Here is a 144,179-nt window from a genome sequence, read left to right as displayed (position 1 = left end):
GGGGAAAATACAAATTCTGAGATTACATTATTAACTTTGAGACTACATTATTTCCAACATGGGAGCGATAACTTCATATCAGATAGTATAATATGAAATTTAAAATGAGGCAGGTTGTTGCAGACCAGGAGATCCAGTGCCTGTTCCCATGTTCCCAGCTGGTTCATACTCACCATGTGATACATAATGCCATTACTACAGTCTCATATTAATGTACAGACTCCAGTTAGCCTTCATATATGTATTGAGATTCTTTCTTGTCACTAGTTGTGATGATAATCCTTTCTTGTCCACTCTGGTTCATTCAGAGTAAAGAGAGAGAGAGAGAGAGAGAGAGAGAGAGAGAGAGAGAGAGAGAGAGAGAGAGAGAGAGAGAGGGGGGGGGGGTATTGATAGGACAGGGAGAGCAAATATTGATGGTTAAGCCCTAGTAATGATATCACAAGTCCCATTCTAATGTTAATTTAAGATATTCCTCTAATATAGGTGATAATAATAACAGATTAAAAATAAACATGAACCATAAAGAAAAGCCAACATTTTAAATTAAAAAAAACATTGAGACTAATAAAGTAGTGCCCCGGTATGTGTGTGTGTGTGTGTATGGGGTGGTGGGGTGGTGGTGGTGGTGTTAATTAATAAAACAAATAAATACATGGATAGCAGAGACGATTCTAGTATCACACAGCTAATGACACTTCCCAGTGCCTGCCAACGGAAGTCTATGATGTACCATGACAACCTGTGTGCCAACAGGTCCATCTATGTCCCAGTGTCATTCCTGGTGGCATGCTGGCACTACCACACCAGGGATGTTTAACCTCAGTTTAAGTGAACATGGAAGGCATCTATGAGTGGATAAAGCAAGCCAAGCCATGCATCTGGTGGAAAGCCTTCAGCTACCACTATGTGCAGTGGACAAGTGACATGCTAGGGTTGGGGTTGGAGAACTCCCACCCAACTCAGCATGCCTGTGGGTGTTGATGGCTATATGGAATTCCAGAAAGGGATGCACCTAAAAAATTTAGACTTCGAAGAGTACACAATTGCTTGCGTGGTGTCTTTTAAAGAAAAATCAAATTCGCAACAGTCAACAAGTCCTGTCAGTCAGTAATTGTGTGTTCTTGGCCCAACTCCTGCAGACCAAACCTTGCTATTGGAAAGGTGCTTCATTATAAAGCACACAGGCTTATACTGAACTGAGAATCCCCTCTGCCCTGTATGTATTAAAACAATCCGTTTTTCCTCATTGATATTGACATCCCATTCTTTTACATCCCATTCACTTTGTGTTCACAAAGAAGTGATAATTTTTCAAATTACAGCTGTAATCTTGCCACATCAGTACCCCATACCCAGAAGCTGTGATTAAAAAGTATTAACCAAAAGCAATGCTTGATTTTATACAACGCTTCTTCAAGATACGCAAGTGGATGATAGGGCGTGCTGCATTGCGAACATAAACTGTATATACTGTATAGTCTATGGTTACAAATGTGCTACAACCATGTGGTGTTTCTTTAATAATAGTAATAAAACATCCTAATAATGATCCATGATTCATGGGGCACATTTTGTGTAAGAAAACATATATGAACAAAAAACACCAAGCATATTTTTAAATGTGAAATTTTAAGGGTCCTCTATATTTTAGTCAGGCACCAAAAGTAAGAATGCCTAACGAAGGACCCAAATCACAGAAAACTTTTATCGTTATACTTTATAACTTTATAACCCTTAATAATAATAATAATAATAATAATAATTTCATCTCATGAGTTAGTGAATTCTGTTATATGTGTATATATTTGTTATTATTAATTATACTGATGTACAACTGTAGCAATCATTGGCACTTTCTGGTCACTGTCAAACTGCATATCATTGCCTTGTACTAGTACTGTATGCTATTACAATAAAGTGCCAGCATAATACCACAATACAGATCAAGGTTTTGTTGCTGCTTTCACCCACTCTATTTACTCAAGGGAACATGGCACCTAATCTCTTACCCATAAAACCCAGAGTGCACAAAAGTGGATAGGCTATTGTACTGGTGAGAAAATGACTAATTTTTTCTTTTTAATTTATGTATTATTTATTGCTGAGCACTTTTCCAATATGTTCTCTCCTCATAATTTAGATAGGGAAGGTAGAGCAGAAGATAAATTATTCTTTAACTAAAGACATGGTTTTTGGAGTGTATTCCTTGCTTTGCTTGTTTCACTGCTGCATTCCAAGATGTATTCATTCCTGAGGGGCCGGATGTGCTTGGCTATTCTTTATATGAAATGTGCAAGGTATCAAACCTTTCAATTCAAACCATAATGTTAATAAAAAGGTAAGTTTACCCAAAATCTCATCTGATATGTTTGGTAAACTAAATTATATTCTGCTGAATCTATACACTATTTTCTCGAAACATATATTTGAAGAAAATAAGACTAAAATCAAAAAGATATGTATTTGGAAAAACTGGATACTCAATAAAAGATTTTCTCAAAATGCTCGTAGACAAATAAGATTATACTTTACAAATGACTTTAATTCTAAGCACTTTACCCAAAACTAATATTGTCCTATATCCTTTTTTTCTACACTACATGTTGTTATTTATTTATTCATTTTCTTTTTGAGTAGGATACGTATGTATGTGCATCCTATACGCATGTGTAGCCTATATATAAACATATACATCTGAAGATTCCAGTACATAACTGCAGAAGCACTTTTACAATCATTGACTGCAACCAAAAAAAACATAAAACTAGCATTTTTAGATTTTTTGTGAAAGAAAAAGTCTGTAGAAAATAATTTAAGTCCCTGTCAGTCAAGCTGTGCGTATACAGTTTGTGTAATGTTTTGCCATTGACTCAATGGAAATGGGAGTTTTATTTTAATTAGCTTCAAGAAATTATGGAAATAATTATTGTAAAAACTGTTCAATATGCATAGATCTCAAATGTGAAATAAGTTAAATTCTCCTTTCAAAGAGAAACTCAGGAACACAGATCAGTGTTAGAAGCTGAGTTAACTTACAAGTGCAATAACAGGATTCATCCACTACAGGTCAGATCCCAGTCTCCCCTTAATCATCAAAAATGACTAAAGGATAATCAATAATCCAGAATGCTTAAATCACAAATTACTGTGAAATATTAGTTCACCCTAGAATTTTTATATAAAAATCCCCACTAAGAACAGATATTCCTGTACAATTTAATTGTTGGTGAAAAATAATCATAAACATAGACATCACTAACAGTTAAGCTGACCCCTTCAACAGATAAAACATCCCAAATGGAGCTGAACACGTGGTGACACAGGAAAAGCCTCAGCTACTATGAACCAGTGTGATGAAGAGGAAGAGAGAACAAAGGGAGATGGCACCAGTGAGTACAGCCTTCAACAACAGAGCCATCCAGCTCCCCAGGAGAAAAACATGAACAAACAGCCTAGAGGGAGAGGAAATATATGTAGGTTTATAGTGGGTTGAATTATGTTTATGAAATACTACATAAATCATTGACCTAAAAACACAAATTGGAAATTATTCAAACATTGAAAATGCTAAAGTCCCCCCCAGAACAAGTGCAGACTAATAAAACAATTTGCAATTCATGCAAAGCGGAATCATATTTTTAAAGCACTACATTTTAAGAAATGTTAGATTTTTTTCTTATAACAAGATGAACCAAAGTGTCCAATGCACCCAACAAGGGGGAGAAAAAAAAACAACAAAAAAAAACTTGCTACAACAGGAGAAAGTCTGAATCAGATTGTGGGCCCTGAGGTGAAGATATGAGCTGAGATACTTACTCCATTAAAAATGCCTTGTATACACAGAGCCCCAGCAGCACAGTTACAGGCAGACGGAAGCTTTTTGGAAGGTCATATCTTGTAAACATCCATACCACTGCAGCCATGGAAATGTAGTGAATCTGCACCAGCAAATATGCATCAAAAATTATGATTAAGGTATCACGGCTGGCTGTTACTGTCTGTTGTTCAGCAAGCTCTGCTAGCTTAGGTAATGGTCAGCATATCTTGCCCTGGTATGATTATATTCCAACATTAACAGTTATACTCACAAGGCACCCAAAGTAAAATAATAAGCAAGCAACAAATGGCCACCCTACATGTAAAGTTAAATTTCAACAGCCAAGAATATACCAACTCATATTACTTATACTATAAAGAGTAAAGAGGAACTAGTAACAAACAGAATATGAACTAAAAACAAACAAACAAACAGAAAAACCCACACAACATGCTATTAAACTGGTTGGCTGATTATTCAATCCAATTCAAACCCAACCCACTAACTGCTTACTAAAAACAGACAATGATATAGAGCATTTTCATGCATTCTTACCAAACTGATGTTGGAATCAAAGCTCATTTGAATGTATTTCCAATCAAATTCAATCCCTCGAGCCCCCACCCATAGGGGAATGCATCTGTTAAACATTATTAATGATAACACTAACATTAATGTTAACACTAATATTATTAGTGTTTTACTACAAAGGAACATTTGTTTAACATATCAATCAGTTTGGATTATGATCATTTGCTTAATGTTTCTCCATAATTAGAAACTGAGAAATGTCTATGATTAAACTCTATACACACACACACACACACACACACACACACACACACACACACATTATAAACACAATATGTTTAAATTTAACCTTTGACCATTTAGTAATTTTAGAGAAACATCCAGTACACAAATAAGTGAAAGGATCAGCAGTAACAGAAATATTCATCAGTCCTATTTGAGTGGAAATGGATTACTCGCTATGAAAAATGTTGAGAGAAAAATAATATGGATAAAACCCCCCAGTACTGCTGTGGTTGCTGAGGTGTGAGTAGTACCTTGACATAACCAGTTCCGCTGTGGCCCAGCCCATGGCTGCTACCATTATTTTGTATTCTCCCTTTCCAGCATTTCTGGACATGACGAGGTGAAGGCCCAGCAGATCCGCCATATCTACTGTGGCCTTCATGAATTCCTGGATTCCAGTGCACAACATATTATGACGAGAAATACCATAAGACCTCATTAATACTGGTACATCAAATTAAATGTTAAATAGTATGATTTTTTAAAAGTAAACAACAAATTTACTTAGATTTAATTAATAAAAAATGCCCAAAAGGAACAGACAGCAGCAAAATGGCTTGCTTGAATTGAGGTCGAGCTCTTGCCACCCATTTGTATTAGGGTGGCAAACAATCAGATCAACTTAATGCCTGAAGAGTTCCTAAGTCAAAACGCATGGAAATATATTTCTTCAGTCTATTTACCCCAACAAAGTCATATACACCTGCGCCTCCTTCCCATGTAGGGAAAAATGTGGCAAGGAACAGCATCTGGAAGTGACAAAACAATAATGTTGATCACACAGGCATGGGTCTTAAGACTGTCATGCAATTTCCTACTATAGAAATGATAACATTGATAGTATCTAAAAATCACTACTCACTTTACAGAGCTGTACAAAGAGGTAGGTGGCTCCTGCTTGAACACATCTCCAGAATGCACTGTATTCAGATCTGAAACAGTGACAAGGAACACTATACATCAAACATTATGTACACAACCCATTCTCCAGAACACTCTCAACAGGCAAATATGGACGACGTGCCATTTGTGAAATCAGTTAAATTATTTCAAGGATGTTTGAGACATGTTAAAAATTAGACGTCTTTTTACAACTGTAGTCCATTAACTTCCAGGAATAAATTGGGCACCTGAAACTATGACATGCAGGTAAGCATTTTGGAGCTTTTTTAAATGTAACTTTAACAATGAAAAGTGACCAAAACTGATATCTGGAATGATGCTGGAGTGAAATCACCAATGCATCACGTTGCAAAGGCCACTTTGGCATAAGGAAATAGCATAAGAGGATTACATTCAAGATCCTCTGCAATACAGCAGTTGACAACAGTCCCAACCTAATAGCACAGCTTTATGTATAACTGATGGGCTTGCTATTTTACGCAAAACACAAACAAAACAAACAATTTTTCATTCTATCAGATTCATAATTATGCCAGTAGCAAGTTTCCATAGAGGTAAAGTCATATGAAACACTTACAGTCCACTGCATTTGTATGTGATGAAGTATGGGAAATATGCCAAAGCAAAACAATTCCCAAAATGAAAAAGCGTCATGTCTTAAAACGATCGGAAAACGAGGAAACACACTCTTGTGCCTGTCAGCAGAAAGAGAAAGCACAGTAAGACGAAATACTTTCGTACTTGTCAACAGACAGCAAAAACCAAAAACCTATAGTACTTAATTATTTACCGAAAATTCTTCCTACTACGTCAACAATTCTATATTAAGATACACTGCAAATTAAGAATCAAGTGAAAGACGCAACGACGCCTAGGCTGGTCAAAACCATGCATACAAGCGTAAGAGGCTAGCTAGCTAGTTAAATAGCTACAAGTTAGCTAACACTACATGTGTAACAGCTATCTGCTTGCCCAAAATGTAGCTGACGGTGACGTTATATTTCACGGGATAATTCAACAACTATTTAACACATGTATTTTCCACTTGCTGATCAATGCTTGACCTAATAATTTGGCTACTTTACCTATCAAGATTGGGGTTGCTAAATGGGAAGGTTTTTTTCAGTATACGAGAGCCGTGTTCCACATTGAAAAGGTTCCGATCTTCTCCAACACATCACAAAATCGCGTTCCGGTGTTTTAGGAGAGAAAGTTCGAAGCATATGACCTGAACGTGTCATTCATAAAATGCTAGGTAAGACTAAAAAGAGCAACCTTTCTCCTTTCCAGAGATCAGTAAACGAAACATATTACAACGTTAGTACTGAAATTAAGAACTGCTAAAGATAAAAACGGGAAACAAAAGTTGTTCCTGTTGTTTGCGTTTTTGATATAAGGTCTGTGCCACAATAAGATATGAAATTAGATTTTTAAAAACGAGAAAATGTATAACCAAAGCAAGGCTATAGATGAATAAAACCGGAGGGGCTTAAGAGGAAAGCTGATGATATATTAGGTGTAATGTTGCACTGTCTGGTGTAACAATGGAGGATGTTAGAATGATTCTGACAGAAGTGTTGAATGGCGTAAATACATTTTAATTGAAGGCTGTATATAAAGTCATTGGTCAGTGTGGCCATGTTAAACCCGTACTAGAGGCTCTCTGTATACATACATATCGCCTTCTGTAAGGACTAAGTTCGGTTTTTGAACTGATCGATGAAGTATAAGAAATATATTTCTGTTCTCTCTACTACAACCCATGACAGGAAACCATAAGATCTTTTTTTAAGTCCTAACCATGTCGCAGCAATAATAACTGCACTGGATATGAATCATGATTCACAATATAGTTCTTCCATTCCATTATGTCCTTTTCTTTTTCTTCTTCTGCATCAGACATAATTTTTAAGCCATATTGGTGGTTTTGCTTTCCACCCAGGAAAGGCCTTGCTTGTGAAGTGCCCCAGCTTTGGCCCCACTTCTCTAGAAGTGTTTGTAGTATCTGTTAACACTACCTCCTCAGTCTCCTTTTTAGAAACCTGGTGCCTCTTGCACTGCCACACAGGTGGCTCAGGCTCATGGAGAGATCCTGTTTTATCCACAATTCTTCCACTTGTTACAACCTAATCTATGCTCAGGGCAAATGGTTGATCAAAGAAATAACAGATTATACATAGATAAAAGGGATGTAATAGGATGTATGAAAATGGAACCCAGGGAATGGAACCCAGGGATAAAATTAACTGCAAATATTGTGAACAAAAATGTGGTGCTTGATATATTTACAAGTAGGTTTCAACTTCAGATGCAACAAAGGCCATCTTGATAAATATGTAAGATCCTCTAGATAAGAGTGTCTGCTGAATGCTCTGTACATGTCATTCTTAAGGGTCATCTATGCTTACCCATTGCTTCTGCTAAAGGCCACATTTGATCAAAGTCAAATGCTCTCTCTGTCATCAAAGTCAAATACTCTGACAATAAAAACGGTGGCCCATTAAAATGCTTATTTAGAAGTTCTGGCACACAATTTCTATAAAATATCTTTAAACACCATGATTACTCTTTTGGTTATGGTGAAAGGGAGTGTCTCAATTTCAGTCCACCTATAATGCTAAAAGGTACTTTGTACATTTTACGAAAAACAGATGTACCTCAGCTTGTTTGCCAGGGCCACTTCGGCAATACTGATAGTATCACATGTTCAAACATATCTCACAGCTTTGACTGCTCAAGCCCAACCACCATATTTACCGTCATTCTCTATTATGTCTGCCTTTGGATACACCCATGTGTCCCTCATTCAAATGATCTAGCATGCTGGCTTGTAAGCTTTCTGGGCCAACCATCCTCAGCCCTGTGATTAAGAGCCATTTTAAAAGTCTAGTTAATCTTGGTACATCCAATAGGGCTTTATGTTTTTAGACAGTTCCTCTTGTCTTGGCCATCCCTTCATTCTCTGTTAGCTGATTGCATTCAGGATCTTCAGCCTCAAGCTCTGATTGTTCATTGGAGAAGCTCTGCATAACTGGAAGATAATACGTTATTGTAAAGTACAGGCCAATTAGTTATGAGCCGAGTCTTTCACAAGCCCATGTTACTGCTAAAAACCTCCTTTTTTCATCTGTGCATATCAATGTTCTATTTGAGACAAAAAGTATGAAATGAAAGTCACAGGACGCCACTTGTTGTAGCAAAGATGGACTACTAATTATTCCTCTGATGGAACTTTGATCGGGTCAAAGTGGGCTTTTTCTCACCCCAGGCTGTGACCATAAATTCCATCAGACTCAAAACTTACCAGAACAATGAATGTTTCTTATTCCAGAGACATATTTTTAATAGGTATATGTTTGTTTTCCATAGCTCCACAACTTGCCGCTTAACCTACTATAATGTCCAATGGTAATCAACCAGTAATGTATGGTTATTTTAAAATAATCTGTAAATTATGACATTTGTTCCTGTTATTTGATAAATCTCTGTTGTTTCGTTATTTTGTTCAATACTTGTTCATTAATATTCCAGTAATGTATGGCTATCTTAATAAAATTTCAAGTTGTGATGTTTGCTTCTATTATATGATGATTGTCCATTGGTTCATTATTCTCTTCAATACTTGTTCCTTATTAATTTGCACTGTTCATTCGAATCAATTCACTTATATGTTACATATGTTTATTGTAAAGAAATTACCACTCCTAATTGTGCTTACTAGAAATCATATATGAAATAATTAGACAAACGATATTAAAATCAGTAGTTTGTAACTTCAAGAAAGTAGGAAAGGAATTAAATTGACTGTCCAATTGCTTCATCCATCCTAGGGTTTGATACTTTAATTTATAAACTTCATTCTAAGACCATGAGGTATGAAATTGCCTAAGAAATGTAAGAAATTTTGTTTATTTGATTTGTGGTGAACATTACTAGAATGTCTTACAGAAATGTCTTCTTTCTCCCTGTTGTGAAAACAAAGGCTATTCATTATGCATGAATCAAGGCATGCCCATCATAGAGTGGAAAGGAGAGGATATGCAGACTCAGATCTCACGTTGACTTATTTTTTGTTGGTTCTGTTTAATTTCCTATTTTTAGTTCATGTTCATCTGAATTCACTCATCACAGCTTATATCAAGCAAACTTGGCTTCTGTGTTGATTGAGACTGAAGTTTCATTGTGTGGCCGGTGATGAATCATTCCAGAATCATCACCAAAAGCAAGGATACCTAGGCACTGATACCCCAAAACTCCTGCTTCTGAAAGGCCTACCTGAAGAGGCCTAGGACTTTCTAACCAAGCCAGCTCCAAAAATCCAGTCTCGTGGATCAAGAAGCCTGGTCATTCGTTGTTACTGGCCTACATCGCTCATGCAGGGTCGAGCCAGCAATGCGACGGAAAACGAACTCTCTTTCAGTGCCATCCAGATTGATAGATGGAAATGGACACTTTCTCTCAGTCAAAGATCAAAAGTCAAATTTATTTATATACTGCTTTTTACAAAGAAGTTTTAGATATGTCCAAGTCCAGGCCCCCAGCAAGGGTGACAGTGACCAGTGAAAACTCCCTAAGGCATGAGGAAGAAACCTTGAGAGGAACAAAGACTCAAAGGGGGGCTGGGGGGCTGTTCTTCTCTGGCCAACGAGGGACACTATAATAGCAACAATATAAACAATAAAGAGCAAAAATAAGTAGTGAGAGAAAAAATAAAAATAAAAATAAAGAAATAAGGAATGAATTTAAATTCAATTACTGCATTTTCCTTGCTAGACACCATGATCAGATGTGTTATTTCAAGAAAATATTTCAATCACACAAGCACTCTTTTTATGGACAAAATGTCCAATCTATATGGGTCAGTTGATACTCTACTGGATAGCAAACTCAGAAATGATAAATGTCTTGGACGTGACTGCACCAGTTAAAGTTAAACCAGTCAAACCATTTCATGTAAACAAAAAGGGTAATACTTTATTCTGAGTGTTTGTAACAGGATAGCGGGGGAAGATCAAACAGGGCGATTCCGGTAGTAATTATGCCAATAAGGGAGATTTATTTTTCTCAAAAGTCCAGTGACAGGATCATGATCCATAAGCCAACAAAAAAATTAATTCCAAAAAAACAAAGAAAAAAAAATCCAGTCATCTGCGACAAAAAAATTAACCCAAAATAAGGCAATTTAACGTGCTCCCAATTATGGTATTCAATCAGTGCATCTCTCCACTTGCATTCCAACGCCACTCCTTAAATTTAATCTTTGCCCCTTAGACCAAACCATTCTAAATACCTAATTTATTAATTTATTAAACTCATAATATCTCTCCCCTATAATTCCAAACAAAGGCTATCATTTAAAACATTTTCCCATTATCTCAATATCCTTATTAAAATAACTATACTCACATTCAAACACAAAGCCATTAATCACAATTTTATCCTCCCTCCTTCTATTTGGAAAATGACCTGCTCCAATAACATGAACCAAAACTACAACTCCCCCTCCATTCTGGGCACGACTCTCAACTCGTCCCCTTACAACCGCTGAACAAAACAAATAGGTACATGCTTTGATCCCAAACTCCCATTACCTTATTGTAATACATTTTACAATAACTTTTGACAATTACAATAACTTTACAAAACTCCAGCAAATGGCAGGTTTGTTCCCTCTAATAGCAGTGTAATTAAAATAGCAGTGTAATTAAAAAGTCTTTCAGCCCCATGTATTGTCCCTGTTATCCCTCTAATATTTGACTCTGCTCTTTGTCCACATGGAATGGGCCGGAGTCCCGTTACAGTGTTCCTTTGTAGATGATAAATAAACTCTCAACAGACCTTCAGTAGCATACCAACAACATATGAATGAAGTGGCAGTATAAAGTGGCAGTATAAAGTGCAGTATAAATGTTAATTTCTTTATAGTGTGTAGATAGACAAAAGTTATTTATGATTAACATATACTTATATTTAGATATATTACTTTAAGTATAAATATTGTTAATACATTACTTATATTAAACAGATATTTTGCTGATACATTATTTACATTAAGTACGTACATTGTTAATATGTTACATGTCAGTGGTCAAAGCCCAATCTGTATCTCGAGTACTTCCAACCTGAGGTATGGCTCAGCTTGAAATACCATGTCCAACAAGACATGGAAGACAAGCATCAAGACTGTCCTGGCTAATAGATGATGGAATGAAGTTCCACTTGCAGTCTTCAAACACAGACTGAAAACCCACCTATTTGTGGAATAAATGACCACTGACCCTACTCATATGTTGACTAACTGAAACTCTAGTACTTATTGTAGGGTATTGTTTATTGCACTGATGTTGACTGCTCCTATGTTAAGTAACTCTAGTACTTATTGTTTATTGCACTGATTGTTGTCTGAGATAGAGCTTTTGTATTTTGCACTTCTAGGCACCAGCATTTTCCCTGTATTTCAACAGTATACTAGTTCATTGGTATCTTGGAGTCTAACCTACTGTACTAGCTAGGATATATTCTATGAGTATATGACTAAGCACTTTATTAATTCACTCTGGATAAGAGTGTGTGCTAAATGCCATAAATGTAAATGAAAATAACGTTATGCTTCCCTACAAAATGTGCTTCAAAACATGCTGTACACTGTAGCTTTTCCACCTCACTCAACCAAGAAGTGCTTAATAAAATCCTCCACTTCATCACTCACAAAACATTTGAGTATTCATTTAAAATTTCTCATGTCTTTTGTTTAGTCTGCAAGCCACATGATACCTCTTGAAACATCTGAACAATCGTTTACTGTCTGCACAATCTTACTTCTCGGAAGCGCTGACATGAAAACTTCATTGTACAAGTGATGATGTTAATTTAGTGTGTAATTGACATGATGCTAATTTGACTACATTAAAATAATAGGTAGCCAGTTCACTAACAAGCAACAGTTGCCGCTTGAGAATTCATGGGCTCTGGTAATGCTGTAGGATATAAAGACGTGGTCAGCCATTCTGACACCATGTAGTAATATGGCTTTATAAAACAGACACAAACTCAGGTATTTGTCTAGTAAATAAATACATTATTTCTACCTAAAATGTGGTTAAAAAGGATATATATATATATATATATATATATATATATATATATATATATATATATATATATATATATATATATATATAACATTTCATACATACTTTTGAAAATGAACTAATTTTACATTTAAAAAAGAAGTCCAAATTGTGAAGACCAGTGTTTATCCAAACATGGAAACCACATTAAAAACCACATTATTCAAAGACTAGGACATGAAAAGAATATCGTCAAAATCAAGAAAGAATAAAGGTTAATACAACTCCATTCTCTGGGGTTTAAAGTTAAAGCTGAAGTAGTCCTAAACTAACAACCAGATTGTATGCAATACATCATAACAAATAGTTATATGAAAAATACATACACAGAAATTAATAATACAGTTCATACCTAAAGAGTCAAAATATGTAATGACAGAATACTGTAAGCAGGGAAAAGTAACACTAGTGTATAAAAGTATAGGACTGCTAGTTTAAGAGTGTGAATTTATTTAAATTCTATTTATTTAAATATAATTTAGAAAATTGCTTACAGAGTGAATATTTCTCACTAAACTGAAAAGAATTAACACTTAGGAAAAAGCTTTTCAGATTTTGAGTTCAAAATTAATTGCTATCAAAATGACAAATTATTCCAGATGAGATTAAACAACTTGACAAACCAATGCAATGCTTAAAGCTTGTTCTGTGAACATCAGATTGATCATAATAAGTCCTCTGGGCTCCTCAACCAGTCCCCCTTCTTCTTGATATTCACCCTACTAGATATAGCTTACATGTTATAGGACCTACTGAACAGATCTTCAGGGCTGGCTGAGATCCATTGCTCCGCTATTCCCAACACATGTCTACACAAACAAAAGCTAAGAATTCCCTGACCTTAAAGGCTGCATTACTCCTGGATTAATACCTCACAGCCTATTAGTCTGAGAACTAATTTTCCCTTCTATAAAGTGGTGCTCATATTTTATTCCAGCTCACACAAAGTGACAGTATCATCATAGTTATAAACCCTGATGCCTGGATACAGAGGTTCTGTAAATGTTGTGTGAAAGGTGTAAATGTGGTACACCCTCTCAGGAGAAATAATAAAATATGAAAGCCTGCCAGCCTGCCAGTCCAGATAGATCCCCATTCTTTTGGAGGGATTAGGTGGGGTTGGGACCACAGTTTCTTTGTTATTGTAACTGACATAATACCCATAATCATTAGAACAGAACAGAATCCAAGACTTGTTATTCATCCCCAGTTTGCAATCTCTTCCACGTCCTTTCCTGTTGATCCCTTTGTAAGTCACCCCTATGTAAACAACATTCCCAGTCCACTCAACCTCCCAGTAGAAGCGAGCCCCATGTAGGATTTCTCTGCACAAAGCCTCAGCATAGTACTCAAACCGATCTGGATGGTCCGGGTATGGCTGCTCCCCTTTCGTCATTGTCACCTTTTTGCTCCCAGTCAGGGACAGGGTTCTGTGTGCTGTGTTTGGGTCCAGTGTGATCTCACAAGCATCTGAAAAAAAAATAGTGGTCCAATACTATGGTGTGATTTTATTGTCAAAAGGTTCCATTTATGAGTTTTATAAAACATTATTCCTGTTTCTCTTGCTGCAGTTTTCATTTACAGACCCTACTCTCAAAGAGGTGTCATCATTTAATCAATTTTGCTATCTTACCTGATGAAATGCTAAATAACAACAAAAAAGCAGAACCTAATAGTAAACCAATTTGGTATTTTAGCCAACTACCTGTCTTGAAAGATGACATGAAAAAGGGTGGCGTGAATGGAGGGATTTATTTAATTATTTTTTTAATATTTAAGGATGAGAACCTGTAAAGTCTGTACAGTCAGGCATTTTATTAACCACTTCCCCTCTTAGGTAAAGGTGTAGATCTGGTGGTCCAATGGGCATTGAGAGTTCTGGTAAACTGGGGTGTTATGATACTGTCACCTCACCTCTCTTTTGTCCCTCAAGTTTGTTGACTGAGAGGGGCAGTGTGCTAATGTTCCAAGGTACCCTCATGCCTGTGATCCCTTTTGGCTCTATCCTTTTATCTATGCTTCCATAGCTAGATCTGCTAGGGTCCCTTGGCTTTCTCACTGGAGGCTTGGACTCAGACATTTGCAGCATAAAGCATTATATTGTAACGCATGGTGGCCCGAGTGTTGCAGGGCGAGGACAGCACAGACTCCAGCGACTGGGATGTACATTTATTGACATATAAACATAAAACGATAACGGCACTAACAAGAATTACACATGATAAACACGAACAATGAACAGTTAACAAGAACCATGCACAATAAACATGCATATGTTTAACAATGACGAAAGGAACATTACAGCAAGACGTTAAGACGTTACATACACAATGACCAACAATCCTGCACACTACAATGAGGGTTTAAATACATAAACAAAACAAGGTGCAGGTGTGTGCAGGTGTGGTCACAAACAACGACCCTCCCATCGCACGTGGTTGGCCAACCCACGTGACTCGCGGGAGGCGAGCGTTCCTTGACATATATAAATAAATCTGACTTTGACTAAATGTCAAGTTTTTTTTAACCTGTTGCTAAAAGACCCCCTGATGTGCAGGCCCTCTGCACTCATGAGTCCCTACAGTCTATGCAACCTTTATGTGGCAGTGCATAGCCTACTTGTATTTTTAACATATATTCAGATTTAATCCAATTCAAACATTTTAAAATGATTAAAAACAAAGAAAAAAAAATTGGTAATGGCAATTGACCAATTTTTTCCTTGACTTAAATGTACGTTTTCATGCACCAGTCGGCCCAATCACACCACCCAATCATTTTCTCACTCTCAGTCACCCACTTATTAAATCATCGTCCACACCTATGCCCCACTGCATCCTTCCCCAGTGCTTTGCATTAGTTTTGCCAAAACTAACGCTTGGCTCTTTTGTCCTCATGAAATGACTTATTTGCTTTATTTTGTTATGTGTTTGTCTAATTCTAATAAACCTGTTGACTCCTATGCTCTCGCCTCTTTTCTGTGTAGTCAAGATGTCACACACAAGGATGTTGCTGCCCTGATCCTTCACTAGATGCATTTGTAATGGCACACAAACCACTTCAAGCCATGGAGTTTAACAACAACCAAATAGGGTAAGGGGCTTGATCCAAAATACTTTCGGTATAGACTATTATTGCAATGAACAATAACGAATGTTTATATATATATATATATATATATATAAAACGAATGTTATATATATTTAAGAATTTCATCCAAGCAACACTATTATTTAATGACTTCTGTTTTCGGTGAGGGTGTGTTCTACTCAGACAAGTGACACACTTACATTTCTTCAGGCCTGGCTTGTTCCTGCAGTCACCATCATGTTCCACACTGATGGAAGAAAACCAAACCATTAGAGCTGTGATACATTTTTTTAACTGAGCCCTTTTTCTAGATAGTTTGGAACAAATGAGCACATGGAAATTAAGTATATATACAGTTCCTCCTGGTTCCAAAGACTAAGCAAAAAGTCTGCCCACTTCTCAATGAATAAAACGGGTAAAATGTTGATCCAAATTCATCCCTGGAACAGAAAACGACTTTCCAAAACTGATGCAACATAGGTGGAAGCATATGATTGTCTAAAATATCTTTGTATTCTGTATTACTAACTTTAATCGTCACTGGAACCAAATGGTCTAGCTCAAACTCTGTAAAACCATCCATAGACCATCATTGCTTGGTATTATGAATAGTGATTTTAGGCTTGTGTGTTCAGCCGAGGAAACCCATTTCATGAAGATTCTGACATACAGTTCTTGTGCTGATGTTACTCTCAGAGGCAGTTTGAAATGCTGTAATGAGTGATTCAATAGATTTTTTTTACACAACAGAAATGCTTCACACTTCAGGCACTCGACAACTCTGCTCTGCAAACTGATGTAGTCTACAGCTTTGCAGCTGAGCTGCTACAGCTCCTAGATGCTTGTAGTTCATGGTAATAGTTCCAATTAAATACTTAATAAAACACAGTTGACCAGGTGGTGGTATCTTATGGTAATTCCACATTTAAATTTACTGGGATCTTCAATATCACCCATTCACCTACAAATGCTTGTCTACGGATATTGCATGGATATGTGCTTGATATTATTTACGTGTTATCAAAGGTGTGACTGAGAATTAAGAGACAGTTTTATAAATAACCTTTAAAAGCCACCGATTCCCTCCTTCTGCCTTAGGAGAAACCATTCACTACAGCCCATTTTATAGACTATAAGTTGATTTTTATCAAGGAGAGAAAAACCTTATTAAAACCTTTTTAATAATGACCCTTTAACCTTTGTTCTGCTCACCTCAGTTTTTCCAGTTTACAGCGTGGATCTTCTAGTATTGCATATAGCTGTCTCACCCCAGACTTTCCTGGGTGATTATAGCTGAGATCAAGCTCTCTTAGCTGTGAGTGATTTGAGCTCAGAGCAAAATGCAGAGCAATACAGCCTTCTTCTGTAACACAACAGCCTGAAAGTCTGCAGATAAAAACATTAGAATTCCTTTACAATGATTACATATAATTGGGATCCTTGATGTAGTATTAATAAACAGTACAAGATATTGTATGATGCATTTTACACACATCTTGCAAAGATGTATGAACATTGTTTCTAATGCTTCATTCCCCCCCCCCCACCCCCGTAACTCATTCTATTATTGCTCTACACAGTATGTTATAAGCAATCCATGGCAGAACCCATAGCAAGTTGTGTATCAAAGTAAACATTTCTTTATCCACAAAATGACATCAGACAGCATTACCTATGTTGAGAAAGTGACTGGTAATGTATATAAGAAACAGCGTTGACAATATAAGTTAGGTAACTAACAGTTCCTGTGAATATTATCCTTTTTTTGAGTGTGAGAGTGATATTCAAGTTTGCTGTGCCTTGTCAAACATTGTATAAAAGAAAAATCTATTGCTTGCTAGCCAGTATAATCAATCTACATAGTCAATGCACAAGCTATGTAGTTAAATTAGTTATACCTGAATGTCAATTTTGCTTATGTGTTGCTTATGCAAAATATCAGTCCCTACTAAATAACAAAGTGTGTTAGATTTGGGATTGGAAATAAAACCTCAAGGATAAAGATCCTGTTTTACATACTTTGATAGAAAATGGAAAAGATATTCATGGAACCATGTAAAATATTCATACAACCATGTAACCTGAAAGATCTTTGCACCTGTAGTATATACTGTAACTGAAACCCAATACATTTCATAATGTATACATCTGGAATGCAATTTGGGATATTGATCATGCATTAAACTTTATAAGAACACTTACTATATTTTACTATCAGGCATTTGTACCCCATTCCCTATGCCAAGTATAAAGTTCCCTTTGTTGTTTCAATAGTTCTCAGTTAACTAGCAGCAATGGTAAAGAGTAAAGAAAGAGGATTCATTATTTAGCTACAAATAAACCCATTATTATGTCAGTGTCATATTTTAATGTGTGTTGTTGCTATACCAAGTTATTAGTGTAGCAAGGTAATTTTCATTAAGCATTGTTACTTATAGTAACTAAAAATAATGTTATTAAAAGTTAATAAAGCCTTCTTGCTAAAGCTGGCTTTATTCTGTTCAATTCCAGTGGTCTTATACATTTGTTGCATGTTTACCCTATTACTTCTATACCAGGCTGTGAAATCTCATTCTAACAATGGTAGAAAAAAAAGCATTCTCTCTGCTGCCACAATTCCATAAAACTTTATTCTCGAGTCCCACATACTTCAGTTTCATTTCACTATACTGCTGTTTTTGTACTTGACCACAGATTTAAATTTATGAACAAATAATTATTTCACAATTTGTAACTGTTGTCTGTGATAGGATAATTGAAATGATAATTATGCAGTGTAAAGCTGGCTTATTAAATTAAGATTCATTTCTTTTTGTTTGGCACCACATACACATCTCAGATCTATGCGTCACCTCTCCTCTGAGAAAAATATTTTTAAAAAAATTCAGATTCATGGTCTTGAATTGAACTTGAATGGGCTTGGTCTATACATCTGGACTTGTCCATGCTGAGCGTAGTCTTAGATTTTATTGGTCAAGGTCTTGGTCTGTACAGCTGTCACATAACGATGTCTTGAACATTATATAAAAAAAATGGACTACTTGAGTCTTCTTTTAATTTTTCACCACAAATGAATTCAACAAAATCATGGATTACAGAGAACTGCTTCACTTCTAAATCATGTCACTGCTCATGTCTCCTTACCCCAGTCTCTGCAGTGTGCACTTTGAATCCTGAAGACCAACACAAAGCTTCTTCACGCCTAAATCCTGCAGATCATTGTCTCTCAACTCCAGTTCTTTCAAGCCAGTGTGGGAACTCAGAACTGTGGCTAGGTTTGAACAGCTCCTCTCTGTGAGATTACACCAGCACAGACTACAAGAGAGAAACATTATAACATATATAGATTACATCTTATACAAAACAAACATACTTACATTCATATATCTTGGGAATAAACAGATGTATCTAAAAATATTATTTTTGTTATCTTAATAAACTCAATCTATGTCTATTAGTATAATAAATTATAGAATCAACGTGCAAATTCAAATGACTTCCAGTATAGAAAGGCTCTGTTAGTACAGTATTGACCTCAGTTTCTCTAATGTACAGTTTGGACTGTTCAGTCCAGCACAGAGCAGTGACAGTCCTGAATCTCCTATGTAATTTTTACTTAGATCCAGTTCCCTCAGGTGTGGATTTGCTGACTGTAGAACTGAGGCCAGATTTTCACATGTTTCATTGGGAATACTGACATCAGCAAGTCTGGAGTTGCAGAAAAAAAAAATCACATTACAATTCATGTTGGCCTTGAACTGAAATATATAGTATATACATAATAATATCATGAATAGAGCAACAATTTTTGTTTTTCTGTTTAGACACAAAAGTAATATTCTATTATAGACAAAAGTCTATAGTAAACAACCTTTCACCCAAATGTTTAAGCAACTGTACAAACACAAACCTTATGCTCTTCAGTTTACAGTCCGGATTTTTCAGTCCAGCAGAGAGAAGTTTTACTCCAGAATCACCAAGATTGTTGTAACTAAGATCAAGTTTTTCTAGTTTGCTGTTTGGATGTGTTAGCCCATCACAGAGTTGTTTTACCCCTGAGTCTCCCAGATTATTGTAACTGAGATCTAACTCCCTCAAATATGAGCTAGTTGACTGCAGAGCAGTTTTAATGGCTTCACAAGATTCATGTGTGAGATCACATCTGTCCAACCTATAGAGTAACACAGTTTTAGTTCATTCATTCATGTTCATTCATTGACATTTTATAAAACACCAAAAAAAAAACCTTTGCAAAGGAGTGCAATTATATGCCATTATATAATTTGAACTGCATTCACTAATGGTAACAATAGAAAAAAAAAACCATATAATTTTAAAAAGTTCTAAACTCTAAATAATGTTATCCCTTTGGGGGAACCCATTTTACATGGGATAATACAGGTCCAATTTTAGGGTTTGGCATTCTTGCCTAGATGTATATTATTTGTATATGTTCTACTATCTGACAATGATCAAAATTTGCATTGTACATGGAATACTTAAGATTTACCCAAGTTTCTCTAGTTTACACTGTGAACTGATCAGTCCAGTAGAGAGAAGTTTCACTCCAGAGTCTCTTATGTTGTTACAGCCAAGGTCCAGTTCTTTCAGGTGTGAGTTAGCAGACTGGAAAACTGAGGCTATCAATTCACAAGATCGTTCTGAAAAACTGGTGCCTGCCAGCCTGCACAAAGAAAAAATGGAAAAGCTGAAATCAAGTCTTTTGCATTTGTTATTACTGCCCTCAATAAATACATATTAAAATTAATTACCATTTTTAATCTAAGATGCCCTCGAAAAAAGATTGGTTATAGATCCTTCATGGAATTTTTATCTAAAAAAAGAATGTAATTAAATATTTTAGGACATCTACACTAGTGCAATCAATTTTGGAAACATGTGGTCTAATTTGTGACATTTAAATACAAACCCAAGTATCTTTAGTCTACAATGCAGACCCATCAGGCAATCACAAAGCAGCTTCACTCCTATATGTTCCAACTCATTATGGCTGAGATTCAGTTCCTCTAGTTTACAGTGTGGACTTGAGAGCCCAGCACATAGAAGCTTGACTCCTAAATCTCCCAAACTGTTGAAGCTTAAGTCCAGTTCTGTCAGGTGTGAGTTCACTGACTGCAGAACTAAAGCCAGAGTTTCACAAGATTCATCTGTGAGGTTGACACCAGCAAGGCTGTGGGAGGACAAAATTCTTTATTTAACAAGATGGCACATTTCAGATGTCTACTGAATAATTCATAACCTTACTTTAGTATACATACTATATTACTGAACTGATGTTACATTTTATTGTGTTTGTGAGAGACACCACCATTTCATTTGATAATATGGAGCTGTAGACTTACATGGCCCTCCTTGAGGTCCTGACAACTGGCAACAACCTTCGATATCCCTCCAAAGATGTGTTGCACATCTTCATGTCAAATTCATTCATCACATCATCTGATGTTAGCAGCACATACGCCAGAGCTGAACATTGGTCAGGTTTAAGCTCCGTTTCACAATGCCTGCCTGATTTCAGGAAACTATGTATTTCATCCAGTATAGCGTTGTAATTAATTTCATTCAGACAGTGAAACAGGTTGATGGTTCGTTCTGCGGAGAACTCCTTTCTGATCTTCTCTTTAATGTAATCCACTGTTTCGTCAAGGCTTTCCACACTGTATTTTGACAGCAGTCCCCTCAACAGAACCAGATTACACTCAAGTGACAGTCCAAGCAGAAAGCGAAGGAAAAGGTCGAAGTGTCCATTTTCACTCTGCAATGCTCTGTCCACAGCACTCTTGTGCAGATGTGACATCTTTACAATTTCACGCTGATTTTCTGTGTTCTTTCTGAGTATGTTCATGTTACTGTTTACAAACTGAAGTTGCGTATACACTGCAGCAAGATGCTCCTGAATACTCAGATGCACAAAGCAGAAGACCTTTTCCTGGTACAAACCAAACTCCTCTCTGAATATTTCAGTGCAAATTGCAGAGTACTCACAAGCTTTGCTGACATCAATACCACATTCTGTCAGATCTTTTTCATAGAAAATCATATTTCCCTTCTCTAACTGCAGAAATGCTAGTTTCCCCAGTTTGATGATCATCTCTTTATCAGATTGTGTCAGGTCTATTTCATCCTGAATCATTCCATGGTACTTCTTATTCTTCAGGTGTGTTTGAATGAGGAGGAAGTGGGTATACATCTGAGTCAGAGTTTTGGGCACTTCTATGCAGCCTGATCTTCCTAGCATCTTCTCTAGAACTGTGGCTGATATCCAACAGAAAACCGGTATGTGGCACATAATGTGGAGGCTCCTTGAAGACTTTATGTGTGCAACAATTTTGTCAGCAAGGCCTGGTACACTGAACCTCTTCCTAAAGTACTGTTCCTTCTCTGAGTCGTTGAATCCTCGTATCTCTGTCACCTGGTCAACACACTCAGAAGGGATCTGACTGGCTGCTGCTGGCCGAGAGGTTATCCAAAGGAAAGCAGAAGGAAGTATGTTTCCCACAATGAGGTTTGTTAACAGCACATCCACAGATATTTTCTTTGCCAAGTCACAACACATTTCATTGTTCTTGAAATCAAGAGGAAGTCGGCATTCATCCAGACCATCAAAGATAAACACTATTTTTACTTTTTCACTCCTGATAGATTTAAGATCTTTAAGTTCTGGAAAGTACTGATGAACAAGTTGCATTACACTATATTTGCCATTTCCCTTCAGATTCAGATCTCGGAAAGGAAGTGGGAATACAAAATGAATATTCTGATTTGCTTTTCCTTCTGCCCAGCCTAAAATGAATTTATGTACAGAGACTGTTTTTCCAATCCCAGCTATGCCCTTTGTTAGCACAGTTCTGATCCGTTTTCTCTGTCCTGGTAAAGGCTGAAAGATATCATTGTATTGTATAGTCTTTTCTTGCATGCCCTTGTTCTTTGACGCTTCCTCAATCAGTCTGACCTCATGTTCATTATTGACACCTCCACTTCCTCCTTCTGTGATGATAAGCTCAGTGAAGATGTCATTTAAAATAATCGGATTCCCTTGCTGAGCATTTCCTTCATGTATACACTCAAATTTTGATTTAAGATGACACTGTAATTTAGATTTAATGTAATCCTCCATGGTCTGAACATGCTTTCCTATAAAAAAAAATCAGCAATTAAAGCTCTAGAAATAAAAGCCTTGAACACACATTTGCACACATACACACACACCAACACACATGCATGAAACACCATATTATTTTGTAGACATCACAGAGATTACTACTTAATATATAAAATACAGGTAATAGCCTTGAATAGGTACTGAGTGATCAGTAACATTAAGTAGATTTTAATTAATAAATCCAGTTGATTAAGACTGATGTTTCAAAGACACCAGCACAATTATAAAGCCAAAAAACATATTATCCTACCTTTCTCAAGCATGAATTTTAGTGTTATTTTCAGGGCACCCTCTGAATGAAATCTCTCTAGAATGAGTTTAGATACTTTGTGGACTTCAAGAATCTCCACAGGAGTGTCAAAGCATTCTGGGTAATTCTGACATAAATAACTCATAAATTTGTCCATGTCTACATTGTCTAGTGTTTGCTCAATTAGGGACAATGTTTCCAACTCATGGAGGATCTGTAACCAAGAAAGAGAAATTTCATGTGAAATTTAATGTGACAAGGTCAAGACAGGATGCAAGTTCCAGTCGATGCCGTGTTAGACAAAAAGGCGTTTACTGAAAACAACAGATTCACTGTTAGCATTCCGGAAATGTCATAGGCTTAATTCAACGAAACACCAAATAAGGAGGGTGCCTACATGACAACCTAAAATAAGAATCCTGCAATGTGGTGGTCTCCATTCTTTTGACAAGTACAGTTAATGGGAGGGGGAAGGTTAGCTAGGTCTTTATGCAATCTCTAATGACCTGGCACATGCATAGAACATCTTAACAGGTTAAGGGGTATTTGAGGTATTTTAATTAAACAGAAAGAACAATGAGTAGTCCACATAGGAAACATCTAAACACAGATTATCAGGAGAGCTTTGGGAGGTGGTTATGGAAGATTCACTAAAATCTCCATTCCAGCCCCAGTTTATAAACTCATTAGGAGGGTAAGTGGCACATGCAGAGGACCCAGTTATGGACAGCTGGATGATCAGTTGGTCAGGGTCATCTGAAAGGTTCGTAATTGGTGGCTGGTGGTCTTAAATGATCAAGGTTCAAAGTACAAGTTCAAAGTTTTATTTGTCACGTACATAGTCATACATGGTATAACTCGCAGTGAAATGCTTTTGTAACTGCTCTGTCCAGGCTGAGGAGAGATACACAATGTACACAATGTACAATTTCCTTTTTTTTTTTTTGACAATTTACAATTTACAGTTGTTACAGTCTTTTTATGATGACATTGTTGACATCATACACAGTACACAAAGTGGTCCCCACAGTTCATCAGTTGCCCTGATTCAGGGCCCAAATGGCCTGTGGGAAGAAGCTCCTCTTCAGTCTCTTTGTGTTGGTCTTCAGGGAGCGAAAGCAGTTCCCTGACCTCAACAGAGAGAAGAGCCTATTGTTGGGATAGGTGGGGTCCTTCACAATCCTCCTGGCCTTGGTCTGGCACCGCTTGTAATATATGGTCTGCAGGTCAGGAAGTTCCGTATGAGTGATGCGCTCTGCTGAATGCACAACCCTCTGGAGTGCTTGTCTGTCCTGCTTGGTGCTGTTCCCAAACCAGGCTGTGATGTTCCCCGTGAGGATGCTCTCAATATTGCAGGTGTAGAAGTTCTGAAGCATCTAGGAGGGCAGTCTCTGAAGTCGCTTAGGCATCTGAGGTGGTAAAGACACTGACTGACGAGCTTTGTTTGCCAGGGAGTTGGTGTGGTGGGACCAGGACAGGCGGGATGTGAGCTCCAAGATACTTGAAACTGTCTACTCTCCCCACTGTGGTTCTGTTGATTCTCACAGGTTGGTAGTGCCGCTCCTGCCTCTTGCTGCAGTTCAAAATCAGCTCCTTTGTCTTGCTGATGTTTAAGAGGAGATGATTTTCTGGCAGTTCTCCAGGAATTTAATCTCCTGCAGGTAGGCCCTCTCATCGTTGTCCGAGAAGAGTGTATTTCCCAAAGGTTTTGTAATGCTAATACCTTCATTACCTTCATCTTAAGAATGTTTGTTAATTAGTGTGTTAGTGAGGCCAATGTAAATAAAAACAATGAGCTAGTATTATGCATGAACACTGAATAATACTAATACTAATAATAATAATAAATAAATAAATTCCAGCTGTTTACAAATATTGTCCCATTTTTAAATTTTCTGTCTATATTAAAATGTGAAAGGTGAGGAAAATTAGTGCATTTCCATCCTATAACGGAGCAGACACAGGGAGACCATCTATACAGAATTGTAGTACAGTGGTAGTTTTGTGGACAGTTTTTGTTGACGGTAGTAGTTTTTGTTGAAGGTAGTATTGCGTGCTGTGTTTGTAACCTGCTGTCCATGTTCCCCTACCTGGTTTTCTGTGAGTGCCAATATGTTCGTCCTTCGTGTATGTAGTATAAAATTTCATGTGTGTATAATAAATCTCTGTCTACCTCAAGAGAGCCAGTGTGTCCTGCTCCTCGCCCTGCGGCACTCGGGCCGTTACACCACTGATGTGCTTGGTAAAACTAAGTTTTAGAAACCAGTATTTGTTTTTTTCAGCAACTTTTCAAAAATCTCTTTTTTTGAAAAGTTTTTTCTTTTTTGTTTTATTTTTCTTTTCTGTCCCATGTTGGCCTGAGATGGATCTATAGAAAAATCACAGAAGGTGCACTGGAAATAAATGGGGGTGACATGTGAAATGTGTTTAAGTACTCATTAAGAAAAATGGCATAACATGCTTACACACATTATTTTGCACTTAGATATTTTCAATGCGAGCCAAAGATATGATGTGTCTAGATAGTCCCCACTCTATCTATCTTTGCATAGTTAGATTACTACCATTAAGATCAATGTTTGTCCCAAATTGAATTTTCTGTTCTCCATGTTGCCTACATTGCATCATAATGGCTATTTTAAAGAACTTAACTCAGATTTATATGGGACAAGACTCAGAATTCGGCTCAAAAACATGCAGCAGTCATGGTGGGTTATTGCTTCCTGAATTCAAACTATACTATCTGTATAGTTTCAAGTCAGAACTTTGAAAGTTTAAATTAATGTAGATTCCACTGTATCTTGGCACAGCCTATAAGCTAACATTGTCCACCTCAGGTCTTGTTCTTTGCAGGTATTCCCAAGAAAGCCTTTTGGCACCATCATAGCTTAATCATTCTGACCTTGGAGGGAGGTGGAAACAATTATGGGAGGCCCTTTCCCCTCTACTGGAAGAACACCTCTAAGGTGTCAGAGCAATCTCAATGCAGGCAGTAAGCTGTTTGTATGTAATGTTAAGTCTGATCAAAACATACATACATTAAACAATATCTTTAATGAAAAGGGTCTCAAGTCATGTAATTCTCTTAAAGAGGAGTTCATGTTGCCTGGTTTTTCCTTATTTTTGTATTTAACACAGAGATTGGCACTTAAAGCCTATAGGGCATCCCTGGTCTAATCAAATGGTTTTACACCCATTAGAAAAATGTATACACAGTTCCTCATTGTGTATGGTGTATACATCACTTCTTAAAGGAACATCCTACTATCCCTTAGTCTTTTTGTTTTGCTAAATTGAACAACACTAAACCCGACCGGACTATGGTGTGGAAGAACATTTTTATTACTTCCAAGAACCCTGAACATCAAGTAAATCATTTTATGTTTTTGCACAAGGCATATGCTACTTCTACATTACTTCATAAATATTAAAGTTACACTAGATCCTTAATGTCATCTATACAACTAATGTCATCTATACACATGTTCTGGACTTGTCCTGTTCTGTTTGCACTGTGGTCATATGTTTCTCATCTCCTTGTATTTTGGGAAAGTCCTTGCAAAAGAATCTGTGGATCTTCCTGTTGCTTGATTTGGCAGAGCCACTGACTGTCCATCATAAAAGTATTCTCTGGACTGGCCTTATAGCTGTCAAAAAGACTAGCCAGAAGTTGTGGTTTGACCCTCTACTCCTGCTTGTCTTTTCTGACTTACTTTCGAGATATGGTGTAACGCGGGATGCCGAGAGAGAGAGAATGCATTTGCGGAAGCTGGATGGCTTCTAACTAGGGAATACAGAGTATTCAGAGTTCAGGATGTATGGAGAGGAAAACCTAACGATTGAGAGAGAACTCAAAGGTGAAGTGAAATAAATTATATTTTTAATATACAGTCAGAAAAACGTAACTATCACCAAGAAGGGAAAAGTAACTAAGACGGCTAAACACACAGTAAAACGAGATATAACCAGACAGGCTAACAATATCAGAAGACATAAACCAAAACAAGAACTGAAGGTAACCAAACTAAAGACAGACATACAGACCACAAGATAAACCAAAACCAGGAAACAGACAAAACACAAACCAACACTAACAGAACAAATAGGTGGAATAATAAATGACCAAGAAACAAGATGAACTGTGAAAAGCAGGCAGAAATCAGAACAAACCAGGAAAATAAGATTGGAAGAACCAGACTGAAAAGGCATAGCAGATACGCGTCTCTAACAAGACCATAACTAGGAACCGGTAAAAACAACAAGAGACCAGGAACTAAACGAGGAAGCGGCACAAACAGGAACACAAGAGACAAATGAAAAACCAAAACAGAAAACATGTGGAAAAACAATGCCATGGGAACCGTAATGTCCCGGAGGAGGAATTCATGATGGTAATGTAATAGGGCTAGCATAAACATGGTCCAAACATGGCCATTTGCATCTTGATCAACGATGAGGGAAGTACTATTAGAAAAACTGAGAGCTTAATGGACTCATTTAGCTGGACCATTTATGCAAGACAAATGCAAGTCAATCTACGTATAGCTTCAGCATTTCTCTTATTACCTCTCACATGTTGATATTTCTAATACAAGATTTACAAATGTATTCTCCTTCTGCACTACATAACACCAGAACACCTACTCATACACACATAAACAGTACAACTGTGGCCAAAAGTTTTGAGACTGCCACAAATTTTGGTTTTCACAAAGTTTACTGCCTCTGATTCTTTCATCAGATGTTTATATGGTATAAACAAGTACAATTATAAAATTTTAATGTTTTGTTCACTGAGCCACAAGGTTATCACTTTTGCCTTGCGACATGGTGCTCTGTAATGCAAGAAAAACATTGTTCATCACCAAATTACTCCTGGATCATTGGAAGAAGTTGCTCTTGGAGGATGTTTTGATACAGTTCTTAGGCAAAACTTTGAGCAAAGCCAATCCCTTGGATAACAATCAACCCCACACATGAATGGTCTCAGGATGCCTCACCGTTGGCATGGCACAGGACTCATGGTAGTGCTCACCTTTTCTTCTCCAGACAATCATTTGTCGAGATGTCCTAAACAGTCTGAAGGGGGCTTCATCAGAGAAAATAACTTTTCCCCAGTCCTCTGCAGTCCAATCCTTACACTTCCTGAAGAATGTCTTCTTTGCTGCCATTCTTGACACCAAAAGTGTTGACACCATCTTCCAAAAGCCTTCGCCTCACTGTGCATTCAGATGCACTCACACCTGCCTTCTGCCATTCCTGAACAAGCTCTCCACTGGTGGTGACCCGATCCCATAGCTCCATCCTCTTTAGGAGACAGTTCTGGCACTTGCTTGACTTTCTTGGGCGCCCTGAAGCCTTCTTCACTGCAACTGTACCTCTCTCCTCAAAGTTCTTGATGATTCGATAAATGGATGTTTTAGGTGCTATCTTAGAAGTAGCGATGTCCTTGCCTGTGAAGCCCTTTTGATGCAATGCAATGATGACTGGCACATGTTTTCTTGGAGGTAAGCATGGTTAACAGAAGAACGCTTCAAGCACCACCACCCTTTTAAAGGAACCGGTCTGCTCTTCTAATCAGCATGACAGAGTGATATCAGCTGCCTTGTTCTCATTAACACTTTCTCTGGGCTAATGAGAAGATCACTGCAATGATGTTAGCAGGCCATTTTGTGGCAGGGCTGAAATGCAGTGGCTGGATTGCAGTAACTTCTGTGATTAAATTTATTTTCATGATAAGCAATGACTTTGCAATTCATCTGATTACTCTTCACAATCACAATCAAGTTAATGCGCATTACCACCAAAAGAATGACGCCGCAAACTTTGTGAAAACCAAAATTTGTGCTAGTCTCAAAGGTTTTGGCCACAACTGTACATATGTCTTCCTAGAACATCACAATTTATAGAGCTGTTTCCTATGCGACCTACCTCAGTAGTGTACCCAGCTCAACTAATACCTGGAAGCTCGATGTGAAATAGCAGGGAATTGTGGTTCTCGATCCACTGAACTTATACTTTGCTCTAATGCAACTTTTACCTCTGTATATATATTCTTAAAATAATTAAACCTAAAAATTATTTTGGATGAATTCACAAAGGTAGATATATTATTCTTTTCTTTTTCTGTTATAACTGTATTACACCTCCAACCTCCATCTCCACAGAGGATACTGCTCCTTCGTGTTTGTCTTGCAGCTAAGCATCTCAAGTATCACTGTTGCTGAGGCATAAATCAGCTGATTGGTGTCAATGATGGTCACAGTAGTGATCATCCACAGTGCTGCATCTTCCAGCAGCCTTTCAGGTACTTCACATGGTCTTGGTAGTCTGCTATCACTGGTGTCCAGCTTAGCTGTGATCTTCAAACTCAGGCCAGCAGCTCTGGTGTTAAGATTTGTGCATGAGTTCATTGAGTCTTGGTTTACAATTTTGGGTTGTGGGGATAATGTCTCTCCTCTGACCTGTTGTCCTTGCTGTAACATTCTTGTTGTACCTTGTTAATCTCTAGTTGTGACAGCAGTTGCTGCTTGTAGATGTTGTAGAGTTTTGAAGCATCCATAGTTCCCAAATTGTCTGCATATGCCCTCTCACAATGGGGTTGCTTATGTAGCATTCCAACAGTCCACTATTATCCACTCCTGTTCATGAGTGTCTCGTACTTGTTCTAGTAGCTCACTTTTCATCAGATTGCCCTGGTCCCCCAGCATCTGTTGTGGACCTTGTTGACCCAGGTGAGGTGCGAGACAGTGTGACTTTTTTGTTTCTAACTCTCACTGTTAGTGAGGTAGGTGAGTAGCCTAAAGGATCTTATCTAAGGGACCACGCTGGACATGCCCTAGTTGAGCTCGACTTTGTCTGTGATGGACATTCCATGTGGCTTTGTGTTTGCTTTCCATTCTTAATTTTTAATTTTTTTATTTCCCAAAACAGACTGCATAGATCGGGTTAGAGGGTTAAAGCAAGGATAACAGGAAAATATATTTTTGTGCCATTTACTTTTTTAAACAAGTTAAAGTATATAGAATCAAAGCACTGAAATTACCTAGTGCTTCCATAGTCAAATTGATGCCAGAGCAGAAGGCTAAATGATAATGCTCTTAACTCTGTCCCTTAGAGTGGCTTATTGACCTAACAGTGCCTCATTCTATAAGCAAGTGGTGTCTTACTCTAGGTCTTACCATGTAGTTTTTGTTGTGACCTCTGTGTTCCACAGTTGCACAAAGTTTACAGATCGATTGTTGGTCTGTCTTGCAAAACACTTCAAGAGGTATGTGGTGCTGTAGGCAGAGTCTCTCCTCCTGAGGTTCATTCGGCTCAGTCAGTGCATGCACCTGTGATGCTGTTGCTGAAGGATGCCAACTTGCAAAATTGTCCCCTGTTTTATCCATTGAGTTGTCACTAGCCATCGAGACAAAGCTTGATGATGGTGAGTCTGGCATCTCTACTTCAGCACTAGACCAGAACACACAAAGTCTTCATTAACGATCAGGTTTTTACTTTGGCAACCATAATCTAAGGATAGTTGTTTTCATTATTTCAACAACATTTTATTTCACAAAAGCATTTAACTACATGTTCAGCTTCCAGGTTAACAGTTCCTTCTCTTCAGTTAAGCTTTCACCCAATCTCCTTATTATGCAGACTGTTAGGGCTGGCCTAAACAATTCTAATGTTTGGGTTATTAGTTCTTACATTTGTATTTGAATCTTGAATTGGTGTATTGGTGTATTGGTGCTATATCTTAATTATCTTATTCTTATTAGCAATTTTGATTGCTTACTGGATATGGTCTTTTAAAAAGTCCTAGGAAACTTGGTGTTTGTCTTTTTTCCACTTTTTTCAGCTTTTCTATATCCTAGCCTGAGAATTTGATCTTATTTTATCTTATTTCATCCAGTTTTAAAGCAAGCAACAGAATCAAGCATAGTGGATTAAATAAAGGATTAAAAAGAATTTGGCACTTAGCTGATAGGATGAGACCACAATAGCATTTGTTAAAGGGAACTCAGAATAAGCGTCTAAGAAATGGTTAGCATTTAGGAAATTAATAGGCTGATAACAGAAGGTGCGAATTTTATCAATTGAGTTTTGACAAGATAGTTAATTTATTTTATTTTTTTAAGAACTGGACTATAACCTAAGAATGGTGAAAAATATTCACTATTTTATGCACCAGTTTATTAGATATTAAGCATATTAAAATTTGAGTAATATGCTAAATTCTACAGTTCCTTCTGTAATATTATATTAATTTTAGATATACATATTGCACACCTTTTTACACTGCTTTTTTCTCCATGGTCAAAGTTGATGTTGGGTTGCATTGATTGATGACTCTTCAGGGACACACAGGTGGGAGCAGGAGAATCTGGTCTTTGTGCCTATATTAACATAAAAACACTTCATAAAAAAATAAGATTTCCTTGACGCTATATATATATATATATATATATATATATATGGTGTCAAGGAAATCTTTGCAGTTCACAAGGCAGTGTAAACACATCTCTGAATATAATGTTGACGTTTATGAAGCAAAAACAATCCATTATGATATTGCTAATACTAAGTTATAAAGAATTTGCACTCTGGCTAACAGGACATGAAAGTAAAGTCAAAAGTTAAATTTGTGCTGCAGATCAGATTATCCGACTCACACATTAAAAATAAAAAATTCTAAACTGCAGAAATTTCTTGGGCATGGTAAGGGGACGCTATGACTATCCTAGGGGCAGCTATAACACCCTCAATCCCCTCCCTGGCCCCGCCGATGTCTTGTCTATCAAAAAGTAAAATTTTAATGGAAAAAAAAATTCAATCTATTACTGAGAACTTCTAGGGGTGCCAATAATTACGACAATATGTGGTTTTGTTAAAAAATAATTCTTTCTTGGGTAATTTTTTTGTTTCTCAGATTCAAATTGTATTTTTCTCATGCCTATGTAAGATTAAGATAATTCACCAAAAGGTGAATTTCTTATCACCCCTTTTACCCATATTTACCAGAGGTTGCAATGACTGTGGAAGGGACTGTATATACATTTACATTTACAGCATTTAGCAGACGCTCTTATCCAGACTGACTTCCAAAAGTTCTTTGTCATTTACTCAGAGTACATCCTAGCGAATACACTAAATTAGAGTCCAATAAACCAGTGAACTAGAATACTGTTGAAATACAGGAATCAATGCTGATGCCTAGAAGTGCAAAATACATAAGCTCTATCTTAGACAATAATATGTGCAATAAACAAGTACTAGAGTTTGTTGGTCAACAGAGGAGCAGTCAACATCAGTGTCATAAACAATACCCTACAATAAGTACTAGTTTCAGTTAGTCAACATAGGGTCAGTGGTCATTTAAATATTCTACATATAGATTAGTCTTCAGTCTATGTTTGAAGACTGCAAAGGACTCTGCTGTCCAGACAGCAAGCGGACGTTTGTGAAAGATGTGAAGGATGAACTGAATAAAAGAAGCCTGCAGCTTCTTTCACCAGACCAATGAAACTGGGAAAAGACAGAAGTGAGGGAGCCAATGGTTGGATTAATGGTGGCATGTCTAGTGACCCTAGCACTACTAGTTCCACAACAGGATGTAGCCATCCTATGGACAAATCAGACAGTGGACATAGGTGAGATAAAATGGTGTGATAGAACTAGGGCAACGTGAAGATCACCATCCCAGACAACATGAGTAGGATTCCTGCAATATCAAACTAACACTACCTGGCCAAGATTGAGCTCTTTTAACTTGTATGTGGCCACCTGAAAATACCTGTACTATTATAGCTGAGAAACCTTTATTTTACATTTTAAAAATAATAACAAGAGACATTGTGCAATTCAATTTTTTCGTTATTGGATGTTAAATAATCAGATATGGATGGAGATAAGTTTCACAATGATCTTTCTGTTTACATATAATTGTGCATTGTAATTGTCACACCCTGGCCACTACCCTTCTAGGGACTCACACGAACAAATGTACCCACTATCCCCGATCAATTGTCGTCTTCAGCCAATCTCCCTCATTCAGACAGTATTAGGAAACAAAATGTCATATCTCTTGTTCATTGAAAATATATGCGATAGCCCCAGAATTGCAGCATTTTGCAGAGTCTGTGCTTCAGGTACTGACTACACGAAGGACATCATCCAAAACATGAACAACATATATTGAACTTAGGTGACATTCTCTTGCACAGCCAGCGTGTGCAAGAACGAATCACTAAATGCTGAAATTACCTAGTACATCCATAGTCAAACTGCTGACAGAGCAGTACAAGAAAATGGTCTTGTCTTAACTCTGAAAGCTTGTCTCTGGTCTTGTCCCTGAGAACAGGTTGTACTTCCTGCAATTCATTCTATAAGCAGATGTCCTACCCTATGTCTTACCATGTAGTTTTTGTTGTGACCTCTGTGTTCCTCAGTTTCACAGAGTTTACAGATCAATCGCTGGTCTGTCTTGCAAAACACTTCAAGAGGTTTGCAGTGCTGTATGCAGAGTCTCTCCTCCTGAGGTTCATTTGGCTCACTCAATGCATGCACCTGTGATGCTGTTGCTGATGGATGCCAACTTGCGAAATTGCCCCCTGTTTTTTCCATTGACTTGTCACTCGCCATCGAGACAAAGCTTGATGATGGCGAGTCTGGCGTCTCCATTTCAGCACTAGAACAGAGCACACAAAGTCCTCATTAACGATCAGGTTTTTATTTTGATAGCCACACTTGTTTTCATTATTTCATGTTTTCACTTGTTGTCTGTTTTAATACATTAATCAAACAGTAGCATCAGAGAGGGTAAAGCATATCCAGCTATTCCCAGACATGAGACAACTGTTGTAACGGTGAGCTGTAAGTAGGCGGACGCATGTGCGGGAGAAGAGCGAGATTTATTAGGGGCAAAGCCAGAGTCGTAGTCACTGGAATAGTCCAGGGTCATATTACCAACACGGAGAGTACAGGGATACGCGATAAAACATGAAGGCAAACAAGGGAAGCAGGCTATAACAGAGGCTAGGAAACACGAAGGCTAGGATAAACACAATGGCATGGAGTACAAACTTACAGATTTGGGCTTTCAAATATATAAATACATCCAAACATACAAACAAACATTCATCCAAATGGCCACCAGACTGGGTTTAAACACATGAACTTAACAAGACTAGAAACAAGGAACAGGTGAAAGTAATGACGGGTGTGGAAAACTAAACGAGGGATGGAGAAAACGAAAGTAAGGAATGGAACCAAAATAATACATACGACAGGGAAACCATGGAACATGGAAGCTGGGAGGGACTAACCGTGACAACTGTTCAGATATTCAGAATGTAAAACATAAAAGGAGACTATTTGAGTGAAGGTATGGGTAGCATACTCCATCAGAATTTTATATAATATTTAAAAATAAAATTTAGGCTTTAAAAGTAAAAAAGGCAAACATTTTATTATATTCAAATGTATGCATCTGTGATGCTGTTGCTAATGGATGCCAACTAGCAAACGTCGTATGACGAACAGTTGCTAGGCTTAGTGCTCTGCACAACTTGGCAGTTTACTTTTTCTTTCATATGAATTTGGCTGGGTTTTTTAATAATAAAATAAATTACAATGAATGTGAACTGATTGGCAAGAGAGAAAGAGAAACATTTCACAGGCTTTCAAAATTATAGCTAATAGGATTCCTGCTAAACCTGTATAGGCATCGGTTAAGTACTTGGATATCTTACCCGTCTTTAAATAATTTGGCTACCTGAGAACTTGAACCTTTTGTGATATAGAACACAGAAGCATGGAGTTTGTGTGTCTTTTCATTAAGCATCTGGATTACCATGTAGCAAGAAACCTTCCAAGCCTGACATCAAAAAAATTTAAATAAAACTGAGTCCAAAAACACTGATTTTGTTGTGATTTTAGAAGGCTTTCTAAAACCATCTTGATTTTCTCCATGCTGTTCTGAATATTGCCTTTTCATAATTCACTTAGATTAATAAATTACTGAGCACACTCAAACATCTTAAATTGACCAACACACCAGATAAAGGTTTAAATGAGAGGAGGCAGGCATCTACTGTTCAATGTGACTGTTCAATGTGACTTCAAACAGGAATTTCCAGTGATGAAGACAATGGATGTGAATGTTTTGGACATGTAAAGCCCATTCTGTATCGTTTCTGGTGTAGCATAAAGGGTTTGTACTTGAATGACCAGGATCTGCGTAGCTCTTTAATTAAGATTTTATGTTGGCCTGTTACTTTCATTTTCATGTTAACATCATGTTAATTAATAAATAAAGCCACAGATATACAATGTACAATAGCTTAATTAGGCAACAAACAGTGAATACAGTAATACTCTATACCTTAATAATAATAATAATAATAATAATAATAATAATAATAATAATAATAATAATAATAATAATAATAATAATAAACTATTTATAAGCACCTGTCAGGATACTCAAGGACACTTCACAATAACAAATGAATACATGAAAAGAATGATAGGAATAACAGGGTAAAACACAAGAATAACAAAACAACCACACGGTAGATAAATGAAAATAAAATTAGAGATTAAGACATGGTAAAAGTTACAGTAATGAGTGACAGGACAAAAACACAACTATGACAAAAATAAAGTAGTATGATTTTATACTGCATTCTACAATGGACTGGGAAGCCAGTGTAGGTAACTTGGGGGTTATGTGTTCCCAAGATCTGGTGTGTGTGAGAACTCTTGCTACTGAATTCTACACGTATTGGAGCTTCTTGAGAAGACTAGCAGGGAGCCCAACCAGAACTGAATTGTAGTAATCCAGTATGTAAAACTGGATGTAATAAAAGCATGAATTATGATTTCAGCTACAGAATCAGGGAGTGTGGGACGCAGCCTGGCGATATTTTTAAGAGGAAAGTAGGCAATTTTGGTGATGCTATTAATGTGGGCATCAAGAGACCGTGTAGAGTCCACGATAACACCAAGGTTACGGATCTGAGTCACAGAGCAGGTGATAAAACCCAGAAAAGATAGAGTGGGTTGACCAGTTTTCTTGAGAGTGGAAGGAGATGCTATGAGAATGACTTCAGATTTACTACTATTATGTTTGAGGAAGTTCAAAGTCAAACAGTTTTTATTGTCAGTCAGGCAGCTGCTCAGTGAGTCAGGGGGGAGTGTATCAGAGGGCTTGGTGCAGATGTTAAACTTGAGCATCATCTGCATAACAATGAAACTGAAGACTCTGCTGTCGGAAAATATCTCCAAGTGGAAGCAGGTAGATTATGAAAAGAAGGGGGCCATGACGAGCGCAGTTAAAAGCTGACTAATGAAGCACAGCCACAGCCAAGTTAGTTAAACCAGGTTAGCCTACAGATCACAGCCACCGACACCCGCCGAGGCAAGTAGTTCTGTCTACACGTCAGGACAAAAATAATCACACACAACATGCGAAAGAGTGTAGTAGGTTAACGTCAATCGGGAATGTGAAAAGGGAAAACTCGTGTTAGCCAAAAAGAACCAGCAATACAGTCGTATAAAGTTGAGTTATTGAAGTTCAACCAGTATGCCGCAACAAAAAGTGAGGTCTGAATCAGCATGGACAAAATCGAGAATTAGACCCCACAAAAGGGGAAGACACGATGAGAGAAAAGTAGAGCCAGAGCAAAGCAGCAGCCAAACGCGCACAGCGTACTTGCGACCCGGAAGTAAGGGCTCATTAAATCGATTTTGAGCTGCTTGGACTATAAACCGTGGTTTTGCCTATTTAGTTTTCGCCTACATTAACACCCATTTATGAATACATCTTGTTAGTCTAATTTTACGTCTAATTTCACTAGATCGTATCAAAATATTTACAGTGAATTACTGTCATTCGTTACTGTTACTGTTTACTCGTATCTTAAACCCTTGAAAGCCCTGAAGCCTTCAGTCACGAATGCGAAAAATTAAATAATCCACATGTGCTTTTGTATGTAAGGAGGCGGGGGTGTTCACAAAATATGTAGCTACTAGCTCTAATTTATATTGCCATTTATAGCTGGTATACTTTCAATGAGCCTAATACATAATCTACACGACAGTTGAATTGAAAAATACTCAAATATCTATGACACTTGCAACCCTGTATTCCTGACAGGCTAAACGGCTAAAACTCGTTTACGAATAATCTCCGAATAAACTTACGTAAAATTGTTGTCCAATTGTCCGATAACTTCACATTTGTAGTCAAATTGTCCGATAACATGTATCTCCTAACAACTTGAGACAATTTCGTTTACGAAGGAGAGAAGGAATGAGGAAGCACGAGGGTGAGATTACCATATTTGAGTTTTCCGGTTGTTTCGCCTGTAGTAGGTACTGTTTAATTACTTCCAAATTAATAATCGGTACAGGTTTACGCAAAACAAGATTTTAACAAAGTGATGGGCACAGTTATTGCTGAAATTGATTTTTAAAAAATAATGTAGAGGTAGTATAGTAATTAAAAAATAATAGTTTTCTTCCTATCATGAATATAACATGTGATTAAAAGCAAATCTGTTTCTAACAATCTTGATATATTAACTACATATTAGAATTTTATTTTAATGTGCAAATAGTTAAACTGTAACACTATATATAGCATTGGCATATTTTCAGTAGTTGTATACTGATTTATAGTGAACACAGATAAATAAATGAGAAGCAGGAACTCCAAAGAGGTATTGAGGGCTTTATTCATATGAGGACATTTTAAACAATTCTAAGAGAAAAACAAGTATCAAGCACAAGTATGGTGATTTAATCCATCATAACTACTTGTCAACATGACACATAGAGCAATCATGCACACAGGTAAACGTATAAGAATCTGCAATTACAGATAGATTTTAGAAGATCATTTAATTTAATCAGGATCAGATTTTTATTGAGGTTCATGTTGTAGATCTGCAACCTAAGTTGCACCTTAGTAAGCAATACACCACACTGCCAAATGTGTTTAGACTATTTAAACCATTTTTTAATAACCTTTATATATAAAATATTCTTCCTCCTTGTTTTTAGCATAGTATCCACTATGTTTATTCAATTAATGAAAACCTTCTTAATTCTTCAATGTTTAAATATGAAACTCAAAATTCTCTATGGCTATTCGTTTATTTGTTTGTTTGTTTGTTTGTTAACACTATCAATTTACTCTCACATTTGTTGTCTGTTCAGTTTGAAATTCTGAACAACATAACTGTTGCTTGTCGTTCTCATTGCTGAAAGTGATTTGCTTTCAATGCCACTATTCTGCCTTGCATTTTGTTGCCATCACCACCTCTGCATTATGGTGCTATGGTGCTCTTGGTCCTACAGTACCATGATTTCCTGTTGACAACTCCTGTGTAAATTGTTTGACCTACCAATTCATAATACCTGTGAAGACTTCAAGAGCAACATGGACGCTGCATTTGCAAATGCCCATGGATTTGGCATGCAGTAGTATGGCAATGCCTTGTTTCAGAATATGCCAATGTTGACTGAAGTTCTTCATGTGAAAAGATAGAATATTGACAAATGTTACGTTTGAACATGTTACTTTTAAAGGGATGCGTAGAAAATGTAAATGAGGGTGGATGAGCTGTAATGCTTAGTGCAAATATTTTTGCAAGTAGTGTCTTTGCACAAATGCGTGGTTGAGATGGTTAAAACTAGTTTCAAATTGTCTGATGGTTTAGAACTAGCATATGATATAGATGAGATATGTTGAATACATTTTACACGTTTCATTGCTTGTAGTAAAAATTTGTATCTTAAATATGTTGAAAAACTGGTTTTCAATTGGTATTCAAAAAAGTATTGAAATTCAATGTGACAGTGAGTGATAAGGAAGCGGACGCATGTGCGGAGAAAAGGGAGATTTATTAGGGACAAATCCAGAGTCTTAGTCGTTGAAGTAGTCCAGTGTCATAGAGCCAACATGAAGAGTACAAGGATACATGATTAAACAAACATAAACCCGAAGGAAAACACGGGAAGTAGGCTAGAACAAAGGCTAGGAAACACAAAGACTAGGATAAGCACAAAGGGAGGGACTAACTGTGACATTCAATGTCTTGAAGTCATTTAATCATTTTGTTTTTGTAAAACCTCCCACATTCATTATTTTATTTGATAATGGAATATATATTACGTTTAATGTAAGATAAGAAATCTATGTTACCAGAATGTTATCAACTGAGAAACAGTTCATGCTTTAGACCACAAAGTTTGTCCTTTAACATTTGAAAAGGGATTGTTTAGTCTAGGTACATTTATAATCTCCATCACCTACAAAAAGGGATTATCATCTAAATGTGCTATATGTAAAATTAAAACCCAGTTTGATCCTAAAATGTGCCAGTACAAGCAGTATTGCACATCGTAATATGATTGAAACTGAAAAGGCTTCAAAATGACAATATGTGTTATATCTTATATGTCTTTAACCAGTAACCACTGACTTTCAATGAAATTAGCAGGGCTCCAAATAAATCAGTGGTTTCCATTATCTTCATAAGGGTCAAATAAATGCTAAATGACATTCATATTTGTCTGTTTAATAAAAATGGTATCTTCAGTTAATTTCTTCATTGTTTTGTGTCTCAAGTGCAGTGGGCCATCTGTTTCTTTTCTAAAATTCTCATCCATGTCAAAACTTATGTCTATTGCTGTGTTCTCGAATCCTGCATGGTGGAGAACACTATGAACACATTTGCTACATTTGTACCCTGACATTTTCCATCGCATAATCACAATTTATTCTGCATGGTAAACCAAAGTCTTGTATTCCTTCTTGAAAAAAGAGACAGCAAACTTTCAGCTCTGTTGTTATCTAGACACCAGGGATAAATTATGGTTCTGCTGTATTCATCCACACAGCCATGAGACACCATTCTCCATCTGACTAATTTATAACTTCTCTCCAGATACCTGCAAATTAGAAAACAATTTATATGAGCACATACATCTAGTGTGATATTTGAGTATATTGAGGTAATGAAAAGTGTTTACAGGCAAAAGATGTTTAACATTGAATTAGACATATGAGTAATAAAACATAAGGGAGCATAGAGAATGAATCCTTTCAGAATGATTTGTGTATAGGTCAGAGGCCTCTGCAGGCTTCTGCAAAGGATCCTGGGTAGGCTTCAGCAGTCCTCAGAGTAAGATATATTATCTCTCCACCAGGCTCAGGACCATATAGAAAAACAATCTTCTTTAGGATAAGGTCAAGAGAAGTGTTCTCTTGGAATGTAGTGGTAACGGGTTCCAACTGGTGTGGGTGTTGAATATCAGTTTGCATATATGGACTAATGTATGGTTTGGATGCAATGGAGGTGAATGCAAACACTAAGATGTAAAAGAAGGTGAATACACAATCACTTCTGAAAAATGTATAAAATCATGGATTCTTTGTGTGATTGTTAGACATTCTCTGGAGGGTGCCTCAAAAATGCTTGTTAACGTTGACCAGCTATTCTCTTTAACTAATTCTGAAGTCTGCATCTTTATTTTACCATAGTTTGTTAGGAGTCTGGACACTTGTAGGCTCTTGGTCTGATTGCAAAGCATTGTGTAAAGGATTGTCTAACAGGGTCCACTGCCTCAATGTCATGGTAGGCCGGTCCCCTCCTGGGAGGGACGCACCCACTCCAGATAGGGACGGTACCACTTACCTGCCCTGCTCTCTGTGGGACACCTGCTCCTCATTCTTTGTCTCCCTATATATACTCCTACAGGTTCTGAGGGAAAATGCAGCGCATTAGGGGACAAGACCACGAGTGCTCGTCGGTGCAATGCGGCTCAGATTCAGGAGATTGCTCGTGACTTCTATTAGTGTGTGTTTGATTGTCATGGAGAATAAAATGCATATCAGCTCAACATCACCGCTCACTTCCTCTGTGCTGCCTTCGTCACACTCAAAGCACATTCGCACCTGCCAGCGCTGGATAATTCCAAGACTTCCAATAATTTAACCCCTGCATTTGGGGTGTTCTGTAAAATTTCCCTAACAACTCTGTGAACGTCTGCATCTGGCAGCATTAGCCCAGAGGCTGGTTAAAAAGAAACTTACTGTCATCTAAATGTGCTATATGTAACATGCCTAACGTGCTTCATTTGTAATTAAACATGTTACCCAAAGCAGTAACAACTTAACAAAACAATTTTAACCCAAACAAGAGTCATAGAGAACAGAACATGGCTAAAACAAATAAAGAGAAAAATAAAATGGAAATATTAATTAAATTAAAAAATTATTATTAAAGTAAGCTGTGAGGAGAACTAACTACTGAACTAAATAGATGGCAGATGGGTGAGACACCTAATCCAGTTTTAATGAATACACATTACAGTATCTCTGCTGATGCCAACTGATAAACTATGAGATGCAGGCCTTACGCTTGGGATCAACTGTGTCGAACCATCTGGTGGAATTCAGAGTCCCCTTTCTGTTGCATTGCTGGTTCACAAGCCAGCATGCGTGATGTAGGGCCAATGGACAATAAACAGACCCAGTTTCCTTGAACTACTGGTCTTCACTGATAAAACTTGTTCACTCAGAGACTTAGCTGCCTGTGTGTCTAGGCCTTCCTAAGAGATAACATCGCAGGAGCACAAACAAACATGACAAATTAAACAAGAACTTAAAGTGAGACTTGAGTTTAATTTTCTTATGATAGGCTATTGGTTTGGTTTCATGAAAAATATTAAACTTCATCATTCTTCTCATATAAGCTTTCCAACACTTTCCAAATGCCATCCACCCACACTTTTAGCCTCTGCCATCTTTAAACCGCTCAATTTGTTGCACTTAAATGCATGCACTTATAACGAACGGGGTTCTGTGCATGCGCCTTTCACTTCACCCTATTCTGTTTTCACTATATCACGCAAGGAATAGAACAAGGAAGTAAAGGAAAACAGAGACACGACCGGGAAAGCATGGAAACAGGGATGCCAGGAGGGTGGCCATTTGTGACAGGTGTAGATCTGGGGGTCTATGGGCATTGAGAGTTATGGTAAACTGGGATGTTATGATGCTGTCACTTTCACTTAATTTTCTTGACTGAGAGGGGCGGAGGGGTAAAGGCTGAACGATATCATTGTATTGTATAGTGTTTTCTTGCATGCCCTTGTTCTTTGACGCTTCCTCAGTCAGTCAGACCTCATGTTCATTATTGACACCTCCGCTTCCTCCTTCTGTGATGATAAGCTCAGTGAAGATGTCATTTAAGAGAATCGGATTCCCTTGCTGAGCATTTCCCTCATGTATACACTCAAATTTAGATTTAAGATGACACTGTAATTTAGATTTAATGTAATCCTCCATGGTCCGAACATGCTTTCCTATAATAAAAAAAAAAACTTTAAAAAAATACATTTTAATTAATAAATCCAGTTGATTAAGACTAATGTTTCAAAGACACCAGCACAATCATAAAGTAAAAAAATATATATGTATAAGTCAAAAAGAAATCTCTCCAGAATGAGTTTAGATATTTTGTGCACTTCAAGAATCTCCACAGGAGTGTCAAAGCATTCTGCATAATTCTGATATAAATAACTCATAAATTTGTCCATGTCTACATTTTCCAGTGTTTGCTCAATTAGGGACAATGTTTTCAACTCATGGTGGACCTGCAACCAAGAAAGAGACATTTCATGAAAAGGGCATAAAAAAGGATGTTTGAAACACTGGATAATTCTGCTAATTATGCAGACATGACACAGAACTTGGTGTTCTCTGGCATGTACCTGGGTAATGTTAGTGGTAATAAGAGCCTCTAAGAGGATTGCTTTTGTAGAGGTTGTAGGATGGTACCTGAATCCCTTGTTGAACTGAACTAGTGGCACTGAGAATGCAATGTTGCCAGGGATAGCTTGATACAGCCTTATTCACTAGGTAGGCCAAAATGATGTGGTTGCTTGACTATGTGAAAATGGTGACACTGAGAATGCATTAATAGCATCAGTGAGGCTTGATACAGCCTTAGTCACCAGGGAGGCCACTATTGCATCAGTTGTGGAATAAGCTTATTAATGTCATGGTTAGCCAGTCTTCCAGCAGGAGGGACACACCCACTCCTGCTTAGGATCACAGCAAACACTTGCTCCACTCCCAATAACCTACCTACTAACCCTGCTCACCTGTTTCTTGTTTCTTTCCCACACTATTTAAACCCACAGGTCCCCGAGGATAGTGCTGCACGTTAGTGCACTATGTCTTGAAGTATCAAGACTGAGTACTACGCCACATCGTGTTTTCCTTTTGTTTTCCTTCAGTCTATACTTATCTGTATTTTGGTTATGGATAATAAAGAGCACCTTCTCTCAGCCCACCTCTTGCTCCCTCTGTGCCACCACCGTCACAATTACAAAATGGGCTGGAGGAAGGGTGGGGCTCTGGGACACCAGATTCACTGTTGAGCATTATGGAAATTTCTGGCTTAATTCAATGAAACACCAAAGAATGAGGGTGCCTACTTGAAAACCTCAAAGAAAAGCCTGCAATGTGTTGGTCTCCAATGTGATTTATCTATTGTTTTGGCAAGTACAGATAATGAGAGGGGGAAGGTTAGCTAGGTCTTTATGTAATCCCTAATGACCTGGCACATGAAAAGGATATCTTAACATGTTTCTAATTGTATTCACAAAGGTATTTGAATTAAACAACAAGAACAAATGAATAGTCCACATTACCAGGAGATTAGCAGGAGACCTTTGGGAGGTAGTTATGGGCAACTCACTAAAGTTTTCATTCCAGCCACAGTTGACAAACTCATTAGGATGGTAAATGGCACATGCAGAGGACCCAGTTATGGACAGCTAGAGGGTTTCTTGGTCAGAGTCATCTGGAGGCTCAGTAATTGGTCGCTGGTGGGTCATAAATGATCAAGGGTGCATTTGCCAAAGTTTTGTAATGCTAAGAACTTTGTTACTTTGATCTAAAGAAAGTTTGTTAATTAGTAAGTGTTTGTGTGGCCACTAAAAAGAACAACGTGTAATTGTTATACATGAAAACTCATAAATAATAATAATAATAATAATAATAATAATAATAATAACAATAACACTGCAGCCTGTTTATGTTGTCCCTTTTCTTATTTTCTCTGCATTTTAAAATGTGAATTCTGAGAAAAATGCATGCATTTCCATCCTCATTATGGTAGCAGACACAGGGAGACCATCTATATAGAGTAATAGTTCAGTGGTAGTTTTGTTGACAGGCTGACTTTCACATTACTATCTGAATAGCTTAAACAGAAGCTATTAACATAGCTACAAACCATGGGTGAGAAGCTAGTTCCACCTAAAACTAATAGTATGCTTATGCACATTCACACATTTCAAACCACTGATGCAGTTGGTAAAACTAAGGTTTAGAAAATGTCATTTTTTTTCAGTGACTTTTCACAAAAGTTTTTTCTTATTTGTTTTCTTTTTCTTTTCGGTCCCATATTGGCCTGATATGGAGCTATAGAAAAAATTACAGAATGTGCACTGGAAATAAATGGGCATGTTCTATTTGAAATGTGTTTGTAAGTACCGATTAAGAAAACCCATGCACACATTATTCTGCACTTGGGTATTTTCAGTGAGAGCCAAAGATATGATGCGTCTTTTTTGTCTTCATCCCATCAAGGTGACTGGCCTATTCATTATCATATAAATGGTGGCAAAATGGGAAACCCATAAATGATTCAATATAGAAGTGTGTTTTACTCCATATCACCCATTATATGAAAACCTCACACAAAATCTCACTTTACATTTATGACATTTTGATTTTAGTTTTCAGGCATCTCTGTTTGTTAGATTTGACATTTCCATGGTTATATTCACATATAAGCAGGTTGTCTTCCTATTGTAACTCCTAACATTTGGCAGGAAGAGACACTTCTTTATTTCTAAAGAATCAACATCAACTCCCTGGACTACTTGGGGCCTCATTTCTCAACTATGTAAAACAATCCCACCTATAATTGTATAAAGAGTAAGCCTTGTTTACACATCATCAGAGAGTGTGTCCTCAAATGCTGCGAATGTTCTCTCCATTGGCCAATAGTATCTGCAATTAAACTAGTTTTCTTCATAAATCTACATGTTGTTGTTGCTTACTGTGATGTTCCCAAGGTAAGCAGCAGAGTTAGAATCTACAATCTAATGGTCAGTAAGTGTCTAAAACTTGACAAAACCTCTAAGACTATAACACCGATTGAATAAACAATTGTTACTATCCCTAAATGAAAGCATAAAATCAGTTATCACTCTCCCTTCCTCAACTCCAGTTACTAAATACTGAATACTCCATTTACTGACCTACTTGGTAGGTCCCACAATTTTTTTTACAGTATTATCTTCTACATCTAGACAGAACTATCTTAACTGCTTGGATAAGATCAAGGCTGATCTCAACAGATAGTCCCACTCTTTTCATTTTTGCATAGTCACATTACTACCAATAAGATGAAGGTTTGGCCCAGATTGAATTTTCTGTTCTCCATGTTGCGTACATTGCATCATAATGGCTATTTAAAAAAAATTTACTCTGCCACAAACAGATTTTTATGGAACAAGACTCAGAATTCAACTCAAAACCATGCACTTTAAAAGTCATGGCAGGTTAGCAGTTTACTGAATTCAGGAATTCAAACTATACTATCTGTATTTTCAAGTCAGATCTTTGAAAGATTAATGTAGATTCCACTGTATCTTGGCACAGTTTATAAGATAACATTGTCCACCTCAGGACTTGTTCTTTGCAGGTATTCCCACCATCATGACTCAATCATTCTGATCTTGGAAGGAGGTGGAAACAATTAAGGGAGGCCTGTTCCCCCATACTGCCAGAACACCTCTGAGGTGTAACAGCAAAAACAACAATGCGGCAATAATATGTTTGTATATAATCTTAGGTCTGATCAGAACATACATACATTAAACAATATCTTTAATGAGGAGGGTCTCAAATCATTTAATTCTCTTAAAGAGGAGTTGACTTTGCCTGGTTTTTCCTTATTCTTGTATTTAACAGATCAGCACTTAAAGCCTATGGGGCTTCCCTGGTCTAATCAAATAGTTTTACACCCATTTAAAAAATGGATACATAGTTCCTCTGCTTCTAAAGGCACACTGTGTATGGCTTCTTTTTCTCTTCTCCTAAGTTTCAGTAATTCAACTACATGTCCACTGGATCCCATTCCTTCCCTTCTGTTCTAGACAATCTCAAGAGATCTGCTTCCTTTCATCTCTGTCATCAACAACTCCTTATCCCCTGAACATGTGCCAACTGCATTCAAAACTGCCAGGGTGGTACCAATCCTCAAGAAGGCCACACTTGGTGGCTCCAACATTGCCAATTACTGACCAGTATCACTGGGCACCCAGTCAGAGGGACATAACCACTGACACACACACATACCTCATTCACAATCCTCCGATTATTGATTACCATTACCTGTTTGTGTTTCCCTATTTAAGCCAGCAGGTGAATGCCTCCAGTGCTGTGCATTGCTCACCACTACAGCATATATGGATGTTGTTCGATCCTTCACTACCGGGTCCATGCTTCGAGTGTTTACTGCCAGTCTGTTTGCTTTTTTTTTTTTTTTTTTTTTTTTTTGCCAGCTCAACATTGTGCATTACTTTCTGTTGAAAGGGAATAAAGACACTCCTTCAATGCACTTGCATCTCACTCTCTCACTCAGAGAATCCAATCCAACAAGATGCATAATCCGTTAAGTCTGATGGAAACTGTTGTTACAAACTGCTTCATGTACACTTTTCATTTACTTTTAAATGTCTTGTTTTTTAATTATATTACCTCTGAAAAAACAACTTGTCGTAAAATCAAACAGCATTTTAAAGTGATTTTATGCTCAAAAAAAATAAAGATGCCAATATTCATAAGCTTTCTAATCTTTTTTTTTTCTGATGTAATACATCTCTTTACTGTTGGTTTTACAAAGATGCCTTCACATACCAGCCTCCTTAGGGGGCTGCCCATGCTCCAGTGTATGAGGATGCCATCATATCTCACCTTTGCCTATACTCTGTGCAACTGATCACTTACCATAAAGACTCTGTGTAATGTGAGAAAACTGACAGAGCCCAGAGGGAGCAGTGATACACGAAGTACATATCAGTCACAAACTGACTAGGAGAAGAATATTTCCCCTTACATAGAATGTTTAATTCCCTCCAACACCTGCAAGAACACAAACAATACTCTTTTGAATTCAGGTAAGATAATATAGTTTATAGCCAATCAGGTGTAATGTTATGAGAAAGGAGGGAAATGTTAAGGGAAAGGAGTCTGATCATGAGGACCTCTCCAACAAGATGTTGTTTAGATAACAACTAGCCAATAAGCACATGTTTTTGTGTAACCTCACATATTGTGTGCTTGTGTATTTTTTTTTTTTTAACTGGTTACATCCTCTGCTATATAAGGCAGGCTCTGGGTTTTTAGTATACTACTTGCTTGGCAGGTGTGAGTTTCAGTCTTATCTAGGTGTGATAAATAATAATTGTTTGGTCCAGGTGCAATTTCAGGTCAGCCTTAGATGTGAATTAAAAATCCCTACATTTATCTCCATGGAAGCCACTTAAGTGCATGTTTGATCCCCTCTCATCTCTAGATTGGACTATGGAAAATCACTCTTAGCAGGCCTTCCCCTCTGTGTCTTAAGACCCCTATAACTCATTCAAATCAAATTTATTTATATAGCGTTTTTTGCAACAATGTTGTCACAAATCAGCGTTCAGAATGAAGCTGCATGGCTTGTTTTCAACCTTTCAAAGCTCTCATGTCACCCCCTGCTGTATTCCCTCCACTGGCTCATGTAGCCATTTGCATCAGATTACAACGCTTGCCTGCAAATACCTAACTGTACCAGCTCCCACATACCTAAACGCTCTAATCAAAACATTGCCACAATTGAGCCTCTAGTACTGCTTGACTTAAACCACCATCTGTTAAGACACAAAGATGACATGCTTCAAGACTCTTTTCTGTCCTGGCAGCCAGGTGGTAGAACAAACTTCCAAAGACTGAAAGACTCACCTGTTCAGAGTCACTAAGCACATTAAAAAATCTTTTACTCTCTTCTTTTCCACTGTCACCAAGGCTTTAGCCTGATAGTATTCTTAACAGTGACCCTACCTATTGTCACATAACTATATGCATTGATAGAGAATACAAAGCTTCTTTAAGTCATTCTGGACTTGCAATTGCAAATATTATCTAAACCCATGTTAGACCACAAGATACATGTTTGGGAAGGGGAGTCCCTAAAAACTATAAAATTAAGCATTTTCCACTGAAGATTCACAGTACATTTGTCCAACACGTGAAGAGTCTTCTCTTTCTTCACATGGTCCACAGCCTCATGTTCAACACCGTGAAGCTAACAGGCAGATGGAGAGACTGAACCAAGAACTTGGCTGTCACATGCACTGCTTCTTTAGCAACTGGCCAGACTACTGGTCTTTTTCTCCTTGAGCTGCATATGCTCAGAACTTACCATTCCACTCTGTCAACACAGGAGCAGTACCTGGAAGGTGGGTTGTCATGGGTTCCACATTTGTACTTGAATATGACACCTGATGCTTGTTCCAGTCTCATCACGATGCATTTTAACAACGTTCCACTTCAACATTGCTTAAATACTGCTCCTTTGTGTTTACTGTGCTCATTTGTCATATATGTAGCAAACAATAGTTATTGGGACAAGATTATATGTAAACTGTCAGGAGTCACATATAGGTTTGATCCCACAGAAAGTTTTACAGTGCAACTACTACTTAGATGAGATGACATGAGATTACATGAGATTACTGAGTCACTATGTTTAAGGAAATTATGTGTTAACCAATTAACACAAACTAGATGTTTTGCTATTAATTTTAACTTGTTAGCATTTGGAGTAAATAAAACTATTTTTGTCAACTGAATTTTAGTTACCCTCTCTAAACCGTATTTTCTACATGGAGTAAAGCAAGAAAAAGACAGACTCCAAGATATTTTTCAAACTCTATTTTATATTTATTTATGTCCTCTTTAACAGTGTTACAGTATTCTCACATAATATTTAACCATCAATTCATAACTCCAATATAACATCCAATATGGTAACATCTACAGCAATGCTTGTGGGGTGACAGACACAAATACTCAAAACTGTCTCCAAGGGGGACTTTCTCATAAAGGAAAAACGAAACACTCGCACACAGACTTACTACGGAGACTAACGCGTCTCGTAGACGAGGGGGAGGAGTGCTAGGCTGTGTCACTATGGCTATGACATTAAGTGCGTGTAAAATAAGGAATGGTAATCCCATCTGGGTGTCTAAGTGTATCATGAAACACACATCTTTACTCCTTGGAGTGCATGTGCATTAAGAGGTCAGTAACACGGTGGCTATAGCCAAACTCGTTGTCATACCTGTAAAAGAAAAGGGGCAAAAAGATTTTTTTTAAATCCTCTTTGCATTCAAGACATAAATCATACATGCAGCTTTGAGAATAAGAAAAATGACTGGAAAGAGCATAACCTAGGAAGGGTAATGCAGTGTTCAATAGCTTACCAAGAGATGAGTTTGACAAAGTTGTCGTTGAGGGAAATGCCGGCACCAGCATCAAAGACAGAGGAGTGGGTGTCACCAATGAAGTCAGAGGACACAACCTAAACAAACATTTTTTTATTCATGTTATGGTGTAGTTTCAGAATATATAGCTGTAATGCACTGATATGGTATCTCATGCCATGGTATACGCCATCTAGTGGTGTGTGGAGGAAACTCAGAAATTTTGTTTTAAAAATAAAATAATGTTGTTCATAATGGTGGTTCTGAGGTGGTATGCGGTGTAAAACTTTTGAGATCCAATGCTGTAATAGATTTCATTACATGCTATGCATATATAATTTATTATTCTTCACATACCATGTCCTCTGTATATCCCAGAATTCCCTTCATGGGTCCCTGTGAAGCCTTCTTGACGGCGTCCTTGATGGCAGCGTAGCTGGCGGGTGATGACAGGCGGCAGGTCAGATCCACCACAGACACGTCAGCCACGGGGACACGGAACGCCATGCCTGTCAGCTTCCTGTTTACGTCACAGGAACAAGAAAGCTCCAGCTCGTTTTTGTTCATCTCAGGCAATGACAGCAACTAAGTGCTGGGTTTTATGTTTTTGCATCTCGGGGACTGACCCGTTGAGCTCGGGGATGACTTTGCCCACAGCCTTGGCAGCACCAGTGGAAGCGGGAATGATGTTTTGGTGAGCGCCACGACCATCACGCCAGGCCTTGGCTGATGGGCCATCCACGGTCTTCTGGGTGGCAGTGTAGGCATGGACTGTGGTCTGTGACAAAGATAAGAAAAGAAGGATAAAATGTAAAAATTTAAAAGAAAAATACCTAAAAATCCTTTATAACACCTGAAGCAAATTAGAGTGAAAAGGGTTTCTTGCAAATAGTCAGTCACACAACCCTCCACTTACCATGAGTGCCTCCTCAATGCCAAAGTTATCATGGATGACCTTGGCCAAAGGAGCTAAGCAATTAGTTGTGCAGGATGCATTGCTGTGAGGTAAATGACAAAATATCTATGTTATAGCTGTTAATTGATTATAAATAAAAATAATTAAATTAAAATTAAAAAACATGCAAACACTGAGTATTTCTGTCAGTATTTATAAAACATGCAATGCAACCACACTTTTGTTGAAAGACACTAAGCTCACCTGACAATGTTCATGCTGGAGGGGTCATACTTGTCCTCATTGACACCCATCACAAACATAGGGGCATCGGGGGAGGGGGCAGAAACAACCACGCGCTTGGCGCCACCCTGCAGGTGAGCCTTTAGAGATCAAACAAAGATGGTAACTTTGGGGGGGAGGGGGGATCCACTCAGTTAGATGCAGGAACTCTGATGTCTCTGTGTAGTAGGTAATAGGGGATGAGGGAACTTACAGAGGCCTTCTCAATGCTTAGGAAGACTCCAGTGGACTCAACAACATAGAGAGCGCCAGCGTCACCCCATGGGATCTCAGCAGGCTTCATACTAAGAGAAGCAGGAAACAAGAAGAACACCGCTGAGCACTGGCTGCCTTTAAAAGGATGGTGATAGCTGGTGGTGGCTTCATGCTAGCTGATGACCGCTACCAGTATACCCTTGAACAAGTCACTGCTATCCATTGATGCTATGGGCGAGCACTAAACACCCAGATGTAAAAACATTCTCCAAAATCCCAATAATGCATTCATGCCAATGAGGATTAGTTCACATTATACAATTTGTGTTATGCACACTGACTCCTGTCCAAGTTTTCATACAATATTAGCATTGTTGGAGAAGAACCTTTTGAATGTAACGAAGCCAACCAAGTGGGCCTCTCTTTCACTCTGTATAACATAGTCTTTTGTTATTGCTATGTGACTTTACTCACTGATGGCGGGCCTCAAAGGCCAATGATACCAGATGGGAATTAGCACCTCTGATCCAGAGCTTTGTGCAGGGAGCTGATGCCACAGAGCAAAGCTACTATATTGTGTAGATGCCATGAGCCATATCACTGCAACACACTGGAATCAGTATCTAGGCTAATTACCTAATTAATTGCTGACAGTGCAAGTGCTGAAGCGTTCATGGACGTGAAGAACACTGACCTGCTATGGACTCCAATGTGCGGAATTCACTAACTGGTTTGAGAACAACTTGGGATGGGCCAGACAAACACAATAGCTAGTTGACAGGCCTGTAAAACTCACCACTGGAAAACTGAGATAGTTTGGCCGTCAACAATCAGCTTGCCATCCTCCTGTCGCACGTCTCCAGCAAAACAGCCATGGGTGGAGTCAAATTTGAACATGTAGACCTATGGGATGAAAGAACATATTTGTAAATGTCTTCTTTCAAAGCTCAGCATCAGACTAAACGCAGACCAACAAACTGCAGTTACCCTGGGTTTTGTTAATCCACAACACTTTCTTCCCAGCACTACAAATATCCAACTAATTAAGTCCACACAAGATAGACCAAGTGCTTTAAAGCAAGGAAAATCTGAAACTGCTCGGTAGATGGGATCATTAGAACTGGATGTGAGGATCACCGGGAACTGGGTCTCTCTTTAGGGGCACACAGTGCTGGCAATGGGAGTAGGGATCAACCAGCCTGGACTCACCATGTACTTCAGATCAATGAAGGGGTCGTTGATGGCCGTGACTTTGATTCCCTTCTGCAGGCAGGCCCTTAGGACCAGGCGGCCAATGCGGCCAAAACTGAAAGGAGAGAGATATGTTTATGATGTGTGACAATCTTCCTTGGGTAAAACATCTTGCTGAATATTTTAAGTTATTTTACATAGAACATGCTGTTACTCTTTAATTTATATTGCTCAGAACTATGTGCATTAAGTTCTAGATGGGGAGAAAGTGAATTGCTCACCCGTTGATTCCAACACAAAGGTCTGACATTTTTACAGTAAAGTGGATTGTGGTTTAGAACCTAACAAAAAAGAAAAAGTAGTACATTAGTTCAATGGGTACAATCAAGCCACAACCTGATGTATTAGACCTAAAATACTGGGTGCAAACAATGCTAAAAACACATAAAATGTAACGGATAGCAGAATCATATTAAACACAAGGAAAAAAAAGTACTGTTTGCAGAGTAATTGAGTATTTTAGTTCTAAACAAATGGATACTAAAGTTATTGATCCATTACAGTTCCAGAAGCAGAGACAGCTAAGCTGATAAACCACACATCCTCTTCAAATCATACTTCATTTTTTTACTTAAAAAGTTAATCACTACTAGGTAACATCTAAAACGTTATGTACATAAATTTACAATGGAGCTACTCCTACAAACTAATCTTCTTAAACAAATGCAGGCTGGTGTATACAGACACTCTTGGTTCTGTAAAACTAGCACTCTGCACTCTAGCTCTTTGTAAAGTGGGGTTGTTTTTTTTGGGATCATGTTGCTACTGGAGATCATATTGTTCTTGCCCCCATTAGCATGTGTGCAGGGAGCTCCAAACTCTGGCACACAACACCCACATACTTTTACTAGCTTGGCTCAGAGTCACATCCATTGTCTTTGGATCAGGAAAAGGTCAACTAGTAACAAAACGTTATCAAGGTGTGTAGGGCCAGGCTGGACAATCCTTTCATTGTTATTGCTTGTATCAGTAAATAACCTCTGGCATGTGCTGACTCCTTCACAGGCTCGTTAAATTTAATTTGTAAGAAACTTAATGGATTTTCCTCCAAGTGCTGCAGAATGTAGGAGAAACATAAAGAAATCTTACAGCATGGTCAATGTGAAGAAAGGGGTGTATGCACACATAGTCAGGTACAGTTCAGTGAGCAATGAGGGTAAATGTCTGCTGGAGCAAGTAGCTGCATGTACAATCTATTTGCAATAAAACCTCTATAATATGTAGACAATGTACCCCTCCTCCCACCAAGATGCAAGAACATGCCTAGAACAAACACCCGGTTGGTTATGCAACCTAAATCTGCTGAATACAAAATGTGTAGTGTGGACAGTCAAGCCAGCCTGTCTTTCCATATATAGTTAGTTCAAGTTGGGGAAAGTGGCAGGACAGTTGAGCTTGTGGAGACAGCAGAGTAGAAGTAGAAGTAGAAGGTCATGGGAAGTATAGATCACACTCTGGTGTCTTTGAATTACAGAGTAATAAATGGTACAAAATGTTTTGTGAATATGAAAAATGTAGCAGTTTTGACTCATTTTTTATTTAGAGTAGTTTAAAGGAAGTGTATTACATTATGAAATTAAATTGTGCAAGTTAGGCCTAACACTGAATGATGCAATCTCCCAGTTACTCAGTATCCTGCAGCACTGCAGCCATTGCACAAGGTAGGTCATAATTCAGGATGGGTTTTACGTTATTACAACTGACTAGAAATGTACAAAACGTGGGCTACTGCAGTATTCTGATAACGGGGTAGTAACATACAAGTTTTGCTGTGAGGACAATCTGTCAAATATCTTTCCTCATACGTTTTGTTTTTTTTTTTTTCAAAAAAGCAACACATCATGCTATACAAGTCCAGAACTGACAAAGAATTTTCTCTTTGCAGGGATAATGGTATATCCTTTGCAGCAGGAAGTAAAACAGTTAACAGCTAGAGACATGGGGTAATGCAAAAACCTTGAAAATTTCAACAATAACTCAATAAAAATAAAAAGTTAATTACCAGAATTATTTCACAGACCTTAAAAAATTGATTTATAGCCTAAATGCATTGCAGGTTATAGTTTAATGAAGGGAATGCATATTTTGCAGAGAGAAACTGTGCTGCGGTCAATACACAAATGCATGCCTAAATGCTTAAAAATGCACAGGCCTTTGGTTCACTCCAACAAAATGTGAAAGCACATATGCATTACAGACTAGTGGTTGAACAATAAATCGGTCAATGAATTAAATGCCATTTTGTTTGTTTGTTTTTTACAAAGTTTTTTTTTTTTTTTATTACCTGTGGACATTTTGTTTAGTTAATACTTTTTTACAATTAGCTGTCATGGTGTGCCAGGCACCCCGCCCAAGGGACACACCCACTGTCTCTCACACACACACACACACACGCATACACCTGCCCTGCTGCCAATCACCCGATTACTGTCTGCTTGCTCCTGTGCATTGTTATGACCCCTTTGTTTCTCCCTCTATTGAAATCCAGCGCTACGCATTGTTCCTTGCTACTGCCTTCGAGACAACGCCCTGCATTTATTGCAAGCTATACATTAGGCTTCCTTCTCTGCTGTGTTGAAACTGTCACAGCAGCTGTGTCAACTGTCAGCACTGCTTTTATTTCTGTTCATTTTTGTTTGTTCTTATTATGGAGAATGAAGAAGCTCCATTCCCACACTCGTGTCTTGCTCGCTCCCGACTGACATCACAACTGCAAACAGAATGCAGATCTACTAAAGCAAACACAGACAATACAAACGATAGTAGTGTTAAATACATGTTCATTTAGGTTCAGTAATTTCATGTCTCACTTGTTCTGATTGTTATTATTAAATTGTTGTACTTTATAAGCTGCAAAAAACCCAACAACAGCATATTGGCACAGAATGGTAGTCTATAGGAGATACCTGTCCATTACCTCTTACAGTTTTTCCATTGGGAAAGTGATAAAAATGATTCCCACCATACCACAGCTATATAAGCTTCTGTCTGTCAATGTGCTGACAAAAAAAAAAACCAAGCAAACAAATGTAGAAATAACAGGATCAGGTCTGCCTCTCAGTCTAATTCAACTGTGCCCTTGCATCTCATTTCACTAATCTCCTAATCTATACCTGTGTGTGTGCATACATACAAGCAAATAGTCTGCTGCACCATTCCGGATAATCCTAATCTCTCCAGTCCCCTGGCCTATGCTGCTTCTACATGGCCCCAGAATACACCGCGTATGGAAGGAATCAACAGGCCTAGAAGAACCCAGTCAGAAGATTCTGTCTTACTAAGGGTTGTAAGATGTCTGCTGGACTGTATCTGTCAGTATTTTAATTCTCCAGCACTGATGGACTTATCAGAATACAACACTACAACATCTATATAAACCATTGTGAAAAACGTTGCATTGAAACATGCGCCGCTGCATGTCTGGGCCCTGCAGTGGTGAGGGCGGGGTAATGCAGTGGTGGATCATGTGACACTAGCCAAGGTCACCAAGAGAGGCAGGGTGAGAATAATTTCTATTGCTACATCTCCAGTTTCCCCTTCCTTTAACTTCTTTTGTTTTATTCATGTTGCCTACTCTTTCTCCTTTAAATCTCCTGCATATTATTCATTTTTAACCGGGAGTACACAGTCTAAATCTACATGCCCAATAAACCGCATGCTATTGGACTCTATGGGCACATACTGGGGGGGGGGGGGGGGGGGGGGTCATTTAAAAAGAGTAGTATGTAGGTGCATGACATGCAGGTGCCAGTCAGAAAGGTCTTGTGGCTCTGAGACAGAACCTCAAGAGTTGGGGGAGTGGCTCAGCCTGCTGGCCCCAGGACGGTGATTCCAAAGGAGGACTAACAAATGACCATTGAGGTCCAGCTCTGCCTTGGCACAGATTCAATTGCTGCATAGTTCTGCATTACCACCACTCCAAGTGAGCAACAATTCCATGATGCAACACAATAATAACCGTTACTTGGATAAAACCAAAATAATATATATTTATATTATTTATGTAAGAATTAATGAAATTATAATAATAAGTATAACCATCTAGTAATATAAATTAACATTACATGCCAGGGTGAACAAATTGCACACAGCTAGCGAGAGAAGCCCTTGGTCGAGGTGATGGTGTTACGCTATTCTTTCCAAGACGGAGGGACAGACAGGGCTGCAACTGCATCAACCCTCTTAGAAGCCGTTTCTCCTTCCAAAAACACCCATCCACACCAGAGCATAGCACAAACTAAGTGGGCCAGCATCTCCCAGGGACAATCACACCTACATATAAGCAAATAAGGTCCTATAAAGTATTTTATTATGGCACAATTCTAGAAATGGGAGCAAAGAAAATAAAATTCTATTTAACATACATTTAAACATTTATCTTAGCTTTTGGCTTGGTAAAAATAGAGTGATAGATGAATATACTAGGCTTTTCAGTTGAAAGCATGACACGTCATACTTCATTAGTTTGTAATTTTGTGACTAATATATAGAAACAGTTTACAGTTTATCTCGGAGGGTCCATTCATGCTTGGGGAGAATGAACAGAAGCCATTTTAAGGAAATGCTGCGTCATACCGTGGCCACACTAGTGAAATAGCCACACAAAGGCGGAAACTACACATTCCTTCACCAGTGTACAACTCATATATGGCTGCAGGCTAACAGTGACTCATTTCTGGAGACAGAATTGAGTTTTATTGTGCAGTACAACCCTTGCATGTAAGTAGCACTGAATTACACGTGTAACAAAGAAGAAAAAAATGTCATTTTACACCCACACCCGTACTACCTTTTCCACTCTCTAAACTTCCCTTTCTCTTAACCCTCCAGCCTCTACCTCTCACTCTTTCCACCAGCCTGGTCAGAACATGAGGTGATGAACAGAGAGCAAGCTGTACAACAGACTTCTCTAACGGCAGAGCAAAAGCCCCATACACCTTAGGAAATTATATACTTTCTTCTGTGACTAAAAAAACAAAACAAAACAAAGCAAAAAAACTTGCTATACAGAGTTAACGATAATAGACAACACTTGGCCCATTTCAAAAATTATATTTAATTGGTTAATTTGTGTAGTTGTAACAGCTCTCAGGTTTCATTTTTCTCTTACACTCTTATAGGCAACTGGACAGTATAATGATTTGAAGGTTTACAAGTCTAAAGCTTAGGAATGGAAAAATATGTACATTAGAACACAAGAGCATTCTGCGGACTTGGTCTGCAGTTAGGTCAGTGTGGGGGTGGGGATGAGGAAGCCTGGTGTGATCTGCCTGCAGAGGACGCATGTGCTGTGTCATCATGCAGAGAACATCAACATTCTTATGCAAAAAACAGGCCGTGCCGTGCCTTCTAAAATGACTGCTGATTAGACATTTACATCATATTACACAACAAAATCTGCTGATCAGATTGTTATATCGCATCACATCTCTTAATCTCTATAATACTTATGTGTAATCAACAGAGTACAGGAGAAAGTATGGTCAGAAACCATTTTCAGAGGCAATCGAAAATAACCTCTTATACAGCATCCAGCTCTCAGTAGCAACGAACAAATTTGAACCGATGGTCTAGAAACCAAAAAAAGAACTAAAAGTTACAAATAGTAGATGGAATAACTCCGCCCCGAAGAACAGTTCAAATCCCCCTTTAGGCGGATCTGACTCAAACTGGTTCTCGTTGCAACCGCAGCACCATACTTGCCGTTAAGCACGTAGACGTAGAAAGCTACATAGGGACAACCGAGCCTTGCAGGGCTATTACAAAGATGGCTAAATAACCCTACTTCAACGTAAGATTAAGTTGGTTACTCATAATGCATACATACACCGTCGTTCATGTATAATACTGGCTCTAACGCTGACGTATTGCAAACGGAAAAGGATAAAATATGCTTCGTCTGACCTTGAACGCGACGACCTTCAATGAGGGATGCTAGCGGCCTGCTGAACACAGCTCGTAGTGTTCAGCCGGGAGAAGATGTACAATTACTTGTTGCTTTCTTGTTTAAGAGGAAGGAAACCGTTAACTGCGTTTATCTCACTAGCCCAAAAATATCATATGTCGCGGCTCTTCAATTTCCCCGATTGTACAGCAACCCTGAAACATTTATGAAAATTGTATAACTGTATATAGCAAATATGTGCTAGTGTGCCTTATTGGCTACTTCAATGTTTGCAACATTTTAATAAAAGAAACATCTGTAGGTCGATGAGATCTGGAAAAAAAACATGACGCATGAGTGTTCATCACGAGAAGCTTCTGATGCACGTAGCTAGCTGGCACGCACGCGTAACACCGATTCATAAAATTTCTATAGTTTAATTTTTCAGATGTCGAATACAAAAACCACGACGGTTCCCGTTGATACTATACACCGGGGGATTAACTTCATGCGAGATGTAGCTAACAAATGTTTCGAAATTCGTGCATTCTTTCGCAAACTTTAGTTGCACCAAAGCCGGCCTGCCAACGTTAGCTAAAGAACCTCTTATTAATATTTGTTAATTTATTACTACAGTTAAACATTCTCCGAGATCGTAAGCCATTGTTACCAACAGTATTACAGTTCAGTGAATCAATATTTGGTTTACAACCTAGTGAATGATTAAAGTTAAATAACTAGTTGGCCAGCCAGTTAGCTAAACTGCGTCCTTGCCACGATACTTAATGCGGAAGGACACATCCCTAATCCATCCCTTGATGTAGATACATTTTCTTCCAAACTTCAAGGTGTGTTAGTCGCACATTACGTAGAAATAGAGTGAAAAGTCAGAATTTCGGAAATAAATCAACCGAGTGTAAAACTGACCTGTGACAAGAAGAGAGCTTGATCTTACCCCGTCAAATGATGCTGCACCCTCTGCAGTTTCAGCCTAGTGCGTCCTATTATATACTGTGCACGTGCACGGATCTAGTCTCCCTGGTAACGTGACGTCCCCTGCTGGGAGATGGATTTAAACTTAGGTGGAACGTATGGACAGGAGGACGGCTGCTATGGAAACAACATGGAGACGGAGTGGATACGTATCAAGATACCAACGATGCGACATGCAATGAAAAGATGTGTTAAAGTAGTCAGATAATTGCTGCACAATAGAATGAATGTTGTCATAAACTAATTGTTGGTCTTTTGGTTTTCAAAGCATGTACCATAGTTAGGATTGGGCCATCGTTTAATTCATACTTTATGTTATGTCAAAGATGACCTGATGCCTTGAAGGATGTATTAGTAGTTTAAAAAAACGTGCGGAGCACGTGGCGATGTACGCGGACACGGTCAGACGAGCTACGTGCATGACAGAACGTCCCTGTTGGATTGGGCTGTGAAGACTAAATGCATAATGTAGCGGGGGGGAAAAAGTTATTCGTGGTAGAATAAAACTCAATTCAGCCCGTTTTCTGTAATAAAGTGGATTAAGAAGTAATAATTTAGTCAACATTGGAAGCGACAGATATATAATGGCAGTTTATTTTTATTTATATTTTTTAAATGAAATTTGTGAAATTTCATACCACATATAAAAACATTATCATTCGCTGATGTCAGATATAGTTTATCCCCACAAAATAATCATGTCATTCAACAATAAATGAGCCTGCTGCCTCAGTAATACAACTCCTGATCCCACCAGCCTGTTGAAAAATAAAAAGAGTGGGAAGAATTAGTGTCAGCCTATCTTTGATACATTTTATATGTATGTATGTATATATATATATATATATATATATATATATATATATATATATATATATATATATATATATATATTAGTTTCATGAGATTAAAAGCCCCACATATTTTAGATACTTACTGCCCGGATGTCTTCTCACCCCCAATTTCCTTATCTCATCATACACGAAGATTAGTATACCATATGGCAGAGGCACAAACCACCACTGTACTCTTTGAAGAAACACAGAACAGACCAAAACCAAGTCAGTAGTGGAATACAGACTTCTTAGGTCAATGCATCCATTTTTTGAGTTTCATCATAACTCAGATAAAGTACTTAAAATGGAGCATGGGGTGTGCCTGTTTTATGTAACTCTAGTACACTATCAGAGACAAACAGAGGAAAACAAAAAAAAACATGCAGTGTGCACTACCTAATGGGTACACGGAGAAAGCATGGAGAGTAAACTTCTACCCATTATGGGTAGAAGATGTGGAGAAGTAATCTACCTAATGCACACATGGAGAAGATATGGAGAGTAAACTACCTAATGGGCATGAAGTTGAAGATGTTTGGCATCCCTGGGCAGTAGCAGAGCAGATTGCCAAGACATAGCTGGAACACTATTGCAGCCACAAGCACACGATTTCTGCATTAAGAAGAAAGGAGTCATTGTCACAGTAGCTCAGTCATCACTAGTGCTGGAGTGCTGTCTAGACATTCACTTATATGCCTTCCTTCCATTTCTAACATCACTAACATTCTCTGTATAACATGCAAGAGATACTATATCAGAGAATTTATTTATTTTTTGTTATTTGTTTGTATATGCAGCATATGGGACAGCCTGACCTGAAAAAGCCCTGTTGGAAGACAGAGAGACGTCGGGTTTTCCTGATCAACACATCTGCAATCTGGCAGACTTCGATGCTGACGAAGAACACCGTGTAGCAGGTATACTCCTGATACAAACGCTGGCTGTATGTCTGTCAGAGAAGAGGGCAAATTTTGGACAATCCATTTCCACACAAGTTAATCTTTTTTTCATCAGTGAGAGTCATTTCTCAGTGTTACAGAGGTTTTGATAGCATTGATTTTCATTGGATGCAGAGGTTTGATGCTCGTGCAAGCTTTTTAACCCTTCAGTTTGAGCACTGATTTTCTTATACTGACCCATTCTTGTCCATAGCTGTCCTGCAGGTCCTGTAGTCGCACATTTTCCCACTGAGAGCGGAGGCCCACACACAGCAGTGGGTACCAGCCCTCCTGGGCCATTGCTGTGAAGTAATCTGTGAAACCAGCAAAAGACTGGATTGCTCCTGGAGAATGTGAGAAAGAGAAAGAGATGGAGATGGAAAGAGAGAGAGAGAAAAGCAGTATTTGGCAGAATAAATACTTTGACACAATACTTGGACACTTGGAGGGACAAACAATAAGACCAGGAGCTAAGGGAAAGGGATCTTTACCTTATTATTGATGAATGCACATGAATGAAAATCACTGCTAATAGTAGTAACATAGTAGTAGCAGCATGCCATACCTATCTGAAAGTAAGAGTAGACAGCTAGTGCTTCATTCACCAGCCTATTTTTCCGTGGGTTTCTGGGCTTTAGATGCATGATGTCACTCTCAGCTTTTTCATAGGCCAGAGATACTGAGGGAAACTACGAAAAATTGAACTTATTTAACATGGAATTTAGTATGCATTATGTGTAACTTCTCATTTTTAAGGGCTGGGGAAAAGTGGAAGTGATATTGATAACAATATTGATAAACACATATAAGTCAATTGCCATGACAACATTATACTCAGCTTATCTTTTCTAATAGATGAAGGTGCATGATTTCACATGCTATTGTAAAAAAATAAGGGGGTTGATACAGCTTTTAAATTTAAGTTCAACATCTTCATTTCTTTATTAAACTATTTTTAGGGTATGGGAAGATAAAATAAAAGGGAGCTTAAGTGAAAAAAAAAACCCATTGGTGAAGTTAATTAAAAATGGGTGTACAGTGACTTGTAATGGTGATAGTGCACTCACAATGTCAGTGGCGAGCTCGATGAAGAGAATAGTGATACAGCCTAGAGGCAGTGGTACACTGACAGTAATGTAGATGAGGTAGGGGGTCAGCTCTGGAATGTTCTTTGTCAGAGTGTAGGCAATGGACTTTTTTAGGTTATCAAAGATGAGACGACCTGCATCACAGAATGAATACAGTATAAAAATAATTACTTCCAGTATAGTAATATTTTATGTGACACAGACACCATATGTTTTATATATTAATATTGATACATGTAAATTTACAATATCACATATATTTCCCCAAAAAAGCTTTACCAAAGTTTAGTATTATTAAGAATTCACAGAATGTGGAGCTTGAGTGGTGCTCACCCACCTTGTTCTACTCCTGTTACGATAGAGGCGAAGTTATCATCCAGCAGGATCATGTCTGCAGCATTTTTGGCAGCATCAGAACCAGCGATGCCCATGGCGATCCCAATGTCTGCCTTCTTCAGAGCAGGGGAGTCATTCACCCCATCCCCTGTCACAGCCACAATGGAGCCCTGTGGAGATAGTTGTGGACATGCTGGTCAGATGAATAGACCATGATTTATGTTTGTCGAAGTCCCAACACTCCAGGATTTTGAATGAGAAATCCTGAATTTTCACTGATAATTTTAAGAGGCATTGACCATTATAAAAAGGCAGTTTTCAGTCATCATGTTGAGTAGAGTAGAAGTTGAGAACATAAAAGAACCCTGAATTAACTTGGTTTGAAGATGACACCTGTATTCTGATGTCTAAACCCCTTTCCACACTGTTAAGTAATAGAGCACATGGGCTTTTGCAAACATAGTGCATGACTCCACTATGTTACCCAAGTGTCAGCTTGTATTAATTAGACTCTTGGTATTACGATTGACCTCACCAGACGCTGACAGCTTTCAACAATGATGAGTTTCTGCTGGGGGGAGGTGCGGGCGAACACCATTTCTGGATGATTCCGCAAAGCTTCGTCCAGCTCGTCACTGGTCATCTCCTTCAGCTGGCCTCCATTAATTACACATGCACGGGCATCGCTGTAGACCATAGAATCAGACCGACCACTGTGAGCTGTCTCTGCTAAAAACATCTTAACTTGGTGCCACTCCTACTACCTCAGTGCCACACCCACTACTACAAGTCTACTACAGAGCTGGTGACAACAGATCTCATTTTTTTGTAAGAATTATCAAAGCAATAGCTTCTGTACTTTCTAAAGTTATTACGCCATTGTGACAATGTTAAATTTTCTTAATGTATAGTCAATCTGGCTTGGCAGAGCTCTCTCTGCTCTGTAATTATGTTGTGTTCAATAATTAAATACAGACCAGCAATACATGAGCTGTGATTCACCTCTTTTTAACTTGCTCCACAGGAATTCTCAGTCTGGCGGCAATGTCCTCCACTGTCTCACTGCCCTCTGATATGATGCCAACGTTTGCAGCAATTGCTTTTGCTGTGATGGGGTGGTCTCCAGTGACCATGACAACCTACAACCCGAACAATTCCAGAACACACAAAGTAAACACTGTTAATGTTGTTCCTGCTATAACAAACATGAAGGACTTGATAAATAGTTCATGAGTTAAAGCTTTTTTTTATTTTTTATTTTTTTTAGAGCAGGGTAACTACACAACTAAGCAAGGCACCAGATCTGTAGATCCCAGCACTAGGACACATATTTGTGAATTGGAATTTATGGCATGATGTCTGAACATACACGGATGCCTGCTGTGCGACATTTCATGACAGCATCAGGCACTGTAGCACGAGGTGGGTCAATCATAGAAATGAGACCCGCAAAGCACAAGCCAGATGTGGGGAAGTTCATGTCATCAGTGTCAAAGTTGTACCCACGGGCAAACTCCTTCTCATTCAAGTACAGGTGGCAGAAACCTAAGGAGAATTTGGCATTTTGCTAGTACTCTCCTGGTATACAAAAAATGTTGAATTTCACAGCAAATTCATCACAATTCACTTCTTTAACAGTGATAAAATGGTTGTCCTAAAAATTGTAATGTTGTACATTATACATTAGGTTATCTCTAGTCACACAGATAGTGTTTTTCATTCATTTTTCCTTTTTGATCTTGCATAGTACACAGCATCCATTATCCTCTGTTGCTCTCTCACCCAGCACTCTCTCGCCAAGACCTCCCAGATCCATGTATGCAGTCTGGAATGCCTCTTTCCATTGCTCATCCAGCGGCAGCTCCTGGCCCTTGATCAGGATCGTTGAGCAGCGTTCCAAAATTCTCTCTGGCGCCCCCTTCATCACCAGCAGGTAACGCAAGTCCAGTGGATCCTCCAGCTCATGTATTGACAGCTACCCACCACAAGAGGAAGACAGAGAAACAGCAAAATGGGCAGATGTTTGTACAAGCAAGTACAGATGTTAGTAGAAGCAAGAAAAATGAAAGGATGTGTTTCCCCAATTATTATATCTTACCTGAAACTTATTGGTAGAGTTGAAAGGCACCTCACAGACCTTTTTGAATCGTGCTCTGTAGTCTATGATGTTACCAATGGTTAACTCTGTGAACTTCAGCAGGGCTGTCTCAGAGGCATCGCCAACCACTTCTCTCTGTGGCAGGAATTGTGAACGGTAAACATTATTTTAACATGATTAATTTCTGTGAAGTTCCACAGAGAGAGAGGGAGCGCAAGAGAGAGCACGTGTGAGAAAGAGAGTGAGGGAAGCAAATAGAGAGAGAGAAAATCAGGAGAAAGGGCAAAGTAGGATTTATCTGATTTGGCTGACTTTCCCTCACCTTGGGTACAGGCACACTTTCCTGATTGGGCTTGAAAATTGCCCGATTGCACAGACTTGCCACTCGTCCCAGCGCTCGCCACGTTTCTGAGGACTGGTCAAAACTCTGACCTGCACAAAGACAAACAATAAGCAATAAATGATGCATGCAGACACACACACACACACACACACACACACACACACAAGTCACATTTTTATGTGACTCCCACCTGACTGGTCCTCTGTAGTATCCGCAGCATGGATCATGTTGTCGAACCACAGATGAGCCACGGTCATACGGTTCTGCGTCAGGGTGCCAGTCTTGTCTGAGCAGATGACAGAGGTGGAGCCCAGGGTCTCCACTGCTTCTAAGTTCTTCACCACACAGTTCTTCCTGGCCAGCCGTTTGGCAGTCAGAGAGAGACACACCTGCCAGTGTTGGAAAAAAAAGTTTATAGAAACATTCAAGGCATATCAAAAACATATAAAAAAATGTCATCAGTAGTTTATTAAGATGCAAAAACTCCTTAGATACTTTTTATCTTTAATGCTCATTGTTAGTGTTCTAGCTACATATAGATATATTTTAAATCGGAAACATGCTATTTTTTATCATTTTAGAACACTACTGCTTTCACTTTGTGGTTCTGACATTTCTTAGCAAAGCTTTAAGTATGTAATTCTGTGTACTCACAGTAACTGTAGCCAAAAGTCCCTCAGGTACGTAAGCCACCACGATAGCCATGAAGAAGATCATGGCCTCCAGGAAGGCATAACCAATAAACATGGCTACCACAAAGAATGTAAAGCCAAAGAATATGGCCAGGCCAGCAATGATGTCGACAAAATGCTCAATCTCAATGGCAATGGGGGTCTTCTCATTGCCCACACCAGAGGCAAGGCTGGCGATACGTCCAATGATGGTGCGGTCGCCAGTGTTGATGATCAGACCCGTGGCAACGCCTGTCCAGTTGAACAGCACAGAAGCAAAAGTAGTAACTACTAACTGTTGACAATAATGAATGTTTTATTATCATATTAAATGTTTTTGTGATTGGGGTATTTATGTGCTTTTATTTATGCATGCTTCTTATTTCCATTGCACCTTATTTATGTCCTGCCAGCATTGTGTATATCATGCACAATGTATAAAAGTATCTTGTACCTTGAGGCCAGAAGAAAGGTTGTTTTGTCTCACTGTGTACTGCACATTATATATGGCTGTGATTAATATAAGGATGTACTTGACTAAGTGACGGTAAGGCTTCATCATCTGCTGTAGTGTATGTGTGTGTGTGTGTGTTTGTGGTGTTAGCATGCTGCCTTACCCTCCAGGCAGGTGGTGGAAAAAAAGGCAACGTTGCGTGTCTCCAGCGGACTCTCGTGGGTGTACTCCGGGCTCCTGGTCTGAGGCTCTGACTCGCCAGTCAGAGATGAATTATCTACCTGAGCATAATGATCGAGACCAATCAGTTATTAGCCCAAGCTTTGGGCTTGTTTTCCCACAAATGGGTGTCCACTATCCCAGAAGTTTGGAATCCACCTAGAAGTTACATACTTTGCAGCCCTGTGAGGTGATAATGCGGATGTCAGCAGGAACACGGTCACCTCCTTTGATCTCCACCAGATCGCCAACCACAAGCAAGGTCGCATTGATCTGGTTTTTCTGGCCATCCCTAATCACTATGGCTTGCTGAAGATAAAAACAAAGGTCTAACTTTTGTATAGAAAGATATAGCAGAGGTTTCATTCGCAGGATGGGAATAGTCACAGCACTAGAGAGATTAAATATTCTTCCTGTTCTTACACAGTTTAGCTGGTTAATATCTTCATAATTAGCATAGAGCTGAGGTTATGTTCAAATTTGTAGTGCTATTGCCCTCTTCAATGACAGTCTGATTGCTTTGCCTGTATAAAGCATTTTGTTTTAATTAGATTTCATTAGTAGTGATGTGTGCACAAGTTACAGTGCTGGTTTCATCTCATGAGGTCTTACCTGTGGTACCAGATTTTTGAAACTGGCAATGATATTGGTGCTCTTGAATTCCTGGTAGTAGCCAAAACAGCCGGTCACCACAACAACCGCAATAAGAGTAATGGCCAGATAGAGCTGCAGAGGGACAGAGAAAGAGTCCACTAGGAAACCTGAGTTTTCGAATAAAGTAACAGCAAATAATCTCTTAATATTAATCTCTATCGGAAAGGTCTTCATGCCCATATCTACTTAGTTATATTGTATTTTCCAATGCCAACAAAAATGTTAAAAATAATTAGAAGTACATTCACAATCTATGGAAATGTGTTGTAACAGGGATTAATTATGTAATGTGAAGAGGCCAGTAATGCTGGATTTTCAGGAGGCTCATCTTTTGGTCACTGTGCTCACATTGTCATAGCTGGCGACCTCATCCTTTGCACACTCAATGCCGAACGCGATAAAGCAGATGACAGCTGCAACCCACATAAGACACTGCAGTCCTCCAGCCAGTTGCCGGGCGAACTTAACATACTCGGGTGTGCCCTTGGGAGGCTTGAGCTCATTGGGCCCGTCTCGCTCCAGGACTTGCTGGGCCATGCATGAGGTCAGACCCTGTAGTGTGAGACAGGTCAAGGGAAGAGAGTTAGCCCACCTGGAACATGGCACAATGAAACACATTGATATTTAGAATCTGTGTTGGATTATCAAAGCACTCATGAGAATTACAGATGCAGATGAAAGGCGTGTGACAAAAATGACCCCTAAGAAAGCACCTGTCTTTGATGAGCGTGTTTTTTTTCCCGGTTTTTATTCAAAATCTGGAAATTGTGAAATTAATGTTTTTCAATGTTTTTAAATGTTTTTTGTTTGTTTGTTTGTTTTTAATCAACACTCATTTGTATTATTGCGTCAGTGCTGAGTTTTAACTGGAATGTTCACTATTTCACTCTCCCTTTGAGATTTACCATGTACAGAGAAAGAGCTGTCAATCTTACCTTGGTAACACTGGTTGAGTATCTCATCTCTAATTCCTCTATTGTGATTTCATGATCATCCTACACAAATGAACACATTTACATTTGTAAGAACTACATTAACAAAGGATATATAATAGTATTGTCTTTATGAGCATATCACACTTAAAGGCATTAACTAATATTTTATTTCTGCTCTCACAGTACTCTGTACCACTCACAATGTCCATCTCCTTTTTCATGTGCTCCAGTTTTTCTTTTTTCTTGATCTTTTTCTTCTTGATCTTCACATCTATGTCCCCATCCATTTTGTCCATCTCCACAAACATCTCGTAAGAGTCCTGTGAAGAAGAAGCAAGCAGACTCTTGAGACACCAAACACAGACGATGTTCTGACAGTTCACTCTTGCTTATGAGTCTTTATGAGCACCTTACCGATTTATTCATGATGCCACACTTAGACCCTGACTGACTTAACTCGCCGCCCAAATCAATTGATGTCCAAACCCCCAAGTTCTTTCCACCTGAAATTTTGACAACGTCCTGGTATCCTAAGAGACACCTAGTTCTCACACCCCAGCTAACAGAAACTGCAAAGAGTAGGTTAATCAGCTGAGGCAGGTTTATATAGCTCTGCCTTATGCCCTTCAGTGTAGGACATGCACTTGGAATCACACACTCAGAATCAGAAACAACCTGCATTCCCAATGTCACCCATTCAAACGTAAGTGTGTGCTGCTTGTCGCTGTTTTATCACTACTAGTGCTTTTGATAGAGCAAGATTTCCCTTTGTGTTTGAGAACATGCTGCCTGTTGAGTGAGCACACTTTAAACTTTCAACTTATGTAAGTGAAGGTCGCTGAATATCCTTCAGTATAACAGCTGAAAAATGGACAAAGCTCTAGATTTCATTTTCTCCTTCTGGGTTTCATATATATATATAGCACTCTTTAAACTTGGTTTTAAAATGTGCTTTTCAAAAATCATTTGACATTTCCTCAAAGTCAGGAGTAAGGTGTGATAATGAGAAAAAGGGGTTTATTGTTTCAAAGACAAAAGAGAAAAAAAGAAAGATTATTCAAGAAGGCTTGTAGCTTGGCTTTAGGGAAGTCAATGCGAAGCACTGGACTTGGGGACCTGTGGGAATTAAATAAGTGAGTGCAAATGAGAAGCAGGCATTTTGTGTTTGTGTTACAAATAAAGCAATTAATAGATAGAAAAAGGGAATTAATATACTGGTGATTGTGTAGTAAAGGAGATAAGTGCAAAGGAGCCACGAATGGGGTCCTGGCTGGGCACTGGCCAGGAATATTATCCACACCAAATGCAAACACAAGCTAAGGCCTTTTACACAGGAAATTCCTTTTATCTGAACAATTCGTGAAATCACTCAAACTATGAAAGGGAGAGTTTAGAGAGTGTGGTGGAATGTTGAATAAACAGCAAGTCAGACGTGATTAAAATAATATTTTAATAAAGAAAATAAGACATACAAAAAGACAGCTGTGTGAGAGCTAATGCTCTAAAGCGAAAGCTCTAAAGGGGTAGACTGATTCTGTTCCTTATATCTAAACTTCACATCCCCCAGGGAGGGGTGCTCGGTCATCCTATTTACCCGTTTCCTGCACCTTATCGTGCTAAACACTTTTGCACATACCAGGACAGACACAGTTTGCTAGTTCCTCTTTATCAGCATTAGTCGCATGACACATGCAAGATCACGAAGCAGCTGCTTCAGCAGTCGTTTTGTTCACACAATATACAAAGACAGAATGTGCAGACTAAACTATTCATATAGGATTACATAGAGAAAGGATTAACATGATTATATATGAATCACATGATAATACATGATCAAATAATAATTTCCATCACAAGAGATAAAGAGAGAATTTTGCATAGAGACTTAAAACAAAAGGTTGGATTCTACTAGCTGCCAGAAGGAGGCATCAGTGTATTTTTCAGTCTTTGGCAGCTGAATTATTATTGTCCAACACTGGTACAATTAGGAAATGTGGACTTTCCAGGAAATAAACTAGATATACTGCATTTGATCCCTGAAGAGCCTGTATAGTATACAGGCATGGCCAAAGGTTTTGAGACTGAAATTGTTTTCAGAAAGTTTACTGCCTCAGTTTTTTTTTTTGGATCCTTTTGTTGTTTATATGGTATAGTGAAGTACAATTATAAGCATTTCATAATTAAAAAAAAAATAAATTTTTTTGACAAATACATCCAGTTTAAGCAAAGACTTAATATTTGCAGTGTTGACCCTTCAAGATTTTTGCCCAGAAACTGATCTCCAGCATGCCTAGGTGAATTGCAAAAATCTTGACTGATGGCAGCTCATTGATCACAGTTTCTGTGTTTGTCCACCCTCTTCTTGAGGATTGACCACAGGTTCACAATGGGATTGAGCTCTGGGGAGTTTCTTGGCCATGGACCCAAAATTTCAATGTTTTGTTCACCAAGCCACTTGGTCATCAATTTTGCCTTGTGACATGGTGCTCCATTATGCTGTAAAAGGGACTGTTCATCACCAAGTTGCTCCTGGATCATTGGGAGAAATTGCTATGGAGGATGTTTTGATATCATTCCTTATTCATGGCAGTGTTCTTGGGCAACATTTCGAGCAAACCCACTCCCTTGGATAAGAAGCAACCCCACACACATATGGTCTCAGGATACTTCACTGGTGGCATTACACAGGACTCATGGTAGCACTCACCTTTTCTTCTCCTGAAAGTCATTTGTCCAGATGTCCCAAACATGACGGGCTTCATCAGAGAAAATAACTTTACCCCAGCCCTCTACAGTCTAATACCTACCTGCAGAATGTTAATCTGTCCTTGATGTTTTTCTTGGAGAGAAGTGGCTTCTTTGCTGCCCTTCTTGACATGGTCCTAGCACTTGCTTGATAAATGGTTGCATTAGATGCCATCTTATATGGAGTAATGCCCTTGGCTGTGAAGCTCTTTTGATGCAATGCAATGATGACTGCATGTTTTCTTGGAGGTAACCATGGTTAACAGAAGATAACTTCAAGCACCACCACCTATTTAAAGCTGCCCTTCTAATCAGCATGACAGAGTGATATCAGGTGTCTTGTCCTCATTAACACTTTCTCTTGAGCTAACGAAAAGATCACAGACTTGATGTTAGCAGGCCATTTTGTGGCAGGAGTGAAATGCAGTGGAAATGAGGTTTTTGTGATTGAGTTAATTTTCATGCAAAGGAATGACTTTTGCAATTAATTGCAATTCATCTGATTACTCTTCACAATCCAGAGTTACTGCAAATTGCCACCATATAAACAGAAAGCAGCAAATTTTGTGAAAACCAGAATTTGTGCTAGTCTCAAAACCTTTGGCCACGACTGTACACAAATGCTACTGTTATGGTGTGTCAAGTCTTACTGATTGGAAGCCATGAAGACAAAGCAACCCCCTCATTATATTCTGTATATCATTTTCCACACCCAGGATGAGGTTTATTAATATTATTATTATTATTATTATTATTATTATTATTAATAACGTAGAGGGAGTTCACTACAGGAGCTCACCAGGCCAAAACAATACTAAACCACAACTAAAAGCAAAATAATATATCTTTCCTATCCAAAATAAAACAGACAGGAAATAGGTTTTCCCTAATTCCCTAGACAAACTGTCATGGCATGGCACCCACTCTTCCTTGACTCCTCCCCATGTGTGTGTGTGTGTGTGTGTGTGTGTGTGTGTGTGTGTCTATGTTGCCACACCCCTCCCTTATTGATTGGTCATGTGTTACACCTGTTCTTTGTTGTAGTCCTTGTTAGTGAGTGTATTTAAGGTCTTGTTTAGTTATCAGTTGCATTGGTGTTTGACCCCATATTTCACATGCTTCGCTGTATACTGTTGTGCTTGTGCTACTATACTGTGTCTTACCATTTGTTATGTTCTAGTTTATTAGCTTAGTGTTGTTCTTCATGCTTTACATTTAGTTCATTGTGGTGTCAATAAACATCTGTGTCATTGATCCACGGCTTCTCTCTGCATCTTGCCTCACCTCCCATTGTTACACAACCAAACAAGAGAAAAGGAGGAAACAAACAAAATGGTGCCAAACTTCATACTTTCCAAATACTTTACACCTATACAATGATTCTATATCACAGTTATGTACAAAATATTTATAAGAGTCTGATGCAATAAGGGACAAAGAACATGTCAAAAAATGTTCTAATGAAACAGATGTCCAAACACCCTTACAAACACCTATCATAAAACTAGAAACAGCTACAGAACACAGAAATCACAAAACGAGTCACAAAACCAGAAACCCAGCCACAAAGAGGGAGAAGTCAGGCTTCTCTTGTCCAGGTGTCCAAGTAGGCCTTTATGTACCAGGGTGAGGTAACCAATTGGGGAAAGGAACAGCAGGTAACGACGAATAATGAGGAATATTCTGCACCTGACAGTGCACACGAACAGGCCTGAGGAGTTATCTAGGTGGGAGGAATCGCAAAGTATGTAACACAAACACAAAACACAAAGCACATACAACCCCAACCTACCCAGGGTTGTAACAAGAGAAGTTGAATGTATGATGGATGTCTACGAGGTTCCATAACCTATAGGTTTGTAACATTATTTCTTTGCTGATGCCTGCTAGGACTGATTGAGGAAGTCAGTAGGAGTCATAAACTTGTGTATTTTTAAATCCTTTTCCCATTAGTGTAAATACTTTATTTTTGCAATTTTACACACCTTAAAATAAACAAAACTCAATAACCTGGAAGTGTTTGTGTTACTTTCTTGTGGTTAACCTTCTTTTTGCTAATGATGGCATTCAGTCTTTATGCCACTCAGTGGGTGTAACTGCAGTTACTCTCATTCCCAGTGACATCACGTGCATGCCCTCTATTCCGGTCATAACACAGCAAAATGTAAATAGATTCTTGTACTAATTTAGCCATGCTAAAATGGCTAAACTTGTTGGAAGGAAACTGTAAATTATTTTAATTTTATATATCATACATTTAGAATTTATTTTTGACCTAGTCAGATATCTCGTCAACACAGCTAGAATAATACATTAATCTACATTTAAAAAAATCCATTACCATACTCTTAAAATGAACTAAATCCAATCTAAAATAAACAAAAATATAAAAATAGACACCAATGAAAATGTAAAAACTATAATGACACTATTCTCTTAGACACCTCTCCATCAATCACTGGAAGATTACTGGGGCATCGGGCAGACCAAAAGGCATGTGTTTGAAGTGGGTACAGCCCATTGATAGAGTAGATACCATCTTCTTCTGACTGCATGGATCCCCTTTACTTGCCAATATGCACTAGTTAAATCAACTGTTGAGTACTACTTGGACTTTTAAAGGAAGTAAGGGTCTCTTTGATGCGTGAAAAAGGGCAGCATCTTTATGGGTTAGGGTATTATGCTTCCAATAGTCAACACAGAAGCTCCAACAGCTACTGACTGAAAATTGGGACATGGTCTCTATAATGCATATTCACTTACACACTTACCTTTCACTGACACTTCAACCTCACAAACACCAATCTCCGGGCGGTCATGATTTAGGTAGCTTTCTCCAATTGTCCTGGAAACCGAGGCGGCAGAAAACTTATATTAGCCTGGCACCAAGACCAAGGACAGTAGCATTGACTATGATTCACTTCTTCATAGTCCTGGCAGATTGGTCAGTGTTGTGAATCGCACTAATACATTCAAGACACCTGTATAGACCTTGGGGGAAACCTTACACATTGTTCCTAGGATAGTGGGTCCTCCAAATGTTCCCCAAGGTTCCTTCAGTTCCCTAAGGAATGGAAGTAATCTGTCAGTCAATTTAAATGGAGACAAGCAACACATTCCCACCCCAATTCAGTTTCAATGATGTAAACTGATCCATTTAGTCTTCAAAGCAAAAGCAACTAGAGATTCTCTGACCGCTCAGTCTCACCATCATATCAGCTTACATTAACTCTATTACCTCTGGGAAGGCAGTAATTCAACACTGTAGGTGTGATCTTATTTAACACTTTTCTAAAACTTTTTTCAAACAGGAGATTAGTTAAATGAGTCTCCAATCATTTTTCTTACAGAATGAGAATGAAAGCTCACAGGTATAGGGAAAACATTTGCTGATTTCCAAAACTGTAGGAACAAATACCAGTCCAGTAAAACATATTCTACTGGAGAGATGACAGGAACAAGATCTTCTGAACAATCTTTTCCAGTAACCATAGAGGTATGCCATCTGGACAACAGGCCTCTTGTGTGTTAGGATTAGATAGTTCCTTCTTCACCTGTCCAATGCTGTATAGATTGACATCACTTGCAGATCTGATGGAGCTTTTATGTCTCATAGGTATACTGATATGTGAGTCTATGGACGTGATAGGAGCATTTCATAACTTGGCTAATTTGTCATTGAATACTTCAGCCACTTGACTATTCACTTCCATTTTTTTAGTTGATGTGCTGCAAGATAACTGCCTAATCATTGATATAATTTCACCAACCTCTAGGGCATGCATGTTCAAATATGGACCTCAAATCCAAATCTGGTCCTTTGTAATTGATAAAATTATTAATTTAATTGGTCACTTTGTCATCATACATAGAGGATTGAAAATCTGTAAGACCTGGACCTTGAGGACTCCTCTGGGGTCTGTTTCTTTTCTGTAGTGGCCATCTTAAAGGCCACTACAGAAAATAAACATAAGGCTAGATAAATCAGTCACTTTATTAATTCTATTATTCAAATAACAAAGACTTCTGACTTTTCTTTTCACTTTTTTGTTGTTATTTTAACATCTTTTTATATTACATAAGTACTATACTGTTTTTCCATTTTTTTGTACTTTTCCAAAAACAAAAGCAATAATTAAAAAATACAGATTAAAGTCTGTACTAAGCCAGTTTTCAAACCTGCTCTCAGGGACCCCCAGTCAGACTGAGATGTTTTGTAGACCTCTATTTACTTACCCACCTGAACACCTGATAGTCCTCTAGAACTGGAATGACCCCACCCCCCACTCCCCTCCCAACCAGGCAAAGCATAATATAGTTTAATATAGTCAAATCTTGCTGCCAAGATATTTGCATAGTGTGGTAGATGAAAGAAAAAGAAAAAACATCTTTTGTTTCTTTTGTTCTAGAACAAAAATAATTGTAATTGGCTCCCAGTAAGGATATTTATTTCAATTTTGAAAACAGTAAGTCATTATATGTTGGTAATGCATTTTAATGCACTTATTTTTTATTTTTTTTGGTACATTTCAGACATCGGACAGTTTTATATAATTGTTCTATGTATTATTCACATTGCTAATAGGTAAATCTTTCAATCCTCAGCAAAAGTAAATAATTTATAGAATGTTAGTGATGATTTTAAAAGGCAGATTATTACATATACACTCTTACATTATTACAGTCTTTATGTTTTTTGAATTTTGCCCTGATCTCTGGCTAGAGCCAGCTTATTTAAGTGGGCAGTGATTGTGCAAAGTAGTTTAGGAAGCAGAAATGGTTGTGATGACAACAATCACAATAGAAACAACAATAGCCACAATTCCGAGGCCTAGAGCCGTGTGGTTCAAGATGCGTGCCAAGTGGGAGCTCTTCTCTGCCTGAGGTCTGTTCCCGCTCATGTTGGCATCTCGTGTCTGAAAGAAAAGCCAGAGGTGCCGACCATCAAACATACTGTTTTTTTACTCCTCTTTGTGGACCACAATGCTGCAGATTTACTGTAACATCCTTCATGCTTACAGTCAAATTTATATGAATATATAAGAAATTCTTCATGTACAGATGCAATATTTTCATAGAATCATGGGCTCTTTTCTTTTTTGGTAACTCAGTGGAGGGTTTGGGGCATCATGCCTCTGTCATGGGTAATGCTAGACCTACAGCATGGTAGCTCAGTGGTTAAGAAACTCAATTAGTAATTGTAAAGTTTGCAGTTCAAGTCCTACCAACACCAGGTTACTACTGTCAGGCCCCTGAGCAAGACCCTTAAACTTAAGTTGCTCAAGTTATGTTCAGTCATTAATGTAAGCTTTTTGGATAAAAATGTCAGCTAAATGCCCAGAATGAAAATGATCTGTGGACTTACTTCAAAAACAGTAACCAGAATTACCCAGTGAAATATGCTGGTAGTTAATAAAATTGAAATTCTGTCCCTATAATCTCAGGGGATTGTCATAATATTAAATTAAATAAAAGGTAAAAATAGGCTCAAATAAAATGTTACACTATAAATAAAAATAAAATGCTGGATCGTCAAGATGAGAACTGCTAAGATAATTTAGTGAAATATTACTGCTAGCAGTGAGGCTAATGCTACATCACATCAGAACATCAGAGAAAAGGATTGCAGCTGGCCCTGATGGTAAATGATGACAGCAGAGCTAATGATACTGGTTTAAATCAAAATATGAGGTAAGTAAATAAAAAAAAAAAATGTGCGTGTGCCTTCAAATGCATACTTAAGAATAAATTGGGCTGTATGGCCATATGTGTGCTTTGGAAAAGCTTTCAAAACTGCCTGTGGTGGTGAGGAAGTGTTCAAGCTCTGAGCTGCTTCAGCTTGTGCTGGGGAAAGAACAGAGCTAGCAGCAACTTGGGTCTGACATGACGTGGAGGATGTGGCATTGGCAAGTTTAGTTTTTTTTATTCCTGAAACAGTGCATTATAAGTTTTCTTATTGATATAAGTTTATTAAATGCGACATGCATATATATATATATATATGTAAAAAGATACATAAACTTGTAAAGCTAATTAAATTGTCCTAATAGCTACCTCTCCTATTTGCTGAAAAGTACCTGCTCTGCTGAGCTGCACAATGCACTCTGTCAGTTTTATCTGACTCAAAGAGCCCATCAGGAAAGAAAACCCAAAACAAAACAAAACAAAAAACCCAAAACCTTCACACAATATGGTTTAGCGGTTGCTTCAGAGAAAATGGCACTACTTCTACTGATTCAGGACCTTACACCATATGTTCTGGGAAATTACAAAATAAATGACAGGCAGTTACACTCTAAAATGTGGGCTGTATTATAAAGTGTTACCATCATTTTTAGACAAACCATTCCTGAAAGTTTGCATGTGACTCCTGCTGGTGCCAGAATGATATACTCCATTTGATAAAAGACTTTAAAGAGTATTAGAATATTGTTTATGCGGCAAGGCCATCTGCAAGAGTTGAAACATTTCAGCTTGATCAAATACATTCAGGCCATCAAAGAGCTCTTTACAAAAGCCTTCTTCTGCATGGTCTATGTACAAAATGGGTCCCTAATCTAAACAGCAAGCAGTTATAGCTGATTGTTCACATAATAGCATTCTCCAGACCAACACTGACTAACAGCAATTTCTGTGTGTGTTCTCCCAGTCTAAGAAATCACTACAATTGCAAGAGTACTGCACAATGTACTTCAAGAGACACAAATTATTAATTATTAGAGAACAGCTGAGTAGAAGGTTGAAGGTTGTCTGAAGCCTTTTCTTGAGCGTTTGTATTTTGCTGACATCTAATGCCAGCTGCACATGGCACCAATTGAGCCATGGGTAAACAATGTGCACTAGCCAGGAGCCCACCAAAACATGTGGCTTTTTTGGGGGTTTTGTATACTTCACCAGGGCTAAACCACAACAAAGATAACTGGGACTGTTATCCTCGTAGGGCAAATATAAATATTTGTTATCATTATCTGTTTATCATCTTTTATCATCTTTCATTATCTGTTATACAGTGATTGAACTGAAACTACTAACTTTGTCATCATTGCACAGCTAGTAAACATCAGTTATAGCTAACACACAAGTAATTTCAGGAAATGTAAGTTGTAATATTATTAATACGACTGATATTTAGAGTTGCAACATGCAGACAATGTTATATTAGTCCTTTAGCAGTGTATATGGGCAGTTATTGAACTCCCTTTGTCATATTGGATAGAACAAAACAAACAAAGACCTCATCATCCCTTATAGCTAATGTGGAATGACAAACAGAAATGTACTTTTATTGAATGTTACTGTCAGCAATGTGCAAGCTATCATGACTACACAAATCTGAATAGAGGATGGGAAAATTCATCCTTTACTAGGCACTTGGGCATGTCTCATAACTAGCCAAGGATTAGTCTTTGTATTTATCGTTCCCAAACCATGCAATTAGTTATGCTATATGGCTCAAAAGTCATTACAATTCATAAAGTCATAAAGGTGAATTCACAAAGATTTTATGGCCAAAGAAAAGTTTGTCATAGTTACAATCAAGGAACAAGGCAAAAGGACAGCGATATGAGACAGGGATATATTTTAAAAACCATATGATAATGAAAAGGATTTCCGGGAGAGTGCCACAGAGGTTTTTTTGAAACACTAGAACTTCATTGTTAAGACAGGCCATTTTTGATCCATGAAAACTGGTTAAAAACACTTCTAAAAACTGCAGGTAGACAGGTCTCATGACCTATATACCATGACCATATTCCATGGCCTGTGGATATTTAGATTTAGGCACAAACACACACAAACACAACCACAACCAAACACACACGCACACACTCACAAATGCATAGAGCGGGTTTATGCAAGTATAGTCATTGTTACTTGTTACTGATATCTGATGCCCACAGAAATTTGATGACCTTCTAAATAAACAAACACGGCTGAGACAATGGATTTGTAAGTAATCAAAGGAAAGAACCATATGGTGGGCTGTAGCAAGAAAATTAAACTGAACCTGAATTGGTTATAGTATTGGTTATAGTAATCTGTTTTTAATACCCACACATACACATACCCCCCCCCACACACACACACACGCACAGACTTCCTAAATAGATTCTTTGTTTTCCCTCAAATACCCTCTTGTTAGCTTTGCTCGTTATGTTTTCTGTGAATCAAAAGTGAGTAGGTCAGATTTTCTCACACTCATCATTTTCCATCAGCTCCAGGACTCTCCATTTGCCACAAGCCTTGCCAGAAAATCCAGTTTTTTTCTCGTGGGCCCTAACAGTCATCGTAACAATCAGGTATTACATTACACTGACACAAAAAACAAGGAAGAAACACTTCCAGAGTATTACTTTCCTGAGAATTTCCCCAGATAAGTGATATTCAGTCATTGTGCTATGGGTCACCATATACCACAAAGGAACACTGATTTCAACTAATCTGCTGAGATGTTCTAGCGATTTCCTAGCAGCTTGTGACTGTGATATTAGCCCCTCAACAGCTGCGGAGGGAGCGCTAAAAGATGATGTGGCATCGAGTGGTCAGGATACGGGTGTGTCCCTGCCAACCCAGTCTGTCACCCAGAATGCATATGACTCCCATTAAAGGGGCACAGGATTATCATTTCCTAATTTAATAAAGCTAACTGATTTAATTTTATAAGAAATAAATGAAAACAAATCCTGTTTAAATAAAATTACTGATGCACAGATGAATGCTTCATTGACTAATAAGTTTAGATCGATTTGCTATATATGGGTTAAAAATTTTGAAACCAACTTACTCTGTACTTTCCCTGTAATGGACTTATTCCATAAGACACTTCTCTTGCTGAACAATCGCGTGCATAACCTTAAAAATTCTGCCACAGTTCTTATGTCTGGGAAGGCTGATCTAAAGCTGTTTACATAACCCCTAAAATGACTTAAAATGGTTCATAACTAAAGTATAATCACAGATAATGCATTCTGGATCTTTAAGCTTGCAAAACTCAATTTACACAGGAAATAAAGATCATATTTTTCCACTGGCATATTATTTTCAAGTAACATTTTAGCATAATCCTTTGAGAACCATTTATTCATAGAATTGATATGTCATGTACATGAACAGACATGTCTAGAAAAAAGTACAGTCAAAATATTTGCTTTACTTAGGCAAAATTTAAAAAGGGAGGTAGTTAAACTTGTTTTATGGGAGCAACAAAACTCAAATATGGCACCACTGACGCAGAACAGTAAACAAAAAAAAGAGCATGGCCTAAAAAGGCCTGTAGGACATTCCAAGTCAAATTACTGGAACCTAGCACTTCTTGTTACAGACCCCAGAGTTACCATATAAGTATATAAGGAGGAAGTGTTTCAATACCTAGTGAGTTGTCTACATAGGCAAGATTTTGAGTTACCAAATGCACATAACTAAAATAAAGGCTGTCATTTCTTAGACGCCTTAAATATGCTTAAGGCGTCTTACTTTGGCAAAATTTAAAAGCAAACAGAAAATCTTTCATTGCTAGATAATGTTTACTCACTGCACAGTAAGAGTTTTTTTTTAATATTTTTATAGTCCCTTGTGCAATATTGCATTACAAAGGTCAACCATTAGTTAACCATACAAAAACAGTGCTGACTCCAAGCTTCAGTGATATAGTTTTGTCAGCAAGGATGATGACCACTGAAGAAATTGAAAATTCATGCCACACAAACATGACATATGTAATGGCGATTGTATATTCTTTTTACTCAAATGCATGTCATCGCCATGTGACTCAAGATTCAAAATGCAATTTCAAATGCATCAATATAGTAGTAATTAAGTTATCCCCTATTAAACCTGAGGCAAAGGTCTGAAAACATAGGCTGAGAGGATATGCATGGATGAATATCAAAAAGGAAAGTTTTTTCTGACTAGAATCAATCACTGACTTTCCTTGGTGCCGTTAAATATTTCAGCTGTTCTCATTTTATTAGATGAAGGCAACTTTATTTAAATTGTTTTAAGTGAATGTTGTTTGTTGAGAATGTAAATACATGAAAGACCCATGATTAGACTTTGATTTAACTTGTCTTGTTAACAATTTTATGTCAACAAATAATAATTTGCATTCACTTCTTTAAGCCAACGTCACCAAGTCATGTGAACACAGTTTTGTAGCCGGTTTGTCTTGTCCAGCTAAGGAGTGCCTAAATAAAATGTTATTTAAACAGATGTCAAGATGAGAAATCTCATTAAATTAAGAAAAGTATGGAAAGCTCTTTAAAGGGCACACAGTACAGATCTTCTGTCAAACAATTTTTACTCAGAATAGCCAGCCACTCCAATGTAACAGTCTGGACCTCCGTGTACAGTGCAGATGATACTGTATTGTGCTGCCTTTCTCATAACAACCCTTATTTCATGAAGAAAAAAAACCGATATGGACTGCTATCTACCATAAGCATCGATCATGATACCATGATCAATAGACATCACAAAACACTGATCCTGCGTGACACAAACTGACCCTCCATCCTAAGACATTCATCCTCCATCCTTAGGCCATTCGCAGCCCTGGCCAAACAACTGAAAAGACCCTTCTCATCTCTTGCTTGAACAGTGGGATATCTTCATGTACAGCATTCACAGACATTTCAACATTGACTGCCTTTCTATATACAAGTTTTCTGTATAAATGCATATCACATTCACACTACTAGACACTAGGAATTGTTATTATGCGTAACATCTGGCATAGTTTCTCATTATACTGGGTAAGTGGTAAAACGTATTATTTTATATCCTTGATTTTAAACTCAGTTCACATCAAAAGTTATTCTGCAGAACTGTACATTTAATGAATAATTCTGATACTCTGTAGTCAACACTCGAGACAACTAAAAATCACCCATTGTATTACAGAATATAAACATTAGAAAAAGATTCACTATTATTGATGTTTTAAATAAATATTGTCTAGAGCTATTTGTAAGTTGACATAAGCATTACATTTCTTTTCAAAGAAAAGCCACAAAATCACTTTAACTGTTTTTCTTAAGATCACCATTTTCAAAACAATAAAAATGTGCACTTGATATCACTTTGCATCATTACAAATACATAATTCATACTTACATTTATAGAGTAGATGAGTGCTGCAATACCTATTGGTAGGCAGCAGCACAATAGTGTGAAGATGGAATAACCCAAGTAATCAGGCAAAGGCTGAGCAAGTGGTCCAGACGTCACATACATAGTAGGCTGTGCGACCACGATGGGCTGGCCGGCGTACATACCCTGGTACGGTACCTGGTAGGGCTGACCATATGGAGCTTCGTGAGGCTGCCCTGGAGGGTAGCCAGATTGGTTGGGGAAAACCCCTTGAGGTAGCAGGCAATCAGCACCATAATTGTTCTGGTACGGAGGAGGCTGATTATCCATGCCCGATTTCTCCTCTCCACCAGCAGAAGGGGCACTTGGTGAAACTTTGGGGTCCATTCTTAAGTTTCTTTTGCTTTAGGTACCTTCCCTCACTTTACCGTACCCAAATCACTACAGTTTCTTTCCCTCTTTAAAAAAAAGAAGCATACGTTACTGGCTGGTTTGTTGGATGCACTTTGTGATGTAAGCGCCGCTCGTCAGAAGATGTGTGCTCTTCTGCTTCGTATGAACCTTCCTACTTATATATGTCCTTTTCATGGGTGTAGCCTCAAGCTGAAGGGTGGAGCCAAAGCTACTCTCTGTTAGCTCAGCTCATTCATTACCTCTTCTAACAGGAAAGAATTTACATGGAGAGAGAAAGCAAAGAAGCTTTCGGTGTTTATATTGCAAAATAGGTTTATCATTTTGATATGTGTGCATCATAAGATTTTCATTTTTCATATCAGAGCAAAATCCTTTCATGATAATACAAGGAAATAATACATGGAAATAAAACATAACTTGCAGTATTTGGTGTGGGGTCTTTTTCTTTAATACTTGAACTGAATCAAAGTCACATGCATAAAAAATGTTTGAAGATGATAAAAATACCTATTATGTTTGAAGATAAAATTGTAAACGTTTGTCCTCTGATGACATGAATCAACAGCGACATCTATGGGTAACAGATTTGTAACACAAGAGTAAGTAAAATAAGTAAAATATAAGGGTAGGTCATACCAACCAGATAGATGATCACCATAACAAAATCCTATTTTGTTATTATTAAAAACCACTGCTGCTGTAATCACTATTCTCTTGTTATAGAACCAGCTGGATGGGAAGAACAGTGCTAGGACTACCTGAAAAGTAAGTGTAGGCAAAATACAGCTACAGTCTATGCCAAAAGAGTTGAAAAGAAAGGTTGATGAGGAAAAGAAGGGTTCGATTGTAGCTTTACTTGCAGAGGGATACAGTTAGCGTCAGGTTGCTTCTATCTTGAAAACTACAGTTCATAAGAACAAGGTCAAGCAGCAAACAAATGGGACAACAACAGCAACAGACTGGCAGAGGACGAAAATGACTCTCTACCGACCGTGATGATTGCCACCTCATTCGAATGTCACTTAACAACCGTAAGATGAAGTGACCTACAAAAAGAATGGCATGCAGCAGCTGGGGTGAATTGCACAGCAAGGACGGTTTGAAACAGGCTTCTGGAGGCAGGGCTGAAGTTGTGCAAAGCTAGAAAAAAGTCCTTCATCAATGAGAAGCAAAGAAGAGCCAGAGTGAAGTTTACGAAAGACCATAAAGATTGGACTGTAGAGGACTGGAGTAAAGTCGTCATCTCTGATGAGTGCAATTTTCAGCTTTGTCCAACAGCTGGTCATGTAATGGTTACACAGAGACCTGGAGAGGCCTACAAGGCAGAGTGTCTCGCACCCACTGTGAAATGTGGTGCAGGATTGGTGATGATCTGGGGGTGTTTCAGCAAGGCTGGAATTTGTCAGATTTGTCTTTGTGAAGGACACATGAATCAAGCCACTTACAAAACTGTGCTGGAAGAAAACTTGCTTCCTTCTGCTCTGACAATGTTCCCCAACTCTGTTGACAGGACAATGCTCCATGTCACACACCCAGGTCAATCAAAGTGTGGATGAGGGACCACCAGATCAAGACCCTATCGTGGCCAGTCCAATCTCCAGACCTGAACCCCATTGAAAACCTCTGGAATGTGATCAAGAGGAAGCTGGATGGTCACAAGCCATCATACAAAGCCCAGCGCCTGGAATTTCTGTGCCAGGAGTGGTGTAACAGCAATGTGAAAGACTGGTGGAAAGCATGCCAAGACGCATGAAAGCTGTAATTAAAAATCAGGGTTATTCCACCAAATATTGATTTCTTGACTCTTATAGATTCAGCAGAACAAAGCTCCACCTTTCACATAAAGTTGTGTGGGATCTTTTGCACATGGAAATGTGAAGTAAAAAGCAACCAAAGTCAAAAGATGCAGTCTGAGGGCAATATTATTGAAATACTTTTTGATTTGAGCAAATGTACACTTCCCTGATCAGTAATATGAAACAGCTTGTATAGTTATTATTCTTTGGTGGTGCAAGACTTGCCCAGTAGTGGATGTTTGACAAATAGCAATTTAGTTAATGCACCACATTAGGATTAGGATGAATTATTCAACATTATACCCTGAAAAGCCCTACACCTTATTATCAAGATGTTTCTTTGCCTGATCCTTTTTTTTGTCTCTCAAGTCTTCTCTACCTGTTGTTTACTCAACACCTTATTTTCTGCATGTTATTTGAATCCAAGATTGTCTGTTCATCCAATGAAGATTGCATCTTGCAATTGCATACTATTTGCAAGTCCCTTTCTCATGCACAACCTCGCTGACATACACAGTCCTTGGGGACCCCAGATACAGACTCAGACACAATAGCCAGACTCACACACAATATGCAGATGGTCCACCTTCCAGGTCTCTCCCAGCTCACCTGAACCTGTATGCAAACTAAACCAGATCTAAACCGGAAGTGTTGGTAATAAAAGCAGCAGGATATTTAACACCCATTTGTCAAGAAACAACATTTATTGGAGCAACCACACAACCACCACACTATTACAATTTTTTTTAGGTGGACTTCATTACCAATCATTTCTGTGGTTTTTATTTTTTTCAGTACAAACCTGTCAACGAGTGCAGTAATAAAAATTAGAAAAATGTAGATATCAGAATCATAAGAAAAAACAACTGAACCTCTTATTTGAGCCCATAAACATCACTAAAGAAGCCTAATCATTATTGCAACTTACAGCATTCTTGCAGGACCGGTTGATCAACTTACATCAATGAAACCCAGCCATTAAAAATATATGGCCTTGAAATAGTGAACTCTTAAAGATGCACAGATATGGAGTGAGGCAGCAATACCCTGTGAAAAACTGCAACATAACCAGTGCTTATATTGTGCCAGTTCCTGCCAGAACAAGATCTGGAATCTCTCATATATGGACTGTCTGTTTTCTTGTATGTACATTTTTAAAAATAAAATATAAATAATCAGTAATCATACCAAAACTAGGTCTATTTTGAACATTACTGTATTATGTAGATAACTTGGAGCACTGTTGAGTGTATAGAGGGTATGTATTGACATCACTTTTCTATCAGAATATGTTCCCCCTGCCAGACTGAGTGGCAGAACATTTATCACCTGCTCTCCCTATCCTGTCACTATCCTTATACTCTGTCCCTCTCTGTCTTTACTTTGAACCAGAATGGACAGGAATGAGATATCATCACTAACTGAGGGACAAGAAAGAACCTTGATGCATATATGAAGGCTAATAGGCGTCTGTTGTTATGTATTTATGTATGTATGTCTCTCTCTGTGTGTGTGTGTGTGTGTGTGTGTGTGTGTGTGTGTGTGTGTTTATGCATCCTACTATGCCTACTATCCTACTAGGAAGTTAAACAAGCTGGGTTTTTTTTTTTGGTTTTTTTTTTTAAATCCAACTGGTAATTGTTTTGTCAGGAAAGACTGACTGAAATCTAGTAGCTACGAGTCTCTTTTATAATTATATCAATCTGACTAGTATTCATTTTCATTTTCTCAGTATACCTTTAACTAAAGAACTAAGTATAAAAACATTAACGTTAGCTGAACAGGTCCGTGACCTCTGTTGGACGCTACATGAATGTGTGGCTAGCGGTTAATTAATTTACCAGGTAAATTCCAGGTAACATTAACGTCAGTAGTGATTGTTGATTGATTTAGCATTCGCAAATTGGCCCATTTTCACCAAAAATATTGTTTCCACTTAATACAATCACTGACATTTTTGGGATCTTTTTTCTACAATTACAGTTCCAGCACAAAATGATGTATTGACATTAACGTTAAATTGCCCTGCAGGGCAGAGACGTTAGCTAGTCAGGAGCACGGGCGGACTGCGCCTCAAAACAGGCCCGGGCATCCTTCAACGAGCGAGGTGACGAGGTCCTCGGCCCATTATTCATTGTAATTTTCTTAACATTTGTGACGAGTCCGCGGCTCGATCCTTGCTATGATATGAACTCTATCTAAACTGTTGCCAAACTTAATCTGTACACTGTTGTTTAGACACAAATTAAAATTAGACATGCTTAGAAGTAAAATTTAATGAAAAATAAAAATTTAGTAACACGGCTTACACGTCATTCGAGTACATGTCAAATGTCAACGTCATGTCCAAGCGCCAGTACCCTAGTAAACTAGTAGTTTAGGCAGTTCGCTGCTTTTAGCAGCCACAGCATCAACAACACTGTTAGTGTCAAGGTTGGCTAGGATACTTTTCTCCACCGACATCAACATGAACGCCTCAAGATGTGTTTGCGTCATTGTGCTTCTCTTCAACGCAGTTATCTTTCACACTGCACTTGCGACACAGGCAGCGTTAGCAGTAGCTTGTAAGCAAGCCCAATGCCCTGGTAAGCATCCGTTAAGAGGTTCAACCGGAACAGCAAGACTTGCAAGTTGACACAGTTGACCCATCTTCTGCACGATTCACTGTCATTGTCATCCTTCACAGTATAAGCGTTTGCTACTTATTGTTTAAGTGTTGACCACTGCTGTCCAAAGCTTTGCAGTTGTGTTCGTAGTTGTTCAGCAGTGACGCCATCATCAAATCTGAGCAAATCTCTATGCAGCTCTTCCGTAGCTCCCAGTCGAACAAATGTTTCGCAGCAACGTTGAGTACTGGAGTGGAATAAATATATATTTTACATCAGTATATTGGGGGTGGGATAGAGCATATCTCAATATCGGGGGGACGTGTCCTGGGATGTGTATTGGAGGGGATGTGGTCTTAGTTTTTTGTGGTTTCATTTGTTTAGACCAGATCATATTTTAGCTCATGCAGAAATCAAGTTAATTAAATAGTAAATCACACATTACCACTCTTTATAAAACTTAAACCTTTAATATGTTTTCATCTATCACACAAAATGACTGGCACACTTTCAACAAAAACTGGAGACAAAAAAGTGAATCATTTTACTGACATCTTTGAAGGTACATTTTAAAAAGAAAAGAGCACGTCATTTTGCAAACAGCAGTAAACTTCAGTGGAGCAAATTCTTCTGAAGATCCTTTAGATTTAATCTAAAGGAGGGAAAGAAATCAAAATATGAATACATTTGAGAATTTCTCATCTGTATGATTCGAATGCGACAAGTGGCAGTTTGGTTTAAAAAAAAACTATTTTAAAAGGGGTGTCATTGAATTATGAAGTTGAAATACTCTACATTAAGATTTGTCTTTTACAGTATGTACAGCCAACCAATGAAGCTAAAATTAGAAAAATGTACATTTGTACACACACACACACACACACACAGAGTCATTCCTGTTATGAGGGGTTGAATTAAAAATAAATTGATAAAAATGTAAGTAAAAATACATTTGAAGGAATATGAATTGAAATCCTGAGAGGGAGTTATTTGATTGAAAAAAAAAAGACAGAAAATAAATATTCTCTGATGAAAAGAATGGTGGTTTGAAATCTATGTATATTGAAAACTAATAAGTGGCATTTTATTAAATTACTTGTTAAAACCATTTAATGCTACTTTTAATATATATATTTTTTTCAATTCAGCACTTTGCTTATAGATTGTATACAGTTCTTTCCTAACAAAACCAAAACTAAGATCAAGCAAGCCTTATTTTAAATTTTACTTAATTTTGTACAGAAATCCACATTTGTACAATCTATGGTTGGTGCCTTTTGAATACAAAGACGTCTTGGAATCTTCCTTAGTCACACGTAGTCACTCAGTGTGCTACCATCTAAGAACATTCTTATTTTTTTAAGTTAATGTTCAACTGCAGTCACATCAATCAAAGTCTCAGTCAGACAGTAACAGTAACCAGAATTACCCAGTGAAATATGCTGGTAGTTAATAAAATTGAAATTCTGTCCCTATAATCTCAGGGGATGGTCATAATATTAAATTAAATAAAAGGTAAAAATAGGCTCAAATAAAATGTTACACTATAAATAAAAATAAAATGCTGGATCGTCAAGATGAGAACTGCTAAGATAATTTAGTGAAATATTACTGCTAGCAGTGAGGCTAATGCTACATCACATCAGAACATCAGAGAAAAGGATTGCAGCTGGCCCTGATGGTAAATGATGACAGCAGAGCTAATGATACTGGTTTAAATCAAAATATGAGGTAAGTAAATTAAAAAAAAATGTGCGTGTGTCTTCAAATGCATACTTAAGAATAAATCGGGCTGTATGGCCATATGTGTGCTTTGGAAAAGCTTTCAAAACTGCCTGTGGTGGTGAGGAAGTGTTCAAGCTCTGAGCTGCTTCAGCTTGTGCTGGGGAAAGAACAGAGCTAGCAGCAACTTGGGTCTGACATGATGTGGAGGATGTGGCATTGGCAAGTTTAGTTTTTTTTTTTATTCCTGAAACAGTGCATTATAAGTTTTCTTATTGATATAAGTTTATTAAATGCGACTGCATTCAATGTAAATGGACTGCATTCAATGTAAATGACTTAAAGAGGAATAGCAACTTGCTTGTTTAACTTCCTATTTAAGACAGGAATAGGAGCTTCGAATTGTTACAGACAATGAAAGTTTAGTCTTCAAAAGAGGAGTATCGAGATTCACATATGAACACAGTACTGTTCTTTTCATTTTTTTGTTTGAAGTTGTAGGGGTGGGTGCCATGTTTCTTTTGTTTTTGTTATATTTTGTTTTTGCAATAAGGAGTTAGGTTAGGTGTGTTGCATTTTCTTTTCTTTTCTTTTTAGGTAAGTTAGAGTGTGAGCTGGCGTTAGTTAACCTAATTTTTGTTTATTGTGTTTGGCCCACCCTGAAGACATACTCCTGTTTGGGTTTAGTTTATATTGTTATTATATTTTTGTGTGTTTTTGTGTAATAGATATTTTTAAAAATACTTGATTGAAACCCAGTAGAGTATGCGTCTCAGTAGAGTGTGAAACGAATTTCAACTGTTATTCAACCTCGAGCAATGATGTTGATTTGTTTATGCCTATAACCAGAAATTAGAGACATATGCGATTCGTGGTTTAGGAATATGTCATAAGAAAAACCATATGAACATATTCAATTTACAGTACAAGAACACGACATTGCCCGTGTTGGTAGCCTACGTGTCTTTAAAATATATGAGACGTAATACAACCTACACAAGCTGGAGTGCAAGATATCGTCATTAATTGTGTAGCCTAACTATAATATGAACTTTTTGAGGGAATACTTACTGAAATTGATTGCATCAAGGCAAAGATACCCAGCGGTAAACAGCAGCGACATGATGAAAGCAGAATACCACAAATAATCTGGAAAAGGTTGGGTAAGAGGCGTGTAGACGGGTGGTTGCGCAACTACTGGAACCAGACCTTGAGGAATAGGCTCACCGTACGGAATGCCATAAAGCTGGGGTTGAGAGTAGCTGTTGTCCTGAAGTGGAAGGTAACAGCGTTTGGATGTTGTTGGTTGGGTGGCAGAAGTTGTTCCGATACTGAGTTCTCAGCCGGGGCAGTATGCAGAACCTTTGTTCAATTTTTCAGTTTTCTTGCTTTCGACTTTAATTCCTGTATCAATTTACTGCTTTGAGTCGCTGTAGTTTTCTCTGAAACTAGTCTATTGACTATTTTTCTAGCTGTGTATGGGGCAGTTAACGTTTTCTTCGCAGACCCCTCCCAGCAGGCTCCGCCTCCACAATATCTGACGAATCTGGAGTAAATATGGTCAATTCAAAGCGCTTACGGGCAGAGGCGGATTTAATTTTTATTTTATTTGTGTGTGTCTGTGTGTGTGCGGGGGGGGCTCCATGCGAAAGGAGTGGACCCCTTCCCCCCAAAAAACATTCATAATTATAATTTACCTTGGATTATCGTCGGTTTCTATGATCACGTGATTAGCCTGCAGCTGTACAGTGGGGTGTGTCTGACCGTCAGATATCTAAAAGTGTCGCGTTTGAGCGTTGTATGCTTTTTTGTTTTGTTTTTTAAAGACAAGTATTGTAAAGTATTGTACACTTTTTTCATCCCAGGTTCTTTGAATACCTGACTGCCTGAATATACTGAACGACCAGGTTATTCCAGAAATGGATTTTTTCTTCCCTGATGGCACGGGCATATTCCAAGATGACAATGTTAGGATTCATCGGGCTCAAATTGCGAAGAGTGGTTCAGGGAGCATGAGACATCATTTTCACACATGGATTAGCCACCACAGAGTGCAGACCTGAGCCCCATCGAGAATCATTGGGATGTGCTGGAAAAGACTTTGTGCAGTGGTCCAAATCTCCCATCATCAATACAAGATCTTGGGGAAAAATTATTGCAGCTCTGGACAGAAATAAATTTTGTGATATTGCAGAAGCTTGTGGAAAAGAACAAATGCATGCCATAATCAAAGCTAAAGATGGTCCAACGAAATATTAGAGTGTGTGATCTTTTTTTGGCCAGGCAGTGTATTTGAAAATTACACAGTTTTGCCCAAAGAAACAAATTTTGAAGAGAACTAATGACAAAAAACTAAAATCAGCCATTGATGGCTCCAGGTGGATATGATGGCGCTCCTTCAAATATACATAACTTATTCTGAAACCAGAAAAATCACAAAGCTAGCACAATTATAAATAGATAGATAGATAGATAGATAGATAGATAGATAGATAGATAGATAGATAGATAGATAGATAGATAGATAGATAGATAGATAGATAGATAGATAGAACACTCTAAGTGCAAATTTCAAGATAAACCCTTCATGTTTGGTAACATTAATACTGAAGCTATAGAGTGTATATATGTATATGTATTATATGTATACTCTATGCTATAGAGTGCTATGGAGTGGGAAAAAAATTAATATTGAATATAATGCCAAGAAGCAAAGAAAGACTGCAGTCCCTATAAAGGTATACATTCATTTATTCATGGACATTTTATATTCATAAATATATTCACATATTCTCCACATTGATGGAAGCACTGTTCCAACACATGAAGAACAGTCTGCTCTGGTAATGACTCTGTGAAATGGAGGCAGGACACAGGATGCAGGATGCAGAATTTTAACACACCATGCAGGAATGTCCCTGCCATGCCAACTGGCTACGCATTCCCACAAACAATCATCCAGGATTACACCTGCCAGTCAATATTTATCCCATAAGCATCCAACATAAGCAGCCAACATTCATCAAATAAACAGCATGTTTAGACTTTCCAGTCAATATTCATCCAGAAATCAGCAGGACTTTTGGACATGAACACATATACACAAAAAGTAACTAATAGTAATAATAACTAAGAGGCCTGCGTTTCTAACTGCTCTAGAGTAGGAAAAGGTGGAGAAAATAGTGGGAGGAAGAGAAGAAAAAATAGAGAATGAGGAAGAGTAGAAAGGTCTTACCAATGTATGCAGACAAATGCAAATAACATTCAGACTATACCAGTCGCTGGTCCAGCGATGGTCTGAGCACAGGAGGCAGGTCGAAGTGTCTATCGTAACTTGTCCCTCAACTCAAGCGTTTAGAAAAAAGAACAGAAACATTAGAGCCTCTGCCCTACTCTTGAATTATGTGCATTATACAGGACTTTAAGTCCCCCTGCAAGTAACAAAAGGATACAATAGGACATAGGAAAGTAAATAAACGCACCAGTAAATAATCCATCAAATAATTACATATTCTCTATTCTTTGTTTATGAATGCAGAATCAGAATCAATCAGATGTAAAAGGAAATTCTCTTTGATGGTAGCTTTCAATTTTGTACTAATTACCGCAAATTAAATGCTGTTACCAAGTCTAATTCTTTTCCTCTCCCACGTAGAGAAGACTGTGTCAATCAGGTGGGGCCAGCCAAGTTTGTGAGCAATTTTTTTTGCTGAAGGGCTACTGTGCTTGTGAGGTTTTTATTATGCCAGATGGGTTTTATTCTTATAAGTTTATGAGTTTTGACTTACATAATGCGATGGCCACATTTCAGTTGTTGATGAATCGGCATGTAGCAGGGTTGGTCTGTGCTGTGTATTTAGATGATGTAATATTTAGTGATACATGGGAGCAACATTTACAATGCATCTGTTTTTTTATTCATTTGGCTGATGCTCTTACCATTAACTTGGACAAAAGTGAGTTTGCCAGGGCAATGGTGACATATCTGGGCCAAATGGTAGGTCACCACCTACCCCCAAAAGGATTTGATGTGTTTCCTCAGTATGGTGGGATACTAGGGCAATTGTAATTTTTGTGAAAACTTTTCAAAAGGAGTTGCACTTCATACTGATTTATTGAAGTAATGGGTCAAGTCAAGTTTTTTTAGGACCATTGCTTGTCAGTCTGCTTTTGAGACTGTTAAAACTCCTCTCACTTCAGCTCCTGTGTTGAACGCTCCACAGTTCAATCAGCTGTTTAAGATTCAGGTGGATGCCTGCAACATTGGAGCTGAGGCAGTTGTGTTACAGAAAGATGATCAGGGTGTCAAACATCCAGCTGAACTACTCAGTGATTGAAAGGAAAGCCCTTGCTTTGATTTAGGCTTTGCAACACTTTAAAGTCTGTGTTGGTGGATGTCTGATTCTATTGTGATCACAATATTCTAACATTTCTTAATTCTTTGCAGAACCCAAATCAGAGTCTGATTTTTAATTAATATTTGCCAAATTACAATAGCCAGGCCCTTTTGCTAGAGGCTAATGCTGGCAGGGATTCAGAGATTTTTTTGCCGACCATTTTGAAAGGCATAATACATAAATAAAGATGTTTTTGCTAATTCCACTTGTAGTCTCTCTCAATTGTTTGTTATGAATTGGCTGGAGACTGGTCTGGAATAGGTGTTAAACATGGAGCATAGAGCAAAAGATATACTATAGCCTATATGAATACCCAGAAAACAATGGAGTACCCTATTTTGGTAGGCCTTTTTTTTTTTTTTTTTGACAGTGTTTGCTGTAGGATGTTCCTAGGCCATTGTTGACATTGCAGACAGACTATTCTAGCCCTGGTGGGACATTCCAAAACATACCCTCACAGAAGATTCAGCAATGTCCCAATAAGGGACCCAAAATAACATTACATTTGTTACCTTTAGAATATGTAACAGTGCAAAAAGTCATTGAGTCAATAAACAGACAATACAAGAAATTATACAATAAACTATACAAAACCAAAACTGTAAGATCAAGCAAGCCTTATTTTAAATTTTACTTAATTTTGTACAGAAATCCACATTTGTACAATCTATGGTTGGTGCCTTTTGAATACAAAGACGTCTTGGAATCTTCCTTAGTCACACGTAGTCACTCAGTGTGCTACCATCTAAGAACATTCTTATTTTTTTAAGTTAATGTTCAACTGCAGTCACATCAATCAAAGTCTCAGTCAGACAGTATTAGGAAACAAAATGTCTTCAATCTCCTGTCTGTTGAATACTTGTGATAGCCCTTACATAAGTAAGGCTATTAAACTCACACATTAAACACAACTCCATCTGGAGTTTTTTTTTATACTCACATGTATGTATTACAGTCCTGTGTCAATCACCCAGTGTACAATTCATAACATAAAAACAAACCATCTTACCCAGAGCACTAAGTGAAAGATATTTGATTCAGGAAGACAAAGTGTATTCTAAAACAATTTGTTAAATGGACTGCATTCAATGTAAATGGACTGCATTCAATGTAAATGACTTAAAGAGGAATAGCAACTTGCTTGTTTAACTTCCTATTTAAGACAGGAATAGGAGCTTCGAGTTGTTACAGACAATGAAAGTTTAGTCTTCAAAAGAGGAGTATCGAGATTCACATATGAACACAGTACTGTTCTTTTCATTTTTTTGTTTGAAGTTGTAGGGGTGGGTGCCATGTTTCTTTTGTTTTTGTTATATTTTGTTTTTGCAATAAGGAGTTAGGTTAGGTGTGTTGCATTTTCTTTTCTTTTCTTTTTAGGTAAGTTAGAGTGTGAGCTGGCGTTAGTTAACCTAATTTTTGTTTATTGTGTTTGGCCCACCCTGAAGACATACTCCTGTTTGGGTTTAGTTTATATTGTTATTATATTTTTGTGTGTTTTTGTGTAATAGATATTTTTAAAAATACTTGATTGAAACCCAGTAGAGTATGCGTCTCAGTAGAGTGTGAAACGAATTTCAACTGTTATTCAACCTCGAGCAATGATGTTGATTTGTTTATGCCTATAACCAGAAATTAGAGACATATGCGATTCGTGGTTTAGGAATATGTCATAAGAAAAACCATATGAACATATTCAATTTACAGGACAAGAACACGACATTGCCCGTGTTGGTAGCCTACGTATCTTTAAAATATATGAGACGTAATACAACCTACACAAGCTGGAGTGCAAGATATCATCATTAATTGTGTAGCCTAACTATAATATGAACTTTTTGAGGGAATACTTACTGAAATTGATTGCATCAAGGCAAAGATACCCAGCAAACAAGCTATGCAGGACAATAAACAATAATGTTAGATGTTCAATAGTGTCTAAAGCAGATTATACTGTAAAGCATACAGACAATGTGGCTTCAGCATATGAACTGCCATTATGCAAATCTGATGACCTGCAGGAAGTCACTGTTCATGTTCTCTGCAATCTAAATATAATTTACGATTATATAATATAATTGAATGAAAGAGATTATTATTGTAGGTACTGAAGGAAGGATATAAGTAAGCATATGGAGCCTTCTTTAGCAATCAAATTGAGTGAGAGTGTAACCTTAAGAAACATTTTACAGAGACTGGATCTAATCTAATGACTAATCAAAAAATGGCTGACAAACTAAGGGTCAAATCAAAACAAAACACCAAACTATGTAAGGATCCCCCTGTACAGAACAGCCCTCTCCAATGAGACCAATCACCAGAGCAGATCCAGTTCACTTGAACTCTAATTATACAGACTTGATCCCTATCCTCCCTGCACCCTCCACCCTCCCCCTGCCTTGTGAAGTATTGCCCTTCCTGTGATGCATATTGAGTGTACTCAGTTTCTGTTTGTTCTCCTGGTTTTTAATTTCTGCTCTGTTTCAAGACTACACCTGCCTCCTGACCCTCCTGTGCCTTCTGGACTCTGCCTACCCATTGTTGAACCTGCACTGGACTGGCAACGATCTGTATTACGTTCTCCCTACCAAGAACTGCTGTCTTGGTGATTGATGTTCCAAGCTTGAGTAGCCTGCTTTATGTTGTCAATAAACCTTCTCACAGTTGGATCTTTTGCTGTCTGAGTGTTGACTGTTGTTACACCTTCCATCATATTTGGACAGTGAGGCTTACAAAGGCTTTGGTACTAGTGGCTGCTGGCCTACAGCAAGGAAAGAGGCAGTAGATACAATATGAAAGAATTAAGAAAGATATCAATGCAGCTAAGGATATTAACAAAATATATCTGAGGATATCATAAATTAGACCTGATTAAGAAATGTAAAGAAAATTAAGAGATAATCTCTCTTGGAAGTGAATACAAACATTAATACACTAACATACTATAAATAACAAACCTATATAAATGTGAATTGAATTAAATAAATCAATTTATTGTAGTAGGGGATCAGTAAAGTTTCTGTTGATCAAGGTTACTTACTAACCTGTTTGTCCATAATATACAGTATATAGGAGGGATGTTACTTTCTATTTGTCATATTACTTTTGATTTGTCATATTAGCTTTAAATCTACTTTTTTATTAGCCTGGAGTCTACAGAAGCGGTTGAACATAAAAGTACTACATCTCTACATACTACAAAATTACTACATCATTAGGCCTATAGATGAGCGCACAAACGTTATTTTTCAGGACTGAAAAATAATGTTTGTGCGCTCATCTATAGGCCTAATTTAGCCTAACTCTTAACTACATTAACCAAATTACCGGGAGATTAACAGCGATCAACATTCGAACAGGTACATTATAAACTGTCGATTTCGATGCAGCAGATTTCATGAGAAATTGTAAAAATTAGTGTAGCTAATTGTTTCTGACATTGTAATGTGAACATGTCATTTTGAGGACGTGTGAAATTTACTCACAATATACGTAGTATGTAGATTTTAAAAAGTATGGAGTATGTAGATTTCTATATTGTTATACTATATAGAATATATACTGTTCGCTGAAAATGCGTGTAAGCAGTTGAAACAAAAGATAATTCGGTTATTGCGATCAATCGATGTTTTTGCGACAGGTTTTCCGTATTTAGCGCTCGTCCTAAGGTTTTTGTACGGCCAGTTACGGTATTGGTATCGCCGTGGTATACGTTTGGTGGCGGCACGAGACTCCAAGTTGGAAGTAAGTAAAATTAACTTTTTCGGAATATTTATCGTCCTTTAGAGTTAGCAGTAAACTAATTTACCATTCAGCTCGCCTCACATTTGCTTTACGTGAGCCTGTGTCACTTATATTTCACGTAACAAATGTTTGTATTCCACCTGCTTTCTTCATTTAAGCATTGGTTTTTCCTTCTAGACAGACCATTGTAGTCCATTACTTCACAAAACGTTTCTGCTTTATGACATTCTTAATTCCGATACATTCTACTTATACATTGCATTGTGCATGTTACACGCAATTGAGTTTTATGCACTGCGACAAATAACTTGATAAAACCTTAGTTCCATTTCATTCAGTTAATATATATATTTAACATTTTTCTATATTAGGATTACATTTATTTCCCCTGTGCATTGTATTTATTTGATTGTATAATGTTCTCCTGTAGCCAGATTAAAAACTGAATAATTAGCTAATTAGTTATGTTAATAAATAATACATTATACAATACTGAACAGCAATATTTATAATCACATATTTCACTGTTACAAAAATTAGGCTATACAATGTCAACATTTATGCAATGTGTAGATTATACCACTGTGAGCCTTGTTTACATTTTTGTACAAAGTATATAAATAACTAAATAAAAATAAATCAGTGACTCTACATTATATGAAAATTTTGTTTGAAATGTGCTGATGTTGATCTCATTTTCCCAGGTCCTACCCCTCCCAAACTCACCATTCTGCCCCCATCCAAGCGCTGAGCTGTTCCAGGAGCACAAGGCCACGCTGGTATGCCTGGCCAGCCAGGCCTTCCCTTCAGACTGGTCTCTGAGCTGGAAAGTTGACGGGAGAAGCAGGGATGGGGAGAGCAGCAGTAGCAGACTCCTGGAAGACCATGGCACTTACAGCACCTACAGCATGCTCACTCTCACTGAGCAGGAGTGGGAAAAGGGATTGTCAGTGCACCGTGAGGCCATTTGGAGTGGCCAGACCACTGTCAGTGAAGCAGTGGGGAGAGATCAGTGCCCTCAGTAGAATTTCACTTCCTCTGGTCCCTGGGTTATTACTCGCATATTGAACAGGGCGTTCATCTGCAGCCCACTCATACTGCTCAGTCTTATTTTTTCCTTTTTCTTCATTTAGCATAACCATTCATGGGTGTGAATATACCCTTTTGTCTTATGCTGGCTTTGATGTACTAGATAGCAATAAATTGATCAATCCACAAACATTTTTGAGTTCTCTGTAATTCTGTTTTTATACATAATGTTGCATCAATCTAAAAATAAATGATAAATAAATGTAAGCACATTCATACTGACTCTGTTTTATAAATAGACCGTTGATCACTGATCCTTGAGAACACCTGCTGTCATTACACTCTGAAATAGTCCTAAACAGCACAGAAATGCTTAACAAAGTTGTTGAGAGATTTCCCAGCACCTGTGGGTCACACGGCTGGGGTGATACCAACATATATAAGCAAAACAGCTACAAATGTTAATATAAAGAAAAATTAAAGGCATAGAATAAAAGCACACACACACACACACACACACACACACACACACACACACACACACACACACACACATATATATATATATATATATATATATATATATATATATATATATATATATATATATATCCATGTCTGATTACCACTTATTTGTCCCTCCCTCAGAACAACCCTTTGTACACTAAAACGTGGAATTACTGAGATTATAATATCATGCTACACATTTTCCACATACTCTCATCACTTAAAGCACGTGCAACTAAATGATAAAAATCTCCTAACCTCATCTCAGATCAGCCAGACCTGATTATACCTGGTTTCTGCTTTATTAAATTACATTTACATTTGGGTCACAATAAATGTTATGGCTTGTGCAAATATCTATTTGAATAAGTAATGTGATTGGCAGAGTGGAGAGGCTGCTTAGCTTGTAGACGCTCTGCTGAACCCACTGGGGAATGGTGAACATCTGCTGGTAGTTGTACTCTGCATTTGACTCAACACTACCACTGTGTCTGTATGCAAATGTAAGTTTCATACCCTAGTCTTCGCCCCCCTGGTTTTGCTGATTAACTAAACCACTGAGACAGGTGGGTTTGTGCAGGGCCTGGCTTACACATTTATGCAGGGTTTGAGGGATGTTGGAACACTGATGCCCTACAGTTCCAACCATTTCAGCCCCCAACAAGCTCCCACAAGCTCATATTTTTTCTTTGTGTAGACTCATGAACAACTCAGCAGATATGTAAAAGTTGTCCATATAAACATGTCCCTTCCCCAGCAGTCCAGCATTGCTGAGAAGAACCTGTGTTACAGGATGCCCAATCCCTAAACTCCTGGCAAATTGGTATGCCCCACATGTATTAACATTACAGACAGTTATAAAATGTTTTGGCATCTATCAGAACAAAGTTCTTCACATCAAGATTGTGGTTGGAACACACTTTGATGGAATACACTGATTAAATACAAGAGATAGATCATGAACTTATTTTAAAATTTTGCAGAAGATAGCACTATCATAGAAATTGCATAGCTGTCGGTTGAGAATGAGGTTTATCTTGAAAAACAGATTATAATCTGGGTTCTTCACTCCTACAATGTTACAACTAGAATGTAAATAAAGTAATCTGTGAGCAGTTTCTGGGATATAGCATGAGAATGCGTCAGCATCAATGACTGCCGGTTTGAAATCTGGTAGTCTAATCTACAATATATAATCAATTAAACTCAACAGACATTTTTTTTTAAATCAAAATTACTTTTACACCATATGAAACAAATACTGTATCTATGAAAAACAAATCTCATGTAAAAAGATTTAGTTTTCAGGACAGTAAAAGCTGTTAAAAGCACTTCATGGTTACTCTTTTAGTCTTACGGCTAAGTTAAAGTTGCAGTCATCATGAAGAAGAGAGTGGACTTTTCACTTGTCATCTTCGTGTAGGCTGTTGGGAATGGAGAGATGGGCAATTTTTTCACTGATGGTTGTTGTTTATCTGGTATTGCTTTTGCAAAACTCCTGAAACCAATCACAAGCAGTGAATGACACTGTCAGACACTCCTCCTGGCTCCGATTGGTTTTGATTCAGACACGGTGGATTCTTACAAATGGCAATAGGTGGACTAAGTGAAACCAGAAGAGCCTGAGTTTTTTTTACAGATCATTTGTCTTATGTACTGTCAAGACATAGTGAGTTTTAGCAATTATGACAAAATGGGTTTTTTTTAATATGGGTTTATAGCTACTTTAAGGCAATGAAATATGCAGTATAAAGCTCAGTATTAAGACTGTGGGAGTATTTGTGAAAGTGGGTTCAACAACAAACCCAAATCTTGGAGTTCATGGAGATTGATACTGGATCTGATGCTGGTTCCACAAACCGCAAACTAGCGAACCTTTTAACGGACCTGCATTTCCACTGGTTGGACAGCCCAGTGATTAAGTATCTGGAAGTTGGCACTTCCTGATCCGTAAAAATAAGTTTCAAAGCCTTTGAAGTTATTCATTATGAGTATAAGCATAGTATGATCATCCATGCATAGTATGATACTGCAGAGAATTCAGTTTATTAAAAAACATCAGTCAGGTAACCAACGTGGACGACAATTTGAATTTGTTTTGTTTTTTTAAATCACATCACATTTTAAGGCACTTGGTTGCCAGTTACCTCACTGAGATGAAATGGAAGCTCCCTGGTAACCAACATATTCTTTTTCCAATCAATAATTGCTGTGTAACAACTCACTCAAAGTGCCAACTGCACTCACATATTTAAAGCCTGCAGCAGTTTCCAGTGAGCAGTATCATCACAGAAGACAATGGTGTGTGTTGGTTTGTGCTGGATGAAGAAGAGGAAGGGGTGGTCTGCCACGAAGCTTGCCAGAGGAAGTATACAATCCACCAACACGGCTGCTGTAGCTGCTGCTGCTTCTGTCCCTTCCTCGTTCATCTCCACAAAGGACTTGTGCACCACTTTGGACAGCACCAGGTCATCGCAGGGGGACATGAGGGAGAAATCGCTCTTGTGGGTATTGAAAGCGGCCGCCATGTCCATGCTGACCAGCTCCAGCTGAGAAAAAGCAAACTGTCAGTTTCAAATGACTGTGCAGCTATTAGTTTAATATGAATGTTTGCCTTTTCCATCACAACTGCCCATTACATGTAAATCAAGCTGTTTTTTATCCATTGAGTCTGTTTGTGTGATTCCCCGTTACCTTCTCCAGCCGGTCATGTTGTCCGCTATCTCATTAGACAGGATGATGAGCATACTCAGTTCTTTTCCCACATGCGGCATCTCCAGAATCTGGCACTTCATATCAGGAATAAAGGCCAGTGGAAACTTCGCCTTTTGATGCATCAACTGCACTGGCTTACTTGCGTTTTGCTTGTAATCAAAAGTAAAGCATAAATGTGAGTTGAGACATGCAAAACACTTGCTGACAATGAAAGTGCTCTGTTTCCTCAGACTGACATACACATTACCTTGCTCTGGTCAAGCTTTCAACAACTTTTTTTTTATCTATAAAGTCTTTGATATTTTCTATACTGAGCATTAAAAAAACCCCATTACATTTGTTTACTTTTTGCCACGTAGTGTCATAAAACCTGTAATGCATCTTATATGATGCTCTATGAAGCAACTTTGAATATGAGAAAGACCCACTTTATTTGTTTGTATCTATTAATTTGTATTTATTTAATTATTATGCACATGAATTATTAATCCTTTTGCACATGAAAAATTGATGAGAATCCACTAGGCAATTTACTGTAGGAGCATATTATCTTTCAAAGGCTTTCAAAGCCTTTGAAGTTATTAATTATGAATATAAACATAGTATGCTAATCCCTGCATAGTTTGATATTGCAGAGAATTCAGTTTATTAAAGAATATCAGTCTGGTAACCAATGTGGACTATATTTTGTATTTTTATTTATTTTTTTAAATCACATCACATTTTGAGGCATTTGATTGCCAGTTACCTTACTGAGCTGAAATGGAAGCTCCCTGGTCGCAGTCCCTTCAAACTTCTTCTCCCAGTTTCCCTTGAAGTAGGTGACATTCACCAAGTCCAGTCTGGTCAAACTGTCAACAATTCCTACAGCTAGCAGGTCCTTGATTTTTTCTATATTGAGCATTAAAAACACAAGGAACTGTTATATTAAAACACATGTGCAGGATGCAGAGCCCCAACTGAGGGCTGTAGAGTTTGGGGTGTTTTTGTCACATCTACAGTAGAGCCATATTTTTTCAGCAGCAGCGTGAACCCCTTTGAGGAAGGCTTGGTCATTTTTGCTTCCTTTACTTTAGAGAAATTTGGATTATGTTCAGTTTCATTTATGGTCACAAAGCATAAATATACAATAAAGACATATAAACACATTTATTTGTGTGAAGTACCAACCATTTGTGTGCTGTTCCACCCACTTATTAATCCAGATATGAGCCTCCTCCGCATATGATATGAAGTCGACCTTTTCCAGCTCAGCATTATAGTGAGTTTTTGTGTTATGCAGAAATTTCTACAACAAATGAAATTGCTACTGAATTGTGGTTAATGAAATACAAGCATTTATCTGAGCTCTTTTCTCATACACAAATATTTTTCAACAAATTAATCAAAATCAAATTAACTTTGACTTGGGCTTTTTCTTAGTGATATATTTCTTAATATGTACACTACAAATAATGCAGAGCTTTGCCATTTGTGTGATGAAGGAAATGAGCAAAGGATTCACAAGACAGAGTGATTCGCATGACAAATCTACAAAGTGGTCAAGCTAGATATTTTCCACTTTTCCATAAACAAAGGTCTTACCTCCAGAAACTGGTAGGATTTCTCTGCATACAGACAATTGGCCAGGATGAGTGTGTATGAAGATCCGGTCTTGTTCAGTTCACTTTACAACTTGTCAAAACTAATGTGTACATCATCCTTAGCTTTCTTAAAATGCAGAGACTGTGTGTGTGTGTGTGTGGGGGGGGGGGGGGGGGGGGGGTTAAGTATGGATTGACACAATCCAAGTTACAAAGATGGAAGACATTGAGGAAAATAAAGATAATCTCACTGCTGAGGTGAGAACTGTAAGTACTATAGGTACCTTCAAATCCATGTCATGTGAAATACAAAGACTTACAATACTGTACAGACCAAATACAAAACATACTGCTCATATTCTACATCCAAAAAACAATGCAAGCACAACCAGAATAACCCAGGGATCCACCACCAGAGCTGAAGCACCTAGTCACCATAATTCTCCCATCACCAGCGGTATAGCCATAATCATGCCCTTTCACCATGGATGTTAGTGGCTCAAGGAGTTACATCCAGTAGTTACATCTAGTAACTGGCCTTCTGGGCCTGTTGAATTATTTCTGGTTGAGCAGATTTATGTTTTAATGGTTTGTTGAGCCCAAAACGTACAGCACCATACAGATGAAGAGAATTGTGGGACCACTTATTTCCACTTGTTAACTGAAGGAATTCACATTAATGAAACAGCTGTTGTATTCAGTTCCTGAACTGTGGTCACACAGAGACATTCTCCTACAACTCAGCATTCCAGATAAATGTGCATGGACATAAAATCACACATAGTTTTTACAGCTTTTATTGTGATTTGTTCTGTCAAATCCATCTGCATATTTGTGAGTGGCAAGAACACTCACTGTTGGACTGGTTAAACAGGAATTAGTTGGCCATACTCTTCTTTTATGACAATTTTGTTTATTTTATGAGTAACCTTCAATATGATGGACATATTTTGTACACCAAAGTTCTTCATAGCTGCAATAAATATATAAATGTCTAGTTACAAAATAAAAATGGTTATAGAATTCAGTGTTGTTTGTAAATAATTACATTTTGAAATGATTAATTAATCATTGATTAATTCATTTGATTAATTTGATTAATCATTAAATCAAGCTAGGAGAATTTTTTTTTTAAAATGGAAACCCTGGGAATAAACTCATTAACTAATGAACACTCTGAGAGGACAAGCCAGATATGGCATTTACAAAAAAAAACAAAAAAAAAGTTTTTATTGGCAAATACATCCAGTTTAAGCAAAGACATCCAGTTTAATGCAAATTGCCACCATATAAACAGAAAGCAGCAAATTTTGTGAAAACAGGAATTTGTGCTAGTCTCAAAACCTTTGGCCATGACTGTACATAAACACTACTGTTATGGTGTGTCAAGCCTCCATAAGAGCAACAGTGCAACAGTATACAATCATTGGGTTTCTTAATGATTGGAAGCCATGAAGACAAAGCAACCCCCTCATTATATTCTGTACATCATTTTCCACACCCAGGATGAGGTTTATTAATATTATGATTATTATGATTATTATGATGATGATGATGATTATTATTATTATTATTAATGTAGAGGGAGTTCACTATAGGAGCTGACCAGGCCAAAACAATACTAAACCACAACTAAAAGCAAAATAATCTTTCCTATCCAAAATAAAACAGACAGGAAATAGGTTTCCCCTAATTCCCTAGACAAACTGTCATGGCATGGCTCACTCCTCCTTGACTCCTCCCCATGTCTGTGTCTGTGTATGTGTGTGTGTGTGTGTGTGTGTGTGTGTGTGTGTGTGTGTGTGACTATGTTGCCTCACCCCTCCCTTATTGATTGGTCATGTGTTACACCTGTTCTTTGTTGTATTCCTTGTTAGTGAGTGTATTTAAGGTCTTGTTTAGTTATCAGTTGCATTGGTTTTTGACCCCATATTTCACATGCTTAGCTGTATACTGTTGTGCTTGTGCCACTATACTGTGTCTTAGCATTTGTTGTGTTCTAGTTCGTTAGCTTAGTGTCGTTCTTTATGCTTCACGTTTAGTTCGTTGTGGTGTCAATAAACATCTGTGTCATTGATCCACGGCTTCTCTCTGCATCTTGCCTCACCTCCCATTGTTACACAACCAAACAAAAGAAAAGGAGGAAACAAACAAAATGATGCCAAACTCCATACTTTCCAAATGCTTTACACCTATACAATGATTCTATATTACAGTTATGTACAAAATGCTTCTCTTGTCCAGGTGTCCAAGTAGGCCTTAATGTACCAGGGTGAGGTAACCAACTGGGGAAAGGAACAGCAGGTAACGACGAATAATGAGGAATATTCTGCACCTGACAGTGCACACGAACAGGCCTGAGGAGTTATCTAGGTGGGAGGAATCGCAAAGTATGTAACACAAACACAAAACACAAAGCACATACAACCCCAACCTACCCAGGGTTGTAACAAGAGAAGTTGAATGTATGATGGATGTCTACGAGGTTCCATAACCTATAGGTTTGTAACATTATTTCTTTGCTGATGCCTGCTGAGGCTGATTGAGGAAGTCAGTAGGAGTCATAAACTTGTGTATTTTTGGAAGCCTTTTTCCATGAGTGTAAATACTTTATTTTTGCAATTTTAAAAATAAACAAAACTCAATAATCTGGAAGTGTTTCTTGTGGTTAACCTTACTTTTGCTAATGATGGCATTCAGTCTTTATGCCACTCAGTGGGTGTAACTGCAGTTACTCTCATCCCCAGTGACATCACGTGCATGCCCTCTATTCCAGTCATAACACAGCAAAATGTAAATAGATTATTGTACTAATTTAGCCATGCTAAAATGGCAAAACTTGTTGGAAGGAAACTGTAAATTATTTTAGATTTTATATATCATACATTTAGAATTTATTATGACCTAGTCAGATATCTCCTCAACACAGCTAGAATAATAAATTAATCTACATAAAAAATCCATTACCACACTCTTAAAATGAACTAAATCCAATCTAAAATAAACAATAATATAAAAATAGACACTAATGAAAATGTAAAAACTATAATAACACTATTCTCTTAGACACCTCTCCATCAATCGCTGGAAGATTACTGGGGCACTGGGCAGACCAAAAGGCATGTGTTTGAAGTGGATACAGCGCATTGGTGTAGTAAATAGCATCTTCTTCTGACTGCATGGATCCCCTTTACTAGCCAATATGCACTAGTTAAATCAACTGTTGAGTACTACTTGGACTTTTAAAGGAAGTAAGGGTGTCTTTGATGCGTGAAAAAGGGCAGCATCTTTATGGGTTAGGGTATTATGCTTCCAATAGTCAACACAGAAGCTCCAACAGCTACTGACTGAAAATTGGGACATGGTCTCTATAATACATATTCACTCACATACTTACCTTTCACTGACACTTCAACCTCACAAACACCAATCTCTGGGCGGTCATGATTTAGGTAGCTTTCCCCAATTGTCCTGGAAACTGAGGCGGCAGAAAACTTATATTAGCCTGGCACTAAGACCAAGGACAGTAGCATTGACTATGACTCACTTCTTCATAGTCCTGGCAGATTGGTCAGTGTTGTGAATCGCATTAATACATTCAAGACACCTGTATAGACCTTGGGGGAAACCTTACACATTGGTCCTAGGATAGTGGGTCCTCCAAATGTTCCCCAAGGTTCCCTCAGTTCCCTAAGGAATGGAAGTATTCTTTACTCAAAGCTGTTCTGCCAAGGAGCAAAAACTTAGGATCTCAACTCATTTGCACCAGCACTAGAAGGTAAAAAAAAGTCTGCCCTTCAACTAGTGCTGTGGAAATAGTTTCTCCCTATCTTTCTGCAGCACATTCCTCCTGTGTACTCCATTCATGGAGAAGGATTTCTCCTGTTTATGTCTTTGTCCCAGCCTTCACCAATTCAGTATAGCCATCAATTGTCTTTGGACTGGGCAGGATGTTCATCACTGCAACTCAGTCAATATAAATGGAGACGAGCAACACATTCCCACCCCAATTCAGTTTCAATGATGTAAACTGATCCATTTAGTCCTCAATGCAAAAGCAACTAGAGATTCTCTGACCGCTCAGTCTCACCATCATATCAGCTTACATTAACTGTATTACCTCCGGGAAGGCAGTAATTCAACACTGTAGGTGTGATCTTATTTAACGCTTTTCTAAAACTTTTTTCAAACAGGAGATTAGTTAAATAAGTCTTCAAGCATTTTTCTTACAGAATGAGAATGAAAGCTCACAGGTATAGGGAAAACATTTGCTGATTTCCAAAACTGTAGGAACAAATACCAGTCCAATAAAACATATTTTACTGGAGAGACGACAGGAACAAGATCTTCTGAACAATCTATTCCAGTAACCATAGAGGTATGCCATCTGGACAACAGGCCTTTTGTGTGTTAGGATTAGATAGTTTCTTCTTGACCTATCCAATGCTACATAGATTGACATCACTTACGGATCTGATGGAGTTTTTATGTCTCATAGGTATACTGATACGTGAGTCTATGGATATGATAGGAGCATTCCATAACTTGGCTAATTAGTCATTGAATACTTCTGCCACTTGACTATTCACTTCCATTTTTTTAGTTGTTGTGCCGCAACATAACTGCTTAATTATTGATATAATTTCACCGACCTCTAGGGCATGCATGTTTAAATATGAACCTCAAATCTGGTCCTTTGTAATTGATAAATTTATTAATTTAATTGGTTGGACCTTGAGGACTGCTCTGGGGTCTGTTTCTTTTCTGTAGTGGCCATCTTAAAGGCCACTACAGAAAAAAAACATATCATTTCATAAATATTGAAGCAAACAAAATACAATTATAATTCTAAGGTGTCTCTCTGAACAAAAAATAAGATATAAAATGGTTCAAATTAGAAAAGTAGTTCCCTTTTCATAAGGCTAGATAAATCAGTCACTTTATTAACTCTATTATTCAAATAACAAAGACTCTGACTTTTCTTTTCACTTTTTTGTTGTTATTTTGTTTAACATCTTTTTATATTACATAAGCACTATACTGTTTTTCCATTTTTTGTACTTTTCCAAAAACAAAAGCAATAATTAAAAAGTATTGATTAAAGCCTGTACTAAGCCAGTTTTCAAGCCTGATCTCAGGGACCCCAGTCAGACTGAGATGTTTTGTAGACCTCTATTTGCTTACCCACCTGAACCATACCTGAACACCTGATAGTCCTCTAGAGCTGGGATGACCCCACCCCCCACTCCCCTCCCAACCAGGCAAAGCATAATATAGTTTAATATAGTCAAATCAGTAAAATCATGATTTTAATTGCTCTGTATTCATGTACATAAGGCAGGCAGGATAAAGAAATACATGTACTATGAAAAATACATTATGCTGCCAAGATATTTACATAGTGTGGTAGATGAAAGAAAAAAACATCTTTTGTTTCTTTTGTTCTAAAACAAAAATAATTGTAATTGGCAACCAATAAAGATATTTATTTCAATTTTGAAAACAGTAAGTCATTACATGTTGGTATTGCATTTTTATGCACTTTTTTTTTTGTGGTACATTTCAGACATCGGACAGTTTTATATAATTGGTCTATATATTATTCATATTGCTAATAGGTAAATCTTCAAATCCTCAGCAAAAGTAAATAATTTATAGAATGTGAGTGATGATTTTAAAAGGCAGATTATTACATATACACTAGAGCCAGCTTATTTAAATGGGCTTATTTAATTGTGCAAAGTGGTAAGCAGAAATGGTTGTGACGACAACAGTCACAATAGAAACAACAATAGCCACAATTCCGAGGCCTAGAGCCGTGTGGTTCAAGATGCGTGCCATGTGGGAGCTCTTCTCTGCCTGAGGTCTGTTCCCGCTCATGTTGGCATCTCGTGTCTGAAAGAAAAGCCAGAGGTGCCGACCATCAAACATACTGTTTTTTTACTCCTCTTTGTGGACCACAATGCTGCAGATTTACTGTGACATCCTTCATGCTTACAGTCAAATTAATATGAAATATATAAGAAATTCTTCATGTACAGATGCAATATTTTCATAGAATCATGGGCTCTTTTCTTTTTTGGTAACTCAGTGGAGGGTTTGGTGCATCAAGCCTCTGTCATGGGTAATACTAGACCGACAGCATGGTAGCTCAGTGGTTAAGAAACTCAATTAGTAATTGTAAAGTTTGCAGTTCAAGTCCTACCAACCCCAGGTTACTACTGTCAGGCCCCTGAGCAAGACCCTTAAACTTAAGTTGCTCAAGTTATGTTCAGTCATTAATGTAAGCTTTTTGGATAAAAATGTCAGCTAAATGCCCAGAATGAAAATAATCTGTGGATTTACTTCAAAAACAGTAACCAGCATTAACCAGTGAAATATGTTGGTAGTTAATAAAATTGAAAATCTGTCCCTATAATCTCAGGGGATTGTCATGATATTAAATTAAATAAAAGGTATATATAGGCTCAAATAAAATGTTACACCATCAGATGGATCGTCATGATGAGAATTACTAAAATAATTTAGTGAAATATTACTGCTAGACGTGAGGCTAATGCTACATCACATCTGAACATCAGAGAAAAGGATTGCAGCTGGTCCTGATAGTAAATGATGACAGCAGAGCTAATGATACTGGTTTAAATTAAAATATGAAGTAAATAAATAAAAATAAAAAATGTGCGTATGCCTTCAAATGCATATGGGGGCTGTATGGCCATATGTGTGCTTTGGAAAAGCTTTCAAAACTGGCTGAGGTGGTGAGGAAGTGTTCAAACTCTGAGTTGCTTCAGCTTGTGCTGGGGAAAGAACAGACCTAGCAGCAACTTGGGTCTGACATGACGTGGAGGATGTGGCATTGGCAAGTTTAGTTTTTTTTATTCCTGAAACAGTGCATTATAAGTTTTCTTATTGATATAAGTTTATTAAATGTGACATGCATATATATATATATATATATATATATATATGTGTGTGTGTGTGTGTGTGTGTGTGTGTGTGTGTGTGTGTGTGTGTGTGTGTGTAAAAAAAATACATAAACTTGTAAAGCTAATTAAATTGTCCTAATAGCTACCTCTCCTATTTGCTGAAATGGTAAGAATGTACCTGCTCTGCTGAGCTGCACAATGCAGTCTTCCAGTTTTATATGACTCAAAGAGCCCATCAGGAAAGAAAACCCAAAACAAAACAAAACAAAAAACCCAAAACCTTCACACAATGTAGTTTAGCGGTTGCTTCAGAGAAAATGGCACTACTTCTACTGATTCAGGACCTTACACCATATGTTCTGGGAAATTACAAAATAAATGTCAGGCAGTTACACTCTAAAATGTGGGCTGAATTATAAAATGTTAACATCATTTTTAAACAAACCGTTCCTGAAAGTTTGCATGTGACTCCTGCTGGTGCCAGAATGTTATACTCCATTAAGACTTTAAAGAGCATTAGAATACTTTTCATGCAGCAAGGCTATCTGCAAGAGTTGAAACATTTCAATTCGATCAAATACATTCATGCCATCAACGATCTCTTTACAAAAGCCTGCTTCTGCATGGTCTATGTACAAAATGGGTCCCTAATCTAAACAGCAAGCAGTTATAGCTGATTGTTCAATTAATAGCATTCTCCAGAACAACACTTATGACTAATAGCATTTTCTGTGTGTGTTCTCCCAGTCTAAGAAATCACTACAATTGCAGAGTACTGCACCCAGCCTGTCCCCCAGAATGCACATGACTCCCATTAAAGGGGCACAGGAGGAAAGGCAGTACCACTCAGCTAATGTGACTGATTGACTATATTGCTTTGAAGGCAGTCACAGTGCAGCTGCCACTTAGCCCTGCGCTAATATTCATTTTAGTACAATTCAATATTTTCATTTCCTAATTTAATAAAGCTAACTGAGTTAATTTTATAAGAAATAAATGAAAACAAATCCTAATTAAATAAAATTACTGATGCACAGATGAATGCTTCATTGACTAATAAACTTAAATTGATTAGCTATATATGGGTTAAAAATGTTTGAAAAAAATAAACAACTTACTCTGTACTTTCCCTATAATGGACTTACTCCATAAGACACTTCTCTTGCTGAACAATAGCATGCATAAGCTTAAATATTCTGCCACAGTTCTCATGTCTGGGAAAGCTGTTCTAAAGCTGTTTACATAACCCCTAAAATGACTTAAAATGGTTCATAACTAAAGTATAATCACAGATAATGCATTCTGGATCTTTAAGCTTGCAAAACTCAATTTACACAGGGAATAAAGGTTATATTTTTCCACTGGCATATTATTTTCAAGTAAAACATTTGCTTTACTTAGGCAAAATTTAAAAAGGGAGGTAGTTAAACTTGTTTTATGGGAGCAACAAGACTGAAATATGGCACCATTGACACAGAACAGTAAACAAAAAAAAGAGCATGGCCTAAAAAGGCCTGTAGGACATTCCAAGTCAAATTACTGGGACCTAGCACTTCTTGTTACAGACCCCAGAGTTACCATATAAGTAAGTATATAAGGAGGAAGTGTTTCAATACCTAGTGAGTTGTCTACATAGGCAAGATTTTGAGTTACCAAATGCGCATAACTAAAATAAAGGCTGTCATTAAATATGCCTAAGGCATCTTACTTTGGCCAATTTTAAAAGCAAAGAGAAAATGTTTCATTGCTAGATAATGTAATCTCACTGTACAGTAAGAGTGTTTTATATGGCATACAGATGCAATGTGGCTGCATCATCTTAAAAAGTTACTTTATATATATTCAGAATCCTCTGAAGATTCAATTCCTGACATGAGATTACTTGTGGTGTACTTAAAAAACAGTCAGTTTGTGGGTTGATAAAATTACATCTGTCTTGGGAAATACAAAGTTTTGACATAACATGCTACCTTTTCAATTAAATTGCTCAAACATACTGAACTTGTTGTCTCTTTGTTGCAATATGTTGTTGTTATGATGTTGTCCATCTGTCACTTCAAGTCACAGTAAGCTTCTGCTTAGTTCAGCTAATTAGAACATGCCTGAATTGTTAGACCCTCAAATATTTGTTTAATGCCATGTGACTCTCTATTCAGTCTAATGTTCTTTGTGTGGTTTAATCTAAGAATCAAGTATATTTTAAATGGGAAAGGTAGGGTTTGGTTAGATGACCAGTCCCTTGTGCAATATTGCATTAAAAAGGTCAACCATTAGTTAACCATACAAAAACAGCGCTGACTCCAAGCTTCAGTGATACAGTTTTGTCAGCAAGGATGATGACCACTGAAGAAATTGAAAATTCATGTCACACAAACATGACATATGTAATGGCGATTGTATATTCTTTTTACTCAAATGCATGTCATTGCCATGGGACTCAAGATTCAAAATGCAATTTCAAATGCATCACTATAGTAATAATTAAGTAATCCCCTATTAAACCTGAGGCAAAGGTCTGAAAACATAGGCTGAGAGGATATGCATGGATGAATATCAAAAAGGAAAGTTTTTTCTGACTGGAGTCAATCCCTGACATGCCTTGGTGCCATTAAATATTTCAGCTATTCTCATTTTATTAGATGAAGGCAACTTTATTTAAATTGTTTTAAGAGAATGTTATTTGTTTGTAACGCGTGGTGGCCCGAGTGCCCAAGGGCAGGATGCACAGGCTCCAACGACAGGGACGAACATTTATTAACATTTAAAGACAATGGTACTCACACGTGTTTACAAACAAAGAACATGAGACGATTAACATTAAACGAACATGATAAACACGTACACATCTAACAACGATGAGTAGAATATTTAACATCACCATCAACAACACGTTACGTCAACAATGAGCAGCAACGCTGCACACCCTGACATGAGTTTAAATACACACAGACGAAACGAAGTACAGGTGTGTGCAGGCGTGGCCACAAATGAAAGTCCTCCCACTGCACGTGGCTGGCCAAACCACGTGCCTCGCGGGAGGTGAGCGTTCCGTGACATTGTTGAGAATGTAAAAACATGAAAGACTCATGATTAGACTTTGGTTTAATTTGTCTTGTTAACAATTTTATGTCTATGGTGTCTTGGCCTAGTAAGTTCAGAATCAGAAATAAAACAACAAATAATAATTTGCATTCACTTCTTCACCAAGTCATGTGAACACATGTCCAGCTAAGGAGTACCTAAATAAAATTTTATTTAAACAGATGTCAAGATGAGAAATCTCATTAAATTAAGAAAAGTATGGAAAGCTCTTTAAAGGGCATACAGTACAGACCTTCCCTACAAATAATTTTTACTCAGAATAGCCAGCCACTCCGACATAACAGTCTGGACCTCCATGTACAGTACAGACGATACTGTATTGTGCTGCCTTTCTCATAACAACCCTTATTTCATGAAGAAAAAAAACAATATGGACTGCTATCTACCATAAGTATCGATCATGATACCATGATCAATAGACATCACAAAACGCTGATCCTGCATGACACAAACTGACCCTCCATCCTAAGACATTCATCCTCCATCCTGAGGTCATTCACAACATTGGCCAAACAACTGAAAAGACCCTTCTCAATTCTTGCTTGAATAGTGGGATATCTTCAGGTACAGCATTCACTGACATTTCACCATTGACTGCCTTTCTATATATAGATTTTCTGTAGAGTATAAATGCATATCACATTCACACTACTGGACACTAGGAATTGTTATTATGCATAACATCTGGCATAGTTTCTCATTATACTGGGTAAGTGGTAAAACCTATATCCTTGATTTTAAACTCAGTTCACATCAAACGTAATTATGCAGAACTGTACATTTAATGAATAATTCTGATACTCTGTACTCTGTATTGATGTTTTAAACAAGTATTGTCTAGACGTATTTGTAAGTTGACATAAGCATCACATTTCTGAATTAAAGAAAAGCCCAAAATCACTTTAATTGTTCTGAAATGTACATTTCTCTTAAGATCACCATTTTCAAAACAATAAAAATGTGCACTTGATATCACTTTGCATCATTACTGACAAATACATAATTCATACTTACATTTATAGAGCAGATGAGTGCTGCAATACCTATTGGTAGGCAGCAGCACAATAGTGTGAAGATGGAATAACCCAAGTAATCAGGCAAAGGCTGAGCAAGTGGTCCAGACGTCACATACATAGTAGGCTGTGCGACCACGATGGGCTGGCCGGCGTACATACCCTGGTACGGTACCTGGTAGGGCTGACCATATGGAGCTTCGTGAGGCTGCCCTGGAGGGTAGCCAGATTGGTTGGGGAAAACCCCTTGAGGTAGCAGGCAATCAGCACCATAATTGTTCTGGTATGGAGGAGGCTGATTATCCATGCCCAATTTCTCCTCTCCATCAGCAGAAGGGGCACTTGGTGAAACTTTGGGGTCCATTCTTAAGTTTCTTTTACTTCTCTCACTTTACTGTACCCAAATCACTACAGTTTCCTTCCCTCTTTAAAAAAAAGAAGCATACGTTACTGGCTGGTTTGTTGGATGCGCTTTGTGATGTAAGCGCCGCTCGTCAGCAGATGTGTGCTCTTCTGCTTTGCATGAACCTTCCTACTTATATATGTCCTTTTCATGGGTGTAGCCTCAAGCTGAAGGGTGGAGCCAAAGCTACTCTCTGTTAACTCAGCTCATTCATTACCTCTTCTAACAGGAAAGACTTTACATGGAGAGAGAAAGCAAAGAAGCTTTCGGTGTTTATATTGCAAAATAGGTTTATCATTTTGATATGTGTGCATCATAAGATTTTCATTTTTCATATCAGAGCAAAATCCTTTCATGATAATACAAGGAAATAATACATGGAAATAAAACATAACTTGCAGTATTTGGTGTGGGGTCTTTTTCTTTAATACTTGATCTGAATCAAAGTCACATGCATAAAAAATGTTTGAAGATGATAAAAATACCTATTATGTTTGAAGATAAAATTGTAAACGTTTGTCCTCTGATGACACGAATCAACAGCGACATCTATGGGTAACAGATTTGTAACACAAGAGTAAGTAAAATAAGTAAAATATAAGGGTAGGTCATACCAACCAGATAGTTAAAGAAAATGTACATACCGTATGGTGCAAAAGTATCCAAGAACTAGTCAAGAAAATCTAAGTTATTTATCAGTCCAGTAAGTATTTATATTCTGCTTGAACACTATATAAAAACATAGGATCTACTGAAACATACAGCTCTGGAAAAAAAAAAGAGACCACTCCAATTTTTTCTTAAATCAGCATCTCCACATGTACAGCAGCCATTCAAGTGTTGAATTCCATCACAGACACACCTCATTCTACTTAATTAGATGCTGAATAGATGATCACCATAACAAAATCCTATTTTGTTATTATTAAAAACCACTGCTGCTGTAATCACTATTCTCTTGTTATAGAACCAGCTGGATGGGAAGAACAGTGCTAGGACTACCTGAAAAGTAAGTGTAGGCAAAATACAGCTACAGTCTATGCCAAAAGAGTTGAAAAGAAAGGTTGATGAGGAAAAGAAGGGTTCGATTGTAGCTTTACTTGCAGAGGGATACAGTTAGCGTCAGGTTGCTTCTATCTTGAAAACTACAGTTCATAAGAACAAGGTCAAGCAGCAAACAAATGGGACAACAACAGCAACAGACTGGCAGAGGACGAAAATGACTCTCTACCGACCGTGATGATTGCCACCTCATTCGAATGTCACTTAACAACCGTAAGATGAAGTGACCTACAAAAAGAATGGCATGCAGCAGCTGGGGTGAATTGCACAGCAAGGACGGTTTGAAACAGGCTTCTGGAGGCAGGGCTGAAGTTGTGCAAAGCTAGAAAAAAGTCCTTCATCAATGAGAAGCAAAGAAGAGCCAGAGTGAAGTTTGCGAAAGACCATAAAGATTGGACTGTAGAGGACTGGAGTAAAGTCGTCATCTCTGATGAGTGCAATTTTCAACTTTGTCCAACACCTGGTCATGTAATGGTTACACAGAGACCTGGAGAGGCCTACAAGGCAGAGTGTCTCGCACCCACTGTGAAATGTGGTGCAGGATTGGTGATGATCTGGGGGTGTTTCAGCAAGGCTGGAATTTGTCAGATTTGTCTTTGTGAAGGACACATGAATCAAGCCACTTACAAAACTGTGCTGGAAGAAAACTTGCTTCCTTCTGCTCTGACAATGCTCCCCAACTCTGATGACTGTTTTTTTCAACAGGACAATGCTCCATGTCACACACCCAGGTCAATCAAAGTGTGGATGAGGGACCACCAGATCAAGACCCTATCGTGGCCAGCCCAATCTCCAGACCTGAACCCCACTGAAAACCTCTGGAAAGTGATCAAGAGGAAGCTGGATGGTCACAAGCCATCATACAAAGCCCAGCGCCTGGAATTTCTGTGCCAGGAGTGGTGTAACAGCAATGTGAAAGACTGGTGGAAAGCATGCCAAGACGCATGAAAGCTGTAAAAATCAGGGTTATTCCACCAAATATTGATTTCTTGACTCTTATAGATTCAGCAGAACAAAGCTCCACCTTTCACATAAAGTTGTGTGGGATCTTTTGCACATGGAAATGTGAAGTAAAAAGCAACCAAAGTCAAAAGATGCAGTCTGAGGGCAATATTATTGAAATACTTTTTGCTTTGAGCAAATGTACACTTCCCTGATCAGTAATATGAAACATCTTGTATAGTTATTATTCTTTGGTGGTGCAAGACTTGCCCAGTAGTGGATGTTGACAAATAGCAATTTAGTTAATGCACCACATTAGGATTAGGATGAATTATTCAACATTATACCCTGAAAAGCCCTACACCTTATTATCAAGATGTTTCTTTGCCTGATCCTTTTTTTTTGTCTCTCAAGTCTTCTCTACCTGTTGTTTACTCAACACCTTATTTTCTGCATGTTATTTGAATCCAAGATTGTCTGTTCATCCAATAAAGATTGCATCTTGCATTTGCATACTGTTTGCAAGTCCCTTTCTCATGCACAACCTCGCTGACACACACAGTCCTTGGGGACCCCAGATACAGACTCAGACACAATAGCCAGACTCACACACAATATGCAGATGGTCCACCTTCCAGGTCTCTCCCAGCTCACCTGAACCTGTATGCAAACTAAACCGGATCTAAACCGGAAGTGTTGGTAATAAAAGCAGCAGGATATTTAACACCCATTTGTCAAGAAACAACATTTATTGGAGCAACCACACAACCACCACACTATTACAATTTTTTTTAGGTGGACTTCATTACCAATCATTTCTATGGGGGTTTTTTTTCAGTACAAACCTGTCAACGACTGCAGTAAAAAAAATTAGAAAAATGTAGATATCAGAATCATAAGAAAAAACAACTGAACCTCTTATTTGAGCCCATAAACATCATTAAAGAAGCCTAATCATTATTGCAACTTACAGCATTCTTGCAGGACCGGTTGATCAACTTACATCAATGAAACCCAGCCATTAAATATATGGCCTTGAAATAGTGAACTCTTAAAGATGCACAGATATGGAGTGAGGCAGCAATACCCTGTGAAAAACTGCAACATAACCAGTGCTTATATTGTGCCAGTTCCTGCCAGAACAAGATCTGGAATCTCTCATATATGGACTGTCTGTTTTCTTGTATGTACATTTTTAAAAATAAAATATAAATAATCAGAAATCATACCAAAACTAGGTCTATTTTGAACATTACTGTATTATGTAGATTACTTGGAGCACTGTTGAGTGTATAGAGGGTATGTATTGACATCACTTTTCTATCAGAATATGTTCCCCCTGCCAGACTGAGTGGCAGAACATTTATCACCTGCTCTCCCTATCCTGTCACTATCCTTATACTCTGTCCCTCTCTGTCTTTACTTTGAACCAGAGTGGACAGAAATGAGATATCATCACTAACTGAGGGACAAGAAAGAACCTTGATGCATATATGAAGGCTAATAGGTGTCTGTTGTTATGTATGTATGTATGTCTGTCTGTCTGTTTGTCTGTCTCTCTCTCTCTGTGTGTGTGTGTGTGTGTGTGTGTGTGTGTGTGTGTGTGTGTGTGTGTGTGTGTGTGTGTGTGTGTGTGTGGTGTGTGTGTGTGTGTGTGTGTGTGTGTGTGTTTATGCATTCTACTATGCCTACTATCCTACTAGGAAGTTAAACAACCTGTTTGTTTGTTTTTTTGTTTTGTTTTTTAAATCCAACTGGTAATTGTTTTGTCAGGAAAGACTGACTCAAATCTAGTAGCTACGAGTCTCTTTTATAATTATATCATCTGACTAGTATTCATTTTCATTTTCTCAGTATACTTTTAACTAAATAACTAAGTATAAAAACATTAACGTTAGCTGAACAGGTCCATGACCTCTGTTGGACGCTACATGAATGTGTGGCTAGCGGTTAATTAACTTACCAGGTAAATTCCAGGTAACATTAACGTCAGTAGTGATTGTTGATTGATTTAGCATTCGCAAATTGGCCCATTTTCACCACTTAATACAATCACTGACATTTTTTGGATCTTTTTTCTACAATTACAGTTCCAGCACAAAATGATGTATTGACATTAACGTTAAATTTTCCTGCAGGGCAGAGACGTTAGCTAGTCAGGAGCATGGGCGGACTGCGTCTCAAAACAGGCCCGGGCATCCTTCAACAAGCGAGGTGACGAGGTCCTCGGCCCATTATTCATTGTAATTTTCTTAACATTTGTGACGAGTCCGCGGCTCGATCCTTGCTATGATATGAACTCTATCTAAACTGTTGCCAAACTTAATCTGTACACTGTTGTTTAGACACAAGTTAAAATTAGACATGCTTAGAAGTAAAATTTAATGAAAAATAAAAATTCAGTAGTCAGTATTCACCACATGGCACCAACACGGTAGACGCAGCTCTTTAGGGCTGAGTTTGTGCATCGTTGTCAGTTGTAGGCTCTCTTTGAAATAGGGTGTTATGAGTTTTATTGTACACATTTTTCATCCCAGGCTCTTTGAATAGGGCCTTAGGAGTTAGTACTTTGCTGTCTAGCTAGATTCTTAAATAGAGCCTTATGAATGTGTTCTTGACCTTTAGAGGCTTTGTTTGCAACTTTCCTTCAAACTTTAGTAATGTGCAGAATATGTTTGTGCACATTCTAGAGGCTCTTTCTCTGGAACAGTTGGCATTGACATTGAGTTAGACATAAATATCAATTCAGCCTCTATTTTTAACGAAAACTTCTCTCAGACCTTACTTGTGTGGTTAGATATTTTGTTTCAGTGCACAGTAACACCAACCTAACACTTTACTCTGTAACATTGAAATCATAATTATGGAAATATATGCATAAAATTATTGAGTATATGTGTATAGTGGAGAGTGTGCATACTGTATATGCATATGAGCTTTGCTTATCAAAGCTGGGAAATGCCTTACGTGTAGAGCTTGGTCCAAAATTTGTCACCATTGTCCTGAATATTACATAATATTTAAAAAATGAATAATATTTAAACCCTACAAATCCTTCTGTAGCCTGCCTCATGTTTTATCCAGTAAAGGATTCAATTTTATTTCTGAATAATTCAATCTGTAATTAAATTCTGAATAATTAAATCTGTAATATATTAGGACTCATAAATACGAGAGTACATTGCATGACTTAGACAGCAGGACAGCAGTTTTGCACCTGCACCAAACTGTACTAAACCATATATTTGCTTTGACCCAAACTAGATGATTGACTAACCTTGTCTTGGCATCATGAGTTCTTTAACGATGACAGAACCCATTGGAATATTACTTTACAATCATGTATAGTTTACAGGATGAATGACATGGGAAAACTGGAAAGTTGTCAGGGTTAAACCCAAGTATCTACTCATTGCATTTGTGTACGCCATATGCAGTAGTGTCTGATCCTGATACGACGTGTCACTGCTGACTAAACACATTTGATAAAAGCTTTAGGAATTGAGCAGGAAAATTATGGAATATTTTCAGTAATTAGTTAGAATTCTTTATCCGACCACTCACATGATTGGGAAGGCGCTCTTAAATCAGCCTCCCAGTCGAACAGACTAAATTCCTGATCTCCGTAGTCCGAGTCAACTTAGAAAAAAAAAAGATCCAATTATTCCAGTATAAATGTGATTAATAAACATGCTTTTAAAAATATACATACGTGGAGATGGTGGCCTACATGTTAGTGTGGTTGAACAGCGTGAATATGCCTAGAATTATTTAGATGTATGTTATAAGCCACAGTGACCTCTGTATACGTTTCTATAGACGTTGCCGTTTGTACGAGGTAAATTTTTGTGAGCTCCCCCGGAGGGCTCGCTGAATAGTGGATGACGGCAGCGAGATTCACCCCCTTTGCCTCTGTGTGATTAAAGCACTGCATAAACCTTTAGACATTTTTAACATATATAACTTTTAACATATGGTAGACGCACTCTAGAAGATTATCTTGTAACAACTTATTTAGTATATGAACTGTTTCATCAGCTTGTGTCTTTATATCTGCAAATAAAAAGTAACAAAAAATTAAACAAAACAAATACATAAAATTTAAAATTATAAACGTTCACAAATAAGAAATTACCTTGGTTGGCAATTCTCTCCACAGAGTCAAGGAACTCGTGAACGTCGGAAACTATGGTAATGCATATAAGAGAATTATAGACCATGAGTAGAAAAGATCACCATGATGGTATCCTTTATACCAAAACCGCATTGATGTTACGTCATGTATTGGTTAATTTAAGTAAATAGATTCACCGACTTCGAAGCTAAAGTTTTTCTATTTAGCTAGCCATGAGAATAAGAATAGCCGTCGATCAAAAGAGTTTTAGTCGATCAAAATGTTTCAAGTACTCTATGGCAGAACGGTCATATTACATATTGACCAATAATCAACAGAATAAAGACATTGACAATATCCTTTCCTAAATAGCTCGCAAAAGAATAGTTACGATAGCTTGTAGATAATACGTATTGATTGTTTGTTAAAATGTATGTTTTATCTAGACCTGAAATTAATTACGACGCTAAGCCCCACCGAGTTAAATCATACAGCGCACGATAAAGTATATTAACCATTAGCTAAATAAATAGATAAATACACGTCAGTCTTTCTAGTAACTTATACTATTATAAGGTATAGCATGAATTAGTTAAGCATTACTGAATTGCTTACCTGTTGATAAAAAAAGGATAACGGTTGATCCATGTCTATGTTCGTTCGGACGACTTGGCAAAGTTTTCAGATGTATCGCTTACAATTACGGCTGTGAACTAAAGGAGTGAAGTACTGAAAATACGGTTTTAAGAAAAAGTCGGTGGGGAAAGAGATGGTTTTCGGATAAAAGTTGTAAATTACGTCCCTCCCTCGCCCAAACACCTCTCTCAGTTGTGGAGTGCACTGAAAGTGGTAAGAGTACAACGTGTGATAACGGACAGAAACCTTGTGTGATAAAACTTATAGAGTAAGCACGTTGATTAGAGAGCAGAGGAAAAAAAATAAATGAAAACTTTGTGATGTTTTCTGAAAAGTTTACTTATTACCCTGTTTGAGTACATCTGGCAAATAAGATGTGAAGAGGTGTCGTGGAAGAGGTGTCTGTCTGTGTGTGTGTGTGTGTGTGTGTGTGTGTGTGTGTGTGTGTGTGTGTGTGTGTGTGTGTGTGTGTGAATGAGAGAGAGAGAGAGAGAGAGAGAGAGAGAGAGAGAGAGAGAGAGAGTGTGTGTGTGTCAGTGACCTCTGACTGCAGAGTATGTGTCAGAGAGGACACTGAACAGAGAAAGTGGAGAAAAACTGGTGTAGTATGAGACTAAAAACTTTAATTTTTTTTAATCACAGTATTTCAATGATTCCTACTCAAACATCGGGGGTACAACTACACTTCAATGAGCGGGTACGAAGGTCTGGTTTGTGGGAGCAGTTGCATGCTGCACAGAATTGGCCTGACCGGGTGGTTGGGGAGAGAAAAAAGGCGGCAAAATTTGATCTTTCTGGCCTAGTTCTGACCCTGGGAGGATTTTTTTTGGGGGGGGGGGGGCACCATATATCAATTTTGGCAGAAAGTTTTTCCTGCATGATAGGGGAGAGGAGTGGTGAGGGGCAATATATCAATTTGGTCAGAAAGTTTTTCCTGCATGGTAGCGGGGAGGACTTGTGAGGAAGTGTGACTTAGAGAATCAGCGAATGGGAGGGGAGTGGTATGGGTGAGTGATTGGGTGAGTGAGAGAGAGCGAGACACACAACCGAGACCCATACGCATGTTTGAGTATCAGTACATGACCGGCAGCGGAGCAGAGCGGACAATAAAGACTGGGTGGTACGTATTCGTTTAAGACTTGTAACTTTTATTTACTTTAATCACTTGAATATTTCTCAATTAAATAACTTTTTTTTTAAGTCAATAAAACTATTTTGAGGATCCCTCATTGTGTTTTAATTCATTTTCAGATAATATTGTCACATCATGAATAATAATACGTTATTAATAATACGTAATAATAATACGTAATAATATATATATATATATATATATATATATATATATATATATATATATATATATATATATATATATAGAGAGAGAGAGAGAGAGAGAGAGAGAGAGAGAGAGAGAGAGAGAGAGAGAGAGAGAGAGATTGTGTACGTGTGTATGTATGTACATTTACTCCGTTACATTTACCTACGTAACTTTTTTGAAAAAAAAAAAAAATTTGGAAAGAGGTCCTTCAGAGTGCTTTTATGCAGATTTTGCATTATATTCCGTGATTTACGTTTTCTAAATACCTTTCTCTGATACAGAAACAAAGAGAAATTAGGGTGAAGTCTTTTCTAAATTAGATCATTAAATGGAAAGCTTATTTAACGTGCAGATACAGTAGTAGCCAGGCAAGTGCACGGGGACGCATGTGTTGTTTAGTCCAGCAGATGGCACTCCAGGTCTGCAGTTTTACATTGTGCGAGTCCTGTGATTTTATAGTTTTGTTGTATGTCACAACGTAAAAGATGCCGCATCTGAAATGTTGATCAAATATGACAAACTGAGTGGCCTCACTTTTGCTCAGATTATAAAATAACGTTTTTCTGGCGATAAATCCACGATGCTACAAATTTACGATGTTCTGCTTTTGTCATCCATATGCAACGTATTCTTAACAAAATGAGATATCAAAAAGGTCTTTCCTATGCTGCCACAATCTTTTGAGTCCTTCATCGTTTTCGTTCGATACTGCCATCGAAGTTGGCCGTCCAAGAGTAATTTCAGGATGCTACCAGGATTAATTTACACGACGCCTGTTTCTGCAATTGGAGTTGTAGCATTGGTCACTCTGAGGGTTTGGAGTAAAACTATCTGAATCTGCCAGAAGATAAGGCTGCCTTTGGTCGCAAGGGCATTTTAAATCGCTGCCGTGAAGCATTACATTACACATTCAAAGACCAACGATTTTAACTCATGACCAAAGAATGTTTTTAAGATCTGATGTTATTTGTGTGCGACAGCATAATCGTCACGACAATCGTACCCGAATGGGTAACAGACACCGCCCTACATCAGGGGTCAGTGTGTCTTGGCCCCACCAGATGTCGCTGAATAGCAGTGCATCGATTCAAAGTAACATCATAATTTACTATTTCCATAGTTTAGATCGTTTTGTTACATGTGCCTACGGGAGCACTGTACAATAAATTCTAAATATGTTCCTGTATCTGTTGCATACTTCTCCTGGCAGTCTTCATTTGGTGAATGGAACGGTTGAATACACATGCGCACGTACTTTAAATAAACTCCATGCTGAGACTTACCATTAAAAAGTAGCACATCGATATGTCAAAAATGTTTACTGTATCCGCCTTGCTACACAGTTAATGTTAGCCATTATATTAGCCACTACTAGCTAGCTATATAGTAAGGCAATATCGTTGTCAAGTCGAAAGTTTTAAGTTATTTGGTACCATTGGAGATTAAATATTTGTTTAATCAGTGGATTTTAACATCGGTCAGGCTGGACAAAAACCGTTCTTTCAAGGCACAGTGGTTCAACAGGAAAACATGGCTAAACGAGTGCTTGATAATCATAGATTTTTAATATGATTCTACACAAGGTAATACGAGTTGTGTGAGATCAAATGGCGTTATTGGTGAAGTCACTAATATCCCTGCACTAGAGTTAGTTAACTTACCATTGTTGTTTGGACTCGTAGTGAGCCAACTACATTTGTGTGTAATTTCACTGACGAAACCACACACGAGATTTTGCCAGGCACGTTACTGGGTGGTGCCGCGACCGACAGTGGAGCCAAGTCTGCCAAAGTTGAGCCATATACGTTCACATATTAGGAGAGAGGCCAAAAAATAGTTCAAGTTATTGTATCTTATTAAATAGCTAAATACATCAATTGCCTACAGGAAACGGGGGAGTGGATTGAATAATATACCAAATATGAAACCGTATTTGGTTGTCGAGTATCATATCGTATGGTCGAGCTTTTTTTTTCTTCTTACAACTGGGTTAAAGTTAAATACAATTTTACACATAGAAACTACTACAGAAATGGAAGCTGAGAATAAAATTTGGAAACAGAAAATACACCGTTTTGACTTTTAGTCTCTGACAATTTATTATATAATAGAAAATAACGTGAAAATAGTGCACGAACCCATATTAACAGACAAGCTAAAACAGATGCTTTTTAGAGTGAATACAATTAGGTGTATATAGTATTTGTCATAGATTCCTCTAAGACGCGTAACATAGCACTGTAGTCTACATTAATGTTAAATTTAAACATGACAGGAAGGAAACTACTGACATAACGGCTCTACTTTCTGGTTAATAGTTTGGCTGTATCGCTTAAACTGATAATCGGGACAAATCTCTTTTAAGCAAGGTAAGCAAGACGCACCTATAGCCATAAGGTGGTATTGGTAAAAGTCGGTTCAAAGAAATATTTGGGCAAAGCCCAAAAAACGCAGGTTATCTTACTACGTGATATGTCCTATTTCTAAACGAGGAGCCATGTAGGTAGCAAATGGGTGATAGGGAATACACTCGTATCTTTTAAAGACACTAACACTACAACCTCTGGGGTGTAATAAGGTACTGCAGTATCTCCACCGTTCTCTCTCCCCCTTCAGTCAGGTAGACGCAGAGTAGCTCTGCCACAGATTAGGGTTTAACATTCATTGGCCCTTGCTGTTGATGGAAAACAAGCAAGCAATAATAATTAATTAGTTGTCTCATAACAACATAAACAACAACAATGAAAACAGTCCTGTTAATTCAACAGATTGTAAGATGCAGAAGAGGCTTCAAAATGAAATAATTTTAGTTGAAAATTAATCTGTTTAATTACATTTAACTGCTCCATGCAGAACCAGATTAAGATATATCAGGCAAATTGAAAAACACATTTCTGTTCAGTAGCCTGACCTAGAGTGTAGGGGTGTGGCTAAAAGACATGGAATCTTGATGAACCACATTGTGGGAGGTGGGGATTTAGACAAACTCAGAGGTTCAGGTTGCCTTGTTTACATGCACACTCAGGGGGACATGGAGGAGTTTCCAGTGTCAAAACCCCTGCCTTTTTGTGCATGGTTTCTAGTGGCAACAGCTTGCAACCAGAGTCAGTCCGGGGTGCTAGACTAATAGAGCGTGGATGTATACATTTTTTTTCAATATATATATTTTATAAATAAAAACCTTTGCTGACTTATGTGGCATACACAAGACATCTCTGCTGTATACATCTGATTCAGTTCTATCATTATAGGACAAAGCAGGGAGAGATTGAGTCATTCTGGAAACTAGGCAACAGGCACCATGGAGACAAGCCATACGGCCCTGGTGCATGTTTACGTCTGCATCATGAGATCACTGGCAAAAACAGCAGGCAGCAGATGGGCCCCATACTCAGGAGACCCTACTAACTGCCAGAACTGACCACCTTAAGGCAAGTCAAGTCTAAATCAGTTTTCTGTAGGTGCTTCATATACTATAATGGCAGCTCAGCATATAAGGGGTGAAGTGGCATTTTTAAATGAGCTTAATTGTGGAGAACTGGTTGATTTATCCTATAGAAAGAAATTACTGCAGTATCATATGTAAGGCAATAGAAAACATAAAAAGCAGAGCATTTTTTTAAAGAAAAAAAATTAAAATCAAGACAGTAAATCCTTAAACTAGTAGAACTAAAAATAATTATAAATACTGAAGATAAGTAAATACAGAGGCAGTTTTTAATGGGCCAAAAAGAACATTCATACCTGGGTCATTGAGCAGCATTACTTCCTGTCCTTTCCTACATCAGTAAACAAAGAGGTTAGTGGTACACACCACAGACAGAGAAAGGCAGCTAATGAGAATATGTAGTGTTTTAATAGACTCAATGATTCGTATCATACCTCTATTTCCGGGTGATTTTGCATCTGCAGTGCCCACCTGTGCAAGAACAATTTGGTTCTTTAAATGAAGAACAGTGACCGTAGCACTGGTACAGCATGTGTTGTACAGTATGTGTGTCAGTGGAAATCTAAATTTCTTGGGTGCATTTGTTTATAAAAGAATGAGGGCAGTGTGATTGTGTGTATGTGTGTGTAGTAAAAACTCACTAAGTAGTATAGTGACACCAATCAGACACAAGACTGCTGCTAGTATGAGCCCTCCCACACGAAGTTGTTGATAATCTATAGAGAGAAAGGGAAAGAGATTTGTTCATGAACAAACATACTGACATTGCATATCCTTTTGCTATTTGTGTGAGGGTAAGAAATATAATAACAACCCTCACCAAATGTAAATTGCTGTTCCTCTGCTGTAAATGTGAACCAAAGAACAGCTTTATTTTAGCATGAGTCCAGACAGCAATAGGGGATAATAAATTAATGAAGGAACAGTTACACCAGAAAAATAAACAGACAAGTTCACACCTTACCATTTTGAGTGTCCTCTGCCAAAGCAATGGACATGACTATAAATGAAAGATAAAATATCAGTTAAGGCATGTGCCTTACATCACACACACACACACACACACACACACACACACACACACACACACACACACACACACACACACACACACACACATTTTGAAAATTCCACCGTATGTTCTACTATAATCTTTATATTCCAATACAAGCTTTTTAAGCAGTATTATAAAATCAAAAATCAAAAGTTTATTTATATAGCGATTTTTACAACAGATGTTGTCACTAAGCGGCTTTACAAATGTTTGAGTCCAAGCCCCCAGTAAGCAAGCCAAGGGCAACAGTGGCAAGGAAAAACTCCCTAGAACATGAGGAAGAAACCTTGAGAGGAACCAAGACTCAAGGAGGAGGGGGGCATCCTCCTCTGGCCAACAATTGTCACCACAATAATAACAATTTAAAGAGAAAAATAAATTAAAAAAATGAAAAAATAAGCAAATTTTAAAAGACAAGGAGCACACAGCAAACACATCACTTTTAACCCTACAATTTTCATACTCTATAAATATTCAGTACAGTCCGGGGAGCAGCTTTAAGTGTCCTTTGGCGTTACTTTCCATCTGATCACACTAGATGGAGTGTTGCCTCACTTTTAGCAATTACTACATCCTACTAACGCACAGACACAGAAAGGCACATCAACCTTATTAAGGTTATAACATAGGTAATACAGATTTAAGGGAATTACTCACGTGTAATAAAGGCCAATGCCAAAATCTGCACCATGGCTATGTGACTTCACCTGAGAAACAAGATGAATGTGGAATTAAACACTGAATGAAACAGTATTAAAAAATTCCTGTAGACAACCGTAGTGGTCTAGTCATAGTTGAACAGACGTTCAAATGAACAGGTTTTTAAATATGGCACAGCAATTCTGTTACAGCCATGAAGCATATCTCATAACTCTTGTGTGCCTGAAAGCTGATTACGGATGTCTCAAAAGCCACTTGTACTCTAAATATATAACACTGCCCTTGGAAAGTTGTGAACAATTGGCCCCAACTCTCCTCAGACTAATTTATCTTTGTTCCACAGTTTATCTAAGCATGCTTCAAATCTGCGCAACAAACTGCAACTATCAGAAAGCCAACTGAAATCCATTAAAAATGTCAGCTGTAAGTTTCGGCTTTATCCACTGGATCACACGTCAAGAAATGGGACAAGCGAGAATGCAGGTTTCAGATGTAGCTTTACAATGCACCATTGCTCTGCATGCAGTCATGTAGAAAATACATCAGTGAGTCTTCATTATTTGTGACTTGGTTTGATACAACAATAAGCCTATGTAACACAATGCAAGAGTAACAGCAGAAACATTTGGTGGGAAAGAAAACTAAAAAACGAAACAAAACCAAAAAAAAGGATGTTTTATATGAAATTGTTTGAAAGGAGCAAAATGATTGCCAGTGAATTGAACTGAACTCATGATATTTTCATATCTTAGGCCATGCATAGTACGAGAGCATAAAGAATTAGTTAGCTATAACAGTAATATTAATGGAAAGTCTATAGTATGGACACAGGTAAAGACTTGAGATATGTACACAAGGTACTGTGAAAAACATGTTGCAACAAAACCCAAAGTCCATGGCATCTAAAGACAAAAAGAAGCACCACCTGCCAGCCCAATCTACCATGAAGTGACATACAACTATATAATACTGTATTAGCAACAACACACACACACACACACACACACACACACACACAAACACACACAAATGATGTCTGCATCCACGTGCGCACAGAGGGAACAAGATGGAATCTTCAAGAACACACTAAACTGAAACAAGGTCCAATATTTGAGGTCTTGGAATCAAGCAAGTCAGTCTAGCATTTCCTGGAGAGAAAGGCAGACGATCAGATCATTTAGGTTATCTATAGTAAGAAATTAGGGGATTTAGATCATTTCAGCATATCTGACTCTGCACTCAATACTATCTTCTGGTGAGCTTCCTTTTCAGTTTTGACTGACACATTTGTTTTTTTTCTGCCAAATGCATCAGGCATATCTTACAGCTGGCTTTTTCAGTGCAGATGAAGGTAAATTAGGGTTAGTGTTCCAAGCTGCCAGATGAGCTAAGGAGTGGCCCACTCACAATGGAAACCTGACACCTGTGTCTGTAGCTTTGTTCTATGGAACAGCTACATGAATCCTCCAAATAATGTGCAGAATGACTCAAGGCCTCTTAATTCCCAACAAAGTCATGATTACACTGTCTAGCAGGCCTGCTTCTCACCATGGCAACAACATGGTGGAAGAGAAAGCCAAAGAGAATGTGGGAAGTGTGCCAAGACCTGGCTCTGTGCATTTCACAGTGCAATTCTGCCAGAGAAAAATGAACATTATTTTTGTTAATGCTTTAAAACCAGTCATCTTGACCTTCCTCTTCACACTTGCCTTGATGAGAATTTCATTCAGTCTCAAAGTTCTCTCATATTTAGTTCCATTCTCTGGTCAGTTTTCTCTTCAATAGGTTAAAACTCTCTAATGGAATTATTTGGATGTGACAAATGTTATCGTCTGAAAGTAAAAAATCTCACAAACATGCAAAGAGTCATGAGGACAGCATGAACTTTGAAGGGATCCTGGAGTGACCCCCACAGTCTTGGAAACAATCTGCATTTTTCCTCACCAGTCTTGGAGAAAAAGCTAGAAGAGTGCCAAGAGACAAGCAGAAGTACAAAAAATACTCCATGTTTCAACGCAGTGAACGCGTCTGGGGTGAAACTAAAAAGAAAAGTGTCAGAGACTGTGAAGAGGATACACCTGCAAGGGTCATGTTTCAGTTTAAATGCTCAGCAAGGTAGTTACAAAGAGAGAGAGAAACAAAAGAGAGAGAAACGAGGACAGAAAGAGACAGAGACTCCACATTGTATCCAACCCTGCATGTCATGCTAGTTGTCCTTACCAGGCAGTGTAACCCAGGATGTGGGGCAGTAATAATGGGTGTGTTGTTTTCCTGCGTAGGGAAGAATCGCAGGGTTTGTATCCGATGCCCATATGCATGTGACTTGTTTGACGTGTGTTTCCTCTCCTGCAATTTGTGATCTTTTTTCCTTATATGGATCAGATGTGTGAAGAAGTATCTTTTCAGACCAGCCTATATGGTGCACACCCAGCCTGGTGTCTCTGTGTCTATTTCTATGTGTGTTTTTTGCTTATCTTTTTTTGAGCTCTTCGTGCCTGGGGTGGTACTGCCTGGGTTGATACTGCGCAGTACTGTGCAGGGCAGTGGTAGCTCAGTAGTTAAGGTACTTGACTTGTAATCGGAAGGTTGCTGGTTAAAGCCCCACTACTGCCAAGATGACACTTTTGGGGCCTTGAGCAGGGCCCTCAATTGCTCAAGTTGTACTCAGTCATAATTGTAAGTTGCTTTGGATACTACACATGCATGGTCCTCTAGTTCTCAAAACAAAATCTGCTCTGATTGTAGATTAACTGCATAAGCAAGCATTTGCCCAAGACCTTCAGGAAAGACACAGCACCATCACAGATTAAATGTCTTACATGTAATCGCCACTTTCTTTTTTCATGAAATACAAAAGAAAGTTGCTCTGAAGTAGACCAACAAAGGAGCAGGTGACACAAAGGAGCAGGGAACAAGAGATCCTGATCCTGGATCAGTAATCCTTCACTGAAATGATTTATGGACACACACTCCCTTTCCCCATTCATCTCTCCTTGATCTTTGAAGACCTTGAGGTCCCTGTTTACTGCTTTATCTACGATAAAGTTCAAGGGCTTCACATGCTCATTCTTTTTGAATGCACCCTCGCAGAGGGAACAGTGGCATGCAGTGTGGGAGGCTACAGGTTCTGGTTCAGGAGTTGAATGGCACTGTGTTCTCAGAACACTCTAACAACTAAAAAATAAAAAGGCACTTGGTAGTTCACAATAATCCCATTAACTCAGAAGACACTATTAATCCCATTGATTTAAAAAACCTTTTAAATGCAGAGCAAACAGCCTGCCATGCCCTATATTATGAATATCCTTGTAAGTTTGTGTATGTGTTCACGTGCATGATTTGTTCACTGGCTTAGTAAATTAAAGGCATTGAAGATCCATGAATTTAAACTTGGCCTAAACCTAGTTACAAACTCAGCATAGTTAGTTTTAGTTTTTAACAGTACAACCGATGCCTTTACAAGTTATGAGGCAAAATTACCCTTTAAACTGATTCTTCTGGGGTTGTGATACTCCAAATGCAGTTGCTTTTCAAGATGAATGGTTCCTTGGGATTCAACCAAAGTATCTTCCTATCTTAATAATTATATTGACGACAGTAATATAGAATTAAAATGTTGGAATAAAAACATATTGCTCTTACCTGCAATGCAAGTTACAAGTACACTGAAATTCCCTGCAGGATGCAACAAAGAATAAAATGAAATATCAGAAAACTGCAGGTTCTAGTATCTCTGACCTTTTCAAATGCAATTACAGGAGCTCTTCATTTAGTGATCAGTAGGATTTCATGAAACATCTGTGAGAATGAAAACATGAAATTCTTAGAAGACCAGAAAACCACAAACTCCACAATTCTTTGCTATATCCGGATCCACAGAAGTTCTCAAACCCATTGACATGTTAAAGGGAAGCTTGCTGGCATCACAGATTCTGTTACTATGATCAAAAACAACAGGGTGGCTGCAACCAAAAACAGCTTCCTGTAGAACACCAGAAAAGCAGGACTATCCTTCCTCATACCATGAGTTTGAATCCAAGTGCAACCAGGAAGCTAACTCAAGGGCAACTTATGCCTTTCATATGGTTATATGTTTTGTAGTATGGTCGTGCTAAGGTGTCCACATCATGAAAAAGACATAACTGTAATGTGTACAATGAAACAATTTCAATTTCTTGTACTTCTAAATTTTACTGCTCATTTGTAATATCTCCTAGAAATGCATTGCATTGCATTTAATATGTATCTCATGTAATTTGAGGCTTGCTGGATATATCCAGTGTGAATTTCAGTTTTCATCTTCCCTAAATCTTGCCTGTTCTCTCTCACAGGAACACAAGTAACTAAAATTAAAAATGAGTCACCAAATTACCTATGAAGATAAATCAGTGAATACATTAAAGCACTCATTCATAATTCGTACAGTAAGATGAAGATGTGACATTACTTTCCATTTGGGGACTGTTTTTTTTTTCCTTGCCTTGCCGTTCTATGCCCTGTAAAATCTTCACAGATTCTGCCTGCAGAGAGAGGCCAAAGGAGCCTGAGATGATTCCACATGGAAACTTGGCTCTAGGCTGGGAGAACAACATAGCCATGGGTGTGTGGACATTAATAACAGAGCCTTAGGCACACTCATATCTCAGGATAGAATGCTTAATATCCAAAGAGAGATGAGTGTGGCAAAGCTTTAATAGCATTAGGACAACTGTGTTCCTGTGTGAGTGTGTGGTGTGTATGAAAAATGTGGGGAAACAATTGTGAGCGAGGACATCTGTGACCTTGAGAGCATGTCAGATACCCTTCCAGGCCAAACACATACTCACACATACTCTCACAGACACACACTCAAACACACACAGAAAGGATAAGGCGCATAGATGGTGGAATTCAGAATGAGGCTAAAATTAGGAACTAAGGTCTGCCACCAAGAATAGCTTTTTGCACACTTTGAAGTATAAAACAGCAGAAAGTCACACACCCTTACACAAAGACAGTTCAGCCGCCTAGACACATCAACATGAGTAGTGTACTGGGGTAAAATACAGTGACATCACCATATGCCACAATTATAGGCATGCAGCTTACTGCACTCACTTCCTTCTCCTTCTAGCCCCCCCCCCACCCCCCACCCCCCCCCCCCCCCACACACACACACACTTTCCTACAGCTAGACATTCTTTCCAGGGCAGTAAATGTTAAGTCTCATGTAGCTCATCATGGATGTAGTATCTAAAAGGACGTTCTCAAGCAGAGCTCCTGAGTGCCGTGTTGCCGTTATGGTAAATGGCGTAGCTGGTGTCTGCCATGTGCACAGACGATGGGTGGGACAAGGAAGGCAGCATTCTAGTGGTATGAGTCATGCTTCTTCCCCCACAATCGCTTCCCTCTCCACTGCTACCGAAAAGCAGAAGCACACAGAACACCCATACGAGCTGCTGCACAGAACTTTAATAGCTTCCCTCCACTGCTTTTTGTATATGGTGTATATACTTGTATATACTGCCTTTTGTATACGGCAATAAAAGCAGGGTAATCTGTAGATATCTGAACGGGGCAGACCAATGAAGATGTAAGGCTTGTACAGTAATTCGAGAGGTTTTTTTTTTCTATGTGCGGTTTTTGTATATGATAGTCATAACTTTTAGGGGCAGTGCATGAGTAAAGGAAAAGTAATATTACCTAAAATTACAGCAAAATAACTGCACATGTGACCTCAGATGAATGCTGAGCTCCAGCTAGCTGGTTTGGAAATGGCACATTAAGCAATGTTTACATTAGCACTACTGAGGAAGAGGTCTACTGACAGATTGAAGGCAAAACAGGAACAGTTGGACTTCACTGCCTTTGCAAATATTACAAGATCTTGGCAGGACAGTATTAACCATATTAAACAAATTCATTGGACTTTGTTCATGTCTGGAGAGCACAAAATGGGTGTCCTAAGTCTCTGTGGTTTGGTCCTAAAATGAAATAATGAAAAGCTTGTTTAGCTTGAAGTCTACCGAACACCAATATTATTATAACACACACACACACACACACACACACACACACACACACACACATATATATACATATATATATATACATGTATATACATATACATATACATATATATATATATATATATATATATATATATATATATATATATATATATATATATATATATATATATATATATATAATACTTCTATGTAAAAAGTTGCACAAAAGAGATGGTCTTGACGAGAAGCAGATCCGCAGCCTTCAAGCGTTGTTACACAACGCAGTGTTACACAAGCAAATATTTTGGTTTCCAGGATTGTCAAGAAATAAAATGGTACTGTAATACTGTAAATCCTAGCGTCAAAACTATACCATGAAGACTAGTTGGTTCATTTGGGTAGTCGTCAAATATGTAAAAAAGAACCAGTCATATTTTTCATTCGTTTACAGTCATCAAAAAACACGAAAATAAAAATGACGGTAAATGTTACAAAGACGAGAGATCTAGCGAGACGTGTCACAGCACAACAGCTGAAAAGAATGTAGGGGAAGAGAATAGGGAAACGGAAACGAATTTCAAACGCTGTTGTCTTTTTTTTTTACTTTAGACAATTTAAGATACCTAGAAAGCAATATATGATAATTTCGAGTGCTGGCGGTTGGTTTACTAGTACTATTTGGGTACATAAGTATGTGAAGAAAAAGACTATATTAGAAAAGTGGAACATAAAGTAATAGGAAATTATTTCAGGTACTTACCTCGACCTCAGTGTATGGACAAAAGTGTATGGTTTCCCAGCCGCGCCGTAACACGTTGGACAAGTTGAAACAATTTAATTAGACCTACACCCTTTCTCCAGTGACACCTCAACAGGTTGCTCGCTTGGCTGAGTATTGAACGAAACAGGCTAGTATGCCTGGGTGATGGCCTTAATGTTTGGTTTATCGCGCACGCTAAAGCAGGAATTTGTCAGATCTCTGGTCCCATGAAGGGAGGTATCTCAACGCGGAAGTATCTCTACAGCCAGTTTAACTGTCGTAGGCCTAATACTGAGATATTCCCAGTTTATCACTGTAGCTCGAAAACAACTGGGATTATTCTTAGATGAACTGATGATAGTTTAATTCATTTTGATTCGTTTTGAAATGTGAATTCTCTGCGCAGTAATACATAAAAAATCGTTTTGTTAGGCATAGGCAAAGGAATAGGCATAAAATGTGTTTTGAAAACGGTTTTGTTATTAAAATATAATTTATCTACATTTAAACATCATATTAGGTAGAATGCCTATATTTAATTCATTTTTGATATTGACATTTCATAAAGGTTGTCAAAATAAAACAAAAATCTGGTTTGTTAAACAGAATATTTTTCTTTTTAACTACCAAGGAAACAACTATTCCATAATTTAATACTCTGCTGAACCAGTTTCAAGAAATCTTGCAAGCAAGCAACTGCACAGCAGGGTATTTATATGAGTATTCGACACAGTGAATGAAGCTGCAACACTATGAACAGTTGTCATTTGGTCTATGTCTTCAGGCACATAGTTAGGAAATCTGAATACCTCCCCTATTGTTACTGCAAATACTAGTATGTTACATGGACATGTAACCACCTGTATACCAAGGAGCCCAAATGCATTTCTAAACAAAAATAAATGTAAAAAAATCAAATGCATTTAAAAATATTCTAGCATTTAATAAATACTCATTAAAACATGTTGCATGTAATTAGTCCTGAACTAAACCAGACCTAAAAATAATGAAAATGAAAAAGGCGTAAAGACTAAAATTGATTTTATTTTCAGTTGATTTTCTGCATAACTACCATTAATCCTGTCTATGTATTGTACATAAAAAGCATTTGAAGAGATGATAAGAGTTTAAATAAAGTTAAATAACATTAGAGGGGAAGTATGGAAGAGGTGTTCTTGTCCCTGGTTACCCAAGAGAATCAGACTGCATCAAAAATAGTCCTATTTTACCAACTTCTTTTTGGGAGGCGAGAAAAAAACAGCCATATTTTGAGCAGTCAGACAGATCAAGCATCTCATTTAGCCACGCAGGGCAACATTTCCATGACTTGGGAACAGAAGACAGACATTAGTTAAATCCCCATGAAATTTTCAGATCTGACTATCCTCTTCACTTTTCCTGTGAGAGAGAGCAAAGGGAGAGACAGACATTTTATAAACAGGGATATCAGAACATCAGCAGTCCAAGAAATTACTGCGATGTTGGAATCCATGCTGTGATCAAAGTTGACCTGTATCATTATTGTAATTACATTTTTATACCAAAATGTGACTGTAGCAGAAGATTCTTAAATAGCTAATGTCTTATTTGATAAGATTTATAAGGTTTAAAGGAAACACAAACTGAACTATTTCCTCATAGAGAAATGTTTTGGCAAATGAAGATGCGCTGTCATCCAGAGATCATTGTTCTGTCCACACTATGGCATTACTAGTATCTTGATGCCGCATTTAGTGTTTCGAGCTGTATACCCTGGAAGTGCATAAATCAGGACCATCTTTCATAACTACAGTTCTGTATGGCATTGCCCGCAAACAGGAAATCTGATGGGAAGGGACTCACTTGTTCTTTTTCCCGCACTTGTCATCTGTGGGAGAGAAACAAACCGGTTTACTTGGTTCCCTGAGGGAACAGGAGGGGATATTTGAGAGAGTTAAATGAATAGGGGGTTAAGACTTACGGAAAAGAACTACAAGGGCCCCTATTACAAGCAGGATGGTGAAGATAATCCCTCCAATCCGCAGTCTCTCATAGTCTAGGAGATGAATCATAAATTGCAGCATATGCGCAAGCGGGGCCTCAGATTAACTGTGTGAGTCTCCAAAGTCATTTTCTTGTCATCCATATGACCTCACACAAAGGTTATGTAAATACACCTGAGACATAAAGGGCCTGAAGTACTTACTGTAAACAAATGGGTCTGTGGACAAAGAAGAAAGGAGGGAAATAGAGAACTTAGCATTAGGCACTTACTGGAGAGTGGAAATTTAGTGGAAAGTGCTGAAAGCCGTAGTTTCCAGTGTCATGTATGGAAAAATGGCAGGTTGAACAAGTTTGGCAGCAGAAAATACCAAAACATATTTGCTTACTTGCTTCAGCTTCACCAAGAAATGCACATAAAACTGTGGAAACAAAAGATGACTGAATTAGGGTGCAAACCGTCATACTTGTCAATTCACTTCTGAACATCCTTGGAATATTTTGTAGCAACAGCCATAAAATCACATTTTTATGTAATTGTTATATAATCTAATATGACATATATAGAAACTCAATATATCCATCATTGTGGACCTAACTGCCCTTTGTTTTGATGCTAATTCACATTGGAACCTAGAGGAGTGGAATTTGAGGATGCCCTTGCTTCTGGTGTTTATCGCTCACATTTTGAGTCATACTGTATGATCCATAGAAGGAAGGACCTTTCAGATTCTATTATTGGTGTTTATTTTGGACTTGCATCAGATGCCCTTCAGGCCTGCGGGTGGTGCCCTCCAGTTGCACTTTCTCCTGAGGGAATTTTAGCGTCACACATGGGCATGGGGGCATGGTTTAAAATGGCAGTGGCTACGGTCTTTGACTTGTAACTGGAAGGTGGCTGGTTCAAGCCTCACTACTGCCAAGTTGCCTCCATTGGGCCCCTGAGCAAGGTCATTAACCCTTCATTACTCAAGTTGTACTCATTCAAAATGGTAAGTTTGTTTTGGATAAAAGCATCAGGTAAATCTAAACTTACCTGTCAATAGAATGAATGCAGTGAAGTGGCTCATCTTTTCCAGGTCCTGCCTCCTAACACAGACAGAAAACAGATCAAAAGACCTAAACATTTCAGTTATGCATTTAAAATCAAGAAAAAGCCATCATTAATTGCCTTTGAACCCATGCAAGCTCCATCCACTGGAGATAGTGTGTGTTTTGAGATGAATGCACCCAAATGCAGGTTGCTTGTAGCGTTTCTCCATAACTCTTTTTAACTATGAGTGCCAGTGCTTGGCAAGATGAGGAATTGAGGAGCCAGGAATGTTTGCTGAGTAGATACAGCTGTAGAAACAGCTGAGATGGAGCAGGGCTGGTGTTTTGACAGTAAACATTAGAACCCTGGGTCAAAGCAGCTTGGACGCAGTAAGCTCCAGGATACCCTTGGTTTGCCCTTGCAATCACGTACGAGAGTGTCAGGGCTGTTTTGGAAATTTCAGGCCCCCTTCCCTAGACAGCATATTAACTTAGTGTGCTTTTGAACTGAGGGGCAGTCACCTCTGGCTTCTATTGCTATCAATTGTATGTGTATCTTGGAGGAGGAGAGTGTTGAAGTAGTGCAAACCTGTCTGAGAAACTTGCACGTTACCACAGTTAAGTTTATGATACCTAATAGTAGGCATTTCTCCCATGTATTTGCATGTATATATTGCATATACCAATATACAAAGTTATACCTGTAAGAAATCAGTTGACAGCTACATTGACTGTACGGCTGGTTTACAGGTCAAAACAATTGCAAATGTTATCTAGTTTTTTCAGTTAATAATGACATGACATTTTAAATGTAAACATTAAGGGACCATTTCATGTAGAGTTGTACTTTAGATTTGGTGTACTTTAGATAGTATAGCTAAGATATGGGGACTATCTTGTGGGGACTATCTTGCTCTAAATATGCCATTATAAATAATAACAATAATTATTATAATAATTACAATGCATTATACTACTACTACTACTGCTAATAATAATAATAAAAATAATAAGAAGAAGTATCTTACCTTTCGAATAGATAATCTTTCAGGTAGTGAGCAAGTGGGTTATGGATGTAGGTGTGTGATAGATGGAACACACATGAAGACTACATGCAAACGTCTTTGTCTTTGTTTTTATCTTCAAAGGTAACTCCTCCTTATTGTGTACATACACAACACAAGGCATCAGATTTTTTAATGTCGTGTGCCTATTTGCATCATCATGTTATTCCCCAAACACAGTTTGTGTGTTTATGACCTGAAAGCTCAAAAAGGCACGTAAAAGAGGTAAACATTAGTGTGATGAAACAAAACTGTATTTATGAGGTGCAATTTCTGAAACTTAAACTTTTGCATGAAAAAAAAAATTTTAACTGCACAATATTATTTTTGTAATCAAAGACCACTGTACATGCTAAAGTTTTTTCAGTAGTCATGCATAAAAAAGTAAAAAATGAATGTTAGATACAAAACCCCTTCCTGCCAACCCCCTCCCACCCCACCTACCGGGACACAAAACCACACAAAGATATATTTTGGTGTTCTGTTTGGTTTATTTACATTATTTGGCAGATGCTTTAATCCAGAGCGATTTATCAACATGATGGTGTGTGTGTGCTCCCTGGGAATCAAACCCTTGACCTTATTGCTGTTAGTACCATTGGAACACAATATTCAGTCTCAAGGACTTCCCTTGGACATAGTTTTTGCAGTGTGGTCACAAGCATCTTGTGTGCTTCTGTATCTCATCCCTGTAGCTAATTCATTTCTGTCCTGTATCTCAGTTCTTAAACACTTGTGTAACACATGCTAGGTGACACTGGTACCCCTAATAGTGATCTGCAGCAGCTCTATGGCTGCTGTTTGACTTCACTCTGAATTTAACCGTAAACCTTCAGGGCTCAACACAGGGGCGGAGTTAAAGATCTGAACAGGAAACGTGGTATTCACTTGTATTGACTCAACTGATGATACTGGCAAGCCTAAAGACTGCAAACAGATTATGGTCAATCTGTAACATCAAGGCTGCCCTGTGGCTTGGTTTATAAATCAAAATCAGTGCTTTGGGGATTAAATCAAGAGGAGATTGGTGAGGTGACGCTGATTTTACATTGGCCTACTCCTCTGAGGTGTGAGCAGCTCTCTCCTGAGCACGGAGCAGGATGGTGCTGCTATTGGCAGGCACTTGCAAAGTGAGAAAGCAAAAAAAACAAAACAAGTGAAAGCTCCTCTTGGTGATATAACCCCTAACTTACTTTACTGTCCATGTGAAGACCTCCGATATTGGCCAGAGAAGACACCAACTTTCGCATTCTACTACTTAGTCACTTATCACTATCGTCTACTTATCACTTTTGTGAGCCTTTGAGGACAGTGGGTATTTTGCACACATCTTTTATTAAAGGAATTGTCGAGTGTCAGCAAAATATGAAACATTATGAGGCTGACGACACAATATTATTAATATAACTTTTTAAATATGCAAGAATAAAACAATATAAAAAGCTTTAGAATAGATAATAGTATAATAAAAATCCATCCTACCAAGCCTCAGCTTTATAAAAATATTAGATGCAAATTTGTAGATTTACAGAGGCCTCCTGTCATTGGAGAGCCCAGACTGTCATGGATGGGGAAAGTGATGATAAAAAGGAGTTTTCTAATCCAGTAGTGGATTATGAAATCTATTGAAAGCACCAAGAATAAACTGAAGAAAAAATAAATAATGTGCAAAATGTTTTTTATTGTCCTTATCTATCTATCTATCTATCTATCTATCTATCTATCTATCTATCTATCTATCTATCTATCTATCTATCTATCTATCTATCTATCTATCTATCTATCTATCTATCTCAAAATTGGCTCGTGTCACTTAAGTCAGGAAACAGCCAATATTGGATTGAAAAAGAGGAAAAAAATGTTAATCACCACAATTTCTACACGTGTATCTCTTCTCTGTCAGCAGTGAGATACTATGGCAACACAAAGGAATGCACAAAGTAGAAGCATTCTAACGTTCTGCATTGTTCAGGATAATTACCACTGACATCTACAGTCATAAAGAGATGTGGGCTATACCCCATTAGAAAATGTTTGTAGACATTTATTGGATTTTTAAGGAAGGGATTGACATATGTTCAGAAATAAATGTTAAAATGCTTCATTGTACCAGATTTCTTTTCACAAAATGTATCACAATTCATTTTAATATCACATGTACAAATAGTAGTAGTTAGCACAAATGGCTTTAGTTAATGTACAGGTCACTTTAGCTGAAGGGGATGATAAGGGCTTATGATGTAATTTCATGGCAACATATTTAAAATGGCATTTCACAGGGATTTACAACTAGATCTGAATTACATTATGACAAATTTTCATACTGCATACTGCTGTCCAGTTGAATATTGATATGTCCACCATTTATCAACTGGTTACAGCACATAGACATTCATTTGTGTTCAACAGTTATCATTAAAATCTTAAAGTTTGAAGAGTTTAGAAAAGGAACAGTGAAATTGAAAGGACTCTCTTGAATGGATGACAATACTCACTTGTCGGGCAGTCAGGCTCATTTGAGCATAGATATTCGCTTGAAATTTGAATGAGGTTGAATATTATGCAGTGGTATTTAAAGCAAAATATGAATCAGTTCATTAATATAAAGGATTAATTAAATTACTTATGTTGATGATGTTTTGCTAATCCAACTGCATTATAATCAGAAATGTAACACCATAAATGAATACACCATACATGTTCAATTTGACACACCCAAAGATAGCTCAGCAAAACTAATATACACCTGACCCAGTTATTCCAGATCTTCAGGTGCCTCAGAGTATGTATATAAAATATGTTCAGTTTAATTGCCCAGGAGTGTGACTGTGTGTTAAAAAGAAACATTGTGTGCACTGAATGAATAGCATTCCACAGAAAGTGCAGTTAATAAATATTTACAGGTCAAAGATTATTACAGAACTGTCATATCTGTAGATAAAGTAGTTATTAAGAAAGGGCAAGTGTTACTAGCTGGTATGATAAAAACCACACCACCCAGCATATACTGACTGCATAGAGGATCATAGGGTTTCATCTGCTGGACAAGCAAGGAATTGCATTGTGGTTGTACTGTATGTGCCCTAAAGATCCCTAAACAAAAGGCATTCTTATTCTAGTGCAAAACCTCTTGTTTTGCACACATAAGCTTCAGTCAGCTAGAATAAAAAAAGAAAAAAAAAATGTGTGCAGAAAGGGGGTTTCCAAATTAGTATTGTTTTGCATTCTCTACTGCTGTTGGCATATCATCTTCTTCTCGGCCCTCTGGGGAAAAAAAGGAAAAAAGTTATTACATAATTACAGAGTTATTGTTCCATTGTACAAAATACAATGTACTTTTTGCCTTTACTAGGCCACAGATGTCTACTTAAAAGGGTTAAAACAGAATCAAAGAATTGATTCTTTGACTGGGAGAAACCATAAAACACACCATTAAAAGCATTTTCCATCTTTAAACAACTGACTGCATAGAGGATCATAGGGTTTCATCTGCTGGACAAGCAGATGCTGGACAAGTCATGTGAGAAAGACAGCACTTACTGAAACAATTCTGAAATCTCTCTGATCTCTTCAGGGTGATGTATGTCACACCGAAGACAATTAGGATACCAAAAAAGCCACCCATCACACAGCCAAAGAGCATGGCATAGTATTTACTGTTTCCTGAGAGAGAGAGAGAGAGAGAGAGAGAGAGAGAGAGAGAGAGTTCTCTTCTTAGAGATCATGTTTATAGGGAACCCTTTAAAGAACCCTTTAAATATGTTCTAAAAGAGGATAACCTGTAATTGGCTGCTGTTATTACTATCCAGCTAGATGTTGCTTGATAATTGATGTTTCTCGGAAAGCAACTTGAAATTGTCTGCTATTTTTGAAAATGTGTTTGAGTGAAAAACAAACAAACAAACAAAAAAAAACATAGCATAACTGCCTGTGACAGGTTGGCATAGCATAACTGTTTATGACAGGTTGTCATAGCATAACTATCTATAGAAGGTTGTCATAGCATCCTTCACCTTGGGGCGAAGTAAAAGGGAATGTATTTGTTTGTTATTGTTGTTTTGGAGTAATTTGTTCAGCATCACACATACCATTGACAAAAAGGTATCCATATTTGTCAGTAAGACCACTGGTGTGGCATACCAAAGGAATGTCATTAGAGTCAGATCCCACATTAGAAAGCTCCCATATAGCAATAGCTTCAAGATTAGTGACTTCACAATATCCACTCAACGACTAGAGAAAAACAAACAAACACAAAAATACAAAAAAAACAAAACAAAACAAAACATAAATTACTGTACAGCCTCTTTGATTTGCCTTCCTAAATCATATGCATTTATAAAACCTTCTGCATTTTTCACTGACTGAGACTATAGTATATACTCTATATTTCTCATGTTATCTGTAGGGGCCCAGGAAGAAAGACTGAGTGATATGTAATTACTTACAATAGTTTGAAAATTGGTTGCTGGTCCAGGACAGGTCAGAGTGTAGTTAGCTTCGGGTCGGCAGACAGTGAATTTTAGGCTCTCTGACTGATTGGGTCTTGAAATGCCACAGCGAAAAGTGGCTGATTTGCCCATGGCTACAGTAACATTCTGAGGGACAACAGTGTAGTTCACCTCTTCATGCCATCGAGGAGGAACATAGAAAAGAGCAGAAGATTCATTCTCTTCTCTTATTTGACTAAGAAATGGCAAGGTCATTGACTAGTCTATTAGTCACTCGCCTAACCTTTTCTTTGTTGTTTCAGTCAGTACACACCCATTTTATCATCAGATCTGTGATTTTTAGGGGGAAGTATCTTTAGTGACTTGAACCACCACTAAATTAGGCACACCTCATTCTAAAGCATCCCAAATTCTTTATATTACTTTATATTACATATTTTCTCTATATTGTTTCTTCAAACTTCATAGCATTCTGGAAGAAGAGATCAAGCTGTGAAAATGTTTTACTACATTTAATAAATTCTTCAAAAACTCCACAGATGTCCCAAGCTTCCTGCTGTAGCACATTTGACCAATAACCAATGTCATATTACAAAATACTGAAGTCTGAGACGTCAACTTGACGACTGAGAGTGACAAATGATTGGTTCAAAACATTCTACCCCAAATGGTCATTATTTCTCTGTATAGCTACAGAGTATGTGTGCCTAACATAGCCCATATTCAACAGTAGCTGATAAAGCAGGGAGATGAAGATTCTAGAAACACCAATGTTTGATTTCCAGGAAGCACACACACTGTGATAAATATATGTAATAATAAAAATATAAAAAACATCTGCCAAATACTGACATTTTAAACAGTAGGTTCGTCAAATGCTCTATATTCTAAAAATCCGTCCAAATACTGAGGCAAAATGCACACATACCGATTGAAGGCCAGGGTAACTGCAGCACTAAAATCAAAAGCCATGACAGGTGAATGGCCATCTTTATGAGCATCATGGTCTGTTCTTTAACATCAGCATGCATGGAAGGGAATATGTCCAAAAAGTCAGTAAAAACTCTTTCTGCTGATCTGCAGTCCAGGAACACAATGCACACAACACCTCAGTCAAGACCCAGTCTCCCAGAGCAGATGCAGAGGACAAGCAAATTAAAAGTAAACTTCTCATTTGTAAGCAAGGCTTGAGCGAAATCTCCCTGAAACAAGTTAAGCAAGTACATACCAGTCTTCAGAGGAGTGTGTGCCTATACTTTCTTGCAAACTTCCTTGTGGAGGTGACAGTGATTTCCACGTTTCCTCTGTCAGAATCGGCATTTGTGTGCAAGGTATTTTACTGCCAAAGCAGTGCGAACAGGCCAATTTACATCAACTGCATTGCATTTTCCATGGCCTTCATGTGATGTCTTCACAATGTGGATGCTTTCATGTTAATAGACTGAATTTAGCCAGTTTGACCCTGTTTCAAAAGGCTAAGTACCTAAACACTCTGAAGCTTGAACTAAGAAGGATGCACTTAAGGTCTTTAAGAGAAAGCAGCCATATCTTGAGTTCTGTTTGGTGAATGCTGTCCTAATTTATTTATTGTAGTTTCTAATAGTTGCAAACCTATTAAATTCAGCCACTAATACTGTAGATATAACCAGCAGACACAATCAAAACTGTGATCCTTTTTGAATATATGTTCCATGTCAAGATTGCATTTACTTGCATTCATATGGTTAACATCTTCCAGGTTACACTGTTATCACTATCACCCTTTAATACTCCCACATGTATAGGCATTGAATGCAAGAAGTGCAGGGAAGGAAGTGTAGGGAAGCATTTGGACAATATTAACCTACAAGCCCTAGATTTCCTATAAGAATGTAATACCAGCTCCTATCAGTGACACATTCCAGTTGAGTTACCTACCTGGAATCTTTTACAGACAGACAGACAGACAAGCAGACAGATAGATACTAGGTACTCTGTTAAACG

At 37.9% G+C, this 144,179-nt stretch overlaps 9 protein-coding genes, 3 long non-coding RNA genes and 1 pseudogene across 15 annotated transcripts in view; 1 reads left to right on the top strand and 12 right to left on the bottom strand.

Moving 5' to 3' along the window:
- LOC113567890 (sulfotransferase 2B1-like) overlaps nt 1-287 on the bottom strand; it is a 3,995-nt gene extending 3,708 nt beyond the window's left edge. Inside the window, exon 1 of the mRNA XM_026996031.3 lies at nt 174-287. The gene's annotated coding sequence lies outside the window, so the exon portion shown is untranslated. The remainder of the gene's footprint in view (nt 1-173) is intronic.
- A 2,586-nt stretch (nt 288-2,873) lies between these two features.
- On the bottom strand, nt 2,874-6,781 carry tmem147 (transmembrane protein 147). 2 transcript variants are annotated; one of them, XM_026996023.3, is made up of 8 exons: nt 6,625-6,781; nt 6,117-6,234; nt 5,499-5,568; nt 5,320-5,385; nt 4,888-5,024; nt 4,376-4,460; nt 3,820-3,941; nt 2,874-3,455 (listed from the first exon to the last, which is right to left on the bottom strand). In XM_026996023.3, exons 2-8 carry the CDS (start codon nt 6,191-6,193, stop codon nt 3,335-3,337), a joined length of 678 nt encoding a protein of 225 aa, XP_026851824.1. In that variant the 5' UTR covers nt 6,194-6,234; nt 6,625-6,781; the 3' UTR covers nt 2,874-3,334. The 2 variants fall into 2 exon arrangements, with proteins under 2 accessions (XP_026851824.1, XP_026851825.1); XM_026996024.3 differs by lacking the exon at nt 6,625-6,781 and adding an exon at nt 6,330-6,533.
- A 5,880-nt stretch (nt 6,782-12,661) lies between these two features.
- Nucleotides 12,662-37,515, bottom strand: LOC113567888 (uncharacterized). 2 transcript variants are annotated; one of them, XM_081714706.1, is made up of 14 exons: nt 37,386-37,515; nt 33,594-33,867; nt 31,470-31,595; nt 30,374-30,647; nt 23,193-23,406; nt 21,123-22,914; nt 20,690-20,950; nt 20,270-20,443; nt 19,670-19,930; nt 19,294-19,467; nt 18,904-19,074; nt 16,972-17,145; nt 15,960-16,006; nt 12,662-14,139 (listed from the first exon to the last, which is right to left on the bottom strand). In XM_081714706.1, exons 3-14 carry the CDS (start codon nt 31,517-31,519, stop codon nt 13,598-13,600), a joined length of 4,134 nt encoding a protein of 1,377 aa, XP_081570832.1. In that variant the 5' UTR covers nt 31,520-31,595; nt 33,594-33,867; nt 37,386-37,515; the 3' UTR covers nt 12,662-13,597. The 2 variants fall into 2 exon arrangements, with proteins under 2 accessions (XP_081570832.1, XP_026851826.3); XM_026996025.3 differs by having other exon boundaries at nt 12,666-14,139; nt 31,470-31,576.
- An 11,718-nt stretch (nt 37,516-49,233) lies between these two features.
- On the bottom strand, nt 49,234-59,391 carry gapdhs (glyceraldehyde-3-phosphate dehydrogenase, spermatogenic). Of its 2 annotated transcripts, none has more exons than XM_027001126.3 (11): nt 59,255-59,391; nt 52,665-52,724; nt 52,402-52,498; nt 51,989-52,095; nt 51,191-51,281; nt 50,959-51,077; nt 50,716-50,797; nt 50,426-50,577; nt 50,157-50,319; nt 49,800-49,897; nt 49,234-49,657 (listed from the first exon to the last, which is right to left on the bottom strand). In XM_027001126.3, the coding sequence occupies exons 2-11, from the start codon at nt 52,691-52,693 to the stop codon at nt 49,588-49,590; spliced, it is 1,008 nt and encodes a 335-aa protein (XP_026856927.2). In that variant the 5' UTR covers nt 52,694-52,724; nt 59,255-59,391; the 3' UTR covers nt 49,234-49,587. The 2 variants fall into 2 exon arrangements, with proteins under 2 accessions (XP_026856927.2, XP_026856928.2); XM_027001127.3 differs by having other exon boundaries at nt 59,283-59,364.
- A 505-nt stretch (nt 59,392-59,896) lies between these two features.
- On the bottom strand, nt 59,897-68,434 carry LOC113571928 (potassium-transporting ATPase alpha chain 1). The gene is made up of 23 exons (XM_027001152.3): nt 68,307-68,434; nt 68,093-68,212; nt 67,893-67,952; nt 67,306-67,509; nt 66,916-67,029; nt 66,478-66,612; nt 66,248-66,365; nt 65,614-65,882; nt 65,150-65,348; nt 64,939-65,048; nt 64,617-64,751; nt 64,301-64,493; nt 63,888-64,063; nt 63,521-63,657; nt 63,054-63,204; nt 62,520-62,688; nt 62,162-62,316; nt 61,660-61,783; nt 61,293-61,438; nt 60,972-61,105; nt 60,667-60,768; nt 60,258-60,349; nt 59,897-60,078 (listed from the first exon to the last, which is right to left on the bottom strand). The coding sequence occupies exons 1-23, from the start codon at nt 68,316-68,318 to the stop codon at nt 60,050-60,052; spliced, it is 3,084 nt and encodes a 1,027-aa protein (XP_026856953.2). The 5' UTR covers nt 68,319-68,434; the 3' UTR covers nt 59,897-60,049.
- Nucleotides 68,435-69,381: 947 nt separating this feature from the next.
- Nucleotides 69,382-74,397, bottom strand: LOC145657906 (uncharacterized). The gene is made up of 3 exons (XR_014123856.1): nt 73,646-74,397; nt 73,409-73,482; nt 69,382-72,360 (listed from the first exon to the last, which is right to left on the bottom strand). It is a non-coding gene; the product is annotated as an uncharacterized LOC145657906 (long non-coding RNA).
- Nucleotides 74,398-75,111: 714 nt separating this feature from the next.
- On the bottom strand, nt 75,112-82,264 carry LOC113569017 (uncharacterized). Its single transcript, XM_026997145.3, has 2 exons — nt 81,750-82,264; nt 75,112-75,553 (listed from the first exon to the last, which is right to left on the bottom strand). Exons 1-2 carry the CDS (start codon nt 82,110-82,112, stop codon nt 75,401-75,403), a joined length of 516 nt encoding a protein of 171 aa, XP_026852946.2. The 5' UTR covers nt 82,113-82,264; the 3' UTR covers nt 75,112-75,400.
- A 9,993-nt stretch (nt 82,265-92,257) lies between these two features.
- On the top strand, nt 92,258-97,706 carry LOC113568776 (uncharacterized). Its single transcript, XM_081722485.1, has 6 exons — nt 92,258-92,309; nt 92,464-92,592; nt 95,146-95,262; nt 95,999-96,016; nt 96,298-96,401; nt 97,106-97,706. Exons 1-6 carry the CDS (start codon nt 92,258-92,260, stop codon nt 97,424-97,426), a joined length of 741 nt encoding a protein of 246 aa, XP_081578611.1. The 3' UTR covers nt 97,427-97,706.
- A 2,451-nt stretch (nt 97,707-100,157) lies between these two features.
- LOC113568775 (leukocyte elastase inhibitor-like) lies at nt 100,158-102,531 on the bottom strand (annotated as a pseudogene).
- A 5,051-nt stretch (nt 102,532-107,582) lies between these two features.
- LOC118241469 (uncharacterized) lies at nt 107,583-113,781 on the bottom strand. Its single transcript, XM_035526546.2, has 2 exons — nt 113,281-113,781; nt 107,583-108,130 (listed from the first exon to the last, which is right to left on the bottom strand). The coding sequence occupies exons 1-2, from the start codon at nt 113,641-113,643 to the stop codon at nt 107,951-107,953; spliced, it is 543 nt and encodes a 180-aa protein (XP_035382439.1). The 5' UTR covers nt 113,644-113,781; the 3' UTR covers nt 107,583-107,950.
- Nucleotides 113,782-123,830: 10,049 nt separating this feature from the next.
- Nucleotides 123,831-133,890, bottom strand: LOC113571954 (uncharacterized). Its single transcript, XR_003410045.3, has 8 exons — nt 133,670-133,890; nt 126,917-126,966; nt 126,170-126,205; nt 126,026-126,049; nt 125,847-125,921; nt 125,640-125,676; nt 125,502-125,536; nt 123,831-124,431 (listed from the first exon to the last, which is right to left on the bottom strand). It is a non-coding gene; the product is annotated as an uncharacterized LOC113571954 (long non-coding RNA).
- Nucleotides 133,891-134,693: 803 nt separating this feature from the next.
- Nucleotides 134,694-137,806, bottom strand: LOC113571953 (uncharacterized). The gene is made up of 7 exons (XR_003410044.3): nt 137,710-137,806; nt 136,686-136,738; nt 136,039-136,071; nt 135,855-135,869; nt 135,630-135,704; nt 135,512-135,536; nt 134,694-135,067 (listed from the first exon to the last, which is right to left on the bottom strand). It is a non-coding gene; the product is annotated as an uncharacterized LOC113571953 (long non-coding RNA).
- Nucleotides 137,807-139,861: 2,055 nt separating this feature from the next.
- On the bottom strand, nt 139,862-143,254 carry LOC145660390 (uncharacterized). The gene is made up of 5 exons (XM_081725271.1): nt 143,125-143,254; nt 142,194-142,369; nt 141,834-141,978; nt 141,286-141,408; nt 139,862-141,009 (listed from the first exon to the last, which is right to left on the bottom strand). The coding sequence occupies exons 1-5, from the start codon at nt 143,225-143,227 to the stop codon at nt 140,954-140,956; spliced, it is 603 nt and encodes a 200-aa protein (XP_081581397.1). The 5' UTR covers nt 143,228-143,254; the 3' UTR covers nt 139,862-140,953.
- Nucleotides 143,255-144,179: the final 925 nt, after the last annotated feature.

Source organism: Electrophorus electricus, chromosome 1, assembly GCF_041902795.1.
Source record: "Electrophorus electricus isolate QZ-2024a chromosome 1, ASM4190279v1, whole genome shotgun sequence".
In the NCBI taxonomy this organism is placed as follows: Eukaryota; Metazoa; Chordata; class Actinopteri; order Gymnotiformes; family Gymnotidae; genus Electrophorus; species Electrophorus electricus.
The sequence above is the reverse complement of the archived record's forward strand: the minus strand, read 5'-3'. Positions and strand labels throughout refer to the sequence as shown.

What these genes read in the sequence shown, in the direction of transcription:
- tmem147 (XM_026996023.3), bottom strand. Translation starts at nt 6,193, where the DNA reads ATGACGCTTTTTCATTTTGGGAATTGTTTTGCTTTGGCATATTTCCCA. An exon ending in ACATACAAATGCAGTGGACT is followed by an intron (nt 5,569 to 6,116) that starts GTAAGTGTTTCA and finishes TCACTGTTTCAG; the next exon opens with ATCTGAATACAGTGCATTCT. An exon ending in GCGGAACTGGTTATGTCAAG is followed by an intron (nt 4,461 to 4,887) that starts GTACTACTCACA and finishes AATGTTTAACAG; the next exon opens with ATGCATTCCCCTATGGGTGG.
- LOC113567888 (XM_026996025.3), bottom strand. Translation starts at nt 33,860, where the DNA reads ATGGAGACGCCAGACTCGCCATCATCAAGCTTTGTCTCGATGGCGAGT. An exon ending in GAAAAAAGCAGTGTAAAAAG is followed by an intron (nt 30,648 to 31,469) that starts GTGTGCAATATG and finishes GTTCTGGTCTAG; the next exon opens with TGCTGAAGTAGAGATGCCAG. An exon ending in TGTACATTAGAGAAACTGAG is followed by an intron (nt 19,075 to 19,293) that starts GTCAATACTGTA and finishes TCTCTCTTGTAG; the next exon opens with TCTGTGCTGGTGTAATCTCA.
- gapdhs (XM_027001126.3), bottom strand. Translation starts at nt 52,693, where the DNA reads ATGTCAGACCTTTGTGTTGGAATCAACGG. An exon ending in CTTTGTGTTGGAATCAACGG is followed by an intron (nt 52,499 to 52,664) that starts GTGAGCAATTCA and finishes CTCTCCTTTCAG; the next exon opens with TTTTGGCCGCATTGGCCGCC. An exon ending in TCCAGCATGAACATTGTCAG is followed by an intron (nt 50,798 to 50,958) that starts GTGAGCTTAGTG and finishes TTTACCTCACAG; the next exon opens with CAATGCATCCTGCACAACTA.
- LOC113571928 (XM_027001152.3), bottom strand. An exon ending in GACTTTTGGCTACAGTTACT is followed by an intron (nt 65,349 to 65,613) that starts GTGAGTACACAG and finishes CAACACTGGCAG; the next exon opens with GTGTGTCTCTCTCTGACTGC. An exon ending in TCGAGCTCGCCACTGACATT is followed by an intron (nt 61,784 to 62,161) that starts GTGAGTGCACTA and finishes AATTTTTCGTAG; the next exon opens with TTTCCCTCAGTATCTCTGGC.
- LOC113569017 (XM_026997145.3), bottom strand. Translation starts at nt 82,112, where the DNA reads ATGGACCCCAAAGTTTCACCAAGTGCCCCTTCTGCTGGTGGAGAGGAG. An exon ending in CACTCATCTACTCTATAAAT is followed by an intron (nt 75,554 to 81,749) that starts GTAAGTATGAAT and finishes CTTTTCTTTCAG; the next exon opens with ACACGAGATGCCAACATGAG.
- LOC113568776 (XM_081722485.1), top strand. Translation starts at nt 92,258, where the DNA reads ATGGTAGGTCACCACCTACCCCCAAAAGGATTTGATGTGTTTCCTCAG. An exon ending in ACATCCAGCTGAACTACTCA is followed by an intron (nt 92,593 to 95,145) that starts GTGATTGAAAGG and finishes CTCTGTTTCAAG; the next exon opens with ACTACACCTGCCTCCTGACC. An exon ending in CACGAGACTCCAAGTTGGAA is followed by an intron (nt 96,402 to 97,105) that starts GTAAGTAAAATT and finishes TCATTTTCCCAG; the next exon opens with GTCCTACCCCTCCCAAACTC.
- LOC118241469 (XM_035526546.2), bottom strand. Translation starts at nt 113,643, where the DNA reads ATGGACCCCAAAGTTTCACCAAGTGCCCCTTCTGCTGATGGAGAGGAG. An exon ending in CACTCATCTGCTCTATAAAT is followed by an intron (nt 108,131 to 113,280) that starts GTAAGTATGAAT and finishes CTTTTCTTTCAG; the next exon opens with ACACGAGATGCCAACATGAG.
- LOC145660390 (XM_081725271.1), bottom strand. Translation starts at nt 143,227, where the DNA reads ATGCATGCTGATGTTAAAGAACAGACCATGATGCTCATAAAGATGGCC. An exon ending in TGGATACCTTTTTGTCAATG is followed by an intron (nt 141,409 to 141,833) that starts GTATGTGTGATG and finishes TCTCTCTCTCAG; the next exon opens with GAAACAGTAAATACTATGCC. An exon ending in GAGATTTCAGAATTGTTTCA is followed by an intron (nt 141,010 to 141,285) that starts GTAAGTGCTGTC and finishes TTTTTTCCCCAG; the next exon opens with AGGGCCGAGAAGAAGATGAT.